This window comes from Megalobrama amblycephala, linkage group LG3 (assembly GCF_018812025.1).
Source record: "Megalobrama amblycephala isolate DHTTF-2021 linkage group LG3, ASM1881202v1, whole genome shotgun sequence".
Taxonomy (NCBI): Eukaryota; Metazoa; Chordata; class Actinopteri; order Cypriniformes; family Xenocyprididae; genus Megalobrama; species Megalobrama amblycephala.
In genome coordinates, this window is record NC_063046.1 from 25015531 (window position 1) to 25128679 (window position 113149).

General features: G+C 38.1%; 1 protein-coding gene and 1 long non-coding RNA gene across 2 annotated transcripts; one reads left to right on the forward strand and one right to left on the reverse strand.

The window, feature by feature from the left end:
* Positions 1-28121: 28121 nt before the first annotated feature.
* LOC125264136 lies at positions 28122-32024 on the reverse strand. Its single transcript, XR_007183992.1, has 3 exons — positions 31774-32024; positions 29720-30760; positions 28122-29101 (listed from the first exon to the last, which is right to left on the reverse strand). It is a non-coding gene; the product is annotated as an uncharacterized LOC125264136 (long non-coding RNA).
* A 12498-nt stretch (positions 32025-44522) lies between these two features.
* On the forward strand, positions 44523-99139 carry cdh11 (cadherin 11, type 2, OB-cadherin (osteoblast)). The gene is made up of 12 exons (XM_048184698.1): positions 44523-45043; positions 84385-84863; positions 85586-85880; positions 86585-86704; positions 87727-87894; positions 89436-89623; positions 91691-91944; positions 92221-92357; positions 92914-93035; positions 93962-94079; positions 96804-97055; positions 98169-99139. Exons 2-12 carry the CDS (start codon positions 84612-84614, stop codon positions 98663-98665), a joined length of 2403 nt encoding a protein of 800 aa, XP_048040655.1. The 5' UTR covers positions 44523-45043; positions 84385-84611; the 3' UTR covers positions 98666-99139.
* The last annotated feature ends 14010 nt before the right edge of the window (positions 99140-113149 follow it).

Here is a 113149-nt window from a genome sequence, read left to right on the forward strand (position 1 = left end):
CTTGGCAGTATGGGGGTATGTTGGTGCCATAAATATGGAATGCCAAAAGTGCCAAAATATGCATAAGTTTTTCCTCTCTCACTACCCTCTTGGTTGGGGTGGCTGTACACAGACCACACCCACCCTGCATGTGAGGCCAAGGCACTCTTTTTGCATGAGGATAGTTCTGTGCTGGGGTTGAGCTGCGCTTGTTGACTAACCGTGATCAAAGTCATGGCGCAGGCCCTCAGCCAGACAATGTCCACCTCAGTGGTCCAGAAGTGCCCCCTGGCTTACCTTGTGAGGTGCGAGAGGTTGTCCAGCTAAATGCTTTCTCAATGCTCCCATCTTACGAGGTGGCCTTTTCGGTGACACTGTCGAGGACTGAGCCCAGCGGTTCTCCTCAGTTAGTAGCGGATCGGGGAGCTTCCCATGACAAACCATTGAGTTCCTCTTGGGCCGCCCCTCGGTCTGCTCGTCGCCAAGGGTGTCGTCCCCTGCAAGAAACTCTGGCCCAGCAGGCTCTGCTGTGTCCATTGCGGGGAGATGACGCCTCCCGTCTCTGCAGCTGTTTAAGTGGTTGGTGAGAATCACCCCTGAGACGGGCGACCCAGAGATGGGTGGGGCTGCTCTTCCACCCCTGGAGGAGGGCCGGGTGGTAAATCCTTTTATTGGGTTTGTTTCTGTTCCGCCACTGACCCAAGAGGCAGTGGTACCCAAAATTAAAAGAGCAGTTCCTCCATTTCCAGGTCTGAAGAGGGTTTGGAGAGCAGTGGGAGGAGAAAAACCTCACCACTCTCATCCCCCTCTTCTGTCGCCAGCGGACAGCAGCGAGCAGCGGGCAGCCAAAGCCTCGACTGCTCCCTCTGTCCATCCGTGGAACCAGGTAAGTGTTGCCTAGCACACTGTGACGCCGCTTCGGGCCGCCTCACAAAGAGAGCCCCCCGAGCCGCGTCCCTGTGTTCCACCTCGCTGCCCCGCTGCGGGTACGCCGGTGGTCCCTTTGGTCCCGCTTGTACGGTCTCTGCGAGCCTGGTTAGCGCTCCCCAGTCTGTCTCGCTGGCTCATTCGGACCATCATGCTCGGCTATGCGATTCAGTTCGCCCGGCATCCCCCCAAGTTCAGGGACGTCCTCTTCACTACAGTGAAAGATGTCGTTGCCCCTGTCTTGCGTGCGGAGATCGCAGTCCTACTGGCGGAGGACGCGATAGAGCCGGCCCCTCCAGCCGATATGAGGTCAGGGTTCTACAGTCCCTACTTCATTGTACCCAAAAAGAGCGGTGGGTTACGACCGATCTTGGACCTGCGAGTTTTGAATTGGAGCCTGTACAAGCTACCGTTCAAAATGCTGACGCAGAACCGCATTTGAGTGCATCCGTCCCCGAGATTGGTTTGCAGCGATCGACCTGAAGGACGCGTACTTCCATGTCTCGTTTCTTCCGCGACACAGGCCATTCCTGCGCTTTGCGTTAGAAGGTCGAGCATATCAGTACAGAGTCCTACCCTTCGGGCTGGCCCTGTCTCCCCGCGTCTTTACGAAAGTCGTAGGGGGAGCCCTTGTTCCCCTGAGAGAACAGGGTGTTCGCATTCTCAACTACCTCGACGACCGGCTCATTCTAGCACAGTCCCGGGGTTAGTTGTGCGAACACAAGGATTTGGTGCTCAGACACCTCAGCCAGTTGGGTCTTCAGGTCAACTGGGAAAAGAGCAAACTCTCCCCTGTGCAGAGGATCTCTTTTCTCGGTATGGAGCTGGATTCGGTCGAACAGATAGCACGCCTCACAGAGGAACGTGCTCAGTCGGTGTTGAACTGCCTGAATACGTTCAATGGCAGGACAGCGGTCCCACTGAAATTCTTTCAGAGGCTCCTGGGGCATATGGCGGCCGCGGCGGCAGTAACCCCGCTTGGTCTGCTTCATATGAGACTGCTTCAACACTGGCTTCACGGCCGAGTCCCGAGATGGGCGTGGCAACGCAGCACGTTCCGGGTGCTAATCACTCAGGAGTGCCGCCAAGTCTTCAGTCCGTGGTCGGACCCTTTGTTTCTCTCTAGTGCCCCTAGAACAAGTGTCCCGGCATGCTGTGGTATTCACAGATGCTCCTGCCACCGGCTGGGGTGCCACGTACAACGGGCATGCAGTGTCAGGGGTTTGGACGGGACCCCATCTGCATTGGCACATCAATTGCCTCGAGTTGCTAGCAGTACGTCTTGCTCTGAGCCGCCTCAAAGGGCCGCTACGGGGCAAGCATGTACTGGTCCGTACGGACAACACTGCGACCGTTGCGTACATCAACCGTCAAGGTGGTCTACGCTCCTGTCGCATGTCGCAACTCGCCCGTCATCTCCTCCTCTGGAGTCAGAAGCGTCTGAGGTCGCTTCATGCCATTCTTGTCCCTGGTGTGCTCAGCCATGTGGCAGACGAGCTATCACGAGCTGAGCTGCCAGGAGAGTGGCGACTCCACCCCCAGGTGGTCCAGCTGATCTGGAGAGAGTTTGGAGAGGCTCAGGTAGACCTGTTTGCCTCACCGGAAACCTCCCACTGCCAGTTGTTTTACCCCCTGTCCGAGGGAACACTCGGGACAGACGCACTGGCACTCAGCTGGCCCTGGGGCCTTCGCAAATATGCGTTTCCCCCAGTGAGCCTACTTGCACAGACCCTGTGCAAATTCAGGGAGGACGAGGAGCAGGTCCTCTTAGTTGCGCCCTATTGGCCCGACCAGACCTGGTTCCCAGAACTTTCACTCCTTGTGACAGCCCTCCCTGGCCCATTCCTCTGAGGAAGGACCTTCTTCTCAGAGACGGGGCACTCTTTGGCACCCGCGTCCAGACCTCTGGAAACTCCATGTCTGGTCCCTGGACGGGACGCGGAGGTTCTAGGTGACTTACCCCCTGAGGTACTTAACACCATCACTTCGGCACTTGCACTGTCTACGAGACGTGCTAACGCCTCGAAGTGGAACCTGTTCGTCGAGTGGTGCTCTTCTCGCCGAGAAGACCCCCGAGGATGCTCGATCGGAGTCGTGCTTTCCTTCTTGCAGCAAGGGTTGGAGCGTAGGCTGTCCCCCTCCACCCTCAAAGTCCATACTGCTGCTATCTCCGCTTACCATGACCACATAGATGGAAAATCTGTTGGTCAGCACGACCTGGTCGTCAGGTTCCTTAGGGGGGCGAGACGGTTAAATCCTCCTCGTCCCCCCTCCATACCCTCTTGGGACCTCACTCTGGTGCTAAGAGCACTTCAGATTGCTCCCTTTGAGCCTTTGCAATCGGCAGACTTAAAGATTCTGTCTATGAAGACTTTGCTGCTGGTTGCATTGGCCTCCATCAAGAGGGTAGGGGACCTGCAGTCATTTTCGGTCGACGTATCGTTCCTGGAGTTCGTGCCGGGTGATAGCCACGTGGTACTAAGACCCCGGCCTGGCTATGTGCCCAAGGTTCCTACCACTCCCTTCAGGGACCAGGTGGTGAGCCTGCAAGCGCTGCCCTCGGAGGAGGCGACCCAGCCCTGGCTTTGCTCTGTCCAGTTCGCGCTTTGCGACAGTACATAGACAGAACCCAAAGCCTCAGGACCTCAGACCAGCTCTTTGTCTGTTATGGAGGCCAGCAGAAGGGAAAGGCTGTCTCCAAGCAGAGGATGGCCCACTGGATAGTGGATGCCATCGCCCTGGCTTACCAAGCTCAGGGCGTGCCCTGCCCGCTCAGGTTGCATGCTCACTCCACGAGAGGTGTCGCATCCTCCTGGGCGCTGGCTCGTGGCGCCTCGCTGACTGACATTTGTAGAGCTGCGGGCTGGGCGACACCTAACACGTTCGCTAGATACTATAGCCTTCGTGTCGAGCCGGTCTCCTCCCGTGTTCTCGCCACAGGTCAGAGGCACGGAGAGGCCCCGGCTTAGTGTCGGCTTGCTGCGCTACATGCGCTTCTTTTCTCCAGAGAGTCCCTACAAGGCAGACCCTGTCGAGTCCTCCGATATCCCTTCGGCAGCCGACGTGGCGGAGCGTCTGGCGCCAGGCCTATACTCCGTTGTATCCTTGAGAACCGGGTTTAGGCTGGGTTCCATATGTGTGACCCTACGGGGATCCCATATGGTTGGTTCCACGGTTGCTCCTAAACGAAGCCCGTGTCTTTCCCTCTGGGAGAACCTACCCTTCATTGGGTTGGAGTCACCCCAGCTCTTTCATATGTAGCACAGCCCTACAGGGTTAGTCCATATGTACTTCTCCACATAACTCCTTCGGGGAAGGATGTGGCTTCCGCACTGTTCCTTTCCCAGCGAAAGGGTACGCTTTCCCAGCGTTATCCAATAGTCTCACTGAATGGGTTTTGGGGAACAGCAGTGATCGACTCTCTCTGTGTTAGCCCTGTCCCACCATCCTCAGGCAAGGGGGTTCAGGTGGCTTACAACAGAGCGCTGGAAGTGGGCAGCTCCTGTGGCGCTTTGGTAGGGATTCCTATTCGTCGGTCTGTCCGACGTACGTCGAACGCGACCGACTGAATGGTAACGTCTCAGTCACAAAGGTAACCCTCGTTCCCTGAAGGAGGAAGCGGAGACGTACGTCCCGTCGCCACAGTCGCTGTACCCCGCTGATGCTGCCGCCTATCCGGTTCGGCTTCTCAGCGAAAACCTGAAGATGCAACGCACCTGCTGCTCATTATATACCCGCGCTGCGAGGCGAGCAGCTGATGCATATGATTGCATGCCAATGTGCATTGGCTCGTTTTAGTTACACTCGAAGTAGATTGGCCTCTCTAGCGAGATTCCTATTCGTCGGTCTGTCCGACGTACGTCTCCGTTCCCTCCTTCAGGGAACGAGGGTTACCTTTGTAACCGAGACGTTACAATGGCAATCCAGAATGAATCTGCTGCCTATCTGGCTAAACTCATTTCAAATTCCCACCAAGTTACCTCCCCTGTACAAGCTGTGCAGCACACAGTAAAAAACAAAAAAACAAAAACAAAAATGCAGAACAAGGGAGAAACTGTCACATGCACCTCTTAATTCTGCTCAGGTGGGGAAGAGGAAGACTTTCACTGTGGATCAGAGGCACACTTACCTAATGCTGCGAAATGCCCGGCTGCAACTGCAACAAGCAGGAAGTGTAAAAAGACTGGACATTGCAGCACATTTTGGCATAATCAAACACACATAAGGTCCGTGAAATTGAATTACCAGAATTTACCGTACTGCACACGTAATATTCAGCTTGTACTCTCAGCATTACAAGCAGAGTGACTATATCTACTTCTGACTCACAGAGTTGTGTGGTGGATTTGATGGTTGACAATGGCCCTTTCCGTATGGTCTTGCCCTACAGCACTTATGCATACCAATTCAATAACATTATGCTGCTGAATCCCACAGCTAGTCTTGTGACATATTCAAATTCCCAAGTGGTTAGATGTCTGTCAGCGAACGTTTCCTAAATGACCACTCAGTTCCTGCTATGTTCTTCAATGTGGACAAAGGTACACCACACATGGGGAGAGACCTAATGTCTGTACTGCATGTGAGGATTGAAAACAATAAAGTCCTGCCTCCTAATGTCCTTCCTGTGCTTACTTCTCCTGTGCCAGTGTTTCAGAGTCAATTGCTCATGATGGACAGTTCCGTTTTTGTTGTTCTCCTTATGGATTGACTTCTGCACCTGAAGCATTTCAGAAGATGATGACCATCCTATTGAATGGCTTGACAGTGGTTGAACATTACCTGGATGACATTATCATCTATGGACATGACATGTCTATGCATGACAAATAACTTCAAGCTGTCTTACAAAGACTAGAAGTTGCTGGCTTGCAGCTCAATAAAGGCAAACGAGCCTGCTGTTCTTAGGTCATACTGTTTCAATGGAGAGTCTTCTTCCCGATTAATCTTGTACAGGCGATACAAAATGCCCTTGCTATTTATCAGTCACGCTTGCCCTTACCTGCTTCTGCAGATAATGCTGCTGCTCCAGTTCCTGTTGATGATGTTGATGAGGAGTTTGTTGCTTTTCTATCTGCCACCTTTAATTCTCTGTCTAATTCTCTTGATGCTGCATGTGTTTTTTGTCCTGCTCTAACCAAACATCAAACACAGATTTCCAATGGTTGGCCTCCTTCACCCAAGGGACTGGACATTGAGTTGTTGCCGCACTATAAACTGCATCTGTAACTGTCTTGTAAGTACAACTTTGGCTTCCGAGACTCACGGCTGATTGCACCAGTTTTTGATCTGGTTTCCATAGCACTTGAAGGACATCAGAGAGAGGTGAGAATGAAACAACACCTTTGTGATCTCTGTTGGTGGCCAGGGATGGATGCTCAGGTTCATGATGCTGTCCGTTCCTGTCACATGTGTCAGCACAATACTGTCCAGTCACATCCTGCTCCTCTTCAGCCAGTGCCACTATCAGATGGTTCATGGCAGAAAGTGGCTGTGAATATAGTTTGGCCAACTAATGGTGCTATATAGTGGTTCAAACATGTGCTCAAACACAATGGCCATCCAGCAGCGTCAGCCATGGAAACATGTGGTAACTGACTACTTGCAGGTGTGCCGTGCTACTCCACATGCTACAACTGGTACTTCGCCCTTTCAGATCCTCTATGGCAGGCAAATGCGCACAAGGCTGTCTATTTTGACATCTGCTCCTGTGCACTCACCAACTGACATGACTGTTTGCCAAAGGGTTCTGCAGCTGCAACACAAAATAATGTACACTGATGCTAAGCGGGTTGCTCATACTCCTTGTTTCCAAGAGAGAGATAAAGTGAGGGTACAGAACCGCTTGCATGTTCCTAAAGGACACAGGAAGTTTACAGATCCTCTCATGGTTGCCAAAAGTCTTGGGGTGTGACTTGTTACTCATGAGTAAATTGTGTTGTGGACTATTATTTTGAAAAGGAAGTCTGACGTGTTGTGTAATGACGTAATGTGTGTGAGAACAAAAGAGTAAACAAGATGGATGAAGTTTGCTACTCCTGTCTTGTGTGCTTTATTGTGTGCTGACAGATACCACATAGTGACTTTTGGTCTCCCACAGAGGGGAAAAAAAGCATAAGAAATTGGTGATTCAATACCCTGATTTCTCTATTTTTTATCCCCATACCAGCATGAACAATAGCTTAATTCTGTACTGTGTTATTTATATAGTATATATAAAAAGAAACAGTTATATATATATAAATGAAATTTCTGTCATTAATTACTCACCCTCATGTAGTTCCAGGCCCCTAAGACCTTCGTGCTGCTCACATGACCAGAGCTGGCCAATACTGAGCCGCCGTTCGGACATAGAAAATGGAAGCACTGCAACGAAAATAGCATAGCAGAATGACAGGGGAGAGACGAATTTGTTGAATAAAGTCGTTTTTTTTGTTTTGTTTTGGCGCACAAAAAGTATATTAAGATTGAACCACTGTAATCACGTTGACTATTTTAACTATGTTTTTACTACTTTTCTGGACATTGAATGTGGTAATTTCGTTGCTTTCAATGCAGGATTAAAAAATAATCTCTCGGATTTCATCAAAATATCTTAATTTGTGTTCCGAAGATGAACAAAGGTCTTATGGATGTGGAACGACATGAGGGTGAGTAATTAATGACAGTAATGTCATTTTTTGGTGAATTAACTCTTTAATTATTGTGTTTTTTTTTTTTTTTTTTTTTTTTTTTTTTACTACTTTCTCTGCAGTTTTAACAACTTAAAAATCACATACACACATTTTTAGTCTAACAAACAAGCATAGCATGTGAGCTGTATTAATGCAGTTTTTGAGTCCTAGACAGTTTGCGTGTGTGATCTCACTCACCCTTTTTCACGCACTGGGAAATAATTACTTATGGTTATATTTTTGACTGTTTGCTAGGTTTATGTAAATTAATATTGATTTTGTTGTTTTTCATTGTTGTTTTTCCAGTGTAGTCAGACAGATGTGTGGTTTAAATAATAGCAGAGACACATTTTAATGTAATGTGTTCTTGCATAAAAGACAAAGAAAAAACGATGATGTTCAGTATGTGTGACTGGAAGATGGACAGAGTTTTTGGTGTAAATGAGGTTAAAAGTATGTGTGAGTCAGTATTCCTATCAGCACTGTGTCATCCTCTCCCAGACACTCCACCAGACAGGCTTTATTAAAATATACCTTGCCACTGCCAAGGTTATGTCAGTGATAATCTCTGCAAAACTTTCTACCACTATGCACAGCTGACTGAACTGCAATTTCAAAGATTACAGATCTTGTCATACAAAAAAATCTTCATTCGCTTCAAACTGAAGAAGTTTTGTGGGCGCAAACATCTAAATGCTCCTCGAACAAAGCATTTCAGAGGAGCGCTTTAAATAACAGCCATTTAGTAGAAACAGGTCTGACAACCATACTGCTGTTGTTGGTTATTTTATTGATCACAGAGACCTCTAAACATTTAATTTCGTATGCAAATATGATTTTGGCATGTTTTTTATTTATTTATTTATTTATTTTTTTGTGAAAAAGAGCCTTTTACAGTCTGTATCATTCTAATAATACACTATCCATAAATATACTATACTTTTTGATTTTTAAATAACATATTAATCACACATTCAGTTCCACCTTAAGCAGTCTCCTGCTTTCAGCTGTAAAACTGTGGTTATATATTCTGAAACAAGTATAGTGATGAAAATATCTCTTTTCGACATCTGGCATGCATGGCCTGTCTAATGCACTGCAATGTTCTGTACTTAGAATAGAAGCAACAGCCTCTCTATTCGGCAGGAATCAGCGTGCCTAGTAACCCGGCAAGCTGAACTGTCTGTAAGGCATCCATCCGTGACATTTATTTGATGATATTCTCTCTTCTGTCAATGTGTTTTATAATTATGGATATTTTGCAAAGCCTGTTGACTCAACAGAAACTCAGCATCCTTAACACCGAGACACCTTCACAGTCATTTTGCGGTGTAATTGTGACCACACGACCGCATTAATCTAGCGTTTGTGCAAATAGCGTGGCTTGTTGTCTATTTAGTGAAATCGTGTACTTTCTCATTTTCACAGGCGTACGTGTGTGCAATATATTATAGGACTATTTTTGTTTCCGTACCAGCTGTAAATAGCTGTACCCTTGAGGGTTGGGATGGGCTAGAGTGGCTTCCTCCACATAGTGAAATAATTACTACGGTTCAAAACGGTATGAGATTTGATTGCATGTTTAGTATGTTATTCCACTGAGAGGCACTATGTAATTTAGAAACTGATGACAATATTGCTTTCTCCTTAGAGGAGAAAAAGAACATTTGTATCTGCATTTTCCTCTCTCTCTGAGCGTTTATCCAAGATGGTGACCTAAAAAAAAGAAGGGAAATTACACATGAGAATAGGACAAAAAAGAAAAAAGAAAAATAATCACGTGCAGGGCAGGTAATTATCCACAGTGAGGGACTTGCTGGTGTCAGGTGACGCTGGGTGGCTCTGTAGAAGAATTCTTGTGAAGTATCGCCCGTGTCCGTTTGTGTCCAAGCAACATGCCGGCCTGATCAAAGCCACAGCCGTCAAGTCAGGAGCAGTCGAGAGTGGAGAAAAAGTTCTGGCTAATGAATGTCAGAGAATGTAAAACATGTCCATGGGACATTTGGTCAAAGCCTTGTGTTTCCTCACAGCACCCAACCTCCCACAAATCCATCAGATGGAGCCATCCAGCACCCCATAGTGTGTATATCCTGCGTCGGGAGGGGGACCGTCTGCAGTCAGCAGGGGGACCAGGCTGTATTGAAGAAGGAGAGGCGTTTTCAAAGCTCACTGAAGCAGCGATGCATTTCCCCCCTGGCTAGCTGAGTTTAGAGAGCCCCCGTAAACAATGACAGGGGGCCATCATACATGCCCTCTGAGGGCCAGGCACAGACATAATCATCTGATAGTGATGACGGGACTATTACCAGAGTGCTTTCATTCTCCTGCTTCAGTACACAGCCCTGTGTGTTTCCATCTCTGTGAAGCAGAGTTCAGATTGCAGTGTTTAAGCCTGTCCTCTTTGTTTTTGTATTCCAAGCCTTGTGATGAGCTGGTGGGTTTATACACGTTCTTCTTTTTTGCTGCAAATGGAGATTCTGAAATTCTACACTACGTCGTATCCAACAGGGTGTGCTATCATGCATTATGGTGCATGTGGAATCACTTGTGTTGAGAAAACAAAAAAATGTGAGGTCTCTTGAAAACACATAAAGGCTGTCAGAGCTAATTGTGCTGCGTCTTTGATCTGCTGCTGCTATCGAATCTCAACATTTCAAGCAGCGTGTGAAAGCTTGATATTGCTCAGAATGGATCACTTTTGCTCCAGGCTGTAAACTTACACTGCATGCAAATGCCCCAGCAGTCAATAACTCCATGTGGTACATCTGACGTGGCATAAGCAATATCCCAAATTACTCCTCAAGGACCTCTTGACTTTTCAATGCGATGACAGCTCCAGTTATGAGGTCAAATGAAAATAGAGGGATTTATTCAGAAAAAACATGACTAGGAAGGTATAGGAAAGAGACACATCAACACCCTCGCAAATTGGTCAATAAATTATGTTTTTTTTTTTTTTACAAAGTTTGGGAGGAGCACGTTCTAATGATTTTTTTATGATGTTTTTTCTGCATCCCTCCACCACCCTGTCTCCTCACACTTGCCTGGTTACTATCCTAACCAAAGACATGGGGGAGTACTCTGGGTTCGGTTGACATTCCGAGCTGGGAGCCCTCCCCCAGACAGCAAACCAAATACGCATACTCTTTTACACTATCTAATCATTTGCAAGTGTGAACATGAACATTCTCATACGTTGACTTGAATAAAGATAAGAAAACTTTTTTAATGTTTTTTTAATGTTATTATCGATTGATTAATTGATTGTGTGTTGTCCATGTCCTAGTCTTAAATATCCTATATGTTGTATATCTTTGTACAGCGAGTGAGGGACACTGAGGGTTACATACCTCTTTTCCTCTTAAAGTTGTCTTTTATTCTCTGATTTATTGATAGCTCTAATGTTCCAAGCTGACTCTGTGTTTTATTTCAGGAGGCACTGCTTTCCTTGCTCTCCTCTTCTCTTTAATTTTTCATCTCAAGCAGAGAGGATGTTTCGAGTCCATAATGTACATGTCTTATTAATGTGAGGTTTTCACAACAGGGTTTTAATAGTGAGAATTTTACCCCATCCCCATTCTGTTTCCCTGGGTCTGACTGAGGGGCCAGTGGAGAAAACTAGTTGGGCTTTCAGGTCATTTGACCAAACTACAAATTAGAGTTTGCCCTGTATTTCCAAATGTGACTGGTAACATAGTGGCATGCACATCCATCCATCCATCCATGAAATTCACTTAAAGGAACAATTCATCCAAAAATTAAAATTGTGTAATCATTTAATCACCCTCATGTTATTTTAAAGCTTTATAAATTATTCCATAAAGTTCATATATAGCTTGGGAAGCATATTCCAAGCTCTATAATAGCTTTGTGTGAGAAACAGACCAACATTTCAATCATTATTCACTGAAAATCTACCCTAGCTCTCGCTGGCACTTTATAGAGAAAAGTAGTGATGTCTGATTTGTGAACAAATCGATCTTTTGAGTGATTTATTATTGATCCGGTTCATAAAATGCTCTCAATTATTTATTCATGGATTAGAACACAAAGTTCTAACTGAGTGACTGACTCAATATTCCATTCACAGCTGTAAAGTGCTGACTAAAGGGAAAGATTATATCATGTGAATTCATCATATCATAAACCAATTTTCTGTTGCTTTTGTGTACCTTTTACCAATTTCAATCAACAGCATTAGGGTGAGTAAATGATAACAGAAGGTTTAGTGTGTTTCATTGTCATCTCCTTATAAATGGTGATGCAAAGGTTCTCTCTGTCTTCTGGATGTATAGATATACGATGAAATGCACAGTACATGTAAACAGTGTTTTGCTGTTTTGTCTGTTTTTTATACACTTACTTAGTGCTGCAGAGGCGATTGTGCTTTTCACAGTTGTAATTAATGATTTTTGCATCTGACTGAACCTGGCATTTATGGGACGCCACCCATCTCCTGTGAGACTCGGTGCTAAGCAGCCTCACATTAAAGTCCCGATTTAGATCCGCCAGTTGCCTTGATGACTTGGTAACAGCACACTATATTGGTCTTCAAAACACAAAAACAATCTGATTTCACCATTTCTGCAGGTTATAATTTATTCTGCTCAATAAGCCCACCATGTTTGTATATATTGTTATGCAGTACTGCATATGAATGGCACTTTCCTCCCACAATATCAATTTATCTTTTTAAAAACACACTAGAATGAGGGGAAGCAGCCATGAAGTTGGGATGGTCGATGACAGGCACAGGCTCACAGGCAGTATCAGTCAAGCCTAATGTCACACCGATCTTTGTGATAAATGTTGCAGTTTCACCTACTCCAAATGATGATGTGGCAGAGAAATCATTTCTCAGAGAGCGGACAGCTGTTTCTTCTGCCCTGATCTGAGAAGTGCAAGTGTTAATCCTCACTTGTCACAAATCTTGTGCATTGACATGCTATAGTAAAACACAGACAATAGTAAGATAATAGACACATTTGCGTTAATTGACTAAAATGTATGGATATATCAGTAATCAAGTTATGGTTTGGTAGAGTATACATTTCTTCTCAAACATTTCTATCTAAAAAAAAAAAAAAAAAAGTTTAGTTTTAGATTTTTTATTTTATTTTACATTTTTTATAGATTTATTTTATATTATATTTCTTTTGAAGATAGTAAAATGATACAAACATTGTTTGGTTAATTAACATCTGTCATGACTATCTTTGTTCAAGGACTCTGATTTTGCTATTACTCTATTTTGCTATTACAGTCTTCAGTGTCACATGATCCTTCAGAAATCATTCTAAAATGCTGAACTGGTGCTCAACATCTCTTTTTTTTTTATCGTTGAAAACTGTTGTGCTGCTTTTGTGTGCGCGCACGCGTGTGTGTAAACCTTGATCCTTGATTTTTTCAGGATTATCTAACGAATAGAATATTCAAAATGACAACCTTTATTTGAAAAAAAAAAAAACATAAAATATATATATATATTGCAACATTATAAATGTCTTTACCATCACTTATGATCAATTAAATGCGATCTTCCTGAATAAAAGTATTAATTTACTTTGGACTGAGTTGTATAGTATGTTGGCAAGGGTCTCTTTAAAGCAACACCATAGACATGTTTTAATCATTAGTGTTTCAAAAGCACATGTTCAGAAGCAGCTTAGTGAATAAAAAATGCCTTTGTGGTTAGATTATGTCAAGATCACGATGGCCTGAGTCTCTAAAATTAGCTTCCCTAAAATGTACTTGTGAAGCTGGCACATGATTCAGACACAGCAGCTAATGATTCACTAGGCAATGCCAATCAAGTAGCTTTTCAAACTGCCATCAAGCCTTGCCCAGACCACTGCTATCAGTGATTAGCACACACTTCTTGCTCATCACCCTAATGAACTGTTGGAACACACTTAGTCATCGTTCATATTAAAAATTCACTGATGAAGTTGAACGAATGTGCGGGGAAAAAAGGAAACACTTTAAAATGTTATACACACTTTGTTCTTTATTGCATGCCATGGCTGCCTTTGTGATTCTGCCACACATACACAGATGTTCAAATACAGAAGCAGAAGCCGTATAAATGCTCAGACCTCCAATATAGTGTCTGTCACAGAGGAACTGGAACAATCTGGCCTGAAGCAGAGCTGCATCTCATCAAAGCATTTTAAATTATATCACCTGCACCTCAGATACTTGTAAGGTCTGAATTCGTGTTTACATAGGGGTGAATTCAGGTAAATTGGGACACTTTTTGCCTTTCAGTTGATTTGGAGAGAGAAAAAAAAAAGTCCACATTATTCTAAATTAGCCCTATTCTTTAAAATTATGATTTCAGTCTGATTGAAGCAATCATTTGTATTTTTAAAATGTCATTTAAATACTTGAAATTGGACTAGTCCAGTTTTTGCGAAGTCAGGCTAACGGACCTAGATAATGAGATTGTAGCTTATCTTCATCCAGCATGTAAACACATTATTCAGACTACAATTAGTCTCTGCATTGTGTGCTCGCTACGAAAGACTGAGATGGCACAATTTATGGTTGAAATTTTGGATTAGTAGCTACAACTAATTAATCATCACTGAAGAATAATCATCTATCACACAAGAGCCACAGTGTGAGCTTAAATATTGCGTAAGAAGTAATTATGCCAATTTTAATTCACAGAGACATCATCACCATAATTAAAAAAACATTATAAAATAATCAAAAATAATTAATTGAATTTGTAATAATTATAATCACTTATATTTTACATTTGTATAGTACTTCAAGCTATTATTTTTTTCTTCTTCAAGATAACAGTACACACTTGCAGGTGTATCCACCTTGGTGAATAATTTATGTGACTGTGTGTGATTTATATCTTACAAACAACAAAACATTTCCTCAACGACGCCTTCATGCCTGTGTCTCCATATGTCTCTCTATATGATTCCTAATTTAAAGTGTTGGTGCCTTTTTATATTATCTTCATGCATTTCATTTATCCTATCCCACGACTTTTCTTAAAGTCTTTGCTGCTGCTTCTGCTGCTGCTGTGTATGATTAATTTGTATATCTTTGTATCTCTGCCTTCTAAGCACCTTTTTCTCCCAGCTCTGTCTTAAAGGTAATCACATAATTCAATATTGATTATATTTCTTTTGACAAATGAGGTGCTCTATTTTTATGAAGGTATATTTCAGTTTGAGCACAGACTCCATTGCTTGAAGGGGGAAACAAAACGACTAAAAACATGCAAGTAATGAAGAAACATGAAAGAAAACAAAGCAGGAAACAAATAAAGAGAAAAAATAATCTATAGTATATTGACCTAAATGGCAATGCATATCGACAAAAGAGTTTTCCCCATCTACCAAGAGATATCAATTTATCAATACATTGCTTTCTTGTTGATTAAAAATAAATGTTCCGTTTCTCAAACAGTGGCCATCAAATGAAAGATTAATTCACAGCTGTATGTATGACACATGCTTTGGATCTGATTTCTCCATGCATTTTTTATATTTATGAATAGTACTGCTGGGCAACCACTCCACAGAGCCGGACACATGGGAGCCTGTGTTCCATTAAATGGCTCTTTCTTTATGACGGATATATTTACCTTTGAAATAGAACATACGAAAAAATAATAAATAAGTAAAGAAATAAACTGAAACCCGTCTCTGTTTGTTTATTTCTCCAGAAGTGCTCAGAGACTTAGAAGGAGCACAGAGGAATAGGAAAGAAATTGTCAGGAAAATTTGTTCTCAGTGGAGACCTGCATAAAAAAATAGCTCTTGTTTTCTGATATCTTAGAGTTTGGCAAAAAACCTCTGTCTCTGTCAAGCAGGTCATGTCTAGTGGCAAACGTGCTGTGAGCACATACGAGCTAACTCTTTGTGACCAAATATACCTACTTCTACTATATCTAATATGTGAAAAGTGGTATATCAAGTAGTTGAGTAAAAATACCTGAATGACCTACTTCCACTGAGATTCTGAAGTATGTGTCAGATGGATTCTTTACTATCTGATGAGGAAAAGACTGGTAAGTGGCAGAACAATGACAAGACTGCCATACAGTATAGGTCACATAACAATACCAACATGATGGATGGAGTATGTCTGTAAGTACTTTTACACAGACTTTATAGAACATACTTCTTTAAATGTATTACCTACTCTGACAGTATGCAAGTTCTTCAGGATACTGTCATTTTACATTTTACAAGTAAAGCTCTACATTTCATTATGGACTATAGTGTAGAGGAATTTCATTATGTATTTTACAGTCTATATTCATGACTATACACTTGAGGTCAGTAAGATTTTTATTTATTTATTCATTCTTTCATTCATTTATTTGAAAGTCTCTTGTTCAACAAGGCTACATTTCGTGGCTGTCCGATGAAAAACACGTATGTCCATTTTGCCGATTTTGAGATTTTTCGACGGATTGAATGTCCAGGTTCATTTCCGTATACAGTATGCTTCACATATCTAAATGGCCAATGAAAAGTTGTGAAATCATGTCATCTGATTTTCACGTATATCCATTTGGTGTCAAAGCTGTCAATCACGCCGCGTATCTCCCGCCCTTTGGAAGCATCTCGCCGGTCTCGTGAAGTTTCATCGAAGCTCAGCACTGGATAGCCGAATAACACTGTGAGGTTACATTGCCAAATAAACATAGCCTGGTGAGACAATGACTTTCCTTTATCGAGGTAAACGTTTCCCCCCTGATGCCAGACATACGTCTAGGAGTGACAAAATTACAGTAGGACTGTGCAAACAAAGTAACGTTATCTGTCTAGCATTACCATGTCAGTGTATTGATTCATTGTCCCTTCATAGTTTGCAAGAGACATTTAATAAATTTATAATTAATATTAAATAAACTAAGCGTATTTAATAAACTAAGATGTAGGCTATTTAATAAACTGAGCGTATTCATCTGTCAATATGAAACGCGACTTGGCCATTCTAATTAATGATCGGAAGAACGCGTATCGACCACCGTTACTGTAAAATATGCACGTATGTCCATTTAAACTCAATTTTGGTCAAATGTGGATTATATCATTACACTGGCAAGAATATGGTTACATGTAAAGATGCCGTACCAAGTATGACAACGCTACATTCAACTGCTTTTGAAATACGGTGTTTTTTTCACTTCCTGAAAAGTAACCGTTTTGGACATACGTGAGTTTCATCGGGCAGCGACGATTTAATGGGTCAAAAATACAGTAAAAACTGTAAAAACAGACTTTAGCGTCACATGATCATTCAGAAATCATTCTAATATGCTGATTTTTGCTCAAGGAACATTTCTTATTATCACAGTTGAATACAGCTTTTCTGCTTAATGTTTTTGTGGCAACCGATATACATTTTTTTAGGATTCTTTGAAAAATAGAATGTTCAAAAGAACAACTTTTATTTGAAATGGATTTTTTTTTTTTTTTTTGTAACAGTGTAAAGATCTTTACTGTCACTTTTGATCAATTTAATGTGTCCTCGCTGAAGAAAAGTATTGCAAGAAAAATATTGCAATGTTTCCAAAGTAAATATGAAGACCATATGAGCACACAGAGCCCCCATTCTCCTTCTTTATTAGTTTACGATCTTTTTTAACAGTCCTGTGTAATACGTTATTAGATAGAACTTTTATGCGAAGAAAGTAAACGGTATATGAGAAAAAAATTGTGTGTTCTGTGGGGTTGATGCTCATTGTCGCTATAGCTGAGCAGAAGTACATAAATATGTTTCGCTTGGTCGCGTTAGACTTTCTCCTTAGCATAAAGGTTAAGAAGTCCATCTATCACTGTTTTCTACGTTCATAGAGTTAGTTTGTGGAGTAAATATAGGCTATAATCTGTGTGTCTATACTGTAAAAAAAAATAAAAATAAAATGTTTTGCATGCATTCAGCCAATCAGAGTACATTTATGTAACTGGTAGTACATATTGTACTTGGTTAGACCCTACTCTGAAGTAGGAGCTAATTTAGTTGCCCCAAAAGGTGTTAGAACTAAAATCATTCCCAGTTCCATGCCAAAAAGTGCACTTCCTCTATTAGTCCTAGGAAGGTTCCTCCGGTGCGAAAGCCCCTTATGTAAAGACATGAAGAGGAACTCAATGGAATTTCCTATTATCCAGAGTAAAAATACGAATGTAATGATGTCTCACTTCCTCCTTTTTCTAGATTTGACTACTAACAACAGAACTGTAAATTCTGAAGGAACTACACAGACAAATAGATTTGTCTTATCTGCTCTCTTCCAATCCATTGCCATATGTGAAATAGCTTTCAATTGTTGCCAAAGGAGAGATGGTATTCCGGGGCTTGTGGGATATGAGAACACAAATACTTCTGGGGTTTGAATGTAAATGCTTAATCTCCTACCCGTAGTTCAATGGTCCTCAGCACATCTTCTGTAGATGTCTGATGCTGTTCATTTGCATAGATCTTGAGCACTAATGGTACAAAATCAATGATTCTGGCTGGAAAATCTTCACAGGACCCACAGAACGTATCTGTAGAAGCCAACCAGTCGGCTTAGGACTAGATGGCTTCACATCACACAGATTGGCGGCTGCTAAACAAGAGCACCCTGAATCACAGGCCATCAAACTCTCCCTTTCCTCGGTTTCTATTTTTGCTCCTGGCATCAGATTATGTATATTCCATACCGTTTAGAATGAAAGCAAAATGGTTATAATAACAGTGGCTAAAGCAGCGATGTGTTCAAGGATCCCATCTGTGTTGCTCTTGGGTGGAAAATGAGCTCCTATGTTTGGACTGACTTCTTCAGCAGATTATACTTATGAGCTGAGTGAATTTTCTTTTTCAGCTTTCACGTCTTGATCACTTCCTACTTGAAAGCACATTTAGTTCTTCTCTACTTCATCTGTGTCATCTGTTTCTTTATTACAGCTGTACTTTACAAGCATGGGACATCTCACAATTCTCACCATTTTTTTTTTTTTTTTCATTAACAAGATGAAATTTAAAACAAATTATAAATTAAAAAGTGTTCTTTTATTATTTCTAAGACAAAATTCTGCATATTTCTTTGTGAAATGGAAATATCTTGGGTCAAATAACAAAATTAAATTGAAATTTTAGAAAGATGTAAGAAGTAAAATCTAAGTACAACAGTGACAGAGGTTTCACATTGTTATAAAGGCAATATTTTAATATTTGTTATAATTTGTATCTTTGTACTCTCAAGAATTACTTTTGAACACATTTAGAAAACTATGCTAGAAAAATCTAGATTTTATTAAAAATACAGTAACATTTTACAGAAAGGTGTAATTTGTTAACATGAACTACCAATGAGCAAAACATTTGCTGCAGTATTTATTAATCTTTATTAAAGGAGCTACAGAGGATCTTTTCGTCGACTGAGAAACCAAAGACTGTTACTGAGTTTTTGAAATGAGCGCATGAGTAAGAACAACCCCCCTCCTTCACAGCTCATTTTGAGGGAATGCCTCCCAAAACTCGTGCACGAGTATTGGAACACGAGTGTTTACCGCCGGCATTCGCTGTGTCATGTTAGTGGATTCATTATGTCGGACTCACCGCAGGTAACTCATAATCTGCAGTTGTTACTCCTGTCTCCTGACAAAAACATTGCATGCGTCGCCTGTGGAGTGTGGAAAGTTACTGGAGCGTGCAGCCGCGCACGTCTCTCACAAGGAACGTCATGGTAGTGATTGACAAGCCAGAGGGCCAATCCGCGCACGTGATGAACTTGTAAACTATTGGCTGATGTTTTTAAGGCCCTACTTCGTGCACAGATGATGTATATTAATATTATTACTTTCAGTGCACCTAATAAATAGTCTTTTATCAGTTAGTAAAAACAGTTTCAAGTAATATTGCAAAAATGTATAAAACAAAACATCCTCTGTAGCACCTTTATTGTTACTTAATAAAAATACAACTATTAATTGTTTGTTCATGTTAGTTCACAGTGTTAACTAATGTTAACAAATGCAACTTTTGAATTTAATAATGTATTAGTGATAGTAAATTCTGAAGTTAACATTAACTAAGACTAATAATTGCTGTACAAGTATTGTTCATCCTTAGTTCATGTTAACTTAAGTAATTAACTAATGAACCGTATTGTAAAGTGCTTACCAAAACTCTATTTAGAGGGAGTACAATAAATACAGTACCTGCACAAGCACAGCTTTCTCCTTCAGTCAGTGGAATACATCCTCGGTTTTTCTCTAGATGAGGCAGACCGCAATTAACTTTCTACGATGGAAAATGGCCTATCTTTTGCCATGAAACAGATCTCCGTGGCTCTCACACTCATCGCCATGAGTGGGGCTGCAAATCTGCAAGTCAGTGTGGTTTGGCCTGTTATTAATACAGTGATGTCCGGTTCGCGAACGAAGCGTTCTTTTGAACCAGTTCACCAAATCGGACTGAATCGTTCGAAACAGTTCTCCAGCACTACTACTCCACAAATTACTAAAGTTACTCACTTTTTGACGTGCCTGACACTCCGTCTGACTCATAAAAATAAAATAAACAAATAAGCCAACATCCCGGAGTTATTCAGTTACTCCACCAGTACACTGACTTAACCTGCTGTGAAGAGAAAACTGATGATGATGAGCACGAGCAGCAGAGCGGCTGATATGAGTGCGCATGCGCGGCGTACACGAACGAACGTACAACGGCCTGTCACCATTTTCGTTCTCGAGTAAAGAATCGGTTGCAACGGTTTTATCAGTACACATCAGTACACAACCGAGAACCTCTTCTTTTGGACATGTCCGATTGAACCGATGAGCTGGTGATACTGCGCATGCCTGTAACTTTTCAAGAGAACGAAAAGTATGTTTCTTTTTATATATTGATGTTATTTAAAAGGCATTACAGTAAAAGTTGTGCTTTCATGTTATTATTATTATTTTTTTTTTTTAAGATTAGAAACAATTAATTGTTTGTAAAACTATCAAACTAAACATTTATTTGTTTCATAAATAATCCATGGACAGCTTATTTAATTTATAAACAAGGTGATGTAAAGATAAAAAATGACGTAATCAAACTACAGCGAGAGCAAACAAGCGACTCCTTTTAAATCGCTCCCGTGGTTCTCGAATCTCAATCTCATTCTCGAGCAGAATCGGTTGCAACGGTTTTCAGATCACCAGCACACAACTGAGAACCGCTTCTTTCGGACGTGTCTGATTTGAGAACCGATAAGCTGATGATACAGCGCATGTGTGATTCAGCGCGTGATCTTTTACCCTACCGGCGTCTGAACCGAACTAGGACAACTGATTCTATGAGAGGACTTGAATGAGGGGCCAATCTGGCGAAACGTAAATTTATTTAATTACAAATAAATCGTAATGGATTATGTATAGTAACAGGATCATGGTTTCTGCACTGATAAAGAATAATTTATTCACTTTATAACTGTAAAACTTACTCGTTTGCACATCACTGCCTGTATATGTGTTTGGATGCTTTAGATGCAAAACTAAATTGTATGAAACATTTCAGACTATGATGATGTTTTAGTTGACTGATGTTGTGATTACTGACTTTATTTGAATATGTTAAGTTTTTTTCATCACGGCCCACGATAGACAACGTCATTGCGTCATTACGGTGAACCGTTTTTTTTCAACTGGTTTATTGAAATGAACTATCCAAAAGAACCAGTTTGCGGAAAAAGGAACAAACTTCCCATCACTATATTAATAGTTTTTTACGTGCAGGCGGAGGTGATTTTGTAACTGTTGTGACGGTTTATTTTCTAGGCCTACATCATGATTGTTGTGCTATTAGTGTACAGTGTATTAACATCATCTTGCGGTATCTGCATCTCGACACTTTCATTTTTAATCTTTGTAAATGCCGCCAAACCTGCATTTGAATGAGGATCAGCTACAGCGACAGCGCCCCTGCTGTTTAAAATGTGTATCACGATTTGTTTAACGCCTCACCCGACTTGAATCGTCACATATTTTCATCGATTTCCAACTGGCTCGCAGTGCATCATTACATCCCTAGTGATGATGGTAGAGGAACTTGATGAAGTGCACACCTCTTGATGAACACTGTGAGTGAGTATACAGGTAATTTTTAATCCACAGGTTTCAGGCACAAATACAATGGAGATCATTGGAGAGAAAAAGGAAACATAAATAGAGTAGAGCAGGTAGCAGTCTGTTTCCATGTTCAAGGCCAGACAATAGCTGCGTCCCAACTCAGAGGCTGCATCCTTTGAAAGATGTGGATTTCAAAGGCCACACCTTTGAATGTAAATGGGCACTAAGTTACAACTTACACACTACTAAATATTTTTTGTGTTGCACCATTAAACTTAGTTGAAGCGTAACTCTACGAATACACTAAATATTTACGGAAGCTTCCTATCAGGAGTAATGGTTAGAATAAAATAGCACTGACTGAACTGCATCAATAAGCTCTTGTTTTACCTGACAGACTTCAGACATATAACGTTATGATGCTGCTGACATTTACACTCGCTAACATTTTAAGAGAGAGAACATTATGTGAAAAGATTACTAAGTTAACCACTCTTCAACACAAACCCATCCTAAACAGCGCGCCTCTGTGTGCATCGGTCCCATCACTCTGCGTTGTATCTTATGTTTTTTTATATCAGTATTTATTTATTGATCCTTATTAATTTATTTACATATAAAACATATTCATGGTTAAGTAGTAGGCTATTGTATTTAATAGAAACTTATTTTTATCATTAGCTATGTTAGGCAAAATAAGTCAGAATGAAGATTAAACTGAAATTCACAGCATTTCAACAATTTCTACTCACGTATTTGAAGGATCGCTGAGGGTAAACGTCATATTATATGACTATGCATTATTTTACGGAGACCTTACGAGCTACTAGCTACGTTCTGCCTTAAGAACAAATGGTGCAACCGAATAAAGCACAGAGTTAGTTACAAACTAGCTAGTAGTTACTAAGCCGCCAGTGTGGGCTTTACGAGAACTTACGAACGGCTGGTGCAACCCTACCCAGATGATTGTTTTTGTCGCCTAGCAACTGTAACAGCTGTCATTAATGAGTGGCAGTAAAGTTTGCACTGGACTTTTTTTACTTCTTTAAAAGTGTTATTCTGTAAAAACAAAACAAAAACAAAAGAAAAAACCCTGGCACACAGTGAATTCTGGGATAGGCAAAGTCATGAAGGATTCGTCGCTCCCACTTTATATTAAGTGGCCTTAACTACTATGTAATTACATCAAAAATAAGTACAGTGCACTTATTGTGTTCATATTGTATTGCAAAATACTTTTGTGGCTATTGAGCTGGGATGCAGATAAGGTTACGGACAGGTTTCGTGGTATGGCAGGTTTAAGGGTGGGTTAAGGTGCAAGGGATAGGTCAACAGTCTAATTATAAATGTAATTACAGAAATTAATTACTGATGTAATTGCATGCAGGTATTTTAAAAATATAAATACAATGTAAAAATATGTATGTACACAATAAGTGCATTGTATCAAATGATTAATTTAAATGTAAGTACATATTGGTAAAGACACCTAATATAAAGATGGACCAATTTGTCTGTTGTGTCCTTCATTGCACAGGAAATGCATTTGGAGGCCTCATTTGAAGGAGCCTTCAAATGTGGTGACGCTGTGACGCAATCCCAATATGATGCAATCAGCCTTCAAAGGATGCAGCCTCTGAATTGGGACACAGCTGATGAGTGACTGAGAGGTGTGTGCTTTAGTACTCTTGCTGAGTGCTACGGTGATGAGGAAGAGAGCGAGCGCTGTGTGGGTGTGACTGGAGAGCCTGGCATGACATTGACAATTTGATAGCATGCATCCTAAAATAAAATGCAGGATACATTATATTAATTATATTAAATACTAATTATATTACATTATTATACTTACAACTGAGCAGTTAATTGGTGTTCATGTGCTGTTTGTTATTCTGTTTTGTAAAGCACTTGTAAACAATGTGTTTTTATTTTCATTTTCCATCCATTCTCCGAACCTCTTGTCCTTGTAGGCTCGTATAGCGATAGATTAGATTTCTCTCATTGCCTAGAGGGCGGCTGAAGTAAAAAGTATCCCAGCTTAAACCTCTCTCTCCTTTATCAAAATAATAATAATTTAGCATGGCTAGATGGTCTGTAGGAATCTGTAGAGCTAAAAAATTGATCAGCATTGTGGCTCTGCATGGGCATCTCTTGTTTGTTGACCCTTAAACCTTTGCTAATCAGTCCCAGCAGTGGGGAGGCGTCAACTGTAGCCTCTCTATCCACAAGTTTTATGTTTGTTTGCAAGCATCATCTTCTTAAATGCAATCATTTGTCATTCAACCTACCTAAAAAGACACAGATAACAGGGAGCAGTGCAGTTTATGTGCGCCTTGTCCCTGCTTGATCTTGAAAGAGCAGCACCTTGAAGAAGATTAATTCTCCTTGCTGCCCAGCTTTCAATGCAAGGATGCTAAACGAGGTGATAAATACCATGAGTTATCATACTCTGAGGAATAGAAACATCACATCCGATCCTGTAGTGGTGATTCACTGGTGGACGTGGATGCCTCTCAGAGGACAGTAATTGTGTGAGAGAGTATGTTCCTGCCAAACCTGCCTGTCAGCGAGGAAGTGCTTTGATGAATGCAAGAAAAGTAAAAAATCAATATATAAAGGAATAATTTAATGCCATTTTCCTCTGAAGTGAAAATCTACAAATCAAAACCAAACATTTAAATAAAAACCAAACAATAAAAGCAATGCTACTGTATGTTGCTCTATGCAGCTATAGGATTCCGGGTTCCAATGAATCATATTCACCACAGAGGCGACCTTTAACTTCTCAATTAGCAACTGGCATTGCTCTGAACACGAGCATCTACTGTATGTGTTCAGTCTAAGTATGGTTTTCAGTCAGCAAGGCTGCTCGAGAGGTATTTGAAAGTACAGAAAAGTGAGCTTTGACAAACCTTTCACTGGAACTACCTTGAGAGCTTGAATAATCAGTTCTGGATAAGAAATGTAAAGACAAGTATGTTTTCATTTACTAGCTGAGATTGTGTGTGGGTGAAAAGGCATCTCCTGTGAGATGTGAAAGAGCAATTTACTGTAAAATGTTTCAAATAATCATACACAATCTGAGCTTTCTAGAAGGTTTAGCTATATGGCAGTAGCAAAAATAAAAGGTCCTCTTTTTATATAACAACATAATATATAGTGGAGATGAGGAGCTTAATCCCAGTGTGAACTATGTGAAGTAGTGATCATTTTAAATGTGCCCCATGATCTCACAATCAATAATGAATAATATTATAGCACTACATAGATGAAAGCTTGTACAGTCCACCTAAAGCTAATGCACAAACCTTCAGACTTTCATAGTGACCATTTGTTTCATTTCCATCCACACTCAGTTAAGGATTTGAGGTTTTCCTTTACTTTACCTGCTCTCTCACTAAACTGTTGGGCAAGAGTTGTGTGTCAAGCAGAATAATCAGTGGTCTACTGGGATTCCTGCACTTGGTTGTTTTGTTTGTTCCAAAACCTCTTTCAAGGTGAGAGAGCAATTCCTCATTGTCTTATGTCATGGAGGAGATCCACCCTTCTCCGCCAATCACACAGGGGACCAAGGGCTTCAGCTTGACAAAATCAGATCTGACTTTTCAAGTCACTTTCTGGATGTGCCTGACTGTCACTGTTTATTTTGCTCAAACTGATGACGAGCTGGAGCAGTTTTTCCACAAGTATGCTCTGCCTCTCAGTTGCATGACAAATAGTCCTATGTAAGTGGAAAGGGTCTTGTTGTTGGATTGCCAGGCATCTGTAGCAGAGGCCCTTTACTCTTTTGCATAACTGCAGCAGCGCTTCTCTCTCTGACACTTACTGGCAGTGGGATCCTTGCTGGTTCCTTCTCGAAATACTCTTGAGCCAAGCTGTATATATAATTATTATTTTGTCCTTGAAGTTAAATTCTGTTATAAGCCCAACTTTTGTGCAGTTTTAGTTTATTTTAAATGCATCACTATATATATATATATATATATATATATATATATTTTTGCTGTAAAATCCTCTTTCCATATTATAGCCAACAGTATAAGCATGAATATGAATCCATATGAAGCAGCATTTAGATGAATGTGTAAATATGTACTGCACACTTTCCTCTCGATAATAAAAACAACAGTTAAGAAAGCATCAGATCATCTTTGCACCAGCTATGCAATTTGGCACTACAGTCATGTAATTAAAGCAAGTAGCTTTACAGTATTAAAAATGTCAGTGTCACTTTAAATTAAAATTACAACTTGTTCTGTTTCTGTTTTTTTCTTCTTCCTCCCCTTATATTGTTGTTTGCCTATTGTATTTTGTTTTGTTTGTCGATATGTGTATTTTGTACAATTGTCCACTCATTCTTGCAATAATATATATATATATATATATATATATATATATATATATATATATATATATATATATATATATATATATATATATATATACACACACAGTGGGTACGGAAAGTATTCAGACCCCCTTACATTTTTCACTCTTTGTTATATTGCAGCCATTTGCTAAAATCATTTAAGTTCATTTTTTTTCCCTCATTAATGTACACACAGCACCCCATATTGACAGAAAAACACAGAATTGTTGACATTTTTGCAGATTTATTAGAAAAGAAAAACTGAAATTTCACATGGTCCTAAGTATTCAGACCCTTTGCTGTGACACTCATATATTTAACTCAGGTGCTGTCCATTTCTTCTGATCATCCTTGAGATGGTTCTACACCTTCATCCAGCTGTGTTTGATTATACTGATTGGACTTGATTAGGAAAGCCACACACCTGTCTATATAAGACCTTACAGCTCACAGTGCATGTCAGAGCAAATGAGAATCATGAGGTCAAAAGAACTGCCTGAAGAGCTCAGAGACAGAATTGTGGCAAGGCACAGATCTGGTCAAGGTTACAAAAAAAATTCTGCTGCACTTAAGGTTCCTAAGAGCACAGTGGCCTCCATAATCCTTAAATGGAAGATGTTTGGGATGACCAGAACCCTTCCTAGAGCTGGCCGTCAAGTGTGTTAAGGGTTTACTTGCTTTTTAATTAGTCTTCCCATTAATGCCATCACTGTCTTCATTCAGGCTGATTCGATGAGAACGCGCATGAAAACAAGAGGCGGGATTTATCCCATGAACCAATCATGTTCAACCATAACCGATCATATCCAATCATAGCGCAACAGAGGCACTGCCTCCTCTCACATGACTTTCCCCCATTCATTCTCAATTACCCCCCACTAAACCCACCGCCTCCTTGGATGTATATATATATATATATATATATATATATATATATATATTTGGGAAATATTGAGCAAGTTCACTATTAAATTGACAACATGGCTAAGCATTTCCACTCTTGTTTTAAAACCGACAATTCAGTAAATTCCAATTCAGCTTCTGTTGACCAATTTCTTTTAAATTCAGAGTCATGGAGTTAAAGGGGGGCATTTCTTCATTTCTGAATTTGCAATGTTCTCTTTTAGAATGCCTAGTTCTACTACAGAGTAGAGAGCTGATTTGATGGCACTGAAATGTTTATTGAAAACATTAACATTTACTGTTCAGCAGAGATATTTCCTCAGAGGAGGCAAGGGAAGCAGTGACTCCTTAAAAAAAATGGATGAGAAAATAATCCATATTACAAAAATAAAACAACGCAAATATTACAAAATGTAACATTAAACAAGTGTATAAATCACTCGTGAGCAATCTAGTGAGCATTTTATTGAGCAATCAGCTTGGTGAAATTAAAGGTATACATCTTCGTGTCTGTGGCAGTGTTTACTAAGTGTGATGACTGATGATCTGAAAATAAGTTGACTATGAAAAAGAAGAGCTGAACATCATTCCCAAATAAAATATAGCTTGAATTTGTACTGCCCTTTATAGTTATTATTTTGTAATGAATGTAAAAATGCTTTAACACTCTAACTTGATGAGATTTTTACTTGGTTTTAATAAAATAGGACAATTAGATAGTTAATGTAAAAATACAAAATAGTAGACATGTATGTTTTTATTATTATTATTATTATTATTATTTTCTGTTTATTTAAGTGTAACTGTTTGGGACATTAATTAACATTAGATTTATGAAAAAAAAAAAAAAAAAAAAATCCATGCTTCCTCATTTCAAACCACCACTGCATGCCAATGGTTTTGAATGCAAAGATGGATGAATGGATGGACAGTTCAGTAAATTAAATTCCTCTTGCTGCCGTCCCAATTCAAATTCCAATTCAGCTTCCTGTTGTGGCCAACTTGATTTAAATTCACATTTATCAGTTTAAAGGGAAACAATTCTTAATTTCTGAACTTTTAATTTTCCCCAAGTTTAGAAAGCCTATTCTACTACAGAGTGGACAGAGCTGATCCCACCACCTGTGTGTATCTACAGTAGCTGAAAAGCAAAAGAGATTTTAAAAAACACAGACGAATGGGACGGAATAAAGCTGTGAAAGAACTCCCAGTGGATGTTTCTTTTAACAAAAAAAAAAAAAAAAAAGAAACAAGGAAACTGTGAGATATTTGGTGACAGGTCGCAAAAAGCTTCTTGTAATGCTTGCCGAAGGGGACCAGGGACCGGGAGCTCTGCATCCAAACAGTGAGCCTGCAGTCTCAGATGAGAGGGCACCACTCTTGGGCCCTTTACACTCTGTTGCCTGCAAAAACTGAGAAAATGTTCTGGGTGGAGCTGAGAAATCCAGTGTCCATCATCACATCCTTCTACCACAGGCCTCAGGCTGCTCTGAGACACTGACAATACTGAGCAGAGACACAAAGGTGACGTCATGTGGACCAAAGTGACCTTCATTCATGATTCCACATGGGCGTTTCAACTGCTTGGTATTTTTATGAAAAACATTTCTTAAACAACAATTATTTATTTTTCATTTGCCTTATTAGTCCTATATTTACATAAACGCCCCATTAAAGCTGACTGTTGCTCTGAGCCTTGTTATGCAGTTACTGTACGAGCTTCTCCAATGCCATCAGAGGATTCAACCTAACATTTAGAGAACAGAGTCTTGCAAGAAAATTGACTAACACAGTCCCATCCTCTTAAATTTATCATGTCTGAATTGCCACATATTCCCGTCTTACGTGGGACATGGATAAAATGTTTCCCTTTTACTCTGGATGCATTCATATAACCTGCATGGAGGAAATATCCATGAATTATGAATGCACTCATACATACATAACTATGCGCAAAAGTTTGTGTCTCTTCCTCTAAATTCCATGTTGTTTGTAATGGCTTTGAATTCACAATATAAATTTAAAGTTTGGCTTTGTGCTAAGACTGTGTGTAAAAAGTGATTTGCAAATCTGTCATCCCAGAAGTGTTTATTTTAATCAGGCCAGAAGAGGAGATACTGTGGAAAGTGTTGTTGCCATGGCAGTGGAGAGTCACCAGGTGAAATCTAAGACATAAAAGTATAGATTCAGGATGATGGATGAACGCAAGCACATTTGAATAAACATTTTTGAACAAACGGACAAAATATTTAAATTAACACACATTTTAATGAATTAACAGACATTAAAATAAACAAACGCACATTTGAATGACCAAAAAAAAGCATATTTGAACATACATATATTTGAATAAATGCATATCTGAAATAGCACAAATTAGAAAAAAGAACAAACAAAGAGTTGAATGAACAAATATTTGAAATAACTCACATTTGAACAAATGAACGAACAAACATTTGGGTGAATGCACATTTGGACAAACTGACATTTGAATGAACAAACAAATACACATTTGAGCAAACACATTTAAAATAGCATATTTGAAGGAATCAAAGAAATGAATGAACATTTGGACAAACAATTAAACACATTTGAACAATCTCACAGTTAAACAAACACACATTTGAATAAAAGCACATTTGAGTGAACATATTTGAAATAGCACAAATTAGAACAAAAGAACAAACAAACAGAGGCGAATGAACAAATATTTCAATGAACAAATGAACATGAATGCATGCATGCCTGTTTTTTACCCTTTTAAATCACCAAGCTATACGTACTTTGGCTTTCAATTGCCTTGATTTACCAAGCCTGGATGAAGGTGAAGGATGGGCCATTCAGTTTTTCTCCTCTGCTCTTATCTTGGTGCCATGGAGAGCAGAGAGCAGGCAGAGAGTGTGAACAAGGGGATGGACCGCGTAAGCTCTCCCCTGCAGCTGCACGCCCAGCGTGCTGCACCCTCTTTGGCTTCAGATGCAATTGAATAATTTAAGGCAATTAACACTGGCAGGGGTTAGGGCCTGCGGCGTCCATCTTTTTCTGAATCTGCTGCTGTGTGGGTCACAGGGGAATCTTTGTTGCCTCTGCTCTTGCAGCTGGCAGTGAGTGAGAGAACACTCTTACTATATCGCATCACACTGGCAGGAAGCCCACAGTCCACAGTGTCAGCCCCGCTGCCTGCAGGTCTCCAGTTTTTGGGCATTGATTTTAGCCATTTTCTAGTTATACCTCAGACAACTGTTTTAAAAACCGAAGAGGGGGTCAATAGTGCTTTAGTAGACATTATTCTTAAAGCATCTTGCATTTTATTATTATTAATACATTTTTTTAATTATTATACTTTTTTTAATAGTCTTCATCAAAGTGTATCTTTTGAGCCAGATTTATGGAGACATAAATTCCATCAGGTCTTTGCTGAGTTCCATCTGTTGACACATCATCTGTTTTCATTCCAAGGGTGGCTGTTACTTGGGGGTTTTGACAGTGTCATTTCTCTGGATGCCTCATGTTGTCTTCAAATGAGGATGAGTTTCAACTCAGGGAGTAAAGAAAACAAAAGAGTGTGAAATGAATTGACATTTGAGGTGCACACAGACTGACGGATATTTAACAACCTCCATTTTACATCTGGTCCCCTTCTCAAGTTCACTTGAATTTAGAATGATGGCAGCCCTGAAAGGTCAAATCTTACCAGATTGTAAAACACCACTAATCATCCTGGCCAGCCCATTTCCCACACTGACATCCCCTAATTTGTTACCAGCCGTCCAGCCGATTCAAAGCGCTGCCAGCCACAAGTAGTGTTTGGCTTCTCTTTTCTGCTGAATAATAAGAATAATAAGAACTAATAAGAATTAGGGAGGGTGGTGAAGGGAGGTGAAAGTGTTTCATCAACACAGTTGTCTCGACTGCTAAAGAGAAGGGCACACTTTATGTAAAATTTATATGGTCTGTCTTGTAAACGTCCTTTGGATGTGACATGTTAGCTCGCCGCTTGATACCAATCTGTAAGACCAGTGTCCTGCTGTCTAAAACAGGCATCCCTTGTCTGTTCTCGAGTACTGATGAGACGTGCCCGCTTCTTAACCCTCACTTCCTCTCAGAAATGGTAGACCAAGCTCATGTTTACGGGAATTTCATCTTCCTTGAGAGACAGCTGGCTTTGACTATGTTACTTGTGAATAATTGCATTATGACAGTGATAAATAGGAACAGGATATTAAACTTGCTACACGAGGCCTGGACACAGAACAGGAAAACAGACAAGGTGTGTTTACCAAGCATTGATACTAGAAGGACTGCTTTCCCAGACACAGATTAAACCTAATAGAGAGCTAAATGGGACATTTGATGGAGAATCCACATTGACAATATCATTTTCTCCAGGACAAAGTTTAATCTGTCCCCATTAAAAGCAGAAAAAAAAGATCTATTGACCATGACAGAGGTAGAAAAATCAACAGCAGAATACAGTTAGGAAATAATACTATACTAAATAATGTCATAGAGCCTGTGTCATGATTGAAATATTCCCTTTCACTACCACTTGCAAATCAATTTAATTTTCTCAGTGGTATCTGCGGTGACCCATCCTGCAATTCAATTTCCTCAAATAGTAAGTAACCTTCTGTCCAGGCCTTGCTAACAAGATCCATATGATGTCAATCACAAGGCAGAGATAAAACACTGTTGAAAAGACAGTCGGGGGAGGTGGGGGGGTAAGAATTTGACTTAGGAGACCAGACAGACAGACAGACATATAGATAATGGGGGTTCATAAATAAGCTCTGCATGAGTGTCTTCACTGAAGCATCTCCAAGAATGTGGTACTCACAATCAGATGAGTGTCGGGACCTTGAAGCAATGTCCAGCTTTCCTATTCAGAACAATCAGAAATATTCTTCCTTCAACCCAGATGGTTGGAATCATCACTGTATACAGATGCTGTCTGCAGACTTTCAACTGAACAAGGCCGTGATTCATTCATAGTCTTGTGTGTTGACAGGAAGTTACATCAGCACATTTGGATTACAAAGTCAGATGATTCAGATGTACTGTTCTAATATCAGCACATGTGCAAAGCATTAGTATGTTCTCATTTGATGTTGACACTCTTCAGTTTAAATTGTTCACATGTGACTATATTAAATTGTATTATTTTATTTATAGTTTTATTTACCTATAGTTTTATTTAAATATTTAATGAACTTCTTTAATGAAGCCTGCAGGTCATTCAACCATAAAGAACTTTGTGGAAAGTAAATGTGAACTATGTAGCCTACCTACCTGTGTACATGTAAATTCAGGGGGTACATTACATTAGTTTGCCTTGTTTGTGAATACTGAGCATCGTTTTTCTCTTTTTCTCGTTAACTCTGATCTCTTGCTTCCTTTAATCTTCAAGCCAATCACAGTGATGAAAATGAACAGGACTTCTAATCAAGTAGCTCCACATTTTAAATCAAGTAGCCTACATCTTAAACAAAATGAAATGTTGTAATTCATTATTGATAGAATAAAACATAAATGTGCTTGAACAAATGGGGTAAAATGTACTACTTTGGTAGAAAATTAATTTTGATATGACAGAATAAGAAAGAGACTGCACTGACAAATCTCTGCACTGGAAGGGTAACCAGTGCTCGAATAGTTTAATATTTAGCGCACTTTCACTTTTTCTTGCATTAATTTCTAATAATTCAACAGACCAGAGTCAATTATTCAGATTTCAAAACATTTGTCATGTTTTTGTCCTTAAAATGCTCTTGTGTGTTGGACTAATTTCTTATGCATCTCATCCCATGCCTCCAAAATGTCAGTTTAGCACAAGTAACAGAGGATTGAGCTATTGATAGCAGTCTAATGCAGTTATTAATGCAGTTAATTTACAATTTCGTGGCAAAAAAAAAAAAAAAAAAAAAAAAAAACATTTTTTTTTTTTTTTAATCCTACTGTTTACTGTTGATTTGGTCAGTGTCATTGAGGGTTTTAGATCTTTTGCTGTTGTAGGCTGTAAGGACCTTTGAAATAACTTAAATCATTTGGCGAAGTGATATGGACATGTAATGTGGTCAATACTTGCCTGGAACTGCATTAGCTGTGCGTTTCCCTGAAAATAATTACACATCTTTGAATGTTTGTCAACCAATCAAGCATTCAACAGCTCTATGGTATAATATTTTATTTATTATTCTTAATGTAGTTATCCTGTAAATGTTGCCAGAAGGGTGTTTATGTTTTAGATAGATCACCTGGCTTAAATGTGTTTTGGACTGCTGTGTTTGCAGTAGCATATTAATAAATACAGACTGATGAAATAATATTGCCTAATTTGTAAATGTGGACTAATTTGGTTGTTCTAATGTCTAGTGTAAGCCTCCTACTTTTCATGTTTTCAGGTTAATCTTACAGTTTATTTGATTTACAAAATGTATGTTTTAATTGTCATCAGGCTTTATTAACGCCTAACCGTTCTTATTTATTAGACTAAGATATAAAGTGTTGAAAACATTTTTTTTATTTGAAACTCCAAATTTCAGTCGCCTCCCAATTTTTCTATCAAGCTTCAATGAATTGAATGATTTGTTAGTTGCAGATATTCACTGATAATCCAAAATGGTTGTTTGTGCTGATAGGGTTGAAGATCAATTGTTAATTTAACTTAGCCATGTGTATTCCAAGTCACCTGGCGTTTTATCCAGACCGAATTAAACACATAGGCCACAAACAAGGTCTTGAAGCCTTGATAGATTAAACTCATTTGAGTGTCCCTGCAAGTAATTAAATGATCTAATTATTTTCTTTTGGTGCCCTTAGAGAATGTGGGCAAAAATTCTGTTGGGTTGGACAAAGTATCTGTGTCACATATGTGGCCACTTCAGTTATGATAAATGCCAGCGTAATACAATGTGTACTTTAAAGGTCCCGTTTTTGTGTTTTTTTGAAGCTTTGATTGTGTTTATAGTGTGCAATATAACATGTGTTCATGTTTCGTGTGCAAAAAAACACAGTATTTTTCACATAATTTACTTATCTGTATACCGCTGTTTCCACTGTCATAAAAACGGGCTGATGACTTCCTTGTTCTATGAAGTTCCTCCTTCACAAAATACGTAACGAGTTCTGATTGTGCCAGCGGTTCCTGTGTTGTGATTCGACAGCTCCGAGCGCACAGTGCCCGGAAAAGTCACGCCTCTTACCATAACGTGGAGATGCACGCGCTCAGTGTTATTGTAAACATGTCTTTAATTTTACCCTATCAATTTGAGCCGGAATCAGACCCGGTGATTGGACTGTGGGATGAAAATAACAGCGTTTCGGCGACATGGCGACAAACACACTCTACAAACGCAACTCTTGTGTATTCCTGTGGGCGGAGGTTAGTCAAAAAACTGTTTTAGTGACGTCATTAAAGAAGGAAGTAGAGGGATGTAGTCCAAACTGGCCGTTCGATGTAGGCGACTTCTGTTAAATATATTATCTCGCTTGGCATTGAACTTTGAGCTTTAAAATTTTACAGATTTTATTTATACTCTAACAACAACATTACACACTAACTAAAGTTTGAAACATGGGATCACGAAGAACGGGACCTTTAAATAAATAACAAGAATCTGGTAACTTGGTCACTTAAAATGACCAGTTTCCATCTTCCACATGTGATTCATAATACATGTTCCTTAACTGACAGTGTTGCTAATGGCTTTACTTAAAACTTTAAATCCACATATGGTTGACTGCAAGCAATAATGATGCAGTTATGTCTGATTGGATGTTACATAATGATTGTCTAGCTTAATAAGCCAGATGTTAACCATTATCATAAAATAAAATAATAATAATAATAAAAATATTTATATGTGTTTGTCACAAAGACAAAGATTCCTGGAAGACAGTAACATTTCACAGATTTACACAGAGACATATGGCTATGTTCACACACACAATTACAAAGTCTCTCACTTTGATCCACTGTTACAAATCCAAATCACTATGGTGAATTTAAAAAATGATTTGAACCATCTTGCTGTGCTCCTGTGAGGCATTTATTTCACCATCTGGTTCAGGTTCACCCTTATAAGCTTTCCTCCCTGACATTCACTATATGTTTATTGGGTAGTTTCACTCTGCTGTGGAAACTGAGAACATGACGCAGGTGTTGACAAATGTTGCAATATGCTGAGGGGGCATAAAAGACCACTGAGAAAAAGAGAACAAAGCTGGAACACTTAAAATCCTGTTTTTGCCCATTTCATTAAGAGAATGCATTTACATTTAAATCTTCATATCTATGAGCTTTCTAGTTTGCATTGAGGTATGAGTTTAAATTATGGTTTAACTTGCGTGTAGCATATGCTTATGTGCAGACAAATACATACACTGAAGTATATACTCACACACTGACAGCTGAATCTTTTTTTCCAGAGAGGGCACAACAATGAGCTATCAGTTAACAGAGCCTATTGGCATTATGAACAGCAAATTAACACCAGTATAGTTTGCATAGCAGCCCTGTACTGAGATAAAAGGACAGAGCCACCTTAATTAATCTGAACTAAAGTGACCCGTATCAGCCAGAGGCTTTTCCTTTATCCTTCCTCTTTGTTTTTTTTTTTTTTTTTTTTTTTTTTTTTCTGTTTTGATGAGTTAGAGCACAAAAGCCATGCAAATGTTGTGTATCTGTGTATGTGTGGGACAAGAGAGGCTAAAAAGTCATAGTTGGTACATTGCATTGATAGTTTGCCAAAATGAAAATGCTGTCATCATTTACAACCTCATTTACACCAGCTGAAAAACCTTTTATTTTATGAAACATAAAAGTTGATACTTATATTATATTATATTATATTATATTATATTATATTATATTATATTATATTTATTTTTTATTTTTTTTTAAATGATTTTTCCAATGAAAATCAGTGGTGTTTGAACCTCAACATGTTCCTGTGTTCCATGGAAAAAAAAAGTCATATAGGTTTGGAACGACATGAGGGTGAGTAAATGATGACAAATTTTCATTTGGTGAACTATCCGTTTAAGTGAATGGAGGCAAATTATGTGTCCATGCCACATATATTACACAGAAACCTCATCCAACCCTATATTTGCTCGACAAATTTTTAAATGAAATTAAAATGAAGCACAAGTGAGGATGACACGCAGCTCTCCAAGCTGGGGTGTCGGGTTCTTACTTCCCTGCAAATAACGCTCCAATTTTTATCCAAGCTGTCTAGTGATTAGCCACGGTGGTCCAGCCTTGTCACTAAGGAAATGCCCCATGCCACTTCTTGGCATTGCAAATGAGTGTTAGAGCTTGCCAGCTGGCCCTGGATTGCTCGGTCCCCTTCAGTCTAAAACAGGGATTTCTGAATACTGAAACCTTGGCCTGTTGCATCTCTCTGGTTGTTGTGGGATGGAACAACAGCAAAAACTGAAATCTATACACTGAAAAAAAAATTAACCTAAAAATGGTAACGTCTATATTGGTTTTATTCATTCAAAAATATTATTTAACATAACTGAATCAACCTAAATAAATTAATTTAAATGTCTCTTTTCACAAGATGTAATGTAAGTCTCTGGTGTCCCCAAAATGTGTCTGTGAATTTTCAGCAAACAATTTACTATATAGCTTGTCAAATTTGCCCCTATTTGGGTGTGAACAAAAACATGCTTTGTTTTTGTGCGGGTTCCTTTAAATGCAAATGAGCGGCTGCTCCCAGCCCCCTTTCTGGAAGAGGGAGGAGCTTTAACAGTTCACGCTTCAACAACAACAAAACTGGAGAATCTCACGCAGCCAAAATGTCAGAAATTGTCAGTAGCTGTGTTCAGCCTTACATGTTTGAACCAGAGTGGGACACTGACGGAGATACTCAGGAAGAAGTTACAACTTTTAGAATTTAACTGAATGTTTATGAATGATTAGTGGATACATTTATGTAGTTGTTGTGGATTTAAGAGGATTCATTCAACTCATGTAGCCTACCATCATGTTAATATTTTGTGCAAATCCAGCATTGAACTGACCCTTGTTTGTGAATCAGTCCAGTGTAAAATGATTTATGCAAATATATAACACTTTACCGACTTTCTTCAGCACATTTCCTTCATAAATGAAATTCAACCACAGTGAATTTGGCTCAGATGCAGGGAGTCTACGGAGACTTGTAATGTTTTTTTTTGGTGCAGACATTGTACATCTCCAGCTGTTACAGTAAGGAAACAGAAATGGCTGACTGCTGTGGCTTATTCAGGGTGGTTTCTATGCTAATAGGGCAGATTGTCACCAGTCATGGGCGGGGTTAATCCGGTGATTTATGGGTTTTCTTAAAAAAAGGGGTGGGTGGATTTTTACCATTATAGGCTGGTTGTTTACACACACTGTGGACATACATCTATGTTCAAACACCTTATAAAAGTGAATTTTGCATAACAGGTCAACATTTTGATGGATTAAATTAGGTAGAAATAACTCTTTAAGGTAACAATTGCATGTTACCACTTTTTATAGTGTATCAAATGTTAACAGTCCTTAAGATGTTTCCTGAATTCCGCTCATTTTAGTCTCATTTAATAAATATATATGCTTAAAGTCATTAAGCTCGGCTTTGAGGACATTTAGCAATATAAACTGTTAAAGGGAATCTAGTTGTAGCAGCACTAACTGCCAGATGAATTTCTTCTGAGATCTTACATCTTTGGCTCTGTGGTGCATCATGTCTCTGATCAGATTGATGGATGAGTTGGACTGAAGGGCAATAGGTTGTGACAGTGTGGCTCGATTGAGTGTCCCCCACTTGGCAAAGGGAAACTTTAGTGAAAAAACAAGGCAACTGAGTGACAGGTATGGCCCAGACACTGTCTGAGGTGACTCTGGGATGGTGCTTGAAAGGAAGTGCAAATCTCATCCACCTTGTTTAAGACAGTGACAGCTGTTAACTCGCTCAGCTCAGGCTTGCAGCAAAGCAGAACATTGTTCAATGAGCTGGATACATAGAGCAAAAACCTGATTTATCTTGATTAATTTATTATGTATTACCTATAGATAGATAGATAGATAGATAGATAGATAGATAGATAGATAGATAGATAGATAGATAGATAGATAGATAGATAGTAGGGGTGTGACGAGATCTCGTGTCACGAGATCTCGCGAGACTAAAGTGTGACGAGATTTCTCGTCGAGGCGAAAAGTAGTCTCGTGATGTTGCCATGACAGAGTGTTAGGATGATTAGGAAAGAATATGCCACCGCTACGTTTACATTACGCCTCCACTGTCCTTTTGCTTTGTGTTTAATTTAATTCAGTTGGATAACGGTCGCCGCCGCTCCATATTTAAAGAGTTACGCGCGATCACTGAAAGTGAAAGTAAACGCGCGCGCGCATTCAAACGCGATTTCAATACCCGCATTTTGAAAGCGGCTCCTTGATTAATGCAAATATCTCTCAATATGAAAGCTATTTTAGGCTGGGCAGTGTAGCTGTAACCATCTCTTAGCTCTGTATCAAAGAAAAAGTTGGTCTTATTTGCACTTTGAATATTGAGAGAGTGTGATTATGGTTTCAACTTGTAAAGTGTTACCATAAAAATGAATAACAGTTTTCTCTTAATCTTATTAAGCACAAACAATAAGGTTTCATTTGTTAACATTAGTTAATGCACTGTGAACTGTCATCAACTAACAATGAATGACTATTTTTATTAACTAACATAAACAAAGATTAATAAATACTGTAGCAAATATATTGCTCATTGTTAGTTGATGTTGGTTAATGTGTTAATGTTAATAAATGAGACCTTATTGTAAAGTGTTACCATTTTTATTTATACTGTTTTTATTTCTATGATCAGTTTGTGGAAAGGAGTTCAGTTAGGTGGTCAAAGGTTGTAGAAGCTCATAAATCATGTACAGTAAGATCTGAAGAGATTGAAATCATACAGAAGAGAAGTCAGTCAGTTAAGTTAGTGGCAAAACCTTTTACAGTGCTTGAGTATGGTTGTCTTTTACTGCATATGATAATTCATACTCAGAAAGTAGAACTGAATGACATTCATTATAAGATGATTAGTTAAAACATTTCAAATACACCTGCAGAATATTTTTTCTAGTCATGTATTTCGCCATTGAGGATTTCGTAAAAATAGTGTGTAAAAATCTTGTCTCGTCTCGTCTCGTGAACTCAATCTCGAGTCTCGTCTCGTCTCGTGAGATACCCGTCTCGTCACACCCCTAATAGATAGATAGATAGATAGATAGATAGATATTAGGACATGTGCAATGGGATTTTCATTTCAACACGTAATTTCATCAATGCCAAATGACTGGAAAAAAAAAACTGATTACTTTTTTTGGAAAAATGTACTTTGATTACTAGTGCATCAATATCCATAGTAACCATGAAAACAAGCACATGCTGTGCAATGTATTGTTATCTGAAAGGCCTTTGAGTTTTAGTGTGGCTTTGTGCTGATTATGACTTCAAGACCCAAGTACAATGAAAGCAAGCTGGAACACATTTATATGTACTTTCTGTGAATATACATGAGGGGAGATGGAGAGAGTGAGAAAGACACAGAGATGGTGGGCGTTTAATAGATCAGTGCTTCTCAACCATTTCTGCATGCATCTTTTAGGTTTTACTGTACCTGTCTGTAAAATAAAATCTCTTTATGAATGTGCAAAAAAAAAAAGACAGAGAGAGAGAGAGAGAGAGAGAGAGAGAGAGAGAGAGAGAGAGAGAGAGAGATCTGTAGTATTTCCAATTGCAGTTTCCATTCTTTGTGTCTGGTTTTATTGATGCAGAGCAAAGCTTAAAACACCAACATTAGACAGTGAGAACAACAGCTAAGGTTTGATGGACTTATAGCTTGGCATTAAAGACAGATCCAAGTCATGATCAAAATAGAAGGGAACCTTCTCCAGAAATGTACTTCTTACAATATTTTAAATAAATAATAAAATAAAATAAAAATAATAATAAGAGAGAGAGAGAGAGAGAGAGAGAGACAGAGAAAGACAGAAAAAGCTCTATAATACTATTGTTGGTAAAGTTGAAAAAGAGAGCCCTCAATTTGTGATGGACAGTGTTGGATAAACAAATTTTTATTAAATGCTTGCCTGGGGCCAAGACCTAGTTTTCATCAAAGTGTGATCAACATCACATAGAGCTTACAGGAACTAGTTTATTCCTTATGTCATTCCAGGGCTATGCTCACAAGACTGAAGTATAACAACCAAATTGCAAAAGAGAGAGAGAGAGAGAGATTGGTGTGCTACTATGTCTTTTTATTCATATAACCCTGAAGCACACATATGGAGAATGTCAAAAAACTGAGAATATGATGATTACCTCATAGCAGTCTCTAATTTTAGAACCATGTTTGAAAAACATTGAAATAAGTGATAATGATGTTCTGCTAACACCATATTTGTATTGCCTGGGTGATCCATTTGTTGGAACATGTTATCATTCTCCTTGTATGCCCTCAGAAGTGGTCTCGGGGTATCATGCTTCTTGTGATCAGATTAGTGGGTGACACATGGCCGAGGGGCTGGGGAGACTCCATGGCATCCAGTAGACGAAACCCCATTGGGCTCAATCCTATTTACTGGATATCACCATAGCAGCAGGAGTCCTCCGTATGGTGGCAAAGATTCCCATTTGAGCCCAGCAGCCTGTTTCCTTTCCATTAGCCGCTGCAGCACAGCCCCATTCAATTATATCTGCTATACCTGCCAATGTCCTGCACTCACTGCAAACTGTCCAAAGCAGACCTCACTTATACCTATGTAAATTTAGGGACTCTTAAGCATGAATGAATGAATGAGTGAATGAGTGAATGAATGAACAAATCAATCATAAAATTAATCATAAAATCAATCAATCAATCATGAAATCTCTGTCATCATTGTTGTTCCAACCTGTATGACTTTCTTTCTTCTTTGGAACACAAAGGAAGATAATTTGAAGTCTGTTTCAACTGTTTTTGCACATATAATGTCAGACACACACACTCACACACACATGTTCGTTTTTGTGAATTGTGGGGACATTCCATAGGTGTAATGGTTTTTATACTGTACAAACCGTATTTTCTATCCCCCTACCCCTACCCCTAAAGCTAACCATAACAGGAAACTGTGCACATTTTTACTTTCTCACAAAAACTCATTCTGTATGATTTATAAGCCTTTTGAAAAGTGGGGACATGGGGTAATGTCCTCATAAGTCACCTCTTTTTGTAATACCTATGTCATACCCATGTCACTATACACATTTGTGTCCTGATATGTCACAAAAACGTACATATATATATATATATATATATATATATATATATGTGTGTGTGTGTGTGTGTGTGTGTGTGTGAGTGAGTGTGATATATACATTTAAGAAGCATTTGTCAGTGTACGCTGTCATTTAGGAGACAAAGGTTTCTGTAGAAGTTCTTTGTGTTCTTTCACAGAATTCTCTGTCGCTTAAATGACACCAGTGAAATCTTTCCTTATTAGCATATATGCCTGAGAGTGAAACTGTCATCCAGCTGCACCAGCAATTAGCCAGTTTCATCATAAAGACTCGTATCAGCAGAAAAAAGTAATCATTTGCAGTAATGTGAAAGACCTTCCTCGTGATTTCCTCATTAAATTATTCATAGGGCTTCCTCTTGCTTGTATATTTTCCATTTAGAATGACAAGGTTCATTATGAAGATGAAGCTCCTGCCGTATTTTTGTGTAACTCTTTTTACAGGGTCTTTTCTGATTTTCTGGAACAAAATCACACACTCAGAAGTCACAGACCACAAGTGAGAAAAGAGTGAGAATAAAGGATGGAAAAACTTCAGACTTTACAAAGCAAGATTAAGAAGTAGGGCAAGAAAAACATGATTGTTTGTTTGCTTTGTTCGCAGTCTATCCATGTCTCGTCTGATGTGACATGACCTGATAAAGAGCAAGGATGTTTCCAGAATCGCCTAAAGTATAAAGGAGGCACCCCACTCGCAACCATATCTGTGGAGAATCTCTTAAAGAAAATAAAGCAAGCTCTCTCTGATGAGCACCTCCAACTGATAAGGTGTCAGATGTACCACTCCATTACTGTGACTGAGGTTGTTCTGTTTTTCTTTCATTTGAACTCCCACCGCAATAGATTGAGTAATCAGCTCCTCTCCGTGCTCTGTGCGAAGACCCCTGCCAGGTCTCTGATCCACCAACAGATATCAGTGTCTCTTAGTGGATTAAAATAGGGTTAGACAAAATGGATATTATATCAAAGAGTGCATGTGTCTGGCTGCTTCCTCTGTTTCTGCAACGAATGCATGATCAAAACATCAGAGACGGAGAAATAATAGTTCTGAAGTGTGTCGGAATCCAAGCTGTGGTGGAACATGTTTGATTCAGCTGTCGGAATGCACATTGGCATGGGTGTCTGATTTTATTTACCCAACTGTGCCCCATGTAAGACCCTGCAATTGATATTGGCAAGCGAAAAAAATGGTAAAACAACAAAAGACATGTTCATCTTTGGCTTTTAAGTGTATTAAATGGTGGCTTCGTGGGTTTTTTTAATGTGTTACATCAAAACTGTCATATAATCTCTGGTGGAAAGTTAATAAGACAAACTGTATAAAGCGTGCCATGGAATCCTCTCGAGGAGCCTCGACAGGCTCTCCTCAGATATAAACTTGTACGATGATACATGCAATTGTGATACGGAAAGGCAAAGCAAGACATTTTCCTTATGTGACGGCTAATTTGTGCCTTCAGGGAACCTGATTAAAAACTGACATGGATCTGATTGCTCTGCCATCCTGAGGTAACACTGCCAACGTTGGCGCTCTCTCTGTTTTTTTATTTTTTATTTTTTTCTATTCCATCCACACCCCCCTCCTCCTCCTCTTCTGCTTCTTCTCTCTCACACACTTCTTTAAACCAGCCTTGGCTGAAGCGGCCGTGTGAGCAGTGAATCCATTACCCGAGCGACAGCTCAATTCAATTATTAGACGGGCTAATAATCTGACTGAATTGATTGTTCACTATATCCCCAGCCAAATGGCTGTGCAGAGAGGATCATGTTTGGGATTTCTTGCCATAAAGACATCAGGAATAGAGCACATGCTGAATATGACCAGGAGCTGTTCTTAATGAACACCACTACGCTTGCTCAGTCTGAACCCCAAACCATAAATACGCCTAAGGAAATCAATTTTTTAGCGAACAATCATTATTGTCTTCCTTTATTATAACGTTGGTGCAAAAACAACACTGAACAAGATTTTCATCTCATTAAACTCAACATCTAAACTGAGTGTTTTGCATTTCTCTTGATAGACTTCAAATGAGATTCTGAATAGGGATATTAGATCGGTTTTATTTTCAGCATGATCCACATTCACAGAAAAAGAGCCTTTCCTGCCTCAAACTTAAGCCACAAATGGAAAAGAAGTGGGTCAAACTGCAGTTTCAGTAGACTACCAATTTCAATCAACAAAGCACAATTGTGAAAGTAGACATTCCAATTAGCAGGGCAGTAATGGATACCATAATTATAGACCTAACCTACAATTAAGCTCTGACATGATGACCAGAGTAATGGTCTTACAACATAATGGCCTATTTCCAAAATGAGTTTTTGTGAGCATAGTGCCTGTGATTTTCTGTGTGCAACACTGAATTTATTCTTAAATAATTGTATTACTCTAAAAGCTAAAATCGACTTTGAAGTAGGGGAAACTGGGGAGTGTTGAAGTAAGTTGTAACTCACCTATACCTTTAAAATACAGCATGGCTTTTGAGTACCTTTTGTTGCTTATAGAAATTGTTAGGCCATACTGAAAATATCTTGAACACACTTTTTTAATTAAACTTTTTTTTTTTTTTTTTTTTTTTTTTTTGCAAATCCCATTCAATGCTATGCAAGATAAATAACATACATTGTGCAATGATATGGCTAACACAACAGGTGTTTATGTCATAGCTGTTACTATATTGTGCATCATAGAACAGTTTAAAAGTTATATTGACCTGTCAGAAGTCACAGTCATAATGTAATTTAATAACACTGAAAACATGTTAAAAACGAACCAATAAATAAGATAAAGTATTTAATAAAATAGTTTATATTTATTTGGTTTTTTTTATTAAAATATTTATTTAAATTTTCATTAAAAGTAGAACATAATTATTTTGTAACTAAAAATTAAAATTTAACAACAATAAATCCACCCACAACTTTGCTATATAGCAACATGAATATTTAGTGATACGTAATTTGTATAAAACAAATATGGAAATATTATATCAAAGATAGATAAAGAAAAAAAAAAAAAAAAAAAACGTGCAGTCCTCGGTCTTCCCTATATGTCAACTAAATAAAACAAACTAAGAGAGAGTACGAGATTAAAAGAGATATTATGAATTTCCAAATGATCTCAATTCGTTTTATCAGCTGGATTTCTCAATGAGACTTTTCACTTTTTACATTTTTGATTTGATTTGATTTGATTTGATTGAGACGAGAGGGTTTTTCATTCCCCAGTGGGGGCTCACTTTCTTCCGCTTGTTTTGATTGGAGGAGGATTTTAGAGGCCGGTTTAACAGTTGCGTTGGCCGCTCGCTTCAGATGGGACCGCACGACAGGACAGATGAGAAACTGCTTCCATCTGGAAACGCAGGGAGAGAAGGAGGGTTGACTCGACACAGTCACCGGCAGTAAGACACACACATCCTGCTTGCGTTACATCGCACCGGTTATCATCATTCCAGCTCTTGGAGGAGCAGAGCGAACGTGCGCGCAGAGCATCTGCACCTGACTGATCGTGGACGTACCACAGTTTCATTTCACCAGTCTTTATTTAACAGTTACCTTCGGTACTTACTTGAAGAAGGGGGAAAAAAAGAGAAAGAAATCAACCGGGTTTTTACGTTTTGCTTCAATTCTGGGAGAGGACTTTTGCAAGGAGGACCCTGTGTCTGGAGTGCTAATACACAGACTGCTCTCGTTGGATGTTGATTGTTGGTCAAAGAGAAGAAGTGGCAGCGTCTAGCAGCTGTTGGGACCACCACTGGACAACCGGTGTCGTCTAAAAGTGTTCAAAGGTAGGAAGTGATGATGCTGAAATGCGCATCATATCCACGCTGGACTGCAAAGAGCTGTCTTCAGAGGAACGGAGAGGACAGGTCAGCCGTTCTCACCTAAGGTTTTCTCCATTCCTCAGCAAACAGCTCTTTTGCAGTGACTGCACACCTATTGTAAACCATGCACACTTTAGTCTGTTGTGAATGTGAGCTCTTCAGATGGCGTTCAGAGTAGGGATTTGCTCTTGTAGACAGCTGGACCATGGAGCTCATGGCTCAGCGAGAAGCTCAACTTTTAGTTTTTAGCTGTTCTTCACGCTCGTGAGCACGACGTGGTGGAGATGCATTGCGTTCCACTGAGCCTGAGCCTGAAAAAACAAACAAACAAAAAAAAAATAATCAAGTTTAATGAATTATAGGCTATAATATATATTTAGCTATTTTAGAAATAACCTGCAGTTTTATTTTTAATGGTTATTCGACATCATTATTAGCTTAGCTTAGGCTATTTGTTTTATTTTCGTGACTTTGGCAAGATATGTGGGACTCTAGATCGTCGAGTGTTGGGAACAACTTTCCATGCAGCTCTAATATCCATAATAATGATTACATCTACTGCAAGGTGCAGGCATGGTGCCCTCTGTTTGTTTATTTGTTAATTTATTTAAGAAGAATTTTATATAGGCTATAGTCTTTCTCCACGTCACGAGCTTTTGGTTTGTAGAAGGGAACGCGCGTCGCCTGTCGCTGGAGTGAATCCACAAACGCCTCAGCATTCACGGTGGGGAATGGAGGAGTCGTGCGGGTGGTGAGAGAGCACAACCCCGGGCATAAAAACAGTCATATACCCCCCATTGTGAGAATCACACCATGAATCATTACACAAATCTTTTATGAGCAATATCAGCTCTGTATTTCCTCTTTATGACACGCAGAACTGGTCAAGATAGTGAGTGATTTAGTAAAGCGAATTAGTGTGTGTGTGTCTGGATGGGATGCTGAGGATTTTACATATGTAAATTAGGTTAGATTTTTTTAAACGTCATATTTTGGTCTTCTATTTTTTTTTTTTTTTTTTAGAAACGTTTTGTCAGACTCAATGCAACGTGATATGTATTATAAGATGTCTGTGCAAAGTCTGTGACTTTGTGGCAGTTACATCTATAGGCCTAAAAAGAGATATGGAAATTATACAAATATTAAACAAAGTCCAATTTTTCTTATCTCATCAATCCAATATGTAGAAATAAGTGTGTGGGCATTATTTATTATAATAATAATCATAATAATAATAATAAAAATAATAATTGAAGAACACCATGTACGCTCACATGCATTCAATAGAGGGTGCTGTTGTTCTATTCAGTCCTGGCCCAGTTTGCTTACCACAGTTTTGTCTCGGAGGACCACTCAAAAAGATTGAGCGCCACCGTCTGTGTTGCTCACGCTCCCCAGGGATGCAGAATTCAATCTAGCAGAGGCTCTGGCTAATGCTGTGGCACTTTGTCAGGATTAACATCTTTCTAGTCAGTGGCTTCTGTTACCTTTGGTGTCACATTACCACCTTGGAGTTGTGTGCAGGGAGAAAAAAAAATGAAGCCCCGGTTTCCTGCTCTTGCATTGTGTTGGGTGCGCTGCTCCAGTCCCACATCACTGCGGGTCGATAGAGGAAGAGACTCAGTCATTTTCAACAAATAAAGGCATTTGTTATGGTGACTTGTGAAGCTTCACAAAGAGCCCACTTTTTTTCCACCAGCCACATCCAAACAAGGCTGGGAGATCTCTGTGCTGAGTTTAATTTTCAATTAAAGAAAAGAATACCTCAGCTAGAACAGATTTTCAGAGATCATCTGATCAGTCCATATTTTCATTTCAGGTTTCATTAAAGCAGATCTTTTGAAAAGCAAAAGTGAAGTTACGATCAGACAAACAGTGCTTTGCACATAAATTGGCTTTGCTTGCTAAAAAAAAAAAGGTAAATTAATCTCCACACCTAGGTAAATTCATTCATGTTGAGGCATGAAGAAAGTCTTTCAGATTCTTCGGGCAGCCTCCTTGGCAGTATCGTCTCATTGTGGTGGTTTCCACTCAGGCGTAGAATAATGATGATTATACCAGCACTTGGACAGGGCCAAGTTGTTTGTGCCAAATGTCTCCAGTGCAGGAATCTCATGCCATCTGTTAGTGACCTTGGAACACATAAATAAAATTTTTTATGACTGGTGACTTGAGTGTATGAGAACTCTACACTTTCTATTGTATAAAGCTGGTGATTTGCTTGGCAAGTTTGAATCCCTCATGCAGATTTGATCTTTTATATATATATATATATATATATATATATATATATATATATATATATATAAAATAATAAAAGTCTTAGGCATGTCAGTATTTTCACCCCCCAAGAACGGTTTTAAGCCAGTTATTTATATCTTTTGCTGTAGTGTGTCAATAGGAAATATCCGTTCACATTCCCAAACATTCATTTTGCCATTAATTTTAATAATCCAGTGAGATTTTTGAATACACAAGGAGTCTGACAACATCCGGTGCTCCACATGGAGATCAGAGCTCACCATCATCAAATCCATCTGTGATTACATGAAGAAACAGATGAAACTGAGACAAACTAAATCCAGAAGAACTGTGGCCGTGTCTCCAAGAGATTTTAAGAAACCTGCCTAAAAAGCTACTTGAAAAATGATGCCCAAGTGTACCTGGACAAGAGCTGTTTTAAATGCAAAGGGTGGTCACACAAAATATTGTTTTGATTTAGTTAATTTAAGTTAATTGATAAATAAAGTCTATTTATAACAGTATTTTTTAAAAACATCCTCACTTTACAGCATTTTTACACAAGTGCCTAAAACTCTTCACAGTACTGTATCTTTGCAGGCAGGTTTCTTCAAGCATCTTAGAGACACGGCCACAGTTCTCCTGGATTTCGTTTGTCTCAGTTTCATCTGTTTCTTCATGTAATCACAGACGGATTTGATGATGGTGAGATCAGATCACTGTGTGGAGCACTGGCTGTTGTCAGACTCCTTGTGTATTCAAAAATCTCACAGGATTATTACAATTAATGGCAAAATGAATGTTTGGAAATGTGAATGGATATTTCCTATTGACACACTACAGCAAAATATATAAATAACTGGCTTAAAACCTTTTTTGGGGGGTGAAAATACTGACGTGCCTAAGACTTTTGCACAGTACTATATATATATATATATATATATATATATATATATATATATATATATATATATATATATATATATATATATATATATATTACTGTAAAGTGCTTTTTGCAAAGAGTCATGAAAAGAGTCTACAATTACCACTATAAAATATGGTGGATGAAATATGGCAACAGGATAATAAATTGGATGCGTTCGTTTTTTAAAAATTCCCATCAAAGAATTATTAATAGAGTATTTGACACAGTGGAAAATTATAGCTTCATTTATACAAAGCAGCCTTCATGGTGAACGTGGTTGTACTAATCACTGTGTGGGTGCATGGAATACATCCATTCACCCTTATGAGGAGCAATTAGCAAAGCAGAAAATCATACACCCTTTTATATGCTAACTTTTAGAGCGGGGGTGATTTTCTTTTTTTCTTTTCATTCTTTTAATGCCTTACTTTACAAGGTGGTGCAATGACAAACATTACTCATTATTCATAATCTCTTGTCTAATGCAGTGGGTAGATGTTTAGATTGTGGAAAAGATGTCTAATGAACAACACATGAGAGGATCTTAGTGATACAAAGGTATGTGCCGATGTATTGACATGAACAGCGTAAGATGATCAACAACATTTTGTCAATTGCAGTTTGGTATTTGTTGTTTTATGAGATTTGGTGTGATATGTTATCTCACACAGAAATGTTGGCAATCTGAAGCCAAAGTGCTGCTCTGAAAATACACAGGATTATGAATGAATACACGAGAATGCACTGTGAATTTGCTGCCAACGGTATGGCTTGCTGGTTTTACTAGGCTTCACTGTTAATGTTCTTCATTTACTCTGGATGGCCTGGAGTGTGACAAGCCAAGTAGATTTTGTCAAAGCGGTTTGGAAATACCTTTTTCCTGATGTCAAGACCACTCTTTGATCTAGCACTATATCATCACACTTTTTTTTTTAACCTTTGCCTTTGAAGACCATGATGTAACTCACCCTTTCTTTGATTGTTGTATCCTTTATTCTTTTATGGATGACAATGCATAGATAATGTAAAGCACATATTTGCAAAATGATTCAATTCCGTTGGCGTTCTACTGCCTGCATTTATTTTTCTCAATAGAATGCCTTTTAATTTAATTAATTGATTAAAAATAAACAAGAAAGACTATTGAGCACACAGATTTTCTTATTATTTATATTTGTGGTATTACCTCATGGAATTGTTAATGGTAAGCTAGCACATTTAGGTTTGACATTATCTGCAGGTTTGAAAATGTGTTTTATTGTTGCTTTAATTGCACATATTGTTTCTTAATCTATTCAGTCCTATCTTTGATATTAAACCAAATTTTACATAATCAAATTGACTCATTTTTGCCAGTGATATTACCTAGACCTAGTCATTAAAATACTTTTTGAAATAATTTTTGTTGAAATTAATCCAAAATACCAAATCGTGCTGCGTTCTCTTAGAGCTGACCTTTAGAAAGAAAGCACTGGTCATAAGTGATGTGGCTTAGGTATATGGCCAGTAATAGGCCTGATTCTTCTCTCAGACTTGGCTGCAAAACAGCAGATAGCATTATCCTGAACCCATTTCCACACAGAGCAATTAGACATGAGACATGTAACCTTTTCTTCTATAATGTATCCTACGACAAAAGTGCTTTAACTCTCCCTCTCTTTTTTTCCCCTCTCAGTTTGAATTCCAGTCTTAATACCAATAATTAGACAGATGCGGTGGGTTAGATACAGGAAGCATGGGACATACCACACATAAGGATGACAACATGTGGTTGCATGAATATGGTTTTCTATGCATTAGTTCTTCCGGATGTTCAGTGAAATCCTGGAAGTAGCTTATTTGTGAGTCCAGATACCAGCCATCTGGTTAGTGTTACTAAGGGTTTACACAGGTTTGCAACTCTTCCTTCTGTAGTGTGAAAGGGGTGGGTGGATGAACTGATCTGCAGTGACACGGTCCATTACTCCTTCTTTGCATCTGCAACAAAGCTAATTGTTGGGTTTTCCCTGTTTAAGCCCAGCATTGCCACAATGCACAACCGCACTAATATTCAATACACTGATGACAATGAGCATGGGCTGCATTCCTCGCAGACCAATCAGAAGAGTGCACCGGCACAAATGGATCACAAATACCCCCTTCTGTTCCTGCTGAAAGTGAACTAACATCTTTTAATTTACAGATCAACCATAGTCTGCAATCAGAGAATTAAGTGCTCTGGGTTCATTACCTGGTGGCATATGGTGATGCATTTGCATAATACGCTAATACTCGCTCCAACTCTCTCCTATCTATCACTTTGCTATTGGCAATGTACGATTTTGTGCAATTAAACTTTTCCCTGAGACACTCATTGTTCTTTTGTCTAATTAAGTCTTCTAATGTAATGAAACAATAGGGAAGAACACACCTTGACTCACAACGCTGATCGTTGTAATTTCGCACGACATGTATTGGAAGGTTGTCTCTGAATGCGTGGGGCGCGTAAATCAAAGTGCCTTTCTGTCTTTAAATATTTATTTGTTGACTCACCAGCCCAGAAATTACCAGAACAAAAAGAAAAAGACAGAGAATGGCAGTCATGATGACAGCGGCTAATGCCTGGCATTTGTCTCCAAAGCTAGTTGTCTCTTACGGTTTTGCAAGCGCTACACCATCACATGGGTTTTCGTAGCAACGTTCAAGTGACTTATTGTTTCCTACTTAATGGTAATGAATATTGCTGCAGATTGTTGAAATGCAGAAACAAAATAGTAAAAGGAAATCTCCTAAAATTAGCTCACTTTAAGACATGAGGCATGAAATTGGATTTTAAGTTTGCTGTAGAGATAGAGAGAGAGAGAGAGAGAGAGAGAGAGAGAGAGAGAGAGGGGAAAGTGCATTGCTGTTCTCACAGTTCAATGCTTCTCTCATTGCTTGCTGTCCTTTTACTCTGTTGTATTTCCTCAGAGCTGTTGCCTCACCTGTTCTCAATATTTAATGTGGTGGAGGGTCTTTTGGGCTTGTAATGAAGTGGAGGTCAAGAGCTTCCTCCAGCCTCTTTCCTCCAAACTGGCCCTGTAAATGTCAGACGGGCTGTGCGAAAACAGTCTGAACTCCCCCGTCTATCTCAGTCAGTCATCTCTTATTTCTCTTCATCACTGCCCACTCTTTTGCTCCCTCTATCTCCACCAACCTTCGTCAGAATTCATCTCAGAGCCCTGGCCTCCACTCAGCCATACCCTGAGCTTTTTCCATGTTATATTACCACCTCATCAGCCTTTTTTTCTGTCACTCATCTCCCCTCTACTACCTTTTTTCTTATCTGATGAAAGACGGAGAAAATCCTCCAAAACAAAATGAATTTGACACGTGTGATGTTTATGGTTATGGATGGCCGCACAGGATTTTTCTTTTCAAAAGAGCTTTTTATTTGTTTTGTTATTTATTTTTTATTTTTTATTTTTTTTTTGGACCTCTGAGGACACAGTCATTTCTTTTGGCAGAAATGAAGGAAGACGTAACTTATCACCTCCCAGACATAGCGCTTTAGTTTTATGCGATCCTGGCCATTTTGGTGGCCTCGATAAAATATTCATCCCTTTAATCCCTAAGCTGACACAATGGTGTGTGAAGAATCAGGCTATGTTCCATTCCACTGACCATCTGATGGGCACCCTTCTCTAAAGACCTGGCCACAATGCTAGCGTTTGGCTGGTTCACTCAGAGAAAACAAGAGGTCCAAATCTAGCAGCACTGGGGCTTTGTCAGCAGTGAATAACAAGCAGGCCAATTACAACTCAGTTACCAAAAGAACAGTGGAAAGGGCTGTGAGTAGCAACAACTCCCAAACGGTGAGAGAAAACTAGGTTTATGGAACAGATGATGTGGAAGATAAAAGAATTTGTTGAATAACCTGGTGGGCCAATATTTCAGGCGAGGGATGCGGAAAAAAGGCTTCCAATTTTTTTGTGTTTATACATAATAAGTAGGATAAATTGAGCTTGGGAGTTTAACAAGTATGGCACTGATAACCTTCTGTAGTCCTTGGCGTTCATAGCCGTGTATCCGTGATCTCCAAGGTCTCATATTAACTTTTGGATGGAAATCTGTCTCGAATGAATTATGATGCAAAATTAATCCCAGGGGTTTGTAATCAGTAATTTTGTTTACTTTAGCCAATCGCAGGGCCCCAGATCCAGGCTGTGATGTGGTCCTTTTTCTGCCAGGATCTGAAGACTTGAAAAGATATGTAAATTATATTAGTTTCTCTATTATATCTCTTAGTTTTTTTCCCCAGAGAATTATAATAGGACAAGATGCATGATTGATTACATGTATTTATCTAAATTTAACTATCTGAAGAGCTCATTTCCTCCAAGGGAAATTGCAACTCAATCAATAAAGATGATTTTTTTTTTTTTTTTTTTTTAATGAAAGAAAGAAAGAAAGAAAGAAAGAAAGAAAGAAAGAAAGAAAGAAAGAAAGAAAGAAAATGCGTATGAAATCAATTGGATTGGAACATCTGGTGTTCTATAATGTGTAAGAAAATAATAAACTCTTTTGACGTGATATGCTAATCAAATTTTTAGTCAAAAAAGAAAAAGCACTCAAAAGAGTAGTGGGACAGTCCCAGCACATGTTCTCGGATCCTGCTTTTCCTTTCTATTGATGTTTTAAAGAGTGAGGGGCATTCAGTCAGCACATCTCTCGAAACGTTATTTGTGTCATTTTCGTTTTTAACCCTGAGATCAACAAAAATAGCATGGAATGAGTGAATAATTTATTTAGTTCTGCTTCTAGTGGCTGGGTTAATGGGAAGCGGTTTGGTCACAAAGGCATACATTTGTAAATGAGGCAGATAAACCTTTGGGTAGACAAGGAGCGTTTTGTTTGACACAGGAATTCTGTTGTTGGCTGTTTTGGTTGTCAAGTACTCTGGGAAGGCAGGATGTGTACTGGGCCTACAATGGGCCTTTCAGCTAAGCATCTCAGATGCACGGCGATGCTGTCCCGCCTCCTTTCACAGTGCCCTAATCTCTTTATCAGGCAGCCACAATGGCGGATTCAGTCTTCAGCCTTGCCGGCGAGATCAAGACCAGGAGGCAGACGCTTCAAACTGACCAGCGTCTAACCTCAACCAGCCTCAGTGCGCAAAGTTTTCACAAGTAGTGCTCAAGGGTTATAGACGCATTGAGAAAATTAAGAAGACATGGAAATCATGCCAACAACAGCCCGCTCTATTAATAAGTATAATAATTGAAATATCAGTTAAAATGGTTTAATTTTTATTTTTTCATCTTAATTTTCTGAAACATTTACATAATGTTACTAAATCAATACTAAACATTATTTTTTTTTCTACATGACAACATGTACAGATATATATATAATAAATTAAGTGCATGATCTAAGTTCAAATAAAACTAAAGAAACTGTAATAACCATTAATTCTTTGTATGCAAGAAAATTAATTCTGCTTATCTGTAAATCTGCAGACGATTTACAAATTGTCTTCAACTCTCAATTTTAACTTTTAAATGTGGTTCCAGCAAATGTTATGTTTCATACCTTTTGAAAAGTGATTGATGAATATAATAAGATATTTCCTATGAAGATGTGGTAATCAAATTCATAAGATGACTTTAGTAGGATATGGTTCTCTTTGTATAACTTTATAAAGGCTAAGGGAAATATTTGGACCTTTTCTTACTTTCTGATCATTTTAAACCTGTAAAATAAATTATATTTTTCATGGATTATTCAACTATACTCACTCATCTTAATATATTTGATAAGATTTGATTGGCAGTTATTTATATTATTGGTATGTTTTCTGTAAAACTAACCAAAAATAAAGAAAAGGGAGAAAGGGAGCGTTTGTCCCTCCATTTTTGTTTAGTGCCTGTCAATGTGTGTTTGCATCAGTAAACTCATTCACATTTCTGGAGCCAGCAGCACCCTCAGGAATCCCCTAACGTTGCAGTGCTACCTCTGTAGTGCAGACATTGTCATTCCATTTGTGGGGCTTTGTCTTTGATGCAACAGCTTTTCCATCACATATATCCTTTCTGAATAATTCTTCACTCTCGAATTAGGAAAACGCATTAAGGCATTTTAGGTTTGGCTGGATCACTGTAATGCCAAATTGCACTTAATTTCACACCTCTGTAAATTCTGTTGTGTCAGGAAAGCTCTTTTTAGACCTCTTTCTGTCACGGACAAGCTCTGTAGTAAATAGTTTGGGGCCTCAGGGACTCGTCCAGCCTGAGGTTTTAATTGTTATAATTTAATACAAGGGTGTCCACATCCTGTTGACCCCTGTTTGCTGGGCTTTGTAGGTTACAGTAAGGCAGAAATTATTTCCAGCTGCCTGACATTGTGGGTGGCCTATGGGTGGACAGTCTTTTAAGGAAAGCAAACGCTTCCCTTTCTAATTAGGCTGTTGAACATTAGCACTACAACTGTTGGAGGAGAAGAGAAGTAATGGCCTTTTCAGTGAGAACGGTAAAAGGTTGTACACTGCTTGTCACTTCCACAAGGACACAGGGCTCGTGAAGGCCAGCAAGGCGTTCATTAACATGACAGTTATCCTGGCGTCGTAAAACTGAACTGGCTTGTAATGGAGGAGCCTGGCCCCTGCTGAGCGACCAGGACAGTGCGGTGTATGGGGGGGGAGACCACCATCCATACAAATCCCACCATTCCCACGAAGAGCAAACAAGCTGTACTTCCTACAACTGTCATGTAAAACACTGTCTTTCATTTTATTCCAGAAAGACCTGTTCCCATCCAGTCAGTCCTTTTCTTCTTTTGCCATTCGCCCATTCGCCTTCTGTATGCACCTCTTACCCCAGAGCAAACCATCTTTCCTTTGATGCCCACTCGTGTGATTGTTGACCTGACAGCTGTCTGTGTTTGAATGGCTCTGCTTGGTAACAGTCAGGAACGTGCGTATGGAAGTGCTAACGCACTGACTGCTGCCTAGAGAGTATAATATCTGTTGCTTATGAATTGCATCATGTTCTTGATAATATGTCAGTTGTTGCATGCCGTACGTATATATACTAAAGTAATTCGACTCAACTTATTTCTTTATTCTGCTTCTCGCATCCATGCTTTGATTAGAACAGTTGCTTTTGAAATTTAAGAGCCAAAGAATTCGCTTTGCTTTTAGTGCAGAACTCTGCTGTGTTTTATACAGGGCAGTTCAGGGTGAGCCAATGTGCCTTAGAAGTGTCTTAACACAGAATAGAGGAAAGTGCGTCACCAAATGGGGGATTTCAAAAGCACTGCTTCGAGCAGCATTTGAAGTAAAGGAAATGTGAGATTTTGAGTGACATGAAAGCTGACAATTCTATAACTTCTTAACTTGGAGCTGTTTTTCTGCTTCTGAGGTTTATTTATATTCCAGTGTATTGTCACTGGAAGTGGGAGATTGATAGAGAATGCAGTAACTCTTGGTTGCAGATGTTTTTTTGTTTGTTTCCTTTGACCTGAATTTTAGGTCAAGTCAAGATAAGCATTATTTGTGCAGTGTCTTAAACAATGTGTGTGGTTTCAAAGTAGCTTCACAGAAAATGTTCAGACATGGTATTATAATCAGAGATAAATGGTAATCCTGGTCTAAAACATTTTCTTATCTGATCACTCCATAAACGCTAATCTTTCCTGAAGCGACATGATAAATCTAGACAGTTTTAAACTCTGCCATGTTTATAATTTATTTAAATCTTAAGACATATATTTGAAGGCAGCTTTTATTTAATTTTATTCTCTTATGCATATCTGTTTTTGTTTGAAATATTTTCTTGTTCTCTGTGTAAGCACTTTGAGTTCACATTAAAGGTGCTATATAAAAATACAAAATTCTGGCATGAAACTCTAATGGGCAGGCTAATAGGTCCTTTAACTCAACCTGCTAATAATCACATCATTATCTATAGGATGATTGGTTCCTGCTGTATTAGTAGCCAATGAGCTTGCATGCTTAATCTTTAAATACATGAGTTAGCATTTGCTTAGCAGTGCAGCATGCTTCAGAAACCCTCCACCTTCCCCAGCTCCAGCTGTATATATGTATTCATGTATATATGTATTCATGTACGATATATTGTACAGCAGCAGCATGTCTTACTTGCTCACAGCAGCGTGTCGTGTATGTATTGGCAGTACCAAGTCCTGTACTTGCTCTGCAGCAGCAGCAGATGCTAGATGCTAACGGTCTAATCAGATTAAATTAATTATGCTAAGCTATGCTAAAAGTGGTACCGCCAGACCTGGAGATCGGCCGAATGGATTCTAAAACGGTAAAACTCAACTGTTTTAACTCTAGGGGAGTTGGAAAACTAGCCTATTTTCAAAAAAAGCGGAGTGTTCCTTTAAAGATGTGTTGATGTTACAAAAGTCAGATATATAATTTTTTTTTAACTGTCTAATTGTATCACTGTTTTCACATTAAGTAGCACGACTTTTCAAAATTTATAATAATAATAATAATAATAATAATAATAATAATAATAATTATTATTTTTTAAGCAGCAAATCAGCATATGTGACCCGATCTGGCGAAATGAGTCGGAAGTCGCAACGTTCTATTTTAAGATATGGGCTGATAATGTGGAAAAACAATGAAAAAATCAAAAAAATTTTTAAGCTAATTTCAAAGAACAGACTTTCAAAAATAATCTCCCAAAGTTTCGTAGTCCAGATAATTGAGTAAAGGTATTTAAATGGCTATTAAATTTGACATGGTTTTACTAAATTCGCTGGAAATGAACTTCTCAACTCCTCTCGTCACTTATGAGCATTTCCCAGTATCCCCTGAAACGTCATTATCTCTGCTCTACAAATATGGTGTTACATGTTATATAGAACCAATCAAAAAGCTTAGAAATGTAAACACACTGACCTAAACGCTGATTTTTAACAATGGGAAGCCCCATTTCGACTGACAGGCACGCGATCGGTCCAGCCATCCTCCTGTCAGACTAGCGCGCCTTATAAAATAAAACTTCCATTTGCGTGTCTCTCTTTAAAAGCCAATAAAAATTGAATCCATATAGGTAGCACAAAAATTATTTTTGCATACAAAACCAAAGACTTTAAACTTTCATATCAAGCCTCCAACATGCTTCTGTTGCGTTGTTTTCACCCTCTAATGAGTCTGAGAAATATGCGTTTACAACAAAAATAGCACAGCAGCTAACTGAATACAAGTATGTATTTCACGTGCTCATAACTTCATGAAAAATGCACAGATCATAAAAATAACACACATCAATATTTAAAGCAGATTCTCAAGATTAAAATGAATCCAAAATCAATATAATATATTGCGTTGATCACAAGATATTACTCACAAAATGATTTAACATACTTGGCTAAAAACATGTCTCTCATCTCTCCGGGATGCAGTGTGTATCCAATGTTCCCGGACCCATCCATGTTCGTTTTCCAACGTGGAATAACACAAAATAGATATCATTTTAAAGCTTAGAATCTCATCTTTTTAATGCATCTAACAATTTTGAAAAACTCCTAACGAGTGCGGAGAAGCACCTCTAAACCTGAGTTTACCGCCCGTTGGCGCCACCTGGCTGTGGAAAAAATGAACAAAAATTTTTCAAACTATTCTTTATAATATCACCACGAAATTTGAACCAGATGCAGCTCACATATAGGAGAGCATCACCAAAAAAATAATTTTTTAGTGATCTTATTGTGTTCCTGAGTTATTCCATGTCAAATAAAAAAAAAGAAATTATTTTTTAAAAAATTATATATTTTTTTTGTCTTTTATCAGCTGTTTCTCGACAAGAAAATGTCCAAATGTAATGTAATTTATATTTTCTTAAAATTTAAAATGTTTTGTATCAAATGATACCTACCTTTTGACTCTCCTTGCTACAGTTTTGGAGTTATGAGTCTTTACTTTTGTGTGTGTCGCTCAGAAAAAAAAAGAACTCTAAAAAAGCCTTCAGGTCTTAAAGGGTTAATTCAAATAAATACTTTAAAATAATTTGAGCTTCAGCCTGGTTTAATAGCATTTATATATATATATATAAATGTCTTTGGTCAAATTAAGCTGTAAAAAATATAGTTTATCCCTTTAAATGCAATGGATTTTGAAAGATATCAACAAAAAAAAGGCAAAAAACAAAAAAGCGATTTTCTCAGGTTTTCAATTTGAAAAAGAGGGCAGACGACCATAGTTAAAATGGTTATATCTTTAAAACCATTCAAGGTATGACTTTGACTAGGCTATCATTTTAAAGCTTATTGTCTCATCTTTCCATTGATACCGAATATGAAATTTGGGTCACTGTGACTCATTTTGCTGGATCAGGTCACATATTAGAATGATTTTTGAAGGGTCATGTGACACTGAAACAATACATTTTAAAATATATTAATAGAAAACGGTCATCATAAATTGTAATAATATTTCACAATATTACTGTTTTACTGTATTTTTGATCAAATAAACGCAACCTTGATCAGAAGAGACATCTTTCAAAAACATGTTATTGGCTTACTGATTTACGTATAATAATAGTGTCTGCTAAGCAGATAATTGCAATTTGATAACTGCAACTTAATTGAAATAACAATCTGTCTCATCTGACCAGTTGTGATCGGGTCATGTGACAGGACCTAAGGTGTTTAGGTAAGAAGGGAGAAAACAGTTATGCATTCACAATACTGTTATGAATGATGTTATGTAGAGTCTTTTTTTCTTCAAATGTATTTATTTATTTTTTCTTCAATGTGCAGTGTGCACAGCAGTGCCAGCCTCTTCCCAGTGAACACTTATAAAAGAAATTTCTAAATGCAGGTGGTGAAGAAGGCAGGCAGATGCTATCATTTATCACAACCCTTCTGTATGCAAGCAAAGCAAATCCTGAGGCTAAGAACAGAGAGAGGGGGACGAAAAAGAGAGCGATATCCATGCCTGTTGAGGCCATGCTGACAGATATAGTCGCCTCTGAGATTAAATCAAATTCACAATGAACACATCTGATACTAACACAAAGCTCAGCGAGAGCTACATTATTAACATTGTGATTCATTCAGTCATCCAGTTATTCCCCCTCTTATCCAGCCCGAACAGAAAACATTATTGCTTGGATGGAGGGTGCCCGGTGGGTCATTATGGGTCAGTGCAGGTGTCCCTGGAAATCCTGTTGGGTAGCTATTCACACTGAGGTGGTAAGACCCATTCGAACCATTTTCCCCCTGTCTTGGTCGTCAGTATGCAGCAAACACAGCCGCTCAGTCCCTCTGTCGGAGGTGGCTTTTCAATTACTGAGCGAGGCTGCGGGGGAAAGGCGCTTGACAAAAGCCATGACATAAACCATTTATAGTGCGGCTCCATCATGGCCCCAATGCCAAACCGGGCTGGACGGTTCATTTAAAAGAGAAATTAATCACACATGGTTTCAGGCACACAATAACAGATTATGACTGGCTAGTGGCACCTCACTGAGTCCAGGGATAAAATTTTAAAAAGACACTTAAATGTGTGGAGAAATGCTAAGGTTTGTGCACCCCTTGAAAAAAAAAAAAAAAAATGTTACCAAATTTCAGAGCTGCAGGTGAAGACTTTGTATGACAATGAGGGGGAGAGGGGAATAAAAACGTGTATTCAGTGTTAGTCAGTATCTGGCTAAAAGTAGTGATTCTACAAAACTACGTTTTTCAGTAATATGACAGTAGCTCAGCTCTTTTTAAAACACTAACAAGGAACTTTTTCCATTCTTTGTATTGTTAAAAAAACACATAACTGTATTTTTCATCATTTTTTTTTTTATGCTCGCAGCTTTAGAGAAAAATAAAACTCAATAAAGCACTGTCCTCTGTTGCATAATAGCATTGCAAAGTCTGATTCAGTATAGTGAATCAGTTCATTTAAATGAACCACTGAGCAACTAAATGATTAATTTTAACTAAATATTCTTGGTTAAATTCACAGAGAGTAGCGTTTCCTCTTAAAAATCCACAGTAGTTAGCTGTTTTGTTAGTAAATCAAAGCTTTTTTTATAAAAAAAGGTTTTAGTATATCTACTAATTATAGCCTTGCAATCAACGGTTTCAAAGTAGCTTCCCCAATAGTGTATTATATTTTAGGTTACACACAATGAGCGTTCAGTGTAATATATTCTCTCATTATCACTGACTTCTTACTGTAACTATGGAAGATTACTGTCTATACAGTCAGAATATGCGAGTCTAGGCTCACTTTCATTAAACCACTGGAATAATTCATCTTCATGAATTATTCCATATTGTAGTCTGCTTAATAATTGGGCAAATGATTGTGGAAAGAAAGAGACGTGGGAAAAGAATGTCAGGGAGAACCACTGAAAGACCAAAGTAAAAATGAGAGAAGGAGTGAGAAAAAGAAAGATGGAGGGTTGCTGGGCAAAATGACCAGGAAGCCATTGAATCTAGCATAGCACAACTAATCAAGCATGATGGAGAATGTACGCATAAAGAACAGAAACCTTTTTAAAGCCGAAAATGACAGATTTAGTCATTAGCCACAGTATGGAGCACACATTGGGAGTTACATCTGCCTCTCCCCCAGGAGTGAGGGGTGTGAGAGCCACTGCCTTGATGAATGAGGCTCAACTGCTGCCGATTAGCGGAGCGTCCATAAGTGGGTGAGATACAGAAGCCAGATCGTCCTCTAAAAACCTCCCTCTCAGCAGCCCAGCCCGCATCCTTTTTCAGTGACTGTTTACACTGTTGTTGCCTTTTAAAGCTGTGTTTATAGATAATTCAAGCTTATTGATTTCATTCGTTTTTTTATGATTGCACTCACAGAAGGTTGGAGGGATTCCGTTCTCCTCAGGCCGTCCGAGCGAATGACTCAAATCCACATTTCAGGATGCGTTTAGTATTCACGAACACAGGCCAGAGCCTCTTTTAATTTGGCAGGCGACAGTGGGTGTATGTCAGCGGCCCTACCTCACCTCTGGCTACTGCGCCCCGAGGTAATGGCAGTTTAAAAGGAGGCGGCGATTATAATGGAAGGGTTTTTTTATGCCCTCCGGAATGGCTGCAGACTGTGACTCACGTCACTTGATATTCATTGGAGGCTGTCACAACGCATGCAGCTCAGGGCCTACTCTTATCAAGATAACTATTCAGCTGCTCACAGCTTTTGAGCGCTGAAAGAAATAGAGCAAAATAAATAAATAACTCTGTAAATAAATAAAAAAGTGCATTCTATAGGTCACTTTTCAATGACAAATGGCCAAGGAACGAAGAAAAATAGTACGTTCTTATCATAAGGAAAGGGGTGATGCCTTATCTCTGTGAGAAGATGTTTCTCTCGTTTAGCTCCCGGCACCCATAATGCACTGCTAGCATGAAAGCTCAAGTGCTAATTAATCACAAGTTTTATATTGACTGCTACATTATAATCCAAAAAGTTCAGGAATTAAAAAACGTGGCAGACTACCTTCGGGCTTATCTCATTACTAATGCTTGTTTCGGCTTGAAGACAGATAGTTTTTCAAGCGTCCTTTGCTTATCTCCCAGCCTATCTAAATATTGGTTTATCTCCCATGTATCACTGGGCTTGTGGCATGGCCGTATTTTCTATTAATGAATGCACCTCGGCTATGCAAACAGGGCATCAATGACGTGCATGCACAAAGCCCCATTTAATAGCAATTTACAGTTTTCACAGCTTGTTCTCCAGCTCTCTTCATTTCTAAAGATTCCTGTAAATAGATTACTACAATCAAATATGCTGCTGCACAAATCCTATTAGAAAGCACCAGAGTGGAGAAAATCATTTGCAGTTTGATGTGAAGAACTATAAAAAAATAATAAAAACCTAATGATTTACAAAATTAGGGTCAGATAGGTGGAACTGCAATAATTCGATGAGCATACCGGGAGAAACATTGCTTTTTTTTTTCTTTTTTTTTTTTATCAGATATACACAATAGCAAATCTGACACCAGTCCCGCAGAGGCTAAATGCATGTTGAAAGCATATTGAATTTCCCTCAATTGCGGGTTTTCGCACAGGTAATATGATGCACTAGGAGCCTCTTCTTCAAAATAAATGACAGTCAAGGAGGAAAAGTGGAGTGATTTAATTTGGCCTCGAGTTAGGTGATCGCCGGCAACGGAGGGTCAGTGACCTTTTTCAGGGGAAATAAAGGACAGTCATTCTAAAGCACATCTCATAATCTGTGGAATACATATTCAAGAGCTTATCCATAAACATCACCCTCGAGAGAGAAGTGGTGCCAGAAATATCAGCGTTCCTTTGACCCATGCTTTCCTTAAGCTTCTGTGGCTCTCCACTTTTACATATATTACCAATGCAATCACAGTCTCGTTTTTTGACCTCATGTTGTTGTACTCACACACAGACACACATAGACATATAAATCCTGACTCACACGCTTGTGCCAGGCATGCTTCTGTAATCTCCTCCTCACTGAGAGGAAAATGCCGGGTAGTTTTTATGCTGTTTGTGATGATTCTTGGGGTTGGAGGCATCAGGGACAAAGTCATTACTTGGACTGAACCCTCACTTGAGGTTCCTCTTGTGGAGGGGGAAAAAAAATGGCCTGGAAAAGAAATGAAAACCCACAATAGATGACTAGCTGTGAAAAGAGGATATCCATTCATCAGCCACTCATTTCACAGCACTGTTGTCTCCCATACAGGAAGCAGAAAATCTAGAATATGGCTTGACTTTGAAAATGTCTTCTTATCAACAATTCACTGAATATGTAATGTTAGAGGTGAATAGAGGTGAGTCAGACAAGGTGACCTCGCTGTCTGATTTTTCTTTCTTTCTTTTTTTTTCTTCTCTCTGCTATTGAAACTCTGATGATTTCTTTTCTGAGCCAATGTCCTTAGATTACTAATTGAATTGTTTTCACGTTTCCCAGAAAAGCAGACTAAAGCAGTCTTCTCTCTCACGCAAATGCACGTAAACGGCCAATCAGAAGCGCCGGCTGTGCTTGCGTTTAAGAAGCTTTTGATTGTTCCTCAAGTCTCTGGGAGATTGGGTGGCAGATATTGTTTTTTGTGCTGCCTGTATTGGGTGCCATTGTGTTTGAGGATGCTTATTTGTGCAGTTTGTTCCCCCTGTCTGGTTTTAAAGTTCTGGAAATCAAGCCTAGACAATTTTGTTTGGATGCAAAGCTATAGATTTGTATTTTGTTTCTTTGCAAATCCTTTAAGGTTGCTTTTTATTGTGCCGTTTTGAACGTATTTTGACTTTTATATTCTATTACACTGCCGTACACGATGTCCACTTGTTCCCAGGGACATTTCTGGTCATTGCTATTCAAAACAGACAGTTTTCAAATGGTTGTAATTGGACAGCGGTAATAAAATATGAAACAAAATATATACAATTCAGAGGGTGAATAACACAGGGTCCATCTCAAATCTATTTACTCTTTCCTCATAATTCCTGAAAACACAGAGCTTTGAGGATGAGTCATTTAGTTTTGTCTAACATCTCTGCCACAAATAACAGTAGTGTCTGGCAGGACTGCTCCGTCACGTGTAGCAAAGATGAAGACTGTGGCACCGGCTCCACACAGCTGTGACCTGCATATTTACCCCGTAAACAAGTTTAATCTGTCCACCCATGCTCCATGTTTGCCCAAACCCAATTTCATCCTTTGTCCTGATTTGCTGAGGTGGGACTGTACCGCACAAGATATTCCACATAAAAATACAGCACATCCATTCAGAACATAGCTGTCAGATGCACACACACTGTCTATGCTTAGTTAAAGAGATACCTCTATTTGAAATGTGTACCTCAGTAATTTTTTGGCAGGTCTTCATATTTATGTGAAGGAGAACTAGAGCATTTTTTTTTTTTTTTAAGCTGACGGCTGATCGGAGGTCCTATTCGCTGTAATTACGAGGATAACTTGCTCTGCCAGGCTTCACGACTAGGCTGTTAATTACCCTTCTCATGCCTTAAGATTTGCAGTCTTGCAGCTGGGGAACAGTGAAACTCAATGGGCTGTGATTGGATATATATATATGCTGGCAGATTTCTTTCTATTTGGATTTGCATGTCTAGACAAACATCTGCATCAAAGCTTTGGAGATAGTCCACATTTATTTTTATTTTTTTCTTCTTCAAATTGCGCAGTGAAAAAACAACATTTCCTTTAAGCTATACACATGGTTACAAGGAGAGATTTCCAGTCACAATAATCAAATAATGGTCTAGTTTTGGTGTTTTCATATGGGGTTCATTCATGAAAAAAAAAGTTGATTTAAAAATTTGGGTTAATAGAATGTGGCGTCATCAAGTTTGAAAACCGCTGTCATTAAACAATCTATTATTTTATTTGGTTTATTTTATTTTATTTTAGTTTTGTTTATATTTAATGTTTATATTTTATTTTATATTTTAGTATTTTTTTCCCAGACAGGATCATGATCCACAATTCATTTTCATTTTGGTCATTTTCAAGTCACTGAGCAGGACAGCTAAACTAATTTCCCTATTTTAAAATTTTAACCTTACATGGTAACAGAATAAAAAAAAAGAATGACACACCATTTAGGCCAAAGTCGAAGTGGGCGATACCACCATATTATTTTATCTTTATTAAAAATAAGAACAAAAAAATGTTTCTTTATTAAAAACAAGAACACATTACAAATAATAGGACAAATACAATATAAGTTACAAATGAAATAAACAATTCATTAATATTTTCAGCTACAGTAGGTATATTTACTGTAACAGAAACATTCAAGTAAGAAATTAAATAAACAAATGAAAAAATAAAACACTACATAGACTTCACTGTATGAATGAAATATACACTGCTTCTTAAAGCTATAGACGTCATTCAGTCAAGAGCAGTGAGTGATTTTCTCTGTGTATTTTGTTGTTTGATTAATATTAATGACAGACAGCAGCAGACATATTAGGCTGATGTCACTTTAAGATCTATTGCACATATCTAATATACTACTGACATGCATCTGAACTGTTTACATTCACTTAAGATACAAATGACTGTGTTTATGTAAATCCTGTGTGAATTTGACAGTTTAAGCGCAATAAGATACTTAGTTCAGTAATCACGCAGTTTGACAGGCTTTTAGTGTGCATGCGCTTTTGGTATACATGCTCAGAAAAGCTTATGTCAGAACAGTATGCAAATAAAAATTTTATCTGACAAGGCTTTAAAACACATTCAAATAATAAACTTTAATGATGGCGAAGAACTGTTATGTGATGTGAATATAACTCTACCGCTGCATTGCAAAAAATGTGATGTTAATTGATGTCGTGTTGGGATGATGTTGTACAGCATGTTGGGATCTTCAAATCCACCCCCTTTAAAGCACCACCTCTACAGCCATACACATATGGACAGCATGTATATTTAAAAAGTCCAACATCTAAAAACACATTCTGTCCCAATCCGCCGGAAGCCAGAATTGAATGCATCTTATGTCAAAAATATTGTGTGCTAATGGTGAATGTGAAACCAGCCTAATTATATAGTCGATTGGTCTAGTCATTCAGGCAACCCAGCAACAAGTCAATTTTAAAAATAAGTAGTTTTGCACATCCCTAGTTTAAATTTGATTTTATAGAGCGTCTGCTTACAGAATAGTTAGGCCAGTCATATTTCTTGACGATTGTTGATAAGTCTGCACAGAATCTGCGGCCATCATTGATATTCAGTGAGTTCAGAGAAGTGACTGTGAGTCTGCCTCCTAGTTCCCAAAGTTGATTTGATGCTAGCGTAGCACTAAATGAAATTCAATATGTCACCAGAAGTCATTTGTGGGCCCAGAGCATATATGTAGCATTTAATAGTTTAAACTTCCTCCATCTTCAACCGCTGTTCTAGCATGTAGCGACGTGTAAGAATGAGGCTATAGTGAGTTTCTCTCTGTGCTTACCCTTCTCTAATTGGCTGAAAGACTGAGGATTTCTGCAGTCTGTCATAACAAGCACTTACTGTGTGATTTTGTCAGAAAGGTTTTCCAGAACAAACTCAGCTGTAATAATAACAGTAGAACCCGAAAGTACAACTCAATGAAAGAAGAGTTATATATATATATATATATATATATATATATATATATATATATATATATATATATATATATATATATATATATATATATATATATATATATATATATATATATAAAAGTGTTCAGCGTAAATGAGTAAACCCCCTTTGAAAAGTAACATTTTAAACAATATCTCAATGAACATAAAAACAATTTCCAAAATGTTGACAAGACTAAGTTTTATATAACATCTGTTTAACTTATAGCATGAAAGTAAGGTTAATAATATAACTTAGAGAACAAAATTGTCAGTTTTACTCAAATTAGGGTGATGCAAAAATGAGTACACCCGACTGAGAGTCTCTGGAGCATATGTCTAATTTAACAAGAATTCAACCACAGGCGAGTCTAATTATTCATCACACAGGTGTCCAGCAGACAGTTGACTATAAAAGGGTGTTAAAACCCCTTCCCATTTCATGCTGTCAGAAATGGCACCACATGGAAGAGAAATGTTACAAGGTCTGAGAAAGAAAATAATTTCTTTACACCAGAAAGGCTACAAGAAGATCAGCAAAGCTTTACTTATCAGTCAGAATACTGTAGCAAAAGTGGTACAAAAATGTAAAAAAGATGGAACTGCAACCATCTCACAGAGACGTCCAGGTCGTCCACGGAAGTTAACACCTCGAAAGGAGTGTCTTCTGATGAGAAGGGTTGAAGAAAATCGGCATGCAAGCTCACTGCAATTATCTAAAGAAGTAGAAAGCCAAACTGGGGTGACTATTTCTTGACACAGTACGGCGTACACTGCAGAGGAATGGCATGCATGGGTCCACGAAAGAAGCCTCTCCTTAAGCCCAGGCACAAAAAAGCCCACCTAGAGTTTGCCAGTGCTCATGCTGACAAAGATGAAGACTACTGGGACTCTATATGCTGGAGTGATGAGACCAAGATAAATGTTTTGGGAACTGATGGCTTCAAAACTGTATGGCGTCGCAAAGGTGAGGAAAAAGATCGATGTTGCAAAATGTTGCCAACTTGTTCATTCCATGCCTAGAAGACTTGGTGCTGTCATTAAAAATCATGAATGCCATACAAAGTACTAGATGTAGTAGTTTTTGTTGTGGGGTGTACTCATTTTTGTATCACCCTAATTTGAGTAAAACTGAAAAATGTGTAATCTAAGATATTATTAACCTTACTTTCATGTTATAAGTTAAACAGATGTTATATTAAACTTAGACTTGTCAACATTTTGGAAATTGTTTTGTGTTCATTGAAATATTGTTTAAAATGTTACATTTCAAAGGGGGTGTACTCATTTACGCCGAGCACTGTGTGTGTGTGTGTGTGTGTGTGTATATATATATATATATATATATATATATATATATATACAGTATAAAATGTGTATATAAAAATGCGCCTGTGGCGACATTTCTGTAAAATCATAATACATTTCATGACATTTTGAAAGTGAAATGTCCGGTGATGGCACAAAAAGTTTTTTTTTTTTTTTTTTTTTAGGTCATAACATTATATTTTGCAAGTAACATAACCTATAAATAAATACATCTTTATGTGTGAAAGGAATAAAAGTTATTGGTCTTTTAATGTTGCTAGTGTTTATTTCAGCTGGAAATGGAAGTTAATTGTATGAAAGTGGTAAAAAGTGGGGGAAATAACGGGGGGGGAAAAGGGTAAAGAAAAACCTAAACAAGAGACCTCATGAATATGAACCTAAATTGCACATACTTAGCAACATTGCTCTCACCACAGTAATTCCTCTAGTCCTGATAGGCACAGCAATTGTGAATATGACTTTCTTCTTTATAAGCTTGAAGGCAAACCTGTCCATTTAACTAAATTATTTTTTCGCTTGGGTTGTGAGGATAGAATTGTGCTTTTTTTTTTTTTTTTTTTTTTTTTTTTTTTCACAGCATGACCTTTGTGAATCAAACAGCCACTGTGGAACCTTCACAAAAAATAAAAAAATAAAAAAATAAATAAAAAAAGGTTTGCCAAAGGGATTCACACATGCAGAATGTGGAATTCGTGGGAGAACTGCTTCCATTACGTGACTGCCATTTTCTTCAGTATGCTCTCGCTCTCATATTGTCTTGTTCTTTTCATGGACAGGATTTTTATAAATGCCATTTGTCAGTGAAGATGACTAATCTAACTTGGGAATAAGCAAAGAAGAATTTCTTGTTTTTTGTTTTGTTTTTTTTTAGTCATGTTTTTGTACGTGACATTGCATTTGGTTTCTTTTGTGTTTGTTTATTTATTTATTGGAGATATGATATTAATGCTAGGATATGAATTTCAAGTGGTACCAAAAAAAAAAGCCATTGTTTGTATAACAATGTACTGTCAGACATTTTATGTCAGCATGGCCTACATTTTGGTTCAGTTTTCCCCATGCATCTTGTAGTAGGGTGTAGTTGTTGATTGAATTATTTTGACTGACTGATGTGTGATGCATGTAAATGTCAGGTGGTTAAAGAATGCACATCCTCAAACCAGCGTTCTGAAAATGACTCCTGTGGGTAAGCAAGCGTTCCCCTCCCATTATCTTATTGCATCAAGATGTGACAGCTCTCCTCACAGTTGAGATATGCACTCTCACAAAGCAACATGCATTAATGTGCACTGACTGTTTTAGCAACCATGTTTTTTCATGAAACTCTTTTGCCAGAGAATGAACTGAGAATAATGCATCGGTGTGATTTTGATCGTGGCTCGTAGCCCAGCTTTGCAATATGTCATGATTGTCAGCAGCCACTAATCCTGTCCCGTCCACAATGGGGAAAAAAGGAAAGAAAAGAGATGCCCGATTTATCGAATGCTTTGGGAGTTGGATGCTAATGTCAACATTTGCAGAAGTTAGAACCCCTCTGAGCCTTAACCCCTGACCCTGGCCCCGGCATAGGATAAATCATTGCGCTGGTGACATTTATGGAGGAGTTCATGTGCAGATGATAGTTATTCTGTTGTCTTTAACCATTGACCGAAGGATCAGGCATTAGCTTGACACACATGCTAGGCATCAAAACAAAACACTTAGCCTTCTGGATTTTAAACGGAGATTATAAATTTAATTCTAGCCATGCAGGTTAAACGACTAGATTTATTGTCTTGTTGCCATGGTAGAAGACAGATTTCCTCCCAACTAGTTTGCAGTTTATTTCTATAAATAGATAAGCAGCCTCCCATCCATCCAGTTCTTCCCCCTAGAAGGATTTTCCTCGATTCTTGATGTGCCACGGGTGTTTTTCAGACCCACTGGAACTATTGATTGCAAGCAAGAGTTTTGATTAAAGATAGAGATACAAAGATGACAAATCAATAGTAGTGCTGTAGTTCAAAGCAATTGCTGATATTTGTGCCACTTTGATGAAATTTGTACACTCAAATTTGAAACGCACCAGTTAGCTTACAAACAGCAGATGCCCTGGCAAAACATAGTCTATGATGTTCACTTCAGAAGTTTTTCGAGAAGTATTGCATTTAAAAAATAATGACTCCAGGACTTATCCGAGTGATTCAAAAATGGTGATCAAAGCCATGTCTGTGAAACCAGGCCTGTAAATACTAAGGCTCTGTTTCACAGACAGGGTTTAGCCTAAGCAAGGATTAGGCCGTATTTCAATTAGGATTTTTAAGTAGCTTTTATAAATGTTCACTAGAAAAAAAAAAAAAAAAAAAAAAAACATACCATATTTTAAGGTATGTCAGTACAAGTTGCTTTCAGTTAAAACAGCTCAAACATGCAGTTTAGTCTGGGACTAGCTTAAGCTTTTTCTGTGAAACTGGGGGGTAAATGTACTAAATAAATACATTTCGATTAGATTAGATTCAACTTTCATTGTGTAGAGTACAGGTAGACAATGGAATAAAGGACCAGATAAATAAATAATGTGCAATTCCCTTGTGGTGAGATTATAATGGTTCATAAATCCCAGAGGAATCAAACTTAGAGACACAGAAAACAAATGCAAGCCCCAGAGGATTAACAATCTCATTTTCCAACTTGCTAGAATAAAAAGAGGATTGTCCTGCTTCCTTTGATACCGTCCAAATTACTATCTTCTTAATTTCTGCTGCTGCATGGTAAGCATGACGGTGTGCACTGGGGCCTGGGAGCTCCGGTCAGAGTCAACCAGGCAGACGAGCCGCCTTTTGTGCTGCTCTTGAAATGGTGGATTGTGTCAACTGCCGTTGAAAGCCCATGAGGCACATTCACGTGTATGTCTGGATGTGTGTGCGAGTGTGTGAAAAGGTCATTATGTAAAGGTGAAAAAGCACTGGGTAAGATTTACAGGCAGTAATGCTCAATTCAGTGAAGGATTGGTTGGGGAAGATACTCCTCAACAGAAGAGACCTGATGATAAGACGATGTCCTCTGCCTTGCAGCAATTTTAAGGTTATTCTGCTTGGTACAAATTTGTGACACAAATTGTTATTTGATGTAGATTTGATACTGTGCTAGGACTGCTTATGGTTTTGAAGAATAGTAATAACATATCACTCAACAGTCTTTTTAAATCTTTTCAGTTATATCAGAGTAGTGTATATTTGTAACTGTAGTTAAAGGTGCTAAAGAGGATGTTTTGTTTTATACATTTTTGCAATATTACTTGAAACTGTCTTTACTAACGGATAAAAGACTATTTATTAGGTGCGCTGAAAGTAATAATATTAATATACATCATCTGTGCACGAGGTAGGGCCTTAAAAACATCAGCCAATCGTTTACGCGATCATCGCGTAAACGATTGGCCCTCTGGCTTGTCAATCACTGCCGTGACGTTCCTTGTGAGAGACGTGCGCGGATTGGCCCTCTAGCTTGTCAATCACTGCCGTGACGTTCCTTGTGAGAGACCAGTAACTTTCACACTCCACAGGCGCCGCATGCAGTGTTTTTGTCAGGAGACAGGAGTAAAACTGCAGATTATGAGTTACCTGCGGTGAGTCCGACATAATGAATCCAAAAAACACGACACAGAGAATGCCGGTGGTAAACACTTGTGTACCAATACTCGTGCACGATTTTTGGGAGGCGTTCCTTTGAAGTGAGCTGTGAAGGAGGGGGGGCTGTTCTTACGCATGCGCTCATTTGAAAAACTCAGTAACAGTCTTTGGATTCTCAGTCGACGAAAAAATCCTCTCTATCACCTTTAATTCTTTGTAGTTTCCATAGAATAATTACCCTTTACATGCAAAGTGGAACTGAAGGAGATTGGTTCACAACCAGTGGCAAACTGACACAGAGCAAACAAAACCAAAACAGAATTAAACTGTTACAATATGTGCATTAGTGATTTCCAAAATTAAAGCATCTATAATGATATAATTGAACCTGGCTCATATAATGATTAAAAAGAAAAGAGAGAGATCTTTAAATGATAATTTTTAATAGTTTTTGGTAAAGTTTAATGCTTGTCATCTATGCAGGCTTTTTAATTGTTACTCTATAATTCATTTTAGTATTTGTATGTATGTGTCCAGTTTATATAACATATAAATATATCACTTTCCCTAATATTGCTGTCATTATTACCTTTAAGATTTTCCAAAAATAATGAGAAGTGACAGGGAAGCACATCTCCGTCAGGGCAGCAGAGTCACAGTTTAAAGATCTAATTAATTTTGTAATTAATTTTAAGATTTCTACATAATTATATGAGAATAGTTTTTTTAGTCATTACTAAACCGGTCAGTAGTTGAGCATTCTAATTTAGAAACAATTTATTTCTTTTTACTATAAGGTTTAACATTATTTGATCCCTGTAGCTAGCTGTATTAGCAAGTCCAATGCTTATACAAAAAAAAGAAAATGAAAAAAAAGTCATCATTACATCTCAAAAAACATCCAAACATCACATGACATACCAAAGATCAACTTGAAGGCCATGATCCTCGCTAAAGAAAGTTATGGTGGTTCAATAGTTCAATACATATGTCTTAATAAGTTCACCTTATCACAAAGTTTCTTGACATGGGTGATGGGTAATTTCCTGAATTGTGGCCCTGACAGACAAGAGCTTTTCCAAATTGACTCTGGAATATGTCTTATTAAACTGAAGTTGTACAGTTTCGGATATGCAAGGATATCATTCAATAATACACATATAGGTGGCCGATGGGAAATGTAGTGCTCATTAATGACTTCTGATTTCATCTAGAAAGGTCCTGAGAAGATTCATAACAAGTGTGATTGTGTTCCCCTGTCTACATTTTCCTTTGTTTACTTCCTGCTGGTCTGCAGATCCAAGGTATGTGTTATTATCACTGCTTTTTCCCATTTTGAAACATTTACACCTAATCTGTGGCTTGAAGTTGTCTCAAAGGAGCCCTGCTGGTAGGTAGTTGTCACCAGATGTTTTAAGGAAGACAGAGTATCTTTGTTGAGTCAGCGGTGCATGACAGGGGTGGATTGGGTCGAAGGATTGAGGACAGGCTTCTCCTTGTTTTAACCACCTCTCAAGGTCTCTAAGCCATAGTAAGAGGGAAGCTTGAGCTTCAAATTGCTTGTGTTGAGAGACAGATTTTCTGCATTTTCTCAAATGCCCTTAGAAATGGTCCAATCCGAGCTTCTTCTTCTTCTTCTTCTTTTTTTTTTTTCGAGGACAAAATTCAAACTCTGCAGTTTCCGCTATTGTAGTTTAGTTTGTTTGTTGGTTTGTTTTATTTTTTTCCTGGTATTAGAATTTTAAGCTCATTTCACAATTATTTATTTATAAATCTAAAAGTGTAAAATATTTGCTCGGCCTAGAAACAGGCTGGGAACATGCCATCATTTTTTAGTGCAGCTTCCCACAGTGCACCTCTCTGTGGAGGGATTAGGGATATAGGTTCAGTGTCACAGCCTTCTGTTCAAATGAGTCTGTCTTCGTCATTGATAAGAGGAAATTGGATGCAGTGAAGTGCTCTCTGACAGTGCTTTATGTTCTCTGCTTTTGATTTCCCTTTGCTCATGTTGTTTACCCTCAACCCTTGCTTCCTCTTCGCGTCTTCTTGCTCATCACCTTGACGTCTTCTGTGTTTGTTTAACAGCCATAGAGACAGTTTCGGTTCTGCTGCCCGCACCCATGAGTGAAATCTGTTCAGTGGCTATGAAATTGTGAGTTTAACATGTTGCTTTGTACCTTTTCTATGTTAGATCCCCATATATTTTTCTCCTCAACCCTGCTGCAAAGTCATCCTGGCACAAAAAAAACTCTCTGCAGTTTTCAATGTGAGATCTTCATTGTGAGACAATTCAAAGTCACCCATTCCATGTATTCTCTCAATATTTATTTATCAGGTAGTAAACAGCCATGATGTGTGCTGACTGGACATGACTATTGCATTGTCCAATGTCCTGATTCAGTTCGATTCAGATACACAAACTCTCCATTCAATTATATTTTGATTTGATGTGGGAATCTTTTTAGCAGGTTGCTTGTGTAGTGTATAGTGTATTCATATTATACATATGTATCCTGTACAGCCTATGCGAATGAGCAAAACAAGCGAATCAAGGACATCATTGACAATTTTCACTCATTCCATAAAAAAGTGGCATATATTTACGAAATCCATTGTGGGATTTAATGATTAAAAAAAGAAAAGATTAATATATATTTTGAATATGTGTGTGCGTATATATATATATATATATATATATATATATATATATATATAATATTTGTTTTTGATTTTTTCATAGTTTAGGATTTTTATAGTTTTGGACTTGCGACACACATGCCTCCATTTCATTCTCAGTTTTATGCAGTTCTGTGCCAGAGCAGCTGGATAATCATTTTCAGTCTCTTTCCTTTTCAGTTGTGCACACTATTGAAATGGCTCTGAGGTTTAATTTCTCTGTTTACCAATTCAATGAATTAACCTCTCTTCAAAGGAGATGTTTTGTGAAAAGGTATTAAAAATTGGGTGATGTTTATCAATGCACCATTTGCTTTTCAATCATCTCTGAAAAAGTCAAACAATAAATCTGTCAGTCAAGTAGCTTCAGCATGGGAGTAGCTTGCAGATGCTACCGCTAAAAAGAGTGGTTTTAAAAATAAACAACCTACACAGAAATTCAGAAGAGGGAGCTTTATTGAAATACTCCTAGTGACTTTAAAGATCAGAGGTGGCATGGTCTGATAAGTTTTCTGGGCTCCAGGACTTCAAATTGCTCCCTAAATTCACCCAAGTTTGTCTCATTTTGCACCCACTCCAGTGTCTCCTTGCATTGCATTGTTGAGATCCATGACTTGCCTGCTGTCCCCCAAACCTCAGGAATCCCAAGTATTTTATTTTCCCTTTGCCTCAAATCAATTCCAGACACCGCAGTTTCCTGCTCCCCGGATCCTCCGGGACGGGGCTGTCTGAAAACCCTGACTAGTCCTCCATTTTCCAGGAAATGAAAAGGTTTGGGAATGAGAGGCTTTGGCAGGGCCTCACCATTCACCTCTTTGTTATGTAGCTGCTAAAAGAAATGCAAGCACATCTTCCGCAGTGACAGAAATATTCTGCGGCCTTGTGCGTGAGACAAAAGAGAAGACACAGGGCCTTTATTAGCCTTGTACATTTTAATAATGGATGAAGTGTCTTGCGGGTGATTGAAGCTCTGAGGAGATGCAGCTGTCTTTAGTCAGTGTATTTTATAACCTAGTCATTAGTATTCTTAGATATACAGTGAAGCTATGAAGTGCTTATTGGAATAGCATAATAACTGAAGACATAATTAGGATGTTATTGATGTGTAAAGAGGGGAAAAAAGAAGAAAGGAACAGTTATCTTTAATAATTAGAAACCATGTTAAATGACATCCAAGAAGTCAAGTGAGAAGCTACAGAACTTAGGAATCATCTTTCATGGCTGAATATTTCAGTCAGTCATGCATGCATGCATTTGTTTCCATATACATCAATGATTCCATTTAATACTGTCATGTATGCCTCCCATTCTGTCATCTTTTTGTTTATTTTGTTTCTCCTTTTCCTTGATAATTTCTCACATACTATTCTTGTATTGCTTTCAGTTTCCATGTCATCATCTACAATATATGCAGGATGAAATAAATCATAAGTCAGTAAATTTAAGCATCTATTTGTGAAAATTAACACAGTCTGTATTGTAGTGCTGTATTCTTTTTTTTTCTTTTTTTTTTTTTAATTATTATTATTTAATTTGGGGCAGGAAAAGCACAGGCTGGCTGGGAGGATTTACAGATTGTTATTAATATGCCCGTATCTGTGCTTACATGAATAAACAAGAGGATAATGTGTTAGCGGAGATGAATAATGAGAGGAATTATCATTACCAGGCATGTGCAAAAGCTGATTCTTATGGTTAATAATTATGACTAAAGCTGTAATGAGTTTTAGTAGTCTGGTTGAGTGACTTAACACACGTCCACACCAAATGTAGGCCCACCTGCGTATGCATACACACGCAATGACCCTTACACTGCTTGTTTGAAATTTTTAGAGTTTATTATCAGGACAATCTGTTGTGTGACGGAAGTTGATGTTCTATTGGAAACGAATATGCCTCGTAGAGTGGATAATCAAGGTATGCAGGGAATACAAGGCACACACTGTTGCCTTTAGGCGTCTAACCTTCATGTTGTTCTAGGTAATATAAGTAGAATGCTGAGCCTTGTTTGCCCTAGTAAGGTGATACTCAGTTCACTTCTCCAAGGGCACGTGCTGCAGAACAGACAGTGGTGGAGCCTTGGGCTCTTCTGAAATAACATCATGAGAAAGTGACTCTAAGACTCCACTATCATTGCTTCAAGTAGCTCACCGGATGTTAGCAACTGTGGTTTTCCACTATCGTGCCATAGTGGCGACAGCAGTAGCAGCGTTAACATCTCAATGGAATGCGTTCCGTCACGTTCCCTCACCTCAGTAACTCAGAACCCTGGCCACAACTGTTAGCATATTCATAATCCAGACCTCTCCAAGGAAGTGCGGGAGGCAGGAAAGGAGAAAAAGGCATGAGCATTAGTCACCTTTTTAGAATACAAATCAGCTCTTTAGCTGTGCACTGCAGTGAGCGAGGCTGAGGGATTTTTGTTTGCGAAACACCTCCAACGATTAGTCTCTGTAATTGAACGGCAATTAAGAGTCAGGTTTCGCCCTGTGAGCACAATCGCTGACCAGGGGAAGTACTGCTGGGTAATGAGAAACCAAAAAGCTCTTTTCTCAGTGACAGCATCGGGAAAGGCTTTGATGGCAGAACTTTGAAGTGAATAGATACGCATCTCAATTCCCAGGTCCATCACGAGCACGTGTAGTGTTTGGAGGTTATGACTTCCTGTTACATCGCCACTTTTTAAAAGCCTGCTATTTTCTATGCCTCAAATAGACATTAGCCATTTAAAAATAACATCTTTTTATTTCTGAAATTTGCTCTCAGAAATATGGTACAAAGTGCTAAAAGTTTTGACCTTGATCACATTTTTGTTTAGGGCGAGACTATCACTCCAATGTGGATGTTTGAATTTCACTCTGAGATCCTTGAAATTGCACGTTGGTGGTTCTAAACACTTAACCCGTTTTCTTATGTGAGTGCTCTCTATGATGTAGTGTTATTCAGATCTTTGCATCTTGAGAGTGGATCTTTGATTGCCTGAGGAGAAAGCGAGGATGGAGGAGTCAAATGAAAGAGGAGCAACCTTCACAAAAGTTCAAAAGTCACACCGGCTTTGATAATACAAAGCTAGAAGGAAGTTCTCACTGTCTGTGGTGAAACACGCCCACTTAAAGATGACATGTGTAATTGTTTCAATGTTTATACAATATTTTCTCCATTCCCAGCTAAATATCCAGAGACAACTATAAAGGTGCGGTCACATTTGCTAAATAAAAAAGACTGGATTTTGCCTGCAATAATTTGCCAAAAAATCAGTAAATCATTTGGAGATTATAGTGTGGGGCAGAACAATCTGTTTGTCCTGTCATTATTTTGAGGTGTTGTTTACGCATTGTGCTGTTGCTGGAACCTTTAAGCATGCCTGACTTCTCCATCAAACCTAAAATGTACTATTATAAACACTGTGATTCATTAGATTCAGTGGAGGTGAAAAGAGCAATTATCTCTGTTTATGCAGGCTGAAGTCTGAGGTATAGCACTATTATACAGATTTTAGCCATGCTGTGGGGTCTGCTGTTTATCCATTAGGGCGGTAGGATGATGGTTAAAAAAAGAAAGATAAAGAAAAAAAGGCTACTTACTGTAGATGCTGTTGAAATGACTATACACCAGGGTAGCAGGCACCCAGGGCTCTTCAACACATCTTCAAAGCCAGCCACCAAACAGGCAGGCAGTATCTGAGATCTCTTTCAGGAACCACTTTGTGATATAGATAGGGAGAATATATTCAAATGTACAGTCAAACATGGTTTAAAAGACCAATCCTAACAGACGATCAAAACCAGTGACAATTGCGGAGGCACTGTTAGATCATTTTATATGAAGTACCATGTAGTATACTTTTGAACAACAGTAAAGATACTGTAGGAGTATGTGAGTGATACAGTATTAGTACATATTCTGTTAAATTTATAGTAAAAAAAAATAAAGTCACAGGAAAAAATACAGTAGCAGTGTTTCAGGTATTACAGGATGGCATTATCGTGCCTGCATATTTCACAACTTTATACGTATACATATTATGATTAACTTTATAAATAATCAGAACCATATTTCATTAGGTGATGTGATGTTAAAGGGATAGTTGACTCAAATTGAAATTTCTGTCATTAAGTACTCACCCTCATGTCTTTCTACACCTGCAAAACATCCATTCATCTTCGGAACACAAACTAAGATATTTTGACGAAATCCAAGAGTTTTTTTAATTTTTTTTTTATCTTCCATTTAAAGCAACAAAATTAGTACATTTAGTGTCCAGAAAAGTGCTAAAAACATAGCAAAAACCATTGACGTGACTGAAGTGGTTCAACCTTAATGTTATGAAGCGACGAGAATACTTCTGTCAGGACCACTATCGTCAAATATGATTGATAATTGGGACCACACCATTTTCACATTAGTGTTTACTCTCAAGGCACTTTTCATTAGATACTACGTCTGTAGGAGAGACAAATTTGTTGAGTAAAGTAATTATTTTTGTTTTGTCTTTGCACACAAAAAGTATTCCCGTTGCTTCATAACTGTTGTCATGTTGGCTATTTTAACAATGTTTTTACTACTTTTCTCGACATTGAATGTGCTAATTTTGTTGCTTTTAATGTAGGATAAAAAAAAAACTCTCAGATTTTATCATAATATCTTAATTTGTGTTCCAAAGATGAAAAATGTGGTACCAAAATGTGGTTTTACCTACTGAAAACCACATAATAATACAGGTGCTAAAATAGAAAGCAAGAAGTTTAATCAGTGTTCATCATAAGTGGTCTGCCCATGAAGGCCAATCCATGAATAGTGTGCTCAGGGTCATTCACACAAAGAAAAAAACACAATCCCGCTAACACATGACACTAAAATAGCACAAACATTAACTAAATAAAAGAAAATGTAACACCCTAATGTACACGTACAAATGAAATACCCTAATGTACATTACTGATAACAAAAATTAGAAGAAAAAATCATTTATATAAAACATAATCATATTTGATGTCATGCAGGGATTTCTGGGATGTTTGTTTGCCAGTTTCACAATAAATTATACAGCAATTCATAGATTTTACTTGCAAAAACCACATGAGCTTGTAAAGTTACATAGTCTAAAATTGCATACAGACCTGGTTTCACAGACAGGGCTTTGATTAAGCCAGGATTAAGTCTTAGATAAATTAGGACATTTAAGTAACTTTTTAAATGTGCCTTAGAAAAAATCACTACTGGTGTGCATCTTGAGGCAAAAAAAAAAATTAAAAAAATCCTGGTTTGTGTGACATACTTAAACCTTTATTGAGCTTGGTAAAAGTCCTTGAGAGTGTCTGTGTTACATATTCCCTGGTTTTGTGTTTTGTGTCTTTTGTTTATTGGACTTTTAGTTAGTTTAGCATTTTACCCTCTTTTTGTTCGTTTCCTGTCCTGTGTGCCATTTTTGTATTCCTTTGTAGATTTTCTAGTTAATTAGTTCTGTGATCATTCCCAGGTGTTTCTTGTTTGCCTATTACCCCTTGTGTATGTAAACCCCAGTGTTTCTCATGTTCCTTGTTGAGTCTTGTCCTTCATGGCATCATGCTTGGTGTGCTCATTCTGTTCCTGGTTCTCTGGTTTTTATGTTTGATCGGTTTATGTTTATTTTTTGTTAATAAAATAACTGCATTTGGATCCAGCTCTCTTTTATTTTGGTTCACCACTCATTATGATCTGTAAGCCTATACTTTTAGAGATGCTCTAGAAGTATAGGCTTACAGAAAAGTGTTTATCTGTTTTACTCACTAGCAATTAGCTATTCAACTAGTGAATAGAGTTAGGCTAACTGTTCATCCATAATACATAAATGGAGTCATATAGATTTCACTGTCTAGGGTGAGGTGCATAGCTAAATATATAAACACACAAGATTAGCGTTTTAAGGAAAAAACAACAGCACAATATGATATACATTCTTTAACAAGAAAATATTATTCACCATGCATGATGGTCATATTAATTTCACTTTTCCAGCTAAATAGCAATCCTCTGAGTTATAGGTATACTCAACCCCCATGAAAAAGGAAATCTCTGAATATTTATCCACTTTAGTGTAATATCTAACATGTATATGTGTGAAGATTCACTATACAAATATAGTGTCAGAGACTTGAGGATGCTGATGATATTACATATACACAGAGATCAATCATATTTACTGCTACACACCACATCTATCCAGGTGTGCAATCTTACAACATGGGTGCTTCTAAGTGAGTGAAAAAAAAAGAAAAAAAATGAGTGAAAAATTGAGTACATCTGACCACACCATTTTCACATTAGTGTTTACTCTCAAGGCACTTTTCATTAGATACTACGTTTGTGGTTGGAGATCCAGAGTAGCAGAGTGTGCTCGCAGCTGAATTGCTGTAATTTACTGCTTTCGTTTAGCGATAGCTACTAAAATTTAGAAACCAACAGGGTAAGTGGCTGTTAACTGGAAATACCATGCAAAGAACAGAATAACTTTCTCTCAGGTCTCAATCTTCCACTGAAATAGCTTCACTTCTGTTTGAGTTCAAGTGTCATTCCATAACCCTTCCTCTTTTGCTGGCTGTTTCCTTTTCTTGATCCTTCCGCTGTGAGAAAATATGATAGGAAATTAGATTCTTCTCAGACTTCTGAATGCTTGCAATAGGCCATGACAGAGCTTCTGGATCCGGTTTGACATTTCTCCTAAGAATTTTGTAATCTATTCATCTGTCCATTCATCTGTTTATTTGTTTAATATCTTTATGCTGGTTGGAGCAAAGGATCACTTCTAGTGCCTTTCAGAGTCTGCAGTTGCTTCATTTCGTCCCAAGGCTCTTGCAGTGGCAACTGAGTCCATAGCTCTGCATTATGATTAAGGTCTTGGCATTTTATTGTGCAGAATTCAATATTTATTTTAAGGTATGTGTAACATATTCTGCTGAATATATCCCACTAAACTAGTAATTATAGGCTGTGAGGCAGGGTGATCATTTGTGGTCCCAAAACATTGAGGCATTTTCTTCCCTTGCCGTCCATTAAGCGTAACAGTACACGCTAGCAGTTTCTTATTCTTTGAGTAAAACTAAAATTCTTAAAACACAATATCTGCATTTTATTTCCTTCATCAAATATGTTTTAAGATGCTAGAGCTTGAATCCCGTCAGCAGAGATTCACTTGCATGCCTGGGCGATAAGAGTGAGTGATAAATAATGGTATCGCATTTACAGATGATACAGACATTGTAGCGATGGTAAATCACTTCTCTGAGTGACTCTACACTTGGTTTGTTATACAATTGTTTCAGTCAAGACAAGAATAACTCACTCTGGGGTTAGACCATTTACTGTAATTTCTCAATGTTTTTATAAATCATCCAGTGATTTGGTGTTTGAGACAAAGTCCATGTACTCCTGATGAATAAGAAAAGGCTAAGAACTATTCTGAGAGGAATGCTGTTGGTTGTAGGACAGTTGAGTTAGAGTCAGAGCAGGGAACTTCTGTACATATTGTGTAAAATGTGTGTTGCCTGCATTGCGATTGTTAATCATGATTATTCTCATTTAAAAAAAAAAAAAAAAAAAAAAAAAGTAATTTTCTTTATGCTGTGTAATTTGTCTTTACATTAGATAGGCCTATTTTATGAGAAGCAGTTCAATTGCAAATGAGCCAAACCACAGATTCGCTCCACAAATGCAAATGTATACAGATAGACTGCATTTTTAAAGAAATTATTCATTTTATACAGCAAATGATGCATCAAACCAATCATAAAATTCTAGTAAATAATTTTACATTGTAAAATTGTACAAAAAGAGTATTTAAACAAAATTTTGTTCTTGTGAATTTTCTATTCATTATTCAGCACTGATAATAAGAAATGCTTCTTAAGCACCAACTCAACATATTAGAATGCTGCTGAAAACTCAGCTTTGCCATAACAGGAATTTATTACATATTAAACTGTATTAGAATATAAAAGTCACTTTAAATTGTAATAATATTTCATATGATCTTACTGCCCCAAATTTTCGAACAATGTAAGTGCTCTAGATTCCTGAGGCCTCATTTATAAAACCTTCTTAAATTTGATCTTACGATCATTTCTCAGATGTGTGTACATGTGATTCATAGAATGAACGTACACACAGAAAACGAGCGTACGCCTCTCTTTCAGATGTGAAATCTATAAATCGCAAATGATCTTGAACTTGCGTGCAGCCGAATGGTTTCCGTTCTCCGCGTTGTAAACAACACCTAATGTCATTTACATATAAAAGATCACCAGTCATCGTCCAAATCCTAAGCGAGCTGAAAGAATAGGTTAGATTTCCAAAAACCGTCAGTAAACTGACCAGGAAAAGTGTGTACATCTGCTCAGACCCTGACGTGGCGCTAAGCACTTTTCCACATCAAAGACCGTTTTTATGAATATGAGCGTTGGCGTGGATTTAAGCGTACGCACACTCTAAGATCAAATCTGTGCTTATGCACGCTTTATAAATGAGGCCCCTGGTGTTCGCAAGAAGAATTTAGAGCCTGTAAAACCACTCCAACAGAGCATCCTTACATTTTGGTGGCCAGTCAATAATGCAAGGAGAGGATAGAATGTCTTCCTTTTCTAGCACCGCTGCCAATTTACAGCCAAGACTGAGAAGATCGTGAAGCAATATAATGTAATCATTATAGGGCCTGACAGTACGGAGGTCTGCCTGAGTTAAGACACCCACTTTCCAGGTTCTCTGCTGAATGCACTTTATTTGGGAAATATTTATGGGCTTTACTTTGTAGACTGGCAATTGGTTAGGTTTAGTTTCCTGCCCCTCTGGTGCCTTTCACACTCTTACAAACCCCTCCTCCATATGTGTGCGAAGTGAGGATTTGACAATGATTAGGGTAAGAATGACGGAGCGTGCGTATGTGTGGGTGCAGCGGGCCACCGTGGCTGTTGTTGTCAGAGCTGAGGGTTGTTAGCAGCTCAGTGAATGAGAAAATACCCTGCGGGCCTCACTCCCATACCACGTCCGCCTACACCCAGACAGAGAGCAATGAGCGGACTTTATGGGATTTCACCCAACACCTCAAGTGGTTAATTACGGGATATGTAACATGACAAGTGTTTACACGGGATAAAGTTCTGGAAAGGGATGTCATTGACAGCTATTGGTCTTGTGTTAAATTGATAGGAATTTTATGAGATATTTATTGAACGTAATATTATATATTAGCTTTTTATAGATTTGTAATGCTTTTAAAATGTCTCTAATGCTCACCAAGGCTGCATTTATTTGTATTAATTTATTATTACTAATTAAAATAAATGTCTTCTATCTTGATACATTTTAAAATTGATAAATTCTGCCTTCAACAGCCATTTCTCAATGATTTGATGCTTTTTATTGAGACATGTTTTTATTATTATTAATGTTGAAAACAGTTGTTATGCTTAATATTGTAGTGGAAACTGTGATGTATATACAGTTCTAAAGAACAGCATTTATTTGAAATAGAAATATTTAGTAATATAATAAATGTCTGTACGGCTATTCAATTCAATGTGTCCTTGCTAAATAAAAGTATTCATATCCTTTAAAAAAATCTTGGAACCTATAAATTATATAGAGAGGGAGATTTGTGTTCTTTATTTATTTAACAGAAAGTTCTTTTTTATTAAATTTTCATATAAATAGCCATGAGACCTGCAGAGTCTTGTGGTTTATATTCTGAAACATACAGAATAGCTTACCGCAACAATGGTTTGCTGGTAGACCGCTGGCTGCGTAATGTCTAATTGAATAGGCACAAATGGGCTTATAACCTCTGATGCTTAATTAGTTCAGGGTACACTGTTACAAAATGAATTAATACATTTCAACAGTCAATTTAACTCGATTCCAGTGTGGTCTGACAAAAGTAGTCATGTTATATATACAGTGGGGTCCAAAAGTCTGAGACCGTTTTTTTCTCATGTAATGAATTGTTTTCATTATAAATTATATTGTAAGTATATCAGTTTGAGCTAAAAGTTGAAATGAAATAATAACAAATAATAACATTAATAACTATAATAACAATTTCAGAATGGCTTTGTATTTGATTTGTCCCCCGAACAGTACTCGAGCTCCATGAACTCCTCAGGTGTGTTTGTAAAGCCCTAATGATCATGTTCACCAGCATGATTCAAGCCAAAGAGCATCTTGTGCTTTAATGGAAGCAAGAACATCTGACCTTTACAAAGGATTTCACATGATCAATGACACAATTTTTCTTATTTGATTAGTGACCTAGAAATAGTGCAGAATCTTTCATGTCTTTAATTGTTTTAACATCCTAAAATGTTCTGTTTACTTCCAGGTTTAAATTAGATTTTATTTAAAGAATTTAGATCTTTGTACCCTGCTTATACTCCCTCATGTGACCAGTGATGTCTTTTCTCTTCTTTTTTTTTCTTTTTTTTCAGAATCAGAGAGGGATAAAGGAGAAGTAAGAAAAGAGAGGTGAAGTATGACTTTGTGATGCATCTCAGCGTGGGAAGTCAAATCCAGTGAGGTGTCCACCTTTCCCCCTAAACCCCTTTAGAGGCCACGCCATCCAGAGGACACTGTTTCAAGGATTCTCTCTGGACCCTGATACCCACAAGTGGGGTGTGAACAGGAAGGCCCAGAGGAAGTGGACAGTGTGGGCAGGATGTGGGAGGGACTGAGACTGCAGGTGTTCTTCTTGTGTTTAGGGGCTGCACTATGGAGCGCTGCAGCGGCAAAGATGTACAGGGGCTCAGGTCCACGGGAGCGTGGCCACCACCGCCATCTCTCTTTGCACAGACACTGGGAGAGAGGCAAAGAGGGCCAGGTGCTTCACCGCTCCAAACGAGGATGGGTCTGGAACCAGTTCTTTGTTATTGAGGAGTACACAGGCCCAGATCCGGTCTTAGTAGGTCGGGTAGGTAGAAACAAGCAGCTTCTACATCCATTTTTTGTTGTCCTGCTCCTCGTTCTACATCTCCCTCCCTCTCTTTTTTCTCTTAAGGTTATGCTGGGAAAGAAAGTCATTGGGGTTTTCATTATAGACAGAGTCCTTGCAATATCCTCCATTTGTTCCACAAAAGCAATCAGTGGCCCACTTGATTAAAGGTTATAAATTGGATTTCCTTTTTAATAACGGTGCAGTCCCCTATGGTTCTTGCATAGGGGAAATGGACGATTTATGGGCCTGCCGGATAGTTACATGGCAAACCTGCGGCACGTTGGCCTTTAAATTCCCACCTGAACCCAACTGGAGGTTTAGACTTATTGAGTGGGGATATTCTGTGTCAGGAGTTTAATTTCATTTTAACTAGTATAATCAACATCCCTTGATTCACATCAGCTCTATACGGTACTGTATAAAGTGCAACTTATAAACATTCATACATCACGAACATGAGGATCATTCTCACGATGACGTTAGCTCAAGAGAAATGTAGACTTGCACTTAGGAGAGGGCTGTTTCCCTATGGAATTCGCTGTCAATGCCATCAGGTTGGATATTACTATAAGATATGATGCTGTCATATGCTGCTGAAGACCAGCCAAAAAGCTTTCTACTTCAAGTCAGCATTCTTATTTGACCTTCTCGTTGTTGTTGAAAACCTCTCACACAAACCTCTCTTTCTCTCCCCCCAGCTTCATTCGGATGTAGATTCAGGAGATGGAAACATTAAATACATCCTTTCAGGGGAGGGGGCAGGCACTATTTTTGTCATTGATGACAAAACGGGCAATATTCATGCCACAAAGACTCTGGACAGAGAAGAACAGGCCCAGTACACACTGACCGCCCAGGCTGTAGCTCGAGACACCAACAAACCCCTAGAGCCTCCCTCAGAGTTCATTGTCAAGGTGCAGGACATCAATGACAATCCTCCAGAGTTCCTTCACGGCCCTTACTATGCGCGAGTGGCTGAGATGTCCAATGTTGGTGAGTGCGAGCCTCTGGAAAAGCATATTTGTCAGCTTCTTCTCTTTCTCTATGAGCCCACGCCTGACAGCTTGTTCCTCATGAATTATTCAAAAGAGCTGAAATCTGACTCTCAGAAAGTGAGTCGGTAGTCTTGTTGCAACTGTTGTTTTGTGACTGCTGGCTTGTCTGTGTGTGTGTGTGTGTGTGTGCCTGCATTTGTTTGTGTGCATGTGTTTGTGTTTACTGCATTTTCTCTGTGCAATACATCACCAGTAATGCTCCCCTGTCACGGGGTAACGATCTGTTACCCCGATACCCCCCATTCACAGCTCACATAATACTACTGGGAACCTCGAAAGGCTAGTTTTGTCCAGGTCAATTCCTTATACTTTTAGACAAGTTGGTAAATATGCCGGGTGAATTGATTTTAGTGAGTAAACAGAATCAGATTTCATGGAAATTAGCAGACTGAGGCAAAACGTTGCATGCACAAACCTGAGGCAATGGGTTGCATTGTGTAGCTTTAGACTCTGAAATGCTCTTGCTGCCTTTAAAAAAGGTTACTCAAGCTCAACTTTACAACCTGAGAAATAGCCAAGTTGCAGGATCTCTCTTATCTTTGCTGCCTCAATGGGAGGTATATCTGAGACTGTGAGATCTGGGCAACTTCCAAAAGTGTTGGATCCGTATCATGGCTGATTGGTGATGTTCTTCCTCTCCAGGTACTTCAGTAATAAAGGTCACAGCTACGGACGCAGATGACCCCACGTACGGCAACAGCGCCAGGTTGGTCTACAGTATCCTGCAGGGCCAGCCTTATTTTTCTGTGGAGCCGCAGACAGGTACAGTCATCAATAATGATATTTTCACTGGTTCAGTGTTAGTTCTATGGAGCCAGCCATGCATTCAAAAATGCATCATGTGCAATTTCAAGTCATGTTTGGCTTCAATTCAATTACCACAGTATGAGGATTGGGAATGAAGAGGGTAGTCCTTTCACGCTTCACGAGAGCACCTTAGCTTTCTCAGAGCTAAATTAACCCGTGGTCACATTAGTTCTACAATGTTCCAGTGGCAATGGAAACCACTACAGCAGTCAGAGGAGATGGAGCAGATGCTGCTAATAAACTAAAGCTGGATGTTTTTCTTGATCCTGTTCTGTGCGGCTCATCTGTGTGGTACTAACAAAGCCATCATACAACTATTCCACATATATTCCCTTTGGACTATGGGGTATACATTTGTTACATGCATTATGAACCTCAAGAATGAGCAAAATAACCACATATTTTTCAACAGTATGCATTTACTGCTAATTGTAATATATTTACATATTAAATTACCTGATATGTTGATGTATATTGATGATAGTTATACAGTATATTAAGGAAAATACATGTGCTAATTCAGTAGCACAGAATATGTAAAAAAATATTTGATATGATTTGTATCATTTTAATAAGGTGCTAGCAAATGTGAAATACTAAATCAGTCATTCTATGCAAATGTATGCATTTTGACAGATTAGTTGAGTAATTTTAAAATGAAATAAGTACAATCATGCATCTGAATTTAACTTTTGACTTGAAAGGATTATCATAATAGCAATAATCTATAAATTTAGATTGAATGATTCCATGAATAATTAAAATGTTTGAAATGTAATTCATAGATTTCTGAGAGGGGCATCTAACTTCACGGTTTTTCACTTAAAATTAACTAATAATAATTACTACTGTAACTAAAATCTGTTTAGATGGAATAAATTTCACAAATGAGATGATATTTTGTGACATCTGTGAACAAAGAGCAAAAATGAGTGGTCGTGAGGACATCTTACTTCATAATGTACTTGTGTCTGTAGGAATCATTCGAACAGCCCTTCCCAACATGGACAGGGAGGCCAGGCAGGAATATGATGTCGTCATCCAGGCCAAGGACATGGGTGGACACATGGGCGGTCTGTCAGGAACCACTCAGGTTAAAATCACCCTGACTGATGTCAATGACAACCCTCCAAAGTTCGCTCAGGGTGAGAGATTTTATTCTTCCAGCTGTGAATGTTCTCTCTTTCTCTGTCTTTCTTTCTTTCCCTATCTCTATCTCTATTCCATCCATCATTTTTTTGTCCCCCTCTATCCTTGTCAGGTTTTATTATAGTCACCGTGGCCATGCCTTGCTCTTTGGCTGGCTACACACAACATTACTCTGACCTCTGCTATGCATGCACCACGGGAGGAGAGTTTGCTTTTAGCCAGTGCACAGCTCTTTCTTCTCCACACTTCAATCCTCAAACCACATATTAACATTGACAAGGCCTGAGGGACCAAGTCAGAATTTGCTAATATGAGCTACAGATGTTAACATGAAAATATCACAACTTAATTATTCAAATGTTCTTTAAACGTTCAGCACGAGCACGATGACTTCAAGTCTCTCGAGCGTGAAAGACTGGATGAAATATTTACCGTGTTTGCGTACACCGAAGAGAGTGGGAACGGCTTGTGTGAGTTTGTGCTCATGCATTGCCAATGTGACATTAAACTGCACACTAAGCACATAGATTTTATCTGTCTTTTTGTTCCAGAAATCGGCCCTATAAATCTCCTTCTAGCTTTCGCTTTTTTGTGTGCTCTGAGCCTCGGGCTCAGTAGCAAAGGGCCTTCAAGCTTTTCCCTGACTTAAGCAGAATGCAGCATGGTCCCAGCGCTCCAGCTCCTACATAAGCCCTGTTTTTGGTGCTGGTAGAAACCGTTATTCATAGACCAAAATAAACTGTACATTGCAAGGTTATTGCCCACAATGAGTAGCTTAGGCCAGCAGATCCTTAAATCTACCTCACCGATAGTTTTGAGCCAACTGCATGATGGAACTTTTCAGGAGCAAGATAGATATTTTAATGTAGACAGCAGTTTGGCACAGAGCACAGATGAGAATCTGAGCTTCAGATATTTAATGTGGTTCTGCTCGTTTTGAAAACGCAGCTTGGTCAGTCTCTTTCAGGCACGATATTGATTCCCAGAGTTGTTTGCCATATCTGAAAAAGACTTTGACACATGACTCACTACAAACTTAGCTCCCGAAAAACGTGTAGATGAAAATGCTCCCTTTCTTTTTCGGTCTGCCGATGGTTGAATTGAAAAAGCAGACCTCTTTGCACACCCTGGCCTTTCTTCACGAGGACTTCCTCCCCATGTGGGAGTTATTTTTGTAAATGCAGCTGAAGCCTTTGGCTCTCAGCAGACAGGGAGTGGAGCCATATGGTCCTTCTGCGAGCTCCAGCCTCAGGCAGGTGTCTGCTATAGTCTTCATACACCCACCCACATGCACGTACAGGCTCACTCGAGCACACAAATATAAATTTCACACATGCACTTGTGTTCTCACAAGCTAAGAGCTCACAGGTGTCAGGCAGCTAGTTGAAGGTAGCACCGGTATCATGCAGCGAACAGACTCTCCATTCCCGTGTGGGCAGTGTGATCATGATTTTTCTTGCTTGTGATATTATAAATCATATTACCTTCTACCTCTCCTTTCCTGAGAACTCCCGGGACTCACTCTTCTCCTTTACAGGTGTTTACGCCATGGCGGTCTCAGAGGACAAGGTCCCCGGGGAGGAGGTGGGCCGACTGAAGGCCAGAGATCCTGACCTAGCGGAGAACGGACTGGTGGATTATCGCATCTTGGAGGGAGACGGCATGAACCTCTTCGAGATCACCAAGGACTCAGAGACCCAGGAGGCAGTCGTCAAACTAAAAAAGGTGAAGTGTGTGAGAGTGCAAAAGCGAGTGCCAAAGAAGTATGTGTGAATGCAACCTCTCTTTACATAAGCGAGCTTGTGAATGGAAGCAAGCACATGAGAAAGGGAGGGGTGCTCTTTTCAGATAAATTTCCTCTGAATTTCTGCCCATCCCTTAGTCTTCTTAAGGAATCGTTTGCATTATTTGCTTATCCATTGGTGTTCCTATTTGCATGGATGGTCATATATGCAAAGTTGTGTGTTCAGGTGTAGGACTACTAGGAAGCTGGAGTGATTTTTCACCATTTTCACTCTGTAATTGCAATGACATTGCCCATCCCTTCTCTATTATATCTGAGATGAGCATTGACTTTCATGGCTGCTTCTCTCTGTCCGTGTGAGGGGAGCTCATCTGGGCCGTGCTGCCCGGGTTATTCCTCCCCTGCTCTGAGGCCCTGGATTATGCAGACAATTACACAGCCACTCGGGTTAGGCTGCCGCCCGTCCGTGCCCCCACCTCCCGTGGACGAGGCAAATTCTCACATTGCCTCGAGGAGCCTGCTCACCACCAACCAGCTTTAGCCTGAGAGCCAAAGAGACCCAGTCTAAAGCCGTAACACTGCCACCTGCTGGTGATCTTTTACCCTTCACCCCACATGATCATCCACAGAATGATCGCTAGAAAGGGAAGCATATTGAAGAAAGGAAAATGCATGCAATCAAGAATTATTGCTGTCTGAGCTGTGTTATCTGGTGAAGCATCAGTATATCGAGGATGTTGTTGGTGTAAAGGAGGTTTGTATGGTGCAGGAATGATTGAAGGATTTTGTCAGCCTCGCTTGTTTTTTGCCACAGCAGTGCATTTTCAGATTGCCGAGAATGGTGTAAGGAGGGGATGAATCAGGCGTAAGGGTGAGAGAACAGACAATACGGCATGCCAACAACAATCAGCTTGATGCAATGCTGCTTCACTCAATAACACAATGCCTCGCTGATACACCTCTTGGGAAATCATCACCTTTTGCTCTTCAAAGCATGTTGAAAATTAAAGTCGAAATTACTGACGGAATTGCCAGGGTTTTAATCAAGTATTCTGTTTCAACTGCGGGCAGGCGACGCAGGCTGAATATTAAGAGGAGATGTAGCATTATTGCGAATATTATCTGCTTCTGATTAGGTTCAGTCGGGAGTTATTAGGTGCCAAATAAAGGATTTGGGGGACCGCTGTTGTCAGGATAAACAGAGAATAGTTTCCAACCTGTTTGAGGAAAGAACTGGGTCATACTTGTTTCCAGCTTTGGCAGCTCAATTAAAGAGATATAATAAATAAATAGATAATAATAAAAGAAAAAAAAAAGGAGAGAATAGAATGAGGAAACAATAAAAAACAACTTTTTACCAATCAACACACAGCTAGCCAGCATGTGTACGTGTGAGTGTGTGTTTGAGTTGATATGGACCCTTTATGTGTAATTCTCACTTGGTAATTTGTGACCGAGAGGTGTGACGGGTGAAGCAGGCTAATCAGAACACAGGCGGACGTGTGAAGACTGGCTATGCAGGATGACACGGGCAGACCAAATGACTGGCTGCATTTGAGAACAGTTGTTAAATCTTGTTTCATTTGCGTACACCTAAATGGCAAGAGAATTGTGCCAGTGGAGAATTGTGAAAAAGTGCAATCTGTTACTGAAATATATCTGCAAGAGTCTTGATATTTGTATGCTTTCTCATATGAGCTTCTTTGTGGATTCAGTCTCTTTCACAAATGTATAACAACAGTGCCCTCTAGTCTGTTTCTTTTAAACTTTGCCTTTTTTTTTTCTTTATATATATATATATATATATATATATATATATATATATTAATTTCTGTTGATTTATTGGTAATCTATTAATGGTTATTTATTTGCTCAAACTTAGTAATCTAATAATTCACCTTTGGTTCTCCATGGAGTCCAGAATCAATTGACACAAAGGTCATTTTCATCTTCAGACATGTACAGTGAACATATTTTTTTTTTGTTGTATTGACAGCCTCCATCAAATTGAATAACAACCGAATTGTGTCCCGACCTCTTGTTTTCAGCCTGTGGACTTTGAGACAAAGCGGTCGTACACACTGAAGGTAGAAGCTTCCAATCCGCACGTGGACCCCCGTTTCATCGCTTGGGGTCCATACAAAGATACTACCATTGTGAAAATATCAGTAGAAGATGCAGATGAGCCCCCGACCTTCATGGCTCCCGGCTACAACTTTGAGGTGGAGGAGAACGCCCCAGCAGGCACTCTGGTCGGCCGTGTGCACGCCAAAGACACAGACATCATGAACAACCCCATCAGGTAGCGCCTGCTTACTATAAAAAGAATCATTTACTTTTGCTTTAGCTGTTTGTTAGGTTTTTTTTTGTTTTTTGTTTTTTTGTCAGTACAGAAGTATGATCAGTGCTTTGTGTTTGATGACAGTCAGTAAGGTTTTGTACTCTTCAGGGAATCTTGATTTATTAGACAAAATTAAAAGAGAGACTGAGAATGAAAGTATATATGGAGAGAGAGAGAGAGAAAACCCCCAAAAGAAAGTTTTCACATTTTATTTTATTTTTTTCTCTTTCATCCCAGATATATGATTCCACGCTACACAGACTTGGAAGAGTTTTTCACCATTAATCACGAGGATGGAATTATTAAGACCACAAGGCCTTTAGATCGGGAAGCACAGGCTTGGCACAATATCTCTGTCAGTGCTACAGAGATTGGTAGGTCACTCATCTCTTTTCCGGGTTTTTAAATAACAGAGTAGCCTTGCATGTTTCTCATTTTTTCCCTAACCAAGCACTCCAGCTCTCCCTCCACCCTGCTCTTATGTGGTTGTAGTGTCGCCAGGCCTCCTGCTTGATTTCAGAGGAGACAGCCACAGATTACCTCTTCAAACTTCAAATGATACCCTCAGCTCAGTGAACAGAGTGTAATTGGCCATAAATGTTATATATTTATTTTTGTATGTCTGTGTTTTCCTTGAGGTGCAGTTACTGTTTGTTTCTTGTTGAATTCAAGATTTCTGTCTGATACATTTTCCTTTTCATTCCAATACAGAAAATATTCTTTTGTTATGTGGGAGATGCTTGTGTTTGAAAGCATTATATCAAGGCATTTGCTAAACCTGATGATTTTAGATAGGAGCTGTGAGTGAAGCACGGTCCGGTCTTTTTCATTCGTCACTCACGTCCTTCCGCTACGGGCTAACTTAAATCTATACAGCACACTGAATATAGATATAATTTGTATTTTTGTTTATTACTGTTGTTGTTCTAGGCGGCCATCACCAAGATGCAAAAGTACGTGTCAATATCAAAGTAAAAGACGTGAATGACAATGCTCCAGAATTTGCCGCTCAAAACGAAGTGCTTGTCTGTGAGAATGTCAGCCCTGGAAAGGTAAGTAAACTAACTGTTTATACTTGAGAACCAGTTAACAATTTGTAGGGCTAATTAAATAATTATCAACTAATTAAATCATATGTAACACTTTGCAGCAAGTTTTATTAATATTAGTAAATGCATTTTTTTTTTTTTTTTTTTGATAATATTCTGTAGTATTGTTAGTTCTTTAGTTAGATATTGCATTAATGTTAACATATACACGTCTACATTATCATTCAAAAGGGAGTCAGTACGACTTTTTAAAGATATTAATACTTTTATTCAGTAAAGACACATTAAATTGATCAAAAGTGACAGTAAACATATCAAATCAGCATATTCTAATGATTTCTGAAGGATCACGTGACAATGAAGACTGGAGTAATTGCTGCTGAAAATACAATATTACTGTTTTACTGTATTTTTGATTGAACAAATGCAGGGTTGTTGTTTTTTTGTGAGCGTAAGTGAAAATCTCTCCAACCCCAAACCTTTTAATTGGTAGTGTAATCTTATTGTAAATTGTTACCAGATAATATTTTATTCTAGTTATGAAGTTTTGGCTTAGATACTGAATTTGACTCTACACTATTTATCTGTACCTGTGAAATGTAAAATAATGTACATTTTGAAATGTCTTAAAATAGGTACATGAAACTGTTAATGAATTAGCTCATTCCTAAAAGAGGTCACAACTTCTATTAAAACTTTTAAATGAACCAAAAAAAAAAAAAAAAAAAAGATTATATTGATGTCTAAATTTAATCAATGCCGTTCACTTTCCTTTTGTCGGGCAGTTGAAAGTTTGAGTGAGTGACAGAGAAAAAAAAAGAGAGAGAGAGAATGAAAGGGAGATAAAAGAGGCATACATTTATTTAAAGGCATGCCCTGATGATTTTAACCAATTTAACATGGCCTGATTTGAACTCTCTGCTCCACAGCTCATTGAGACAGTTAGTGCTACGGATAAGGACGAAATGGCCCACCGCCAGCACTTCCACTTCAGCCTGGCCCCTGAGGTCGCTAACAACCACAGTTTCTCCCTCAAGGACAACAGAGGTGAGTGACACACAAAACACCCCATAATAGAATAATTTCCACTGAAGAACTGTTTCTTTCAAGCCAAGTAAAATGCCTCAGGAAATACGCCAATTGAAACACAAAATATTTTAGTCTCTTTCCAAACCAAATGAGTTTATGCATGCGTAGGAGTGAGTGTGTGCAGTGTCGCCCAACCAACCTCGTGCTGATAATTAGGTCATGATGAGGTGGGCAAACTCAAGTCAACTTCCTCTCTTATTAATTATGGAGGCGTCACTCTCGTTTGAGCTTCTCCATCTGTGGATTGGAAATGTGGGTGAGGCCCAGCTGGTTGGCATCCGTGTTTGTATTTGCTTCTCAGGCACCCTGCTTGGTGCACCAAGAAAACCATCATCACCATACTTTAGTCTAACAGTCTTTGCCCAAACAGTTTTGAAGACCATGCTTAATAGCCTTACCTACTCTAATGTGAGCCTCAATTGCTGGGAAATGAGAAGCCTGAAATTTTTTAAGTTCACTGAGGAGCGCCGTCGTGACTGGGTGGTGCTCAGTTTTAGGGGAATTCGCTGCTTTTATATGAACTCATTATATTGTGGCTCTAGGTAGATTACAAGCTGAATTATGTATGTTTCAAAGAAACTGTAAATCGTGTTTACTTTGCTTACAAGGAGCTTTGGTGTTATTTCAGAACGCTCGGTATGATATGATAATGAATCGTAGTCCATATGCTAACAGACTAAACTGTTTCCCGCCTGTTGAGTTTGTAGTCGTAAAATCTAGAAGGGAATTAGAATTTTCAAGCCATGGGTTCAGAAATTTCCAATCCTTTTTCAGAATTGCTTGAGATGTTCCAGTTTTGTTTACATAAATTAAACTCAGTCATAATGGTGGAAGCTGCTATTTATTTCATTGCTAATAAAGGACTACAACTATCTCACGGACGTGAGTTTATGTGCTTAATGAATCAAACAACTGTAGCTCCATGTAATCCATGACTTTATTTTGCTCAAAAATCGAAAACGTTTATATTCTAAACACCCCAAGAGACCCCATGGCAAAATAGCCTTCCCGGTTGACCTACACATTGACGTCATTTCTGAACCTCTCTGTTCCAACTGACTAATTTCTGATTGTGCTATAGTTCTTTTTGACCACCAATAGATTGGAAATATCATGAAATACAATGAAGGTGTCTGGTGCCGGTAACTCACATAATTGTTGCCTGACTGAGTGGAACGTGTGTTAATTGTATTTAAAGTGCAAATGTTTACAATCACAGATCTGTTTGGGCTTTTTTTCAGGGTTAATAGAGCGAACCCATGTGAACAGACAAGATGAGGGAGTGAAAGAGAAATGACTGTCTTTCCCATTTGGTCTGCTTTAATGAGAAAGGAGACGAGGACTTTTTAGCAGGCCATTTCAAAAGCCAACAATATTAGAGAGACAGATTAGGCTACTCAGATTGACTGGCTTTATCAGGAGCCGGAGCCTTTCAAATGGATACAGTTTTCAACAGCTTTGCCCACCCATTTATCTGAAGCTCCATTATGCTCCACTCTCTGCACAGAGGCTCTGACATGACTCCTATTATCAGACGGACACAATGAAGGCCTGCTGATTATATATATGTGCATGAACTCTAAGTATTAAGAGTATGGAATATTATCTGTTTAGTGGTAATAATAAAAAAAATCTGCATCGGATCATGGTTATAAATGTGTTCCTTTTACATGCTGCAAGGTTGTGAGAGTGCCAACTGCATTTTAATGTGGGGATTAATCAACATCCTGCGATTGACATTTTTTAGTAAATTCTGTTGTTGAGATCTATAAAGGTTGAGGTCTATATGAACTTTCTTTGCAGGTCTATACATAGTATATTACAGTATGATAATAATGGATAGAAAAGAGATACCCTGTTAATAATATTTTCCAGAAAATAATTTATTAATCATTTCTTTTGGCTTTACAACATGCAAGTATAAACTCTTTATTATTATTTTTTATTTTTTGTAATATTTTTTGTCCTACATCAAGTAAACCTGGCCAGCGTATCATACGCATTCATGCTTCCTTGAGATTTCTAAGTGTAGAGCATTATCCAATAAGACAACATCGCAAACAAGGACCCAGAGGAGCTGTCTCTGGTTCAAATGTGGCAAATTGATACTTCATACAGCCCACGGTAATCTCACTGACAGAATATGATATAGAATTATAATGGATAACATTAGATTGATCGAGCCTGTCTGCAGCGTCGTGCTATATGAGCGTTCTGGCCATAGCATTAGCGGCCTTCCCTGACAGAGCCACTGAAGGTTGAAGAAAGTGGTGCCAGAGGGAGTGAAAATGACTGAACCCCAGGCCCCTAAATGAACTCACTCCATCTACGCCTTCAGCGTGACCTTGCACTGAGTCAGGGAAATGTGCTGGCACTGATCCATCCCTTCCAGTTGCAAATAAAACCAATACCGCTCCCTCCGCTCTAACTTTGATTACACTTCCAAAAGCTGATAAATGTTCACAATATTAAACATGAATTTAATATTGGAGGATTCACACCTCATTGACTCTCACCGGTGGCTGTGGGTAGTTCTCATGGCACCTAAACTCCAGGGAGGGGAAAACTTTGTAATTCTGTTGAGCACTTTTACAACTCTGTTGTGAATTTACTGAAATCTTGTACTGAAATCTCATCAGCTGAACTAAACGTTCCATCAATGTTCCTCTGCTGCTTCCACAGACAGCACTGCTAGCATCTTTGTGATCCGGAAGGGCTTCAGCCGAATGACCCAGGATGTGTACCACCTTCCCATTGAGATCAATGACAACGGCGTACCTCCGATGAGCAGCACCAATACTCTTATAATTCGTGTGTGCAGCTGTGACAGCAAAGACACCATCCTCTCCTGTAATGTGGAACCTTTCATCCTGCCAGCAGGGCTGAGCACCGGAGCTCTGATTGCCATATTGGCCTGTATTGTTATTCTACTGGGTGAGCTTAATTATATTTGTGTAAGAATATACAAGCAACCATGTGTAAATAATAGGGGTCTAGCTGATTTTTGTCAATATTTGCATTTCACCCCAAAACGTGCATACAAATGCAGAAGCTTGAAGTATTTATAGAACAGATACTTTACAGAGAAAATATTTATTTACATTGCTTGTCTCTAAAATTTAATCATGGCTTTGTTTCCTAAAAACATTGTGAGCCTAAGTAGGTTGTAAAGACGATAATTTCCAAATGTAATATTTGAAATAGTCAGAGACTATTGTACAGCTATATTTTTTTACAATTAATTCAGCATACAATGTGACTTTAATATTTGCATATAATAACTGACTTTTATTTAAGCCAATAAATAAAAAATAATTCAATTCACATTTATTTGTATAGCGCTTTTCACGATACATATCATGTCAAAGCGGCTTTACAGAGAATGCATGTCAACATTACAATTTAAAGAATGCAGTTAGCAAATAATGTAATAATTTAGGCAATTAATTTACAATCACTGTTAGCAGTTTAACTGAACGTAGAAGCAATGAGTTCCTGAAAAATGAATTACATTAACAATAATTAGGATATAGAAATTGTGTAATGTGCATGAATAATATTAATAGCAATGCATAAAATTAAATATGAAAAAGATATGCGAATAGATACATTATCAAAATAGGTAATTTGAGAAAATGCAAGAAGAGACTGTATGAATAGATTATATTTAGGTAGCTTTTATGTTTCCATATACACACACAATAATGTTGGGTGTATTTTGGGAAATGCATGTAAAGTTTGTAACTTTGCATATTGAAAACACTCTTAAGAGGGATTCAGAATTTATTCCTGCCAAGCCATATTGAGGAACTGTAAAATTACCCTTCATCATTTCTAAAAATATATGTGCTGTCTCTAGTTATTTTGACTTGCCAAAGCTGTATTAAAACATTGCATGTAATGGGAACACTTTATATTTGTAATGAAGAGATCATGAAGAGAGCAACTACATTTAAGAAAACAGTTTCTGATGTGATTACTTATATACAGAAGCATTAGTGAGAGATGCTGTTAGCACTGGCTTGATATTTGTTTGCATGTCTGCAGCAATCGTGGTGCTGTTTGTGGCCCTGCGGCGCCAGAAGAAGGAGCCTTTGATCGTATTTGAGGAGGAAGACATTCGGGAGAACATTATCACCTATGATGACGAGGGAGGTGGAGAGGAGGACACGGAGGCATTTGACATCGCTACCTTACAGAACCCAGATGGTGCCAATGGATTCCTGCCTCGTAAGGATATCAAGCCCGAGCTGCAGTATCCAATGCGCCCTGGCCTGAGGCCCATCGGCAACAGCGTGGATGTGGATGATTTCATCAAAACGCGGATTTCTGACGCGGACAATGACCCCACAGCGCCCCCGTATGACTCCATTCAGATCTACGGTTATGAAGGTAGAGGCTCTATCGCCGGCTCTCTTAGTTCCTTAGAGTCGGTGACCACAGATTCAGACCTGGACTACGATTACCTCCAAAGTTGGGGGCCGCGCTTCAAGAAACTTGCCGATCTTTACGGCACCAAAGACTCCGCTGATGACAATTCTTAACGTTCGCTCAAATAAGTCCTTTTTCATTTCTCTCCACCCAGCCCTCCTCCACTAACTGTGTGTTTTGTGAAGTTTACTATAAGTATTCCATGAGTTTTTCACTTTATAGTAAACTTTAGCTTGTTTGTAAGTATACGCACAGTATACTAGATGCTGGGAGTGTCATAGGTGCGATCACAATGTGCTATGTGGGAGCCAGAAGGGTGGACATAAAAATTTTACAAAAACAAAACAAAAAAAAAAAAGATAAAAGAGACACATAGACACATCTGTGGTGGACGTGTCTCTGTGGTGTGTATGAAATGAAGAAATACGTGAAATGTTGTTTAAGAACTGAAGAACATTATGTTTCACTTTTGATGTTTGTAGGTTCCCACAGGTTTGAGGTTATGGATGTGGATCACAGAGAGACATGGATTTGTTGATACTGTGAACGAGCTCACGAAGAAATAAAAAACAAAAACAGTTGCCTTATTAAGTAATCGGAGCGAACGTCAGCAAATTAAGGGCCCGTTTACACGACACGGTTTTCAACTAAAAACAGAAAACTTTTTATTCATCTTGGCCTTTCATTTACACGACAACGGCATTTTGGGGGCCTGAAAACTTTTGAAAAAGAGTTTCAAAGTGCAAGTTTTTGAAAATGATACCATTACGCAAATGTGTGAAAACGGTGATGTCATGTGCATGTGTATTATGTGTTCAGTCTATAGGGGCATAGTTTTTCTTTACAAAGTGACCTCGCCAACTACTGGCCTGGCATGCATAGTACAGCATTTTTAATTGTTTTTGTGGATCCGAGTGAGCGGGGATTGTTTTGACAACGTTGTCGTCTGTACACGAAAAATGCAAAGGAAAAAACTTTTTTGGTTTTAGTACATTGTTGTCGTGTAAACGTACCCTTAGACTTCTGTAACTTCTGTAGCGCCTCCATATTGTCTTTGGAGATATTATCCAAACAGGTCCTTTTTTTTTTTATATATATATGGAAGCAGATGGATGGATTTCAGCAAAAATAGACTGTTTTTTCTGTCATCTATTATAAAAAAAAAAAAACGTCAGCCCAGTTCCATCTACGAACAATCACAAAGAAAGACCTGTGAGCTCAAAAATCGCCTTAACTAATGGACACTCTTGCAACGCAGTGCATATTTTGTAACTTGAAAGCTATATCCTAAAGCAAGCTAAAGTCCTTATTACGTATGTACAGTACAATGTGCAAAATATGTCTCTTGAGGATCAATCTTACACCGATCAGTTTATGTAAATCTTTCTCTCTTTTTTTTCTATTATGATGATATCATTATGACTATCTTTTTTTTTTTTTTTTTTTTTTCTTTTTTTTTTCCAGTTTTCTTCGTTTCTCATTTTCTTTAATGGCTTATGTTATTCTCCTTGGTGAGAAAATAGCAGTCTGTCCTGTCGCAGTGAGAAATGGCTAATTTCTATGTCAATTTTATGGTAACTATTTGTACAATTTTAAAAGTTCTTATTTTAGTATACATACAAATATCAGTATTTCAACATGTAAGGAAAATATTACAGCATCACACTTATATTTTATGAACATTGTAATGTTGCTTTATTATGTGCTTCAATCTAAGAAGCAAAAACTTTGAAATAAATGCTCTTTTTATAAAAAGTGATTGATGGCGGTAATAAATTTGTGTGAACAAAATCTATTAGCGCTAATCGCTGTAGCACAAATCATGACGGAAACAAAAAGTTTGAATCCGAAAACAAAGCCTTCGAGTTATGCATCGCATGAATTGCATTCACGGCAGAGACGTGCAGAGCTTTTCACCGGCGGCTTCGGTGCTTTCCAGTGGTAGGTCTCTCCATTGTCTCCCACTAGAGAGGCTTGCATTCTTTCCTCTCCCAGGGTATCCGCACACTGAAAGGTCAATGTGCACTTTGTTAAAAAAAAAGGAAAAAAGAATGAAAAGAAAAATAGCATTACATAAAACTGAACTTCAGCCCACCTGAATGAGATTGGACACCAATTTCCCTTAAGGGGCTTGGAAATAAACAGAAGGGCACTGCTGCAGGCTCTTCTCGCCCATTCTCCACACATGCTGTAGCCGTGTATGAAGTGAAGCACAGGAAATAGCCGCTGATGACAAACCATACCCTGTGGAACTGTAGCCCTTAGCTATCCTCCATGCTGGGTGTCCTCTTAACAAGCAGTTAAAACACATGCCCTTTAAAAATTCTGGTTTTGGTTTATTCCACCTGTGTTACTGTCAGAAAGGATATGGCTATCTGCGATTGTGAGCAGAAGGGTCACTTATGATAGCAGCTCTGCATTTATCATGTCATGTCGCTAGACATGTTCTGTCAAAGAACTACGGAGGTGCACTAGCAGTGGGTGGCATCCGCTTGTTCGCTGATTAGTGATTTCAAACCAGTGCTCTACGGATATATGTCAATCGCAATCGCCGGATTTCCACCAACACGGCTGATTGTTTTGCGATTTACTGTTTCTGAAAAAAATGCTGTGTATGAAATTTAGTTTGAAATTTGCTGTCTTATTGATGAACTCAGGAAGCACAACACAGATAAAGATAAATGTTGCATTTACACACATTTATATATATAAAAAGTATGGCTTAATTTGATTGGATGATGGTCAGTATAATAGGCCTCTCAGCTTTTTCTATTTTATGACTAACCGGTTCACTCAACCAAACCAACTTGCCATTAGCCCGACTGTTCTGGTGATTATCCTGCCACTGTCTGGGCCCTTTGGGTCCTATACTAACAGGGCCTGGGTGGTTCCTATAACCTCTGCCTCTCCTCATTGTCTAGGGAGCACATGGGGAGGGGCAGACTGCAGCTCTGACTCGTATCTCAAGGATCTATACAAAAAGTGTCAGATTCTTCCCTGGGTACTATGAATCAATAGTTCCTTCCTGACACTGGCGCTGCAAGCATTAAGTGTGGTTGGGTGCACTGCGATGTACCTGAGATAGAGAACAGGGTGGAAAAGAGACCTGCACAAAATGTTCGAAAGTCCTAGAAACCTATCTTTGCATATGACAGAGAAGATCAAAATTAGAGGTGAACTTTCTTTGTAAATGTCAGAAACACAACAGCTAATCAGAGAAAACAACAATGCATACTTATCAAAATCAATTCCAGTGTCAATGAGGGTTCAAGATCAAAATGATTTTGTAAGAGGGTCACATTGTCTCATAGCAGCGATGTATTTGTATTCCATTGCTGAGGGACAAACAGTTTCTCTGACTGTGTATGTGGGTGTTTATCTTTCTTAAGCTTAGCAGTGCATTATGAACATGAGAGCGAATATTAGTAGTAGCAGTACATGTATGTATGTGTGTATATATATATATATATATATATATATGTGTGTGTGTGTGTGTGTGTGTGTGTGTACTGTTTATACTGTATACACGCACAAATAAATAAATGATTTGCATCATAACCATAACAGTCAGGCTGTAACATTTTAGTTCTGACTAAAATGATCAAGATGCAAAAAGGTTCAAAAACATAATTAATTATTTATTAAGTAAAACAATCTCAGGTAATCAACAGGAAAGAAGGCAACGTAAAAGCATGTAACATATGACAATACCAGGCAACAAACTGAAGAAAATGAGGAACTTAAATACACAATGTCATCATTGTGTATTTAAGTTCCTCATTTTCTTCAGTTTGAACTTAAAGACTAACAGGTGTGATTGTTAAATGAGTGTCCATGGCAACTAATGACTGGTGGAAATAAAGGAATTACAGGAAACAGGTAACTGAAAGCCCAATATGAAAACAAAACCAAAACAAAGGCAAAACGTGACACAGGCTATATATAGGTGTATACATATATTTTAATACAAATAAAATGTTCATTTATTATAAGTAATGCACATTCAATGTTTTATTACATATTACAACTAACAATTATTATAAAAGTAAGTAAATAATAAAAATTATTATTAGTAGTAGTAGTAGTCGTACATTTTACATTTTTATTACTTATAATTACTCATATAAATCAATTGTTGCATACTTATAATATGCCTGAAATGATATAGTAACATGATCTGTTATCAAATGAATTATAGAAAATGGCACATTTGTGTATATTACTAAAATAGTTCTTTCTTATGTTAATGTACTCTGCTTTGTGTAGCTGAATAAATCCTGCTTAATATATTTTTTTTTTTCTTCTATCAGTGGCATAAGCCATTATTCCCTTTGTGTTGTCATTCAGCGCTAAGCCCTCAATTAAGGATTGTAACTGCTCTGACTGATTTTGTCTTGTTTGCTTTATAGGATTGCTTTCAACAGGAAATGCAAGAAGATTTACTGTTGTTTGATTGTTACAAGCTGATTTTTAAGCTTGTAAGCCTGAAATACTGAGATACTATTAAAGCAAAGGCAGTTGCCTCAGATGTTTGTGAAGAGAGAGAGAGAGAAGAACATCTTTGACCTTGGGTGAAGAACTAAAGGCTTGTGGAATTATGTCCATGATGACTTTTGCACAGATAAAGTGTCACATGCTTCCACAGGAGTTGCTACTCATCGTTGTAGCTGCAGGAAGGCAAAAAAAAAAATGAAGGTGTAGAAAAAAGTTCAAACCTGTTCTATGATTTATAGTGTGTCATAGGAAACTAGCAATAGCTTAGCTTCCATAACTCACCACAGGATCCTTGCAAAGCTTCAGGGCCGTATTGCTTTTCTGCTCTATGTCCCTCACCCACAGGGATGCAGGGATAAATTTATCTTTGTGCTCCAACAATATTGCACACTTTCTGTTGTTCTTCACAAAATACATACAGAACACCTGGAACAGTCACAAGGGACCAACATTTACCTCAAAGCACGGTAAGGATACAAATCCAGGTTTTTTTTGTTTGTTTTTGTTTTTTTTCCCCTTCTTTAAAATGTGTTAAAACTCGTCTGACCTCTCAGACTCATGTCTGGAATCCATAATGGCATCAGCTACTTTTTTGTCAAGTTTCAAACAAATTTCTTGAAACATTTTCAGTATAATTCTGTTTAAATACTGTTCTGTAATAGCATTCTATATTATTATGTAATTATATACTTCAAATAGGAATTAGAAACTAACAAAAACATACAATTGAAGCATGCACCTAATAACATATTTTCAGGTTTTATTTTACGTATTTATTCTTACTGCCATGTTGGAGTATTGTCTGATTTTAAGGTTACCTGAATATGGTTATCTTGTAGCACCATGGTAATATAATTTAATACATACTGTGGTGCTGTAAAACCATATGTGTGAACGTCACAGTGCCAACATTTTGGTTTGCCATGAAAATTGTGTTTGTGGATAGAATATCATTAATCCTTTTTAACCTTTTAATAGTGCCGTATAAACCAAATGATCAATAATAACTGCTTAACAGTAACTTTTTTGTAGCTTTACACTTTGTTCCAGTTCTTCTGCATGAAATGTCCTGACATTCTTTGCGTTCCCATATCAGAACAGGTAGTGCTACGTGTGACAGCAGCCATTGTGAGATGGGAGTTAGCATATTTAGGCCAGCGTATGCTGGATTGGGGAAAAGCTTCTGAGAATTATTTCTGGACTCACAGAGGACCAGCGGTGTGAAAACAATTAAGAATTTTTTTTGTGACTTTAATTAACATTTTAGTTAATATAATTGTCTCCCAGGTCTTAATCGCTAGAGGTATGGCTAATTAAAACATATATCCTTCAAACTCTTAATAAGTAGGCATACCATGCATACTGATGTGATAGATCTAAGCTGGCATGTCTTTCCACACTGTTCCACGATCAGCACTTCTGGAAATGTTCTGACTTGTCAAATGGGGTTGTTACGGTCCCTTGTCAACCCCTACACAAGACTTGACCTAATATACGATATCAGGGACTAAAATGATCAGTGAAAAGACGTGATAATCAAGTATAAAATATCAAGTAGCCAATACAAGCTGGAAACTCATTTGTATCTAATTATGCTAATTATTAACCTAATTCTAGTTTGGGCATTTCCAATGTATTATCACAAACTAGGTCAATTAAATCAGTTCTCAAAAGTGAAGTCATTTAAAACTGGACATGTTCACCAAATCACAAAATTGAACTTTAATCAGACATTTTAATGACAGTTAATATGAAAAGGTGTTTTTTTATTTTTTTATTTCATTATTATTTGTTTTATTGTACGCCTGACTTACAAAAATGACCAATACAAAAATGACCAATACTTTAACCATACTTCCTTATTTCATATAGCTATATGTAAATGTTATTTATATAAAATAAATGCTTATTTATTTAACCCTTGTTTAACCCTTGTATAAATATGGGTTATATACTGTTGCAACAGCTCATACTCCAAAATGTATAATTGTAACACATTTGGTCATTTTTATAATTGTAACCTCCCAGTAGCATGGACAAAAAATATATTTCTTTTAAAAATAAATAATTCTCAGTGACTCAGTTTTCAGTTTTTGAGAATCTAACCCTAATATACATACGTGGTTCACCAAGTACATGCATCTCATAGTTTTATCTGCGATCTTGTCAGCTGACATTGTAGGAATGTCTCAATTAAGGTGTCTCTTCACATTTGTTTAATGGCTTCATGTATGCTGATCAAAATGGTATGTGTGAGCAATACTACATAATATATTTTTTTATATTCAGATTTATTTTTGATTCACAATAAACTTATTACAATGACTTAATGAGATTAACTATGCAATTATTTACAGTCATAGTTATCTGTGAGTTCTGGGGTAAATAAAAACAGGAGGAAAATAAACAGAATTCAAACACAGGCAAATAAACACTTTCAACAGCACCCTCTGTAGTAGAAACCACATCTCAGTCTGAGCGTGGAGCAAAATGACCCAGCAGACCAGCTAGAAAGAGCAAATTCTTATTCTTCTTACACACAATGGCATCAGATCACACCCCAAGGACATGATGAGGTTAAGGCCGACTGTAGTGCTACTTCCATTCCCCCCTAACAGTCGCAAATTAACACTTATGCTTTTAATAATCATGCAATGGTGAGATGCGTGTTCATGCGATTTTATGTGATACTGACTTCTGAAAATCTCAGAGCTATGATTATTCTACTTGACAACAAACATTATTGCGGTCAGATTCCAGTTAGTTCTCCAGCCAAGTGTTTCATCACAATACAATAAAACGTTCTGTGGCAGAGTGGGATGATGCATGTGTTCAGTGAGCATAAACACTGATTTTAATTTGATCCACAAACAGACCCAGTTTTCCCCCAATGTTTTGAATGTGTTGTAATCTAATGCAGCTCAGTGTTCAGCCATACGCATATTGCAATAAAGCCTTAAATTTATATTCACTGTTTGTTTAAGCAAAGTCTGCATGTGGGCTCAGGGGAGATGGTTGCTCAGCATGATGAGTTGGGTTTGGGTCTGAGAATTACTTCAGACAGCCAAGGTGGTGGACAAACTGTCTTTACTTGTGCCAGGCTGTCATGGCAATGAAACAAGTCATTACTAAACTGGCTTCACAATCGACTCCCTGGGCACCAACAACCGATCCACCTCAGATGTTTATCCAGCAAAGCCTAAATGTGTAACTGGATTACACTGCTCACCAAATTACAATCTTTTCATGTGATGACTGCCATCTTTGTCTTTCTCGCTTACAGTTTAGAACAATGTTTTATTCAATTCTGAGTTTAAATCTTTAAAAAAAAAAAAAAAGAAGAAGTTGAGTACAAATGTCCATCCTTTATCCATCATTTACAAGCTTGTGAAAGAATGAGCTGTAATATTTTGGTTTCCTTTTTAAGTACAGTATTTTGTGTTAAAATAAAGCATAAACAATCTAATATGTTTGAATGGTGCTCAAAAAAATAACAGTTTTTATTTCAACTTTTGTGCTTATGCTACTTAATATGTTTATGTAAATTGTGATCTATTTTATTTATAGAATTCTTTGATGAATAAAGTTTAAAGCATTTATTTGAAATTGTTTTTTTAATAACAATGAAAAAGTCTTTACTTACTCCAAACCTTTTGAACAGTACTGTTTGTTTATATATATATATATATATATATATATATATATATATATATATATATATATATATATATATACACACACACACACACACACACACACACACACACATCACATTTAGAAGAGCTGACCTCTGCAAATCTGACAGTTCCCTGTTTAATCAGATGTGTTTCCATGTAAATGCAAGATTAGACTGCAGACTTTATGAACATATTAGATGAGAAAATGGTCTTCATTTTATTTATTTATTTTGAAGACGAAATATTTATCTGCGATTTTTTTTTGTCCTTTGTGCTATGTTTATTTCTGTCAAATGTTTAGTTTGTTCCAGTCTATCCAATCGTTTTGATAAGCATTCCCTTATAGATAAGACTAAAGCTTTTCGATTCAGAAGGTCTGGGACTTTGGAGATGTGACGATCACTCTGGACATCTTTGTAGGGCTTCGCTGAATTCTCTACATCCCCCACTGTTTGCCCACATCAAAAATCAATGTAGAGACACATGACACAAAATCTCAAGAGATCTGCTTCCCTAAAAGAGACTTACTGTGATTTACCTGTAGCAAACAGAGCTAACGTCCTAGCTCTGTTTGCTACAGGTAAATCACAGTAAGTCTCTTTTAGAGAAGCAGAGCAGAGAAAGGTTGCCCATGGTCTTTCTGGTCGAAGGTATTGATAGTCTTTGTTCCATCAATCTTAAATATGGGCCTCTTTTTCCGCTGCCAAGCTTTCTATACTGTCACAGCTCATAGCAACTCTTCCCATTATTCACTTAATTTTTCATCTGAAAAAAAGAGACCTGATTAAATTATTCATATCTGCTCTTTTATTCGCTATATGATTATGTCTTAAACCTATAGCACCCGAGGAGAACTCAGCACTTGCTAAGTGGTTTTTACAAACACCTCCAGATTGCACAGTTCTTACGGTTGATGTGGAAGGCATGATAGAGATGAAGCAATTTCTCTTCTGAAGAGCTGGAGGGTGAGTGTCACTGTCATTCGTCTTCCTGCAGCATTTAATGACTACTACAACAATAATGAGGATATTTTATGGACTTCTCTCTCCACGGCTCATCTGCTACATGAGAATTAGTGCAGAATATACATTACAAACAATCCCGGTGATGACGGATGAAGCCTATAAGTGTTCGCCATATATAATTGGTCGTCCAGTCATAACAATCCTTATGAGAGAAAATGTATGCTATTAGTTTAAGAATTTCTGCATATCCCACAACAGATCTATCATGACAACAGCGATTACAGAACAACAGGCTTATGTGCAGTTTTATCTTTACAACTGTTAATCCACGTCTAAATTAACACCTCATTTTTTTCTCATTAATAAGCTTTAGACATAAAGAAATAAATAGTACTTCTGTCAGATATGATTAAAATCATACACACTCACATGAAGTGTCAACTGACAATATATACAGTCATAAATCCACATTTATTCTGTATGGAGACAGATTAAATCTGCATTATGATATAGTTTCTAATTTGACCAATTTACTATAAATATAATTTAGAATTTACTATAAATATAATAAAATAATGTACTATAAGTAATTTTTTATATTAATAATTAATAGTTTTATTCAGCAAGAATGCAATAAATTGATAAAAATGTGAAAGTACAAACATTTAGAATGTTCCAGAAGATTTCCATTTCAAATCAATATATCAAAGAATCTTAATTTTCACTGTTTCCACAAAAACATTAAGCAGCACAGCTGTTTTCAACATTGATAATAATAAGAAATGTTTCTTGTGCACCAAATTAATATATTGCAATGATTGAAATGGAGTAATGGATGATGAAAATTTTGCGGTCACATGAATAAATTAGATTTTAAATTATATTATGACATAATAAAATAAATGCAACCTTGATGAGCATAAAAGACTTTCAAAACATTTAAAAAAAATATCTTACTGACCACATACATTTGAATGGTAGTGTGTATACCAGATGGAATTGTGATGAAATACCACATACTAATGTGGCACAACTGAATTCAACCATCGTTCATCATTGCTCCAGCACTCTACTGATGAAAAAGCTTCACCGTTATAGACTGAACGGTCATGCTCCAAAAGTTCAATTAAGGAAAAAACATTCCACTCAACCTTTATGTGATAGGATTACCAGATACATTTCAAAAGAATGAGGAATTCTATCAAGTCCTCGTGTAAAAATCCTCATCAAAAATCTTGATCATATTTTAACCTCTGAAAAAAAGAATTACAGCATGACAATGAAAATGCAATGCTATGAGAACAATTTAATTTTTGCCAATGGCATTTATTTGCTTAACTGAGAATATAAACAACTTCTGCTACAAAGTCATTAAGATGTTTGTTGCGGAAATGTGAATATTCTATTAGCTGGAACAGATGTGATATCAAGATTACTGCATTAATTTTTACTTCTAAACTATAATCATGATGTGTACCATCAGTCAAAACTGAATTGAATAAGCTACATCTATCCATCCATCTATCTATCCATCTATCTATCTATCTATCTGGTAAATTTGTCTTGATTATTTTCACAATACTCAAAATTATCCCATTTTGACAAAATTATTCCAATTTGGTTTTGGATTGCGAAAGGGGAAGAGAGCTCATGTGACACACCCTCAATCATAGAGGCACAGGCAGTGAGCCTGAAGCCTGCCTCAGGTACTCGTCCCATCATTCTTTCTCTAAACCCAACTGATGTAATTAGCACCATGGCACCACACCGAGCCTAGTGATGACCAAATTAGTGCAACACAAACAAGAGGGAAAAGGTTAACTACCGTGTGACGCCAGCTTGTTTTGATCGGAAGTTCTTCTGCAGTGCTGAAGTTACGTGAGGAATCTTGCTTGACAATGCTGTCAGATTCCTGGGGCGAAACGAGACACTTTCTACCCCCACACAACCGTCTTAGCTGTTTCATCATTTGTAAATGACACATTATTATTCTGTCTCCCTACTGCATGATTCCCTCTTCTCATTAGGGATTTGATTTATTTATTTATTTATTTTTTCCTAAGCACTTTGAGCCCCTTGAGCTGTTTGACAAGTGCAAAGGATGTTGGTGGCAAAAAGAGAACAAAAGAAAGGCAAAGTTACATTGTTGAGATTTTTTCTCCATTCACTTTAACTTCCTAAATAATACAGTATATGTATAATAAATCCACACAGAAAACCTCAGGAGATTGCAGGAAAAATCATGTTAACCATGTTAAACTAAGATGATATCGGACAAATGAACTAGGGAAAAACAGGGCTTAAAGTTGCCATGAAATTATTATTATTATTATTTTTTGGCTTTTAACACTCTGAGGTCTGAAAACGCGCCGGTGCGTTTTGCAGGTTTTTTTTCACATTGCAGCAAAACAGACTTAAAATACTCCGTCATTTTTTGTCATAGAGACATAAGTAATATATCAATTGAAACTATAGAATATCTTCTTTTATTTGTATACACTCAGAGTAAAAACACAATGTTGTGCTTTTTGTAAAATAAAGAAAACTAACATGATGCGTGATTTCTCCTCTCCCTCTGAACGCAGTCCAATCTGATAGTTCTCAGAAAATGAACTGTAAAACTAAAAACTAAATCAATATATTGTTTTATATGAAGGAGTAGGCAGCATAATTTTTTACATAATTTTGAAGCAAAAACTCTAGTCTACAACCTCCAATACCCAAAAGTCTTGTGAACACAGATTTAATATACTTATTTTGGCCTTATTTCAGTGACTTAAGTTTTTTGTTTTTTCAGTAACCACGCATAAACATTATTCCTTCAAAAACACAAACATGTACATACATGTTCCTCACATATTATTGTAGCCTAGTTTGTGCTGAATACAGTGTAATAACACTTTTGTCATTTATATGTTTATGAACAACTGAAAAAAGCACAAATGTCAGAGCATGTCAAAACTTCTCCAGGCCCCAAATCAGCCTCAGACTCCAGAGGGTTAATAAGAATATGTTAGCCTTACTCTTATCTATAAGGTGGTGTTTTCCAAAACAATGACAAAATTCGTATTTAGAAGATATAAGGGTTCAAAATTTACAGTCATTTACAGTCAAAATCGGTCATTTGTTCACACATTTACTATCTTCTACATGGTAAATGGCACATAGTGCACTATATAGGGGATAGGGAACGATTAAGACAGTGTAAATACATTGAGGTGAATGAAGTCTGATTTCATGTTAGTGTCACGCAAACTGCCACAGCGCACACACAGTCTACACTAGTCCAGAGGCATGATAGCACAGAGTGGATGATATAATAATAATATTAATAATAATAATAATAATTCATTATATTTATATAGCACTTTTCAGGGGACTCAAAGCACAAGTCGGCGCAGATCATAAAACATATCGGACCCATTTGAATTCTGCACAGATTTATATTTTAAACTGATATGGGGGAAATTAGGAGGAGAAAGAGTAAGAGAAGGAAACTGAGGCTTTACCAAGTTCAACGGCTCTGGCCGAGCTATGTTATGAATGAAACGCTAGTGGCTATTAAAAAAAGAGGAGGAGCTGTTCGATATGCCCCGCCTTCCTGTTTCAGTGGAAATTACGCCAACACATTGAATAATGCTGCACATTGCCAAAGTACTTCAGTGGGCCTTTAAATACATGGGGAGACATAATGATTGACAGGTGAATGTAATCAGTAACCAATGGAGCAAACTAGGGAACACAGGCAAACAGGGAAACCAAAACACCATGATAATAAAACAGAACAAAACAGAACATTCAAGTTACAATTATCCACATTATCCTTATTTCTTTTTATCTTATTTAACAAATAATCAGTTTATTAGTAATTTAACTGATGTTTTTAAGAATTTGTATGATTTTTATGTGGTCATATCATTATTTTAAACACATATACTTCTTTGGGGGCTAGATATTATTTTTGCTTGTTTGGAAATTAGAATTCTTGTAGAAAAAAAAAATCCAATTTACACTCATCTAGATATGTGATTCATGACTGATAGATTGATTTTGCATTCAAGCCACATGCTTTCAGATCTGAAAGATTTAGACACCTCCCACAAAACTATTGTATTACTGTATCAAAACTACTGGAGCTACTGTATACTGTGCAGTACTGATTTAATTGAATTGGTTCAGTGTTCTGGTGGATAGAAATCTTGTGTTCTGGTGGATAGCATCTCTGGTTTTCACAATGTCAACTTAGCTGTGAGACGTGCTTTTCAATAGTCCAAATCAGAAATAAAGACAATGAAGGTGCAAAAAAAAAAAAAGAAAAGAAAAGAAAAAAAAGAGAAAAAAAAAATGCTATGGGTCTCTGTCAGCATACAAAGAAAGGTGTGGTGAAAGCTGTAAGACAGCAGAGAGCGAACAGCAATGAGACAGATGTGGTGGTGGTGGTGATGGTCGGGGTGGTGCAAAGATTGCATCTGCTTACAGACATGTACACAACCAAACAACTGTGGGTGAGACTGATGCTTGGACAGAGAGCAATGAAAAAATATAATAATAAAATTTAGAAGAAGAAGAAGAAGAAATGCCAAACATAAATCTGTACACTGTAAACCTATTGTGGTTTAAGGCTTTGGAATAAGCAGGGTCTTCATTTAAAACATATTAAAACATGGATTGAAAAGAACAAAGCCAGACTGTGTTTTGAGGTCTCCTAAAATAGATTTACAGGCATCGAAGGTCAAAAAATGCTTTCATTTTTCATAATATATGAAAATATATACGACATGTTGACAACCAAACCAAATTCGTCCAGGCTACAACTACAGTGTCTGAGGACGGGTCAAAGTAGATGTTGTTCATGGGCAGCCAATAAAAACCATAGGCTCACATTATGTAAATTTGTTACAGTCGTTATGGCAGTTCAGAATCAATTCTTTCTTTTAGGAGACAATAACTTTATCTGTTGTGCACTTTGATCTTTAAATCTTTGCAGATCTTTTGCATTTTTAACAGCTATGTTACAGACTGCATGGAACGTAATATTCAAAATCTGAGTAAAGTACCAGTACCACGTATTTTTTGCAGATTTTATATAATGTTGCTCTTGGTTAGGTTCATCCGATGTACAAAGCATTACACAAAATTCCTTCATTGACATTCATGTTGCAACACACTTATCCATGTTCTAACAATGGTGCAGACACAAAGTCACACACATATAAAAGAGACCGCTACAACCCTGGAAATGACCTGAAGTCCACCACAATCTCAATGAAATGTCCTTGTATGGATTTCTATCCATGTCATATGAGTAAATACCTCATGCCTGCTCAGAAGCAGCAGGTTAATCCACTGTCATCCAAAGCCCCAGCGATTAATCAGCCACAGTCAATCCATTATTATTCTTGTTTACTCTTTGATGAAAAAAAAAATTAACTGAAGGTTCCACAATGAGCTTAGGTGGAAT

Excerpts from the sequence above, each read along its gene's own strand:
- cdh11 (XM_048184698.1), top strand. The coding sequence starts at position 84,612 with ATGTGGGAGGGACTGAGACTGCAGGTGTTCTTCTTGTGTTTAGGGGCT. Across the intron at positions 93,036-93,961 it reads AGAATGTCAGCCCTGGAAAG|CTCATTGAGACAGTTAGTGC; the intron begins GTAAGTAAACTA and ends TCTGCTCCACAG. Across the intron at positions 94,080-96,803 it reads CTCCCTCAAGGACAACAGAG|ACAGCACTGCTAGCATCTTT; the intron begins GTGAGTGACACA and ends CTGCTTCCACAG.